This window comes from Musca autumnalis, unplaced genomic scaffold (genome assembly GCF_047663935.1).
Source record: "Musca autumnalis isolate F117 unplaced genomic scaffold, ASM4766393v1 scaffold_1, whole genome shotgun sequence".
NCBI classification, from domain to species: Eukaryota; Metazoa; Arthropoda; class Insecta; order Diptera; family Muscidae; genus Musca; species Musca autumnalis.
In genome coordinates, this window is record NW_027411644.1 from 63854309 (window position 1) to 63967644 (window position 113336).

The 113336-nt window shown below is 34.3% G+C and overlaps 3 protein-coding genes and 4 long non-coding RNA genes across 8 annotated transcripts; 6 read left to right on the forward strand and 1 right to left on the reverse strand.

Annotated features, from left to right (window-relative positions):
* Window positions 1–6379: 6379 nt before the first annotated feature.
* LOC141390582 (uncharacterized) lies at window positions 6380–14621 on the forward strand. Its single transcript, XM_073963532.1, has 2 exons — window positions 6380–6993; window positions 12861–14621. The coding sequence occupies exons 1-2, from the start codon at window positions 6856–6858 to the stop codon at window positions 13965–13967; spliced, it is 1245 nt and encodes a 414-aa protein (XP_073819633.1). The 5' UTR covers window positions 6380–6855; the 3' UTR covers window positions 13968–14621.
* Window positions 14622–32135: 17514 nt separating this feature from the next.
* LOC141399502 (sorbitol dehydrogenase-like) lies at window positions 32136–42887 on the forward strand. Its single transcript, XM_073978404.1, has 5 exons — window positions 32136–32339; window positions 41023–41056; window positions 41146–41834; window positions 41894–42015; window positions 42600–42887. The coding sequence occupies exons 1-5, from the start codon at window positions 32286–32288 to the stop codon at window positions 42775–42777; spliced, it is 1077 nt and encodes a 358-aa protein (XP_073834505.1). The 5' UTR covers window positions 32136–32285; the 3' UTR covers window positions 42778–42887.
* On the forward strand, window positions 33780–37545 carry LOC141399507 (uncharacterized). The gene is made up of 2 exons (XR_012411854.1): window positions 33780–37324; window positions 37382–37545. It is a non-coding gene; the product is annotated as an uncharacterized lncRNA (long non-coding RNA).
* Window positions 42888–59253: 16366 nt separating the features above from the next.
* LOC141399493 (arrestin domain-containing protein 17) lies at window positions 59254–75590 on the reverse strand. Its single transcript, XM_073978392.1, has 4 exons — window positions 75231–75590; window positions 68810–68965; window positions 67874–68728; window positions 59254–60352 (listed from the first exon to the last, which is right to left on the reverse strand). Exons 1-4 carry the CDS (start codon window positions 75343–75345, stop codon window positions 60201–60203), a joined length of 1278 nt encoding a protein of 425 aa, XP_073834493.1. The 5' UTR covers window positions 75346–75590; the 3' UTR covers window positions 59254–60200.
* A 2028-nt stretch (window positions 75591–77618) lies between these two features.
* LOC141399508 (uncharacterized) lies at window positions 77619–78213 on the forward strand. Its single transcript, XR_012411855.1, has 2 exons — window positions 77619–77721; window positions 77789–78213. It is a non-coding gene; the product is annotated as an uncharacterized lncRNA (long non-coding RNA).
* A 297-nt stretch (window positions 78214–78510) lies between these two features.
* LOC141399509 (uncharacterized) lies at window positions 78511–85889 on the forward strand. The gene is made up of 7 exons (XR_012411856.1): window positions 78511–78809; window positions 78872–79174; window positions 79256–79555; window positions 79628–79921; window positions 79992–80212; window positions 85305–85397; window positions 85465–85889. It is a non-coding gene; the product is annotated as an uncharacterized lncRNA (long non-coding RNA).
* Window positions 85890–86216: 327 nt separating this feature from the next.
* Window positions 86217–102003, forward strand: LOC141399510 (uncharacterized). 2 transcript variants are annotated; one of them, XR_012411857.1, is made up of 9 exons: window positions 86217–86485; window positions 86548–86850; window positions 86932–87231; window positions 87304–87597; window positions 87668–87888; window positions 100407–100502; window positions 100570–100943; window positions 101011–101351; window positions 101419–102003. It is a non-coding gene; the product is annotated as an uncharacterized lncRNA (long non-coding RNA). The 2 variants fall into 2 exon arrangements; XR_012411858.1 differs by lacking the exon at window positions 86217–86485 and having other exon boundaries at window positions 86713–86850; window positions 100332–100502.
* Window positions 102004–113336: the final 11333 nt, after the last annotated feature.

Below are 113336 nucleotides of genomic sequence, written 5' to 3' on the forward strand. Positions count from 1 at the left end.
GCTGAGCAGATTGACAGCTCTACGTTTTGCACGGTCAATGAGGACGCCCCTACCAGAATTAGAGGAGAGTGTCACAGCTCGCCAGACATAACCATCGTGTCACCTGGTCTGACAAATGACGTTGCCTGGCAACCCGTCATTTCCCTTGGATCAGACCATCTTCCCATAATTGTCTCCATTAGCAGAACACCCGATTTCATTACCTCTGAACGCCGCACATTCGTCAATCATAAGAAAGCTTATTGGCCTGATTTCAGAGAGTTCACCAATCACCGCTTCAGAGAAAAGCCCAATCCTTCTGATGTTCGGGTAGCGGAAAGGACGTTCCGAGACATCATCACTGCTGCAGCCGCTCGCCATATCCCTGCTAGTCGAATACCCGAAGTAAGACCAAATTTCCCAGCAGAGGCGGCGGGATTAGCAAATTGGCGTGATGAGCTTCGTCGAACCAACCCCAATGACCCTAGAGTCAGGGAGCTGACACTGGAAGTTAACAGGCTGGTCGGCGAGCATAAGCGGAACAAGTGGTTAAATCATCTGAAGAATTGCAACACTGGAGCCGGTATAGGTGAATTGTGGGCAACGGTTAAGTCACTCTTGAACCCTGGAAGAAGGGAGGATAGGACCTCAGTCACGTTTGGCGACGTTACGTTGACTGACCGGAAGAGATGTGCAAGTCAATCGATAATTTGTCGAGCACCCCGAGAGTGACAGGGCGAAGAGAAGAGTGTTACGTCGCATTAGATCTCTTCCTGCCGAGGATAAACCACCACAGTTTACAATGGATGATGTTGCGAATGCCATCAGGAACGCAAAATCATCCAAAGCGCTGGGCCCTGACGGAATTTCCATTTTAATGTTGAAACAGCTGGATGAGCCGGGAGTGGATGATGACATCTGTGAGAGACTGATCTCCTTTTTAACGGATCTTACCACATTTTCCACGCGAGGAATATGCAGATATCCGCCACTAAATCGACGGCCACTCTGTTCACAACATGGACGGCGCAGTATAGAAGAGAGTTGAATATCAGGGTCGATGGTAGCAGAATTCCGACCACAATCGGCCCAAAATTCTAGGGGTTACATTCGACACCACTTTCACGTCGTCCTCGTATGCCACAACTATCTGCGATACACTAAAATGTAAATGAGGAGGCAAAGATTCTTCCAGTACGGCAACATAATGAGATGCTATATTTGCAGTACTTGCTCGGGTGTTACCGTGAGAGCCATCCCAAGAACCATCTGCTGGCCACCGATACACCCAGACATATCAGGAGGGATATTCATGCTCTAGAGACGGAGGTCCAGAAATATAGGAGAGAACCTCTAGATCAACAGGCATATCAGGCAGGTTTGAACGGCATTCACACGGACACAGTTTCCAAGGCCATAAGCAGTTATTGTGTGAATGCAGTCATCGGGGTACATCCCCCATCTATCGCAGCTGAAGAGCGTCAGCTGCCACGACAAACCAGAGTTGTTTTGGCTCAATTACGCTCGGGATATTGCATAGACCCAGAGCCAGATTGAAAACATAAAAAACATAATAATAAAACACTGTTACAACAACAACAGTGGTGCACCCCATATCCACACATATTAGTCGATGACTCAACCAGAGCAAGCCGGCCAACTTTGAAACGTTGGATAATAAATAATATGTATGGAAACTAGTTGCATTCAAGAGCAAGAATTAGAAGCCCCGTAGAGTGAAACAGGGATTTCCCGAAGGTGGGGTCATATCTCCGGAACTGTTTAACCTCTATCTCTTCTGTATTTTGTGAAAGACTGAACTCCTATTTGATTGATCTTACCACAATTTCCGCACGAGGAATATGCAAATATCCGCCATTAAATGCTAGTAGCTATAGCACACTGTTCACCACATGAACTGCAGAGGTGAGCTATGAGTTGCATGTTATTGTCGATGGTAGCAGAATTCCTACCACCAACTACCCCGTGATTCTAGGGCTCACATTCGGCAGAAAGTTCAAGTCGTCTGGGCATGCCGCAGTTGTCTGCGACAAGCTGAGATGTAGGAACAGGGTAATGAGTCCTTGGCTGCAGCACTTGGGGTGCGGACAAACCTTGTTGACGGCATATAACGCCATAGGTCGGTCTGTGGTAAGTTATGCGACGCCAATGAGGTCTGCGAATATAAGTGCAACGCGATGGTATAATACTCAAGTCTATCATAATGACGCCCTCAGAACTGCAACAAGGTTCCTCATCATGTCATCAGTGGACCGACCATTTGCAGAAGTTAAATATTTGAGTAATGTTACATGCAATGAAGTTTATTTAAACGGATCCGGAAAAAGTGGCCGCCATTAACGAATTTCCTACTCTGAGATCAGTGAAACAAGTTTACAGGTTCCTTGGCATAACAGGGTGGTACAGAAAATTTATCAGGGACTATGCGTCGATTACCACGCCTATAAAATTTCTCACTTTAGCTCAGTCCCTATTATACACAGCCCAAATTTTTGCCAGCCGTTCTACATAAACTGCTTCGCGAGTAAAACAGCGCATTGGTACGGAAGAATGCCCAAGGTGAAGAGGTTCCTATCGCCTTTATGTCGAAGAAACTCAACAAAGCCCAGCGTAACTATTGAGTTACCGAACAGGAATACCCAAAAAGCTGTTGAAAATTTTAAGTCATACTTGAGCTCAGCCTCTGTTTAACACATCTCAAATTTTTGGCAGCCATTCTAAATACACAGCGACGTGAGTATAACAGGAGTAGGAAACGTATTGGTACAGAAGAATCCGCTAGGTGAGTATTACAGGTGTAGGAAACGTATTGGTACAGAAGAATCCGCAAGGTAAAGAGGTTCCTATCGTCTTGACGTCGAAGAAACTCAACAAAGCCCAGCGTAACTATTGAATTACCGAACAGGAATGTCCATAAAGCTTTTGAAAATTGTAAGTCATACTTGAGCTCAGTCCCTGTTTTACACAGCCCAAATTTTTAGCAGCCTTTCTATATACACAGCGAAGTCAGTATAACAGGTGTGGAAGCGTATTGGTACAGAAGAATGCTCAGGTTGATGAGATAAATATCACCTTTATGTCGAAGGAACTCAACAAAGCTTAACGTAACTTTTCAGTTACCGAACAGGAATGTCCATAAAGCTTTTGAAATGTTAAAGTCACTCTTACGCTTAGCCCATATTTTACATAGCCTAATTTTTAGCATCCGTTCTACATATTGTGCGATGTGAGCAAAACAGGTATATCAAGCTTATTGGTACAGAAGAATTCGCATGGTAAAGAGGTTCCTATCGCCTTTATGTCGAAGAAACTCAACAAAACCCAATGTAACTATTTGGTTACAGAACAGGAATGTTTGGCAGCAATGCTATGTGTTAAAAAGTTTAGACCTATCGGACCGCACCTATCTTAGGACTTTCTCGTCGGTTTTTGAAACTGCAGGAGTGTACATTTAAAATTTAAGGTAGACGCGGTAAATTCAACGTAGTCCCTGTTACCCTTTCTAGAACCAACGCCGAGGATATGTCTTCTCTTGGCCTGGAAAATCGGTATAATATGGAAAACGAATCTAGTGGGATTCTCTAACACATTTTTTGGTTACCGACAAAAATAGGTAAAACAAGTGAGCAAAGGCTATAGTCGGGACAGGGCCGACCATGTGTTACCCTACACCACTACCCCTGTGCATAAGCTTTTCACTTGTAAACATTTCTTTTAGGGAATATAATCCGAATACCATCAAACATAATATACCTCTTTCTCTCGGGACCCCCATAAGCAACCAAAATTTCGTGACCATCCGATCAAAATTGCAACCTGTAGCGTTATTGCAAAAAATGGAAGAATTGGATGCATTGTGGTATCTCCCTTGTTTGGCCACCTTCGCCAACCTACTTTACACCAATAGAAGCCGATATATTCACAAAGAATAACACTTTGAATTTGTCTCCACATGAGTTTTTCCCCATTCCGACCCCTAAATATTATCCGACTATCACCACAATCAATAGGCTTCTTCCTCTGTGGGGCCCGCATCTACCCCCAAAATCTCGTGACTATCCGATCAAAATTCCAACCGGTAGCGTGATTGCAAAAAATGGATATATTACTGACTTTTGCGATATCTCGGTTGTTTGCCCACTTACGCCAACATACTTTGCATCAATACAAAGGAGATTTTTTTTTCTACCATTGGCGGGCTTTCTTTTTGGAATACTCCTACCCGAAGCAGAGACATTCGCATAAGAAAAAAAGGTTGACTGTTTTCCACATAAGCTTTTTGCTTATTCCGACTCCTGAATATTATCCGACCAGCACCAAACCTAAAAGGCTTCTTCCTCTGTGGGACTCGCATCAACTCCCAAAAAATTCGTGACCATCCGATCAAAATTGCGATGTAGCGTGATTACAAAAAAATCGGTAAATGGGATGCATTACTGACTATTGCGATATCTCTGTTGTTTGACAACCTACGACAGCCTACTGTACATCGTTGTAAAGGTGATATTTTCTACTTTCCTTGCCAGGTTTTGCTTTTGATATACCTCTTAAAGAAACAGAGCTATTGGCTTTGAAATAAAACGTTGACCTTTTCTCCAAATAAGTTTTTGTCCATTTCGACCCCTGAATATTATCCGACCATCATCAAAATCAATACGCTTCTGCCTCTGTGGGACCCCCATTAAAACCCAAAATTTCGTGACAATCCGATCGAAATTGCGACCTGTAGCGCGATTTTGAAAAAAATTGAAAAATGGGATGTATTACCGACTATTGCTATATCTCCGTTATTTGGCCACCTACGCCACCCCGCTTTGAATCATTGTAAAGGTGGGATATTCTTCTTTCATAGTCAGGCTTTGCTTTTGGAAAATCCCAAACCAAAGCTGTGATATTCGTCATTATAACTCAAATCGCAAAAATAAAAAGATGGGTTGTATTAGCGACTATTGCGATTTCTTCTTTGTTTGACCACCTACGACAACCTACTGTACATCGTTGTAAAGGTGATATTTTCTACTTTCATTAGCAGGTATTGCTTTTGATATAACCATTATAGATGCGGAGAAATTAGCTTTGAAATAAAACGTTGACTTTTTCCCCAAATAAGTTTTTTGCCCATTCCGACCCCTGAATATTATCCGACCATCACCAAAATCAATAGGCTTTTTCCTCTCCGGGACCCTCATCAACACCCAAAATTTGGTGACGATCCGATCAAAATTGCGACCTGTAGCGTGATTACAAGGTTTAGATGGACAGACGGACGGACGGACACACATAGCCAGATCGATTCAGCTCGTCGAGACATTCATTTTGGTATATATAAGTATGGGTCTACGACCATTATTTCGATGCGTTACAAACTTTTTGGCCAAAACCAACTTATAATACCCTCCCCACATAGTGGTGTAGGGTATAATTAAAAAGCTTAGAATTTCGGTAATTAACGAATTTTGTCGATAAGTTAGCCATGGAAATAAGGTTGTCGCTAAGTCCTACACATAGCAACAGTGTTGTCAACTTTTATTCATACCTTTAATTCATAATTTTACGTTTTACAATTACCGACTATTGAATTCCGTTCGCTTCCAATCCGTTGTATACCTGGGACTTTTGACGGAGATTGAGAACAACATCGATCAAACGTCTTTCCCCCAATATGGAAGCTACACTGATTTTGGTTCGGCATCGATTTATTCTTTATCACACCTCTTCTGTTTCCTCATCCGTCATTCCTTTATTTTCATAATTATTTCTTTCATATAACTTTCAGTCAAAAATATGATAAAAAATACTTTTTTTATTTCCCTGTCAACAGGTCCAAAAACACATGTTAGCACATACCGGATCTATTGTCAATTTGACAGATTTTTATTGTTTTTTGTTACAGTTTCTTTTATAGCTGTTTTGTCTTATTAACTGATTACCCCCATTCCCTTTCTGGTTTCTCTCTCCATGTTATTAAATGTTGGGTGGATGTCATGCTGTGTGTGAGGTTACTTCTCAATTATCCTTTCATCCCTTTATGTTGTTATTTTCATAACAAAACATAAAAATGGGAGCTTTAAATCTCGAGAAAAGGACGTGCCGTGAGAGAATGAGTAACAACAAAGCTCTCATTTGTTGTTTCAAGAATACGGTGAGAGGGAAAAAGAGAGGAGGATGTGTGCTTTACAAAGAGCAAGTGGCAGTTAGAAACATAAAAGGCGGGCGGCATTATGTAAACAACAACAAAACGTTACAAGGACATGCCATGCAGTTTCCATCTTTGTGGAAGCAGACACACACACACACACAAGAAAAAACAAAATAATCAATAGCAAAGCTAAAACATGTCGTAAGAGCGCGCCGAGGAAGAGGAAATGTAATTGAGTTTAGTTAGTGTGTGAGTGTGGCAGGAGAGTGAGTGTTGCGTATCGAACGGAGCTAGACAGACATTTGACATTTTTAACAATTAGTTCGGGATAAATGGAGATAAAGGCGTTTTCACATGGGTTTTCGCTAAAAGAAAAAAATAAATTAATAAAATAAAAAGAATTAAATTAAAAACCAATAGAAATCAATGGAAAATATAATAAAGAAGTGAGGCTGCATTGTTAATATCCCTTTCGTTTAAAATCGCGCAAGTATACCCAAAACGCACAGCAACAGACAAACAAACAAGTAAACGAAAGCAAACTCGCCACTATTGTAACAAAGAAAACGTCCTAATTTAAGTTCAAAAACATTTCAATAAAATAAAAATTAATAACTGTTTTAATTAACAATGAAGAAGTCTACCATTTCCAAGTTCCATTAGAGGTTATAGGTATTGTTTGCAAAAAAGTGTCTCACTCGTTCCGAAGACCTAATATGGTGGCCGATGAAATGACTGGCGATACCAGCAATGCGGTTAAGGAACGCCCAGTTTTTATACCGCCACGTAAACGTCAAACAAATAAAAAATCAAATGGCACACAAAATTATGTGGATCACATAGCCAATGTACAGGTGAGTGAACACTCTTCGTTCGGTCAATTGTCCGTTTTGAATTTATCTATTGAAAAGCAAAAGTGAAGTGTGTATTGTTTTGTATTTTAAAAAAGGGAGACATGATTTTTAGTGTTAATATTAATTACTAATATGTGGAGGACAATGGCACATTATCAAGATAACGCGGAAAATGTATCCACATTATCTATATGACGTGGATAATGTATTCAAATTATATAGATAACGTGGATAATGTATCCACATATTCTGGATAACTCGGATAATGCATCCACATGATCTGGATTACGTGGATAATGTATCCAAATTATCTAGATAACTCGGATAAGGTGTTCATATCATCTAGACAACTCGGATAATGTAACCACATTATCTAGGTGATGTGGATAATATATCCGCATTATCTAGATAAATCTAGATGTATCCACATTATCAAGATAATTCAAATAATGAATCCACATTATCTAAATAACTCGGATAAGGTGGATAATGCATCATCCAGATAACGTGGATAAAGTATTTACGTTTTCTAGATAACGTTGATAATGTATTCCATTATCCAGATAACGTGGATAATGTATTCACGTTATCTAGATAACTTGCATATTGTTTTACGTTATCCAGATAACGTGGATAATGTATTCACGTTACCCAATAACGTGGATAATGTATTCTCGTTATTCAGATAACGTGGATAATTTATTCACGTTATCCAGAAAACGTGGATAATGTATTCTTGCTATCCAGATAAGGCGGATAATGTATTCTCGTTATCCAGATAAAGTGGATAATGTATTCTTGCTATCCAGATAAGGCGGATAATGTATTCTCGTTATCCAGATAACGTGGATAATGTATTTACGTTACCCAGATAACGTGGACAATATATTCACGTTATCCACCTAAAGTGGACAATGTATTGACGTTATCTAGATAACTTGGGTAATGTGAATAATGTATCATCCAGATAACGTGGATAAAAAATATTTACGTTTTCTAGATAACGTGGATAATGTAGTCTCGTCATGCACATAACGTTGATAATGTATTCCATTATCCAGATAAGGTGAATAATGTATTTACGTTATCCAGATGACGTAGATAATGTATTCACGTTATCCAGATAACGTGGATAATGAATTCTCGTTATCTAGATAACGTGGATAATGTTTCCACGTTATCTATATAACGTGGATAATGCATTGGCGTTATCTACATAACGTGGATAATATATTGACGTTATCTAGATGACGTGGATAATGTATTGACGTTATCTGGATAACGCAGATAATGTCTTCAAGTTAACTAGATAACGTGGATAATGTAGTGACGTTATCTAGATGTGGATAATGTTTTGACGTTATCTAGACAACGTGGATAATGTATTGACGTTATCTAGATAACGTGGATAATGTATTGAGGTTATCTAGATAACGTGGATAATGTATTGAGGTTATCTAGATAACGTGAATAATGTTATCAGGCTAACTAGATGGCGTGGATAATGTGTTGACGTTATCTAGAACGTGGATAATGTATTGGCGTTATCTAGATGACGTGGATAATGTATTGACCTTATCTAGATAACGTGGATAATGTCGTGGATGATGTATTGACGTTATCTAGATAACGTGAATAATGTATTGACGATATCTAGATAACGTGGATAATGTATTGACGTTATCTAGACAACGTGGATAATGTTTTCACGTTTTCCAGATAACGTTGATAATGTCTTGACGTTATATAAATGTATTGACGTTATCTAAATAACGTGGATAATGTATTGACGTTATCTAGATAACGTGGATAATGTATTGACGTTAACTAGATAACGTGGATAATGTATTGACGTTATCTAGATAACGTGGATAATGTCTTCACGTTAACTAGATCACGTGGATAATGTATTGACGTTATCTAGATAACGTGGATAATGTATTGACGTTATCTAGATAATGTGGATAATGTAATGACGCTATCTAGATAACTTGGATAATGTTTTGACGTTATCTAGATAACTTGGATAATGTATTGACGTTATGTAGATAACGTAGATAATGTCTTCAAGTTAACTAGATAACGTGGATAATGTAGTGACGTTATCTAGACAACGTGGATAACGTTTTCACGTTATCCAGATAACGTGGATAATGTCTTCACGTTAACTAGATAACGTGGATAATGTATTGACGCTATCTAGATAACGTGGATAAAGTATTGACGTTATCTAGATAACGTGGATAATGTATTGGCGTTATTTAGATAACGTGGATAATGTCTTCACGTTAACTAGATAACGTGGGTAATGTATTGACATTATCTAGATAACGTGGATAATGTATTGACGTTATCTAGATAACGTGGATAATGTCTTCATGTTAACTAGATTACGTGGATAATGTATTGACGTTATCTAGACAACGAGCATAATGTATTCACGTTATCCAAATAACGTGGATAATGTATTGACGTTATCTAGATAACGTGGATAATGTATTGACGTTATCTAGACAACGTGGATAATGTATTGACGTTATCTAGACAACGTGGATAATGTATTGGCGTTATCTAGATGACGTGGATAATGTATTGACCTTATCTAGATAACGTGGATAATGTCCTCACGTTAACTAGATAACGTGGATAATGTATTGACGTTATCTAGATAACGTAGATAATGTATTGACGTTATCTAGATAACGTGGATAATGTATTGACGTTATCTCGATAACGTGGATAATGTATTGACTTTATCTAGATGACGTGGATAATGTATTGACGTTATCTAGATAACGTAGATAATGTCTTCAAGTTAACTAGATAACGTGGATAATGTTGTGACGTTATCTAGACAACGTGGATGTTTTCACGTCATCCAGATAACGTGGATAATGTCTTCACGTTAACTAGATAATGTGGATAATGTATTGATGTTATCTAGATAACGTGGATAATGTATTGACGTTGTCTAGATAACGTAGATAATGTCTTCAAGTTAACTAGATAACGTGGATAATGTAGTGACGTTGTCTAGACAACGTGGATAATGTTTTCACGTTATCTAGATAACGTGGATAATGTTTTCACGTTATCCAGATAACGTGGATAATGTATTCACGTTATCCAGATAACGTGGATAATATATTGACCTTATCTAGATAAAGTGGATAATGTATTGACGTTATCTAGATAACGTGGATAATGTATTGACGTTATCTAGATAACGTGGATAATGTGTTAACGTTATCTAGATAACGTGGATAATGTATTGAAGTTATCTAGGTAACGTGGATAATGAATTGACGTTATCTAGATAACGTGGATAATGTCTTCACGTTAACTAGATAACGTGGATAATGTATTGACGTTATTTAGATAACGTGGATAATGTATTGACGTTATCTAGATAACGTGGATAATGTCTTCACGTTAACTAGATTACGTTTATAATGTATTGACGTTATCTAGATAATGGGATAATGTATTGACGTTATCTAGATGACGTGGATAATGTCTTCACGTTAACTAGATAAAGTAGATAATGTATTGACGTTATCTAGATGACATGGATAATGTATTGACGTTATCTAGATGACGTGGATAATGTATTGACGTTATCTAGATAACGTAGATAATGTCTTCAAGCTTACTAGATAACGTGGATAATGTTTTCACGTTATACAGATAACGTGGATAATGCCTTCACGTTAACTAGATAACGTGGATAATGTATTGACGTTATCTAGATAACGTGGATAATGTATTGACGTTATCCAGATAACGTGGATAGTGTATTGACGTTATCTAGATAACGTGGATAATGTATTGACGTTATTAAGATAACATGGATAATGTTAACAGGTTATCTAGATGGCGTGGATAATGTATTCACGTAACTTAGATAACGTAGATAATGTATTTACCTAATCCAGATAACGTGAATAATGTATTTACGTTATTCAGATAACGTGGATAATGTCAAGTTACCTAGATAACGTGGATAATGTATTGACGTTATCTAGATAACGTGGATAATGTATTGACGTTATCTAGATAACGTGGATAATGTCTTCACGTTAACCAGATAACGTGGATAATGTCTTCACGTTAACTAGATAACGTGGATAATGTAGTGACGTTATCTAGACAACGTGGATAATGTTTTCACGTTATCGAGATAACGTGGATAATGTCTTCACGTTAACTAGATAACGTGGATAATATATTGACGTTATCTAGATAACGTTGATAATGTATTGACGTTATTCAGATATCTAGATAACGTGGATAATGTATTGACGTTATTCAGATAACGTGGATAATGTCTTCAAGTTAAGTAGATATCGCGGATAATGTATTGACGTTATCTGGACAACGTGGATAATGTTTTCACGTTATCCACATAACGTGGAAAATGTCTTCACGTTAACTAGATAACGAGGATAATGTAATGACGTTATCTAGATAACGTGGATAATGTATTGACGTTATCTAGATAACGTGGATAATGTCTTCACGTTAACTAGATAACGTAGATAATGTATTGACGTTATCTAGATAACGTCTTCACGTTAACTAGATAACGTGGATAATGTATTGACGTTATCTATATAACGTGGATAATGTCTTCACGTTAACCAGATAACGTGGATAATGTATTGACGTTAACTAGATAACGTGGATAATGTATTGACGTTATCTAGATAACGTGGATAATGTATTGACGTTATCTAGATAACGTGGATAATGTCTTCACGTTAACTAGATAACGTGGATAATGTAATGACGTTATCTAGACAACCTGGATAATGTATTGGCGTTATCTAGATAACGTGGATAATGTATTCACGTTATACAGATAACGAGCATAATGTATTAACGTTATCTAGATAACGTGCATGATGTATTTACGTTATACAGATAACGAGCATAGTGTATTAACGTTATCTAGATAACGTGCATAATGTATTTACGTTATCCAGATAACGTGCATGATGTATTCACGTTATCCAGATAACGTGGATAATGTATTCACGTTATCCAGATAACGTGCATAATGTATTCACGTTATCCAGATAACGTGCATAATGTATTCACGATATCCAAATAACGTGGATAATGTATTGTCGTTAACTAGATAACGTGGATAATGTTATCAGGTTATCTAGATGGCGTGGATAATGTATTCACGTAACTTAGATAACGTAGATAATGTATTGACGTTATCTAGATAACGTGGATAATGTCTTCACGTTATCTACATAACGTGGATAATGTATTGACGTTATCTAGATGACGTGGATAATGTATTGACGTTACCTGGATAACGTGGATAATGTCTTCACGTTAACTAGATAACGTGGATAATGTATTGACGTTATCTAGATAACGTGGATAATGTATTCACGTTATCCAGATAACGTGGATAATGTATTGACGTTATCTAGATAACGTGGATAATGTATTGACGTTAACTAGATAACGTGGATAATGTATTGACGTTATCTAGATAACGTGGATAATGTCTTCACGTTAACTAGATAACGTGGATAATGTATTGACGTTATCTAGATAACGTGGATAATGTTATCAGGTTATCTAGATAGCGTGGATAATGTATTCACGTAACTTAGATAACGTAGATAATGTATTTACATAATCCAGATACCATGGATAATGTATTCACATATAGATTACATAAATACCTTACTCATTTCATCAAGGTAATGTTGATATATTAATCACGTTATCTAGATAATGCGATTTCCACATTATTTAGATAATGTGCTTACATTATCTACATTAATCTATCTCCTTTTTAAAAAATAATTTTCATTGAAATACTCCTTTTTCCTCTTTTCCAGAATCGTCAAAAACTCTCTCCCTCAAATAATGGCCTCGAAGAAGATCTCTTAAATACAAAATTACTGATCAAAAACAAACAACCACTGCCACAGATACCGGTAAAAAATGGCGACGGTGAAGTCAAATCGGCAGCACAATCGGTGGACAATATTTATGTGGATGACAATGAACTGAACAATTTCGAAAGTGTTTCGCAAGGCACCAAGTCTACAAATCGTCATGAATCTTCCACTGTAACCCCCAGTAGCTATTCCGAAAGTAGTCTCGATGTAAAACTTAGCAAATCTCACGATTGCTTGAGTAATCGTTCCTCATCGAAGAAGCGTGTCAATATTCGTACCGATCTGCCCCAACTTCGGAGTGAACGTAATTCACCCGAACAGGCCGGTGGTAACTATGAAGATTTGGAGTCGGGCGAAACAAGTGTTCTCAATACCTATGATCATTCGTTGGAACGATATCAAACGGCCAGGAAGTCGATGGATAGCACAAATTATCTCACCATGACTGGGACGATAAAACGTGGACGCAAAAAGGGTCAAAGTTTCGATCTACAATTGAACATCAGTCGTGATGAATTGGAGAAAATCAATGCTGTGGCGATTAGTACGGTCCAAAAGAAACGGGCAAATCTCTGCTGCAGGTGTTCACTGAATACCGGACTGCATGTCCTTTTGCTTTCGTTGATATGCCTGCCTTTTGTATCATTGATAACGGCAATTTATAGTTTCTATATTGGCACCATTACCTGGTATAATGTTTTCAATTATTTGCATGAAGAAAAATCGATAATAGTACGCTTGTTGATGTCCCCCATCCTGGTAGCAGCATATCCCATTTATATACTAGGCTGTAGTATTGGTTTGGCCGTGTATGCCGGATTTATACAGTTAAGTTTTCAATTTTCCAGTTGGTTGAATGAAGTTGCCGATATTGAGAAGGGATTCTTCGGTTGGCTATGTTCATTGATGAATTTATCCGATTGCAGTCCCTATGAGGTGGTAATACTAACGGATATAAGGGAGGAGCCGGTGGCAGCTGGTGGTGGACTGCAAGCACCACCACGTTTGGAAATACAAACATCCAATGAAGAATTAACACTTTAAGGTAAATAACACCAAGTGATGGGGGCAACCATAGTTTTAAGAAAAGAATGAAATAAGAGGAAAACAAACAAACAGAGCACTCACTCTCATTGACATGTGAATATTTTCCGGGATGGAATGTTTGATTTAATTTTTATATTCATCACAAGTTTTTCGCAAATATTTATCATAACTTTTTCGAAAATACAAACTTTCCAACTGTGGCATATATCATACTTGAACAATTATAAGTTTCCATCCCAGCCAACTAGAACTAAGGAACAATTTGGATTTTCCATCTCTGGATGTAACTTATTTGAGTGGCAATTGAAGAGAGAGGGAGAAAAAATGTTTGTAATAAGCTACACAGTGAAAAATTGACCAGTAATTCCAACTGGTTAAACCATAACCGTCATTAATATTCCAAAAAAAAAAAAATAAATAAAAGTGATATTCAAATATATATTTTAAATGTCAAACAACTAAACAAAAGAGAACAAAAAGCGAAAATAATTTATTAAAAAAAAAGTAAAAAACATATTAAGGCAACCATTGTGGTTTCTTTTTTTCCATTTTAATGATCCAAAAAGTGTGATATATCAACAAAAAACATGATGAAAGAAAAAAATATTAAATAAACCAAAGTTACAAAATTTCACTAATCCAAAAGAAAAATATACCAAAAAATGTAAAACCAAAAATGTTCGAATTCCTTAAAGGCAAACAAAAAACAGAAAAAACTATTTACTATTATTTTAACATTTAAATTACAAAATATTTTTAATGAAAGCAAAAAAAAAAATAATGAGAAAATGAAGCCAATAATTCCAAATATAGATACATACATACAATATAGAATAAGAAACGCAAAAATTTACACATACACACACACAAAATGTACTTAAATTACTGAGAGAACAAACAGCTTAGCTAACAATAATAATAATAATAATAATTCTTAATATTAATTATAAGGGAATATGACTAACATTATTTGTTAATTTGATTACAGTATACATTTTTCTAACTTAAAAATAATATTGTAAAATTGATTTATCTATAATAGTACTTAGAATTCCAAAACTTGTGAAAAATTCAAACAGAAAAATTCCGATATTTTTTACATGCATTTTGCTACATTTTTAAATTCATTATACAATATTTTTTCTCTTTGAATTATTTGGCCTGTTCCCGTACTTTATAAAGTGGTAAAAGTCGTAAAAGTTGTAAAAGTCGTAAACGATTTTTATATAAATTTTGTGTACGGGAACGCAAAATGGGTAAAAGTGGTAAAAATTGTAAAAACTTTTTAGTTCTGGAACAGAGCTATTATTAACAACAATAATCTCAGTGGCTTTTTCCACTTGTTTTTCATTTGTGTCTAGCTTCCATAAAAATTGCGATTTTAATCTCTTATCTCAAAAAGTTTATCTGCTCCACGTGTAATATCTGTGATGTTTAAAGGGTAATAATCTAAAGTGCAGTACACATTGTCAGTTTTGAATGTCGATATTTCGCAATTATCGATCAAACCGTCCAGCAACCACAAAACATTTTGTGGTTGCATGATGAATGACAAAAATGAACGGCCACACTAGCAAGCAACAACAAAGCTGTCATTCAAAACTGACAATGTGTACCCAGCTTAAGCTTCATGGTATGAACATCATATATACCTATATTTAAGAGTCCAATCTCATCTTTCAGATTTTGTTTCAGTGCACAAAACGTGACCACGTATTACTACAACTCTGACGTTAATATATGTAAATGGCACGGTTCAATAGAGCGTATGATTAGTGTCATACGTTATACGTACCGTAAAATCTTTGTTTGTAACTTCACAAAAACTGGGAAATTTTTTATTTTGCAGGGCATTGCAAAATCATGGAACACTAAAAAGGTGCAGCTGCAATTATAAGTTAACGTACAAAGACAAGCTTTTTTCAGCCAGTCATGCTTATTTCATTCTCAATGCAGATACAAAAAAGTGTGCAACGCAGTTCTGCCACCATTTGATTTAGCATCCTTCTATGCAGAACAGGTCCAGGCGAGCTGTATTTTTTTTTTTTTTTTTGGAGATGAAAGTCATTTTAGCGGGATTTACAGCAGATTTTCTTCACATCCAGTGAAATTCAGAGAACTTTTTCCATGTCCAAACGGCATATCCATGGTAATGTTAAAGAAGTTGGTAGCAATAGGTGTAAGCTACTGGACAAAGGTCTTGGAGCTATTAACTTTCCAATTGGTAATTCCGAACATTATGGTTTGCATAATTCCCCATTTTTCCCTGTTGCTTCCATCTCTGAAACAACATTTCCATTTTGGTTCATATCAACATGGTTTCTGGAAAGAGAAAACCACAAATATTGCAAATGTCCTAAATCAGCGACGACCATCCGAATGAACCATTGTGGCAGCACAAAATTTGTCCAAGGCATTCGATACGGTCCACCATTCCATGCTATTTGCCGACATCTTATTGATGTCAAACTACCTTCGTTGAATTCCGAGGCCAAAAATCAATGTTCCACAGGATTGAAATGGGAGTGCTGTCTCCTGGTGTCGTTGCTAATAACTGGATGTCTAACACATCTGAACAATATCGGAAGCAAAATCGTTCAGATTTCGTTCCGATGTCTATACTATTTTTCGTAAGGGAATTCGATCGGATTTCGTTCCGAATACGGAAGTAAATTTGCCTTCGAATATACCAAAGTTTTTCTTCGGATTTCGGAGCGAATTGCCGGAAACACATTTCCCTTCGAACAACAACCACTGCGGTTACTACCGGTATACCCCAGCAAACCAAATGTCAAATGTCCTACACATCTGAAGAATTTCGGAAGCAGAATTTTTCAGATTTCGTTCCGATTTCTACATGATTTCCTTCGACATTGATACGAGATTATTTCCGAAATCGTACAAAGATTCGGGAGAACAAATTTCACTTCTAAATTTCACTAGGATTTTCTTCGGATTTCGTTCGACGACGTCGGATCCGACATCGACATCGTTAATTTCTTCCGATAATAACAGTGTTGTCAACTTCAATTTGAACTTTTCATTCATAATTTTGCGTTTTAATATTACCGACATTTGTCGGTAACTCAAAAAAATATTCAACCTTACACTATGTTTACATTTACGAAATCCACTCGATTTCAACTGTCAATTCCTTTGCGTATACGTCAAATGAAAACTCATCTGAAATCGATTCGATTTCATTTGACGTTTGAGCAATGGAATTGACAGTTGAAATCGAGTGGATTTCGTAAATGTAAACATAGTATTATTCATTGGTTGACTTCCGAAACATCAGTTGTTTTGTTACATTTACGAAATCCACTCGATTTCAACTGTCAATTCCATGAAATCCAGTGGATTTCAGATGTGATTTCATTTGACATTTAAAACCCAGTACATAAGCTGCCTCGCCTGGTTGCCTTGCTTTCCTACTTCATTTCTGACATAATAAAAATAAAAGAATAAAGAAGGCCTAGCAAATTTCGGACTGGATTGCCCTTTTCTTTTTTATTCTTTTATCAGAAGCAAGCAAGGTAAGCAGGCGAGGAAGCTTATGTATCCAGGCCTTTAGTCCCGGTCAAGGCAAAATAATACAGTTACAACGACAAAAACAGCTGATTATAACACTAGTTGTCAAAATGAATTATTGTGAGTAAAATCCATGGTGGAATAAGAAGGTGTTACAACAAATCATGCAAAACGTCAAATTTGCTCACAATAATGCATTACTGTGAATTGCTTGTTTACATTTTGTACGTGATTTTATTCACAATAAAGCATTTTACAAGTGGTATGAAGATCAGCTGTTTTTGCCGTTTTATCTTATTATTGTGCCATGGATTTGATGTAACACCTTCTTATTCCACCATGGTCCTGGTCCACACTAGAGTGATTTCATTGAAAAAATTTCATGAAATTATGTGTTCTTAGATCGAGTTCCATACCAAAGTAATTTTGTGCAATTGTTGTAGTCAAGGCACATTTATAGAAGGTAGAAGTGACAATCAGCTGTATTTTTAATTTTTTTTTTTTAAATTTGGTTTTCAAAATGTAATAGGGTCTACTCGTGAAATTTGAAACTTCGAAATTTGCTACCATAAAATACTTCTTTTCATCATAAACGTGTAATAAAAATTATCTACGAGAGTTCTGAATGCGTTATATTTACATTTTGATTCAAAATTGTTCCATTTTAGATGATTTCCAAAACGTATTTATGTTTTTCCTCAAAAAAATTTGGAACGACCCTATTATTCAATATTTGTCTTTGACAATAAATTTTCAATAACAACAATGTTGTTTTTGTAAATTTGTTAGTTGTTGTAATTCATGCATATACCTTATATGAATTTGCCTTGGTTGTAGTGGGGAACTCGATCTAAGAACACATAATTTCATGAAATTATTTCATTGAAATCACGCTAGTGTAGACCAGGACTTAGATCGAATTCCCCATATATGGTGTTGAGCAGGGTTGTTCCTCCTTCCTTCAAGTCGCCATTTTTAGGTAAGTTTACAACGATGCCTTTATCCTGGTCCACACTAAAGCGATTTCAATGAAATATTTTAATATTGCTATAGTGGGAAACTCGATCTAAGAACACCTAATTTCCCAAAATTATTTAATTGACCGGGACTTTCTTCCCAGTTGGAGGCAGACTTTCTTCCTCCCTAGCTAATATGATGTGAGAACGGAGTAGCTCAGCTGAGGTTCTGGCGTCGGCTTGGAGTGCTTCCGCCGGTAAACCGTCTTCCCTTGCTACTTTGTAAATTTTTAGTAGCTCTATTGCCTCTTTTATTTCGTTCATGGGAGTGATACGTATTTTCTATTGAACTGCTATTGTACATTTCGTTATTTTCAGTGGTGTTTCTGACGTTACTAATTTCTTCGAATTGTTGTCTCATGAGTACGTCTAAATACGTCAATTCGATAACTCCATTTATAATTCGATTTTGTTCATTTGTAATTGGAATTTGGCGTTTGTAATTCGAATTGTTCCATTTGAAATTCAAAACAAAATTTTTAGATTTTCGAATTCCAAATCAAATGTTTCGAAATTCTAATGAAATAATTCGAAATTCAAATGGAATAATACGAATTTCAAATATTATAATTCGAATTACAAATGACAAATCACCACACTGTAATTAGAATGATCACATACCTATTTGTAATATAATTTTAAATTTTACTTCAAACTAAAAACAATTACGAGTATTAATACATTTTCCTATGACCAATGAAAGAAACAAATTACGTTCCAGTTATGCATTTAAGTATGTTTTTTTTAAAAAATGAAAAACAATATAAAAGTTTATGCATTTATTAAAAACACAAAAAACTGGCTGCATTTAGATTTAATAAATTTATTTGAAAATAATTTTTATTATAGGAAAAAAATACATAAAATAATACATTGAAATCATTTAAAGTGGCCATAAACCTGGATGAATAAAAACAAGAGAATATCTATCAATGTCAAAAACAACAAGAACTTATCAAATCAAGCCAAAAAATAAAATGAATAAAAACTTTTTTAAACTAAAACATACGTAAATTGTTTAAAATTTTAATGTAAATGGTAAGAAAAAAGCGTTTTATTTAATTGAAATTTTTCTAAGAACAACATGAAGGTCTGTAGTAGGAATCTCTAACGCATTTTTTTGGTAACCGACAAAAATCGGCGGAATTAAAATGCTTATAATTAATTAACGAAAATTTTCGGGAAGTTAGCGACCCAAAAAAAAAGTTGTTACTAGGTACTACCGGTTGCCACCGTGGTGCAGTGGTATGCACACCCGCCTTGCACGCTAAAGGTCGTGGGTTCGATTCCCAGGCCAGGCAACATCAAATTTTCAACAGTGGCAAAATACCCCTCAGTGATGTTGGCGACATTTTCTGAGTATTTCAGCCTTGTAACACTTCTCTACAAGTGGTGTCTTAGGGCACGCCGTTCGGACTTGTAGGTCCCATATCCTTGAGCTAATATGAATCGGGGTGCACTCATTGATATGAGAGAAGTCTCCCTTGTCCCATCTGGGATGTTTGTGGAACAATTATTGGTGTGTTCCTTTGCTTTTGAACATGGTAAAACCGGCAAAAGTAGTAAAAGTTGTGAACTGCTCACATAGGAATTGTGTGGTGTCTGAAGTAAAGGAACGCTTTTAGAGTATAAAGTGGTAAAACTTGGAGATTCTTGCACGTAAAGGTACAGAGCTAATAATTATATACTAGGAACTAGCGATAGCAACAGTGTTGTCAACTTTTATTAGTATTTTTCATTCATAATTTTGGGTTTTAAATTTACCGATTTTTGACGGTAACCAACAATGCGTTGGAGAATCCCACTACTGACAAATGCCTAGTAAACCAATCGTACCGACATCGTAACGTAATCGGAACAAAATTCGTATGCTACGTCCGATGTCGGATCCGAAATCGTAACGATTTCTTAACGAAAGTGGTTGACATAATTTCGGAACGAAATGTCGGAGCGAAATCGGATTGTTTTCAGTCCGATTTCGCAAATAAATGGGAAGAAAATCCTTGGGAAATTCGGACGGGAAATTTATTTCCGACATGCGCTCCGAAATCGATCAAATCGGAATTCGGAACGATTTTGCTTCCGAAAATGGTCAGACTTGTCGGACATCCGACGTTTGGTTTGCTGGGTGCATACACGTAGCTGTAAATACCCTGTAGGAAATGTCAATAGTGAATCTATACTGACTTACTACTGACATTGTCTACAGTACTACTGACAAACTGTAGACAACTAATGTAATTTCCTATAGACATTTTGTATGAACGTGTCATTCGAAAGTCAGTACTGACAATGGAACTAGTATGTCAATAGCAAGTCAGTAGTTCCTGAGGAACCATGTGTTGACATTGGAGGTAGTGAGTCAGTATAGACATTGGAGGTAGTGAGTCAATAGTACCAGATTTTCAATACTAACTGACTTACTACTGACATTGTCAACAGTACTACTGACAAACTGTAGACAACTAATGTAATTTCCTATAGACATTTTGTATGAACGTGTCATTCGAAAGTCAGTACTGACAATGGAACTAGTATGTCAATAGTAAGTCAGTAGTTCCTGAGGAACCATGTGTTGACATTGGAGGTAGTGATTCAGTATAGACATTCGAGGTAGTAAGTCAGTATAGACAATGGAGGTAGTGAGTCAGTATAGACATTGGAGGTAGTGAGTCAATAGTACCAGATTTTCAATACTAAATTTTTTAGCTTATTTGGAAGTTTTCATAGATAAAACTATATAGCTGTTTTATCTATACGTTTAATAAGAAGATGAAGCTACACATTTGTTTGAATACTATATTTCATTAAAGAATAAAACAAATAATATTGAAAATGCTAAAAACGTACAAATGGCGTATTACAGTATTTTTATCTTTTTAATTGGCTAAGCCAAAGATTCCACATAAGTAAAAATTAGTAAATAAAGACAATGTTTTCAAGGCTCCTTAAACATTTTAACATATAAATAATAAAAAACGTTTTCGTTTTATTTTCTTGGCCAAGTCGCACCAATGACTTATCTGCTTAAAATAGTTCTTCTTCTGTTGCACTTAACGTTTTATCAGGCGATTCGCTGAATGTTGATATAACATCTAGGAATTGAAAAGAATAAACATGTATAAATAAACATAAATAAAAAATATGTCCTTAAATTTGCTTGCCTATTACAGCTGTATAACATTGAAAAAATCTCACAATCGATTTTTGCCAAATAATTCTTCAACATTGTAATTCATTATTATGTTTAGTTGCATTCAGCATTTCCAGCGAGACGGGACAATATATACATCAAGCTCCACAATCTTCTCTAAAGGTTCCACATAATGTCTAATTGTCGAAATTTCACCACAATTGATGTTAGTCGCCTCAGAATTCGTACTTCGCTATAGAATTGTTTATTTTTCACATGTCTTTTATATTTTCTTTTGCTCATACTTGTTATTGAAATTATATGCTTTAAGTTTTCACTATATTTTATTGATTTGTACAAAAACACTTTTTTCACCAACCGCAGAAATTATTTTACGCCAAACAAGTAAGAAAATTAAAAAAAGATGCTTTGTTGGGCTATCATCTGTCAATATACACAATGCTTCATCTTATTAAGCTAAAGGTATCAATAGTTGACAAACTGGTGACAAAGTGTTGACTTTGTCATCATATTAGTAGACAAAGTGGCGACATGTCAACACATGACCCCATACTTCCTACAGGGATATGTATGATAATTTACTCTACAGCAGAATGAAAAAATACCTTATACCTAGTACGTTTACATGTAAACGGATTTAATAAATCCATGGGATTTCAAATGTCAATTTGTCAAGACAATTTGTCTTCAAATACAACTCTGATTTACTAACACATACACACATCTGTAGGCTGTCCATAATTTTTTCATAGACAGTAGGGTTAACAAATTTTTGAAATTTTTTGTAAAAAGAACGTGAAGAAAAACGAAATATGTCAATGGAAAACAAAAAGAAACCAAACATTTTCATTCATAATTTTACAACTCTTTTTGAAGTTGTCGGGACGCCTACGTCACACTGGCAAGTTTTGGGTTTTCGACAATCAATAAATGAGCTCAACTGTCCTGTCATGTATAAACGCAGTGTAAGTCATGATTACTATGAGCGGTAGAGCTGGCAAAAAATATCGCTTATGCTAAGTTTACATTTACGAAATCCACTCGATTTCAACTGTCATTTCCATAGCTCAAACGTGAAATGAAATCTCATCTGAAATCCATTGGATTTCATTTGACGTTTAACCTATGGATTTGACAGTTGAAATCGAGTGGATTTCGTAAATGTAAACCAAGCATTAGATAGTTTTTTTTTCTATCGTTATTATCGGATTAAAAACACTTAACCTAAAATCTATTAAAATGAATAGAAATTAAGCGGCTTTTCGGTTTTGTGGATGTGAGAAAGTAAGTCCATAGTCACACGTACAAACTTTTCAAGTAAATTGTATTTTTGTGTATTTTTATTTTATAAAAGTAATTCTGTTTATGGGTACTTTACACGATATGTTTTTTGCATATGAGTTGTCACTTTTCCCATACAAAATGTATATGCAAAGTGACAACTCATATGTAAAAAACATATCGTGTAAAGTACCCATTACTCCTTCATATTTCTGTGAAGTACTTGTGCAAAATGTCAACAAAAGCAGGGTTTCGGAGTCGAGCCATTTTGCTGGAGTCGGAGTCTGCGTCGAAAAAAATAACTCGACTCCGACTCCGGGCAATTTTTTTACAATATACAAATATAATATTAAATTCGGGACACCTTTTTTGTCAAAAATCATTACTTTAAAGGAGAGCTAAAAAAACATATGAGCAAACGGTATACAATACAAATTCAGAGAACAATTCACAGGATATTTACTGTCATTTAAAGTCTAGTCTATTCATCTATATTTTGATTACAAATTGCATGTCCAGAATATTTTTGGTCCAGTCGATCCTTTATTTTTGTTGCAAGCAAAATTTATGTTCTTTGACAATCGAATTATTAAGTCTGTCTGGTTACTTTCCCAGCAAGAATTGTCCAGCAAGAACTTTCTCAGAGAGTAAGGGGTTTTTATTCTCTTTTGCTAGAAAATTGTAAAAAGTAAACAGACACCTTCCCAGCAAAAACCAGCAAGCAATCAGCTGACTTGCCAAAACAGAACTATTTGTCCGCCAACAAAGGAAGCAAACACGTTGTATTTTATTAAAAATAAAAAAGAAAATGAAACAAAAAAGTATTTTTCCACTTTACAAATTAGTTCTCCATAAAACAATACAATTACCCCCAGTTTTTGTAAAAACTTTTATTCTTCTCACACGAATTGTCAAATTTTGTAGATCGATTTACTCGCTTTAGCGCAAATGTAGAGCGCTGATTTTTAAATGAGGAATCCTTAACGATATATGGAACGGGTATACGAAAAATTAGATGTGTATGTCATCTGGGGGCTGAGCTATGAATGCTTAAATTATTACGAATATAGACGAACGAACAAAAATAAGTTACAAAAACTGGGGGTTAGACTACGTTATTTCCACAATAAAATTGTTTTTAATGTTCACAAACATAAATCAACAAAAAACTAAAAACGGCTGATTGATTGTTTTCAGGAAGAAGAAGAGCTTGCAAGTGCTTGCTAGAAGAAATTTGTCCAGCAAGAATTTGCAAGCTCTCAGTGAAAGAACTGTCAAAATGTCTCTCTCGAACCGCTCTCTTTTGCTGGCTTTTTGTCTTAACAGACGACTTCCAGCAACAATTGGTACAAATTGTGACAAATTTTAGGGTAACCAGACAGACTTATTATTGGACATTTAACGACTTTTATATAAGTCTTCTGTCAGAAGATCTACTGGTCTTCTCACAAAAGTCTACTGATCTTGTGTTTTGTTGGATGTCACCCTTGATTTTTATTAAAGGACCTGTTGGACTTCTATGAAGGACATTGTGGTCGCTATGGAAAATCTTACTGATTACACTGTGACATAAAATGGAAGTCAATGTCTGGGGGTAGAAAATTCATGTTGGTAATGAATGTCCCTATTGAATATACATTAGGCCGGGGCGATTTGAAAACTTTAATGGGCCCTGGGATTGAACTGAGCAAAAAAAGTCTACTGGACCATATGTCTACGATGAAAATCGAGCCTTCCGATTTTGACTTTAAGTTTTTTTATGTACGTTTTTTTTAACATTATCGCATATAACAGCCAAACCATTGAGATCTTCGAGCCAACTCAAAGACAAAAATTGTAGCCAATTGTAGCATATTTTATTAATGTTTAGCGGTATAGGAATTTACACTCGGAGTCGACACGGAGTCGTGAAAAAAATTGGTCTGTAGTCGGAGTCGACCCAAAAATACCTCGACTCCGAAACCCTGAACAAAAGCATAGACATTTCCGCCATTTTTATTTCAAAATTAATTGTGATGACAAATTAACGATAATGTCGATACATGGTACAATCATTACAAGGTAGGACACAGCAAACATATGATTACAATTTTTTCCTGAGGTCCTCCTATTGTGTCAAAACTGTTTTGACAAATGACAAAATAAATTGATTGAAAATAAAATAATAAAATCAAAACATGTATACATAAATAAAAACAAAAGACAATAATACGTTATTCGAAAACAAATTATCGAGGAATGCTTATAAGCAATTGTTCAATTCAGTGGAATATGCTGTGGCTATCTGTGGTGATTACAATTTACCACATCTTTATTAATGGTGCCCTTATGAAAGTGAAGACACTTTAATCTGGTCTGCTGTTACCGTGTATTTTGTAGATGCGAAGTCTATCTTCCTCATCCTTAGTCAGATGTCATATACAGGATGCCGATCATTTGTTTTTTTTTTTTTGTTTTTTTTTTTGAGCACTCGTAGAATGTATCGCTGGTCTGTTCTTCAATGTATTCGGTGGAAGCTTTCAAACTTCAAATAAAATTGATTTTGAAAAACAGCATCTATCCAATTGCAGCAAGTCTTTATTCGGGGTGAAGCTGGATACCAGATGTTTTAACCTCCGACCAGCTACAAACGACGGAACTCATGCTTTGTGTCATTGCACATAATACAGTGCGTCTCTTTGGGTGTTTTTGTAACGCATTTCCTTATCCATTTTGTTTCCTGTATGCAGTAATATTGGCATCGTTCTTTATAAACAGTATCTGCCAGTATCTAAAGTCCACCTTCTCTATGAAGAGTCCAGAAATTCTGGTCTCTAAATTCTTGGTCCCTAAAACGTTTCCGGGAGTAATAAACATTTGATGTCGTTTGTTTTTTCATAGTATGATGTTTTTATAGGGGTGGGTTAGTAGCCCAACGGCCAACCCAAGTGTTTATAGATGTTATGAATGAGATTGCGGCGTATGGGGGTATCAGAGTCCACTTGAGATAGAAGAGGCAGCATGATATGTCATGGGCATTATCATGTTAAAGCCGGTCAGAACCGTTGCTTTTTTTCTTTTGCTCTACGTCACCCTCTCCATAAAGAAGTAAACTAACGTTAAATTCGTCCGGGCCGAACTTTTAATAAGCTCCCCCATGACGTTGTTCACTACAACACATTTGACCAACATTTTATCAGTCACTTCAATCCGTTCGGACATTAGATTGATCTCTACAGGCAGACGGACGGATATGGCTATATATGTTTGTCTTAAATGATTATTTCATATGGATGCGTTAATAAATGAAAAAAAAAAAAATAAATTGTATTTAAAATCAAATGTAAACAAAACAAACATTGACAATATTTCAAATAGAATACTTGTTGCTTTTGTTATTAGTAATTTTGAAGTTATAAGCAAACTGGCTTCAGAGTTGCTTTTTTAAAATTTCATGAACCTGACCAACCTTCTAATAATTGAACCATGATGTCGATAGCTATCGATTTTTTTAAAAGAAATATCTTAAATATCTAATATTGGGAATATCGATAGTTTGCCAGCTCTAATGAGCAGTATAATTACACAGAAAAATATTGGTATGTCCCGGTCCACACTGGGATTTCATTGAAAAAAAAAATAAATAAATCATGAAATTTGGTGTTCATAGATCGAGTAAAGTAATTTAATTATATCACTGTACTATGGAAATCCATCTAGTGACGCATAATTTCATGCAATGCAAAAACGTATAGGTGTAAAGACTAGAACAAATGCATTTTTCAAAAACATATGATAATAGTACCAGATTTTGGTTATAGATGGCAAAACAACTTACTGGAATTGATAACAGCAATGTCAATCGCTTTTGATTCCCATTTATCCGCATGGAAAACATAAACGTTGTGTTTTGTGGCTAAAATTTTTTTCTTTTCTTTTTTTATTGTTTATTCAATAAAAAAATCAAAAGCGAATGCCGTCAAACTTGAGTTTTAATGTTTTTCTTGTCAATATTCCAATGAGTAACAGTTTTCGTTTAACAGGATGTTGTTATGATATCGTAACAACAGAGGTTAACCCCATCTACAGTTAATTTTTCACAATTGACTTTTCCCATCTTAGTATATTGACATCTTTGTGCAATGTTTCCAACTAAATCACTCTTGAAATGGTTAACATACCACCCATAGTCCCGGTCGACACTATGGGTGGTATGTTAACCATTTCAACGCGGTTACAATCGGTAAGAGGTAGCTCCTGGCTCCTGGTATTGATTGTGGACTTTAAAGGCCTGGGTACATAAGCTGTTTTGCCTGGTTGCCTTGCTTTCCTGTTTCATTTTTGACATAATAAAAATAAAAGAATGAAGGAGGCCGAGCAAATTTCGAACTGGGTTGCCCTTTTCTTTTTTATTCTTTTATCAGAAGCAAGCAAGGCAACCAGACGAGGCAGCTTATGTACCATGGCACAATTAACCAGGTAGTGGCATCGTAAAATTTTGAATATGTTATGTCAAAACTTTCTTTATGTTGTTGGGGAAATTACAACAAAAATAATTTTTTTATAAAGGGATTTGACATTTCATATTCGATCGGCTGGTGTTATACCACTACCTGCCATGTTAGCTATATTAGTTCTGCCATGTTATAGCTATATTACATTACGTGTATTTCATGTGTATGTTTTGCATTTTTTTACATCTACATGTTGTACAGTGTGATCCATATAAAAAATTTCATCTATCAAAATGATGTGTGAACCCATGTGTAACTTTTTCGTTTTAGGGCCGTTCCTATTTTTGTATGTACAATGAATAGAAAACAGCTGATTTGTTTGTTTTGATGAAAGCAGAAATTTGCAAAATTTGCTGAAAGAAATTATTTCTTAAAGAAACATAAATAAATCGATATGATAAAGTATTTGTTTACATTTATAGGTTATGTCACACAAAAAAACATATACTGGTGTAATAGCAAACATTATAAATCCTATGTAAAATGTCATTTTTCGCAAACACAAAGAATTACACGAGGACAAAAAAATTCAAAACATACACATGAAATACACGTAATGTAATATAGCTATTATGTACATACCATGCATGGTACAAATACACAGGTAGCCGCATCGGCAATTGTTGGTAACATAAGATGTCAAAATTTGACATCAATTCAATGCAGTTGACACGTTATGTTACCATCAGCTGGCTTGATAATGCTACCTGTATTATTGTACCATGATACGTAGGCCTTAATGGGTACTTTACACGATATGTTATTTTACATATGTGTTGTCACTTTGCGGATACATTTTGTATATAAAAAAATAGCTTCGTTCCAGAACTAAAAAGTTTTTACACATTTAACACATTTTGCACATTTTTCCCCAAAATGCGTTCCCGTACACCAAAAAAGTTGCAAAATGTTCACTTCTCTTTGAACAAAAATTGCGCTGAGTAGCTTTCTCTTTAGAAACTTTTTACACGACAAATTTGGGCGAGCAAAAATGTGCAACATGTTTGCCGGCTTCTGATTGGCTGAACGAAGCTAATGTGTCAACTTGATAATGGACCCCCATTAAATTTGTTTTCTTTTATATCAACCAGACAACTACAATTTCGTCCCTTATACTACGTTTACATTTACGAAATTCACTCGATTTCAACTGTCAGTTGCGTTGCGTATACGTCAAATGAAAACTCATTTGAAATCTATTGGATTTCATTTGACGTCTAACCAACTGAATTGACAGTTGAAATCGAGTTGATTTCGTATATGTAGTATTACTGTGTTAACTAAAAAATTTAAAAAATCCTCCTAATATGCTCTCAAACTTATTCAACAGATGACAGATAACCAGCAGTTATCAGTTGATTTCTTCCTAGTTCTAAATGACCTTCTTAACATTGAAAATTATTATTCCTATGCCGTCGGCTTTAAAATAACAATGTAAATATGTACATACACAGCAATCACATTTGTACGTACATACTTGTTCTATATTTATAATGGCAAATATTGTCTCATTTAAAAAAAAAAACTGTTTTTTATTATACAAACAAGCCCACTTTTTATTGCAGCGATTCATAGACAAAAAAAACTGACAAAAACCTTTATTGATATTATGATTTTATTGAGATTGACACAGAAGTAATAAATGAGCTTGAGTGCTCTCTTATCTCATGTTCTCCCATATGTTAGGGTGTTTAGGTTGAATTACCAACCTGGTAGCGTCTCCTAGCTAAGTCGGTCGACTGATCTACTAAAATTATTAACGTGATTTATTAGTCGTTGAGGAGATATCGTCGATCCACACTAATGTTTAACTATAGACTACTTTTTTAGAGAACATATTTTCAATCACCCAATTGGAAGAAGGCTGATTTGTAATTGACTTTATTGAAATATTTAAATTCGAAGTACATAATAGTAAGTTTACATTTACGAAATCCACTCGATTTCAACTGTCAATTCCTTTGCGTATACGTCAAATTAAAACTCATCTGAAATTCAATGGCTTTCAAGCAATGGAATTGACAGTTTAAATGGATTTGGTAAATGTAAAGGTACTATAAGGCTATGTTGATATTATAGCCTTTTGCAGGGTTAACCTTCTTAATGAGGATTTATTTGACGTATACGCAAAGGAATTGACATTTGAAACCCAGTGGGTTTGTTAAATCCGGTTATATATAAACGTACTATAAGGAGTCTATATAACGTATATATACATAAAAGCTGTGTTCCTTTACTTACCTGAGGTTACCATTTTTACCATTTGTTACAATTTTTAACCTGCAAAGTGTTCCTTAACCCCAAAAAGTGGTAAAACTGGCAGCAATTTTTAAGAGAGCGAGAGAGGAGAGAGCACATATGCCTTTCTCTTCTATCACAGGCTACCAGCAAAATTTCTGCAAGTAAAATGGTAGAACTGATTTTTCGACTTTTGTTTGACGATTATTTCACAATAAGTCTGTCTGGTTACTTTCCCAGCAAGAATTGTCCAGCAAGAACTTTCTCAGAGAGTAAGGGGTTTTTATTCTCTTTTGCTAGAAAATTGTAAAAAGTAAACAGACACCTTCCCAGCAAAAACCAGCAAGCAATCAGCTGACTTGCCAAAACAGAACAATTTGTCCGCCAACAAAGGAAGCAAACAAATATTTTATTAAAAATAAAAAAAGAAAATGAAACAAAAAAGTATTTTTCCACTTTACAAATTTGTTCTCCATAAAACAATACAATTAGACTATGTTATTTCCACAATAAAATTGTTTTTAATGTTCACAAACATAAATCAACAAAAAACTAAAAACGGCTGATTGATTGTTTTCAGGAAGAAGAAGAGCATGCAAGTGCTTGCTAGAAGAAATTTGTCCAGCAAGAATTTGCAAGCTCTCAGTGAAAGAACTGTCAAAATGTCTCTCTCGAATCGCTCTCTTTTGCTGGTTTTTTGTGTTAACAGACGACTTCCAGCAACAATTGGTACAAATTGTTACAAATTTTAGGGTAACCAGACACAGCTAATGAAAAAAATGGACGAAAAACAGAAAAAAAGTCGAATGCTGACAAAACTAAATTAAAAACTGTGAAATAAGAGACGAAAATTGATTTTTTATGTTTCTTTTTGACATTGCTACCAGATCTACCATTTTCCGTTCCTTTACTTTTCTGGTAAAAATGTTCATGAAAGAGCAATTTTGAGAAATTTTGACACTTTTCTCTTTTACCACTTTTACCATTAAAAAAGTAAAGGAACAAAGCTATAGGTCGTGTTCCTTTACGTGCAAGAGGTTACCAGTTTTTACCATTGTCTACCTGCAAAGTGTTCCCTTACTAGGCGTTTACACAAGACAGACTGTCTGCAAATACAACTCTGATTTACTAACACATACATACATTTGTCGGTTGTCTCTCAGCAGTCCATCTTTTTTTCACAGACAGTAGGGTTAACAAATTCTTGACGTTTTTGTAACAATGTGTGAAATAATAATTGAAATGTGTTGAAAACAAAAGAACATGAACAAAAAGAAATCGACGATTTTCATTCATAATTTTACAACTGTTTTTGCAGTTGTCTAGACGCCTACGCCACACAGGCAAGTTTTGGGGTTTTGACAATCAATACATGTACTCAACTGTCCTGTCATGTGTAAACGCAGGGTTAGGCCGTCATCAGACCATCTGCTTTTTCACATGTATGACATCAGCTGTTCTGTATATTAGTATACCCAAAGTAAGAACATACATGTGAAAAAGCAGATGGTCTGATGGCCGCCTTACTTTTAAAAGCATATAATTTATATGAGAGCAGCTCACCACTTTTACCATTTTTTGCCACTGTTACCATTTTTAAAAGTAAAGGAACAGACCAATAATTTGGATTATTTAACATTTTCTTTATTTAATATTTATTTGAAATATTCATAAATTTCCTACAGGGTATTTTTCTAAGGAGAGTTAAAGTTCTTATAACATAAATTGTCATATTGACTAAATCACAAATTAAAAATATGTTCCTTTGATGCTGGGTTGGCAGCGGCAGACGTTTTTGGTTTCCATTTAATGTGGTACAAAGAAACTTCTGCCATGGGATTGAATATTTTTGGCAGTACATAGTAGCCGGTAAAGATTTATGTTGTTGATCAATAGTGGGATTCTGTAACTTTTGTTGCCGTTACCGGCGAAAATCGATAAAATTAAAACGCAAAATTATGAATGAAAAGTTGAAATAAAAGTTGACAACACTTTCGCACTACAGGTTGTGAGCATTGCAAAACCATGGTGGAATAAGAAGGTGTTACATCAAATCATGTCAAACTTCAAATTTGCTCACAATAATGCATTACTGTGAATTGCTTGTTTACATTTTGTATGTGATTTTATTCACAATAACGCACAATATTGGAAAAATGTGTATGTGGAACTCATTTTCGACGGTTTTCCCTTTTGACACTTTTACCATTTAAAAAGTACGGGAACGAAACTAATATAACATAAAAATAGGCCTGTTCGATAACTTCGCAAGTAAAAAGTATTTGCAAGTTCTTGCAACTATTTGAAAGTACTTCTCATTTCTCTTTTACTGAACAAGTTTGTTATCGAACAGCATTTTGACAGCAGACCTAATGTGACTTAATACTTTTTGCTTTTCAACACCAACGATACTCTCATGAGCATTGCGAATATTTTTATTCGGAAATTGCATAATAAACAAAATCACACAACACAAAACGAGAATGCCAAAAAACATCAGTTGATATTTAATAGAGGTCGAATACGGTTCGGTTAAATAGTTTGTACTTGTTTATATTTTCGTAAAAAATACAACAAAAGGAACAAAACAACACCAACAAAAATGGCACAGGATAATTTAACAGCTGTTCTACATGGAATTGAAAATATGCGTTTGGTGAGTGTTTTGCGTGTTCGAAAAAAACAACAAATAAACGAATACAAGTGAATGTTGAAAGTGCTGGATGTTGGACGAATTAATGAATGCGGCGTAATTTAAAAGAAGAAGCTATTTTCAAGCAGGTTTCGTTCGCGAAATAACTTAAAATTATTATTTTTAATTAAAAAGGCCTTTGTTGTTGATTTTGAGTTTTCAAATAGCCGACTTAAAGAACATTTTAAAATATCCTTACTGTGTTTGTATTTTAACGAACTACGACGAAGGACAATCAATCATCCCTTGCAGAGTTGTTGGCAAACATTGCCAGGGCATGAATCATGACAGAGCCAGAGGGCTAGATTCTTGTTCTATGACAATTTAAAATAAAAATTATTTCCTTTGTAATTTTTTTCTTTATAAAAGTTTACTAAAATTTCATATGAATTCATACAATGCGTTCACGTTGTGTTCCGAATCAAAGCAAATTTCTTATGGGAAAGTTCTTGCGGCAAATAATAATAATAATAATAATAATCAGGTATGTGATGAATTTCGAATAGATTTACAAAGACGTATAGAAATAAAGACATGAACACATGCATTTTCCAAAAACATATAATAATAGGTCCAAATTTTGCTCACATATGACTAAACAATATACTGCAATAGAAACATTGTGTCTAAAATTTGTTTCATTACTTTTATTTGTTCTTTATTTGATAGCAAAACAAAAATAAATGCTGTCACATGTGAGTTTAAATTTGTTTTTTTGTCAATATTCCAATGCATAATAACATTTAACAGAATGTTGTTATGACATCGTAACAACAGAGGTTAACTCCATCTATTGGTAGTTTTGCACAATTGACTTTTCCCATCTTAATATATTTACATCTTTACGATTTGGAATGAAAACGATTTGCCAAAAACGAGAGTGAATTTTATTTATGCAGGTCCTCCACCATGCGAATTCGAAGAGAAACAATGCTTTTTTGGGGGCTTTTACTCCATTCTTCACGCCATCACCATAAAGCCAAAGAAAATGGTGGAATTAGTTGGTACAGCCCTTATTTAATGTTCATCTTTGTGTTGGTTCATATCGTAAAATTTTCGTTGAATAATCTTATTGGCATATAGCCTAGAGCTGGCAAAAAATCGATGGCACTATCGATAAAATCGATTGTTTTTTAAAAATTAAATATCGATAGATGGTTTTGCCTATCGATATTATCGGAACAAAAACCCCCAACCCAAAACTCATTAAAATAAATAGAAATTTCGCTGCTTTTCGGTTTTTTGGTGTGAGAAAATAAGCCCGTAGTCACACGTACATATTTTTCGGAAAGGTAAAATGTATTTTTTAATATTTTTATAAGATAAAAGCAATTTTTTATTATCCTTTGTATTTCTGTGAACTACTTGTGCAAAATGTCAACAAAAGCATTGACATTTCCGCCATTTTCATCTCCAAATTAATGGTGTTGACAGCTTACCGATAATATCGATATTAATCGATATTTTAAACTATTATATCGAAAATATCTAATGTTGGGAATATCGATGGTTTGCCAGCTCTAACATAGCCATACGGATGGAATTACGGAGAAAACGTAATATTTTGTAGAATATATCCTTGTTCATAAAAAACGTGGTTTGTTAAACGAATGCTTAACAATCCCCCCTTTGAATAAAATCTTTATTGCCCGTAGGCGTGGTTCTCTAAAAATGTGCGTGCTCTGTGAGCCGTCCGAAGACAAACTGAAACAATGATTCGAAACAATGGTAACAATGGTGGGCAAATTGCGAGAGACTCATGTATTTTTTACATTTTTGTGTATGAGGCCGAGCATTTCTGCCCAACAGTGATTCGAAATGTCAAAATTCATAAACAGACGAAAAATTTTTTCGCCGTGACGCAATGTTTTCTTCTTTTTCTTCTTTATTTGCATATCCGTTATCCGGATGTTAATACTTTGTTTACATTTACGAAATCCACTCGATTTCAACTGTCAATTCCATTGCTCAAACGTCAAATGAAATCGAATCGATTTCAGATGAGTTTTCATTTGACGTTTACTCAAAGGAATTGCGAGTTGAAATCGAGTGGATTTCGAAAATGTAAACATAGTATAAGCGATCATACAATATTACATTTTATTACATTGTTCTTGCAAATATCTAGTTTATGTGGAAGGCGATAATTGTCGGTTTTAGCCGCTGTTAGAAGACTGAGTTCATCGCGGTATCCGGTCCAGTCATGAATATTTTTTAGCCAGGACAATTTTCGTCGACCTCTATCGCGTCTTCCTTCAACTTGGGATTTGAGAATGATCTGCAGGATCTTATATTTGTTGTTCCTCATCAAATGTCCCAAATAGGAAACTTTTCGGGTTTTGATGGTTTTAATTAGCTGTCGATGTACATTCATTCTTCGCAGAACTTCGTCGTGGCTGCTTAGTACTTTTTTGTATTTGAGAAACGCTTCTCTCGCCATTTCTATACGACTTCGTATTTCATTAGAAGATTGCCACTGCTCATTTATACGATGTTACTCTCTCTATTTCTGATTCACGGATTTTTAGTGTGGAGTTGTAGAAATTGGTACTTTTACTAACGATCATATATTTTGTCTTATTAAGATTAATGTATAATCCGTATGAATTACTTATCTCGTTGAGGGAACCTAGAGACTTTGGAGTGCAACTAAAAAACTCGCTATTATCATGGTGTCATCAGCGTATCGAATATTGTTAATGAATTGTCCATGTATTTTTATCCCAATCCTTTTTCCTTCTACGCATTCTCGAAATATTTGTTCAGCATGTACATTAAACAATAATGGTGAAAGTATACACCCCTGTCGAACACCTTTTGATATTACTACTTCATCTGAAGTTTCACCGGATACTTCTACTGATGCTGTCTGGTTCCAGTATAGATTTTTTATGCATCTTATGTCATTGTTTTCAATGCCTATGGATGTCAGAATTTCCATTAGCTTGTCGTGTTTAACAGTGTCAAAAGCCTTTTCATAGTCTACGAAACACATAAATACGTCTTTTTGGACATCGCGACACTTTTGGATTAGCACTTGAACACCAACTAGTGCTTCTCGAGTTCCCATTCCCTCTTTAAATCCAAATTTCGTTTCTCCCATTGCTCCCTCGCATCTGGGGTATATTCTTTTGTGAATTATACGTAGGCGTGGCTCATTAGGCTAATTAATCTATAATGGTTGCATTTTCTGGCGTTTGCTTTCTTTGGTATGGGGACAAATGTAGATTTCAACCAATCTCGCGGATATTGTCCTGTGTCGTATATATTATTGAACAGTTTCACAAACAATTGTATATTGTTTTCATCGATTAATTTGAGCATTTCGGCGGGAAATAGCCAACCAACGGCTTTTTTGTCCTTTAACGATTTTACTGCATATATAACTTCTTCTTTGGTAATAGGATTTACACTTACGAGAGAATTTTCGTTTATGTCAGAGTTTTCATTACGATCACAATCTGATCTTTCATGATCTGTAAATAGTTTTAATACGTATTCTTTCCATATTTGCTTTCTTTGCGAGATTTCAAAAACGGCTTGGTTATTATCATCAAAGAGTACAGATGGAGGTTTCCGTTTGTATATTCCGGTTGTTTCTTTCAGTTTTTTGTGCATATTAAAGTCGTCGTGGAATGTTTGTAGGGCTTCAATCTCTTCACATTTTCGTTTCAGTTGTTAATTTTTTTGATACGCGTTGCGATTCTTATTTCTTTATTGATTTCCCAATATCTTTCGAAGTTTATGTTTTTACATCTTTTTCTTTCTGATCGAAGTTCTCTTATCTCATCAGTCATCCATTCTGTATATGTTGGTGTTGGATCTTTTTTAGAGCACTTCCCATAGTAGTTTTAATACTATCCTTACAGTTTCTATTCCATCTTGATGGATTCTTCTAAGGTCTGCGTTTATTGTATCCGTAAGTGGTTGTTTAATTGTCGGGTTGCTTAACTTATTGAAATCGGGTTTCGATACTTGCTTTTTGCGCTTAATTGTTGCAAGTTTTGTCCGAACATTTGTCATAAGAAGGTTATGATCTGATGGTATATCCGCTCCAGGATATGTAGAGCATTTTGTTATACAGGAACTAAAACGTCTATTGATCAGAATGTAATCTATTTGGTTACGAACCACATTGGTTCTATGGTCCTGTGAGGATTTCCAAGTATATAATCTTCTTGGGTGGAGTTGAAATAGCGTATTTGATATTATAAAATTGTGTTCTTGACAGAACTGTACGAGTCTATCTCCCCTTTCGTTTCTTTCCCCCAAGCCATGTTTTCCCGTGACGCCAGCTACATGCTCATTGCCAACTTTAGCATTAAAGTCACCGTGTATGATGGTCAATTCGTGGGGGAGAAGGCCATTTTGGCATGCTTTCTCTTAAATTTTGCTTCAAGTTTTACTACTTTTTGGAGTTAAGGAACGCTTTCCGAGTTAAAAATGGTAAAACTTTAAGAAACTTTAACGTAAAGGAACAAAGCTATTGCTGCCAGATCTATTTTTCCGTTTCTTTACTTTTGTGCAAAACTTGTTACGTGAGAACAATTTTGACAGTTCTCTCTTTTGCCATGGTACAATAATACAGGTAAAAGCAAGTCCCAGCTGATTAGATTCACCAGTAATACTAGTGTCAAAATGTAAATGACGCTTTGTCATTGTGTATTCTTTTTGTTGTTGTTTTCAAAATAAAAATAAATCATCAACATACAGATTGAAATTAAAAATAAAAAAGGAATAGAAACGAAGGACAAAGGTGCTTATTTCAACATTTTATTAGATCCACATCGCAGACGTGACTGGGAAGGAAAGGATTTCAAGAAGAGTGACTGTATATGTTGGGATCACTTTTTACCAGAGGATACGAGAAGAGTAGGAAAAAAATGGAAGCTAGTGCCACATGCAGAACCATTTGTTGTGCATTCGCCGAACGTTGTGACAATGGAATGGTAATTAATTACATCTATTTAAGAATTGAAAATGTAAGTAATATGTATTTTGTTCAGTTCCACAGATATAAATATTGCATTCCATTCCACATCCGTTCAAGAACTTTGTGAGGAAAAGGAAATAGATATACAACAGGAGAAAGTCAGTCATATATAAATACTTCATATTATGTATTTACCTCAGCCCTAAATTAACAAATCAAAAAATCATTATAATGAAATGTTATGTTAACAAATGGTTTTCATGGGACTCCCGTGTCCAACATATACATACATATATTTGTTCTTAGAACATCCCAAAAGGAAAAGAGAGACTTTTCTCATATCACTGAATGCAAGCCGATTTATATTAGCTCAATGACATGGAAACTATTTATTTTTATCGCCGCTCCTGTAGAGAAGTTTTTCATGGCTGAAATAATCTGGAAAATAAAGCCAAAATCACACTGAGGAGATTTGCCGCTGCCAAAATTCAGATGTTCTGGTTAGGAATTGACCCCCAGACCTCCTGAGTGCAAGGCGGGAGTGCTTACAACGCTTAGGAACGCTTTTCGAGTAAAAAGTGGTAAGACTTGAAGATTCTTGCACGTAAAGGAACAAAGCTGTTATGTCAAAACTTTCCTTATAGCCCGTTTCCACGGTACGTCGTTCGTTCTCTATTCGTTGTTCGACCCTCAAATACGAATAAATTACTTGATTCCCCATACAAAATTCTGAGAACGAACGACGATTTTTCTACGTTGTTCAAGTAGAAATACTCTCCGAACAACGATAAAAATGTCCCATCTCTAACAAATGAGAGCATTTATCGAAATAAATTAATTATGACATGTCAAAATTCAAAATTGAAAAATTTGTTGAAATCACAAACATTTTTAGAAAAAAGGAAAACGATGAATGGTAATCAATGAAGTAAACATTTTATATAGATGAAGAAGGAAGATGGTTGTGCTTCCTTCTTAATTCCACACACATTTCTTGTCCATTAGTTCAAAATCGCGTAAAAAATCAGAAACAAAAAGGAAACAATTAGCGGAAAGTCTGTATACACAAACATTGTTTTGACATGTCTCTCTCTCGTTAATTATGAAAATAGAAACATATAAAAATATATTGAAAATACAAAATTTTTCGGAATTTATGGAAAAAATGAATGAAATGTGTGTAGTTAAATATAGAAGATATATTTGAAGGAAAGTCTATTGCTTTTCCTATTCATTAAATGTATATTTTATGTGTTTTCGGTTCAAATTTTCGTGAAAACAAGGAAACAAAGATGAAGGAAAATTTGTTTATGTTTCTGTTAATTACGAATGGTGTCGTGGAAACGGGTTAATTCGTGTACGTCGTTCGACAGGCGAACAACGTAATTGAAACGCTCGTGTGAACATGACATTATGTTGTTGGGGAAATTACAACAACAATAGCTCTGTTCCTTTACGCGCAAGAATCTTCAAGTTTTATTACTTTTTACTCGAAACCCGTTCCTTTACTTCAGACACCATCCAATTCATATGGGAGCAGTTTACAACTTTTACCACTTTTGCCGGTTTTAACATTTTCAAAAGTAAAGGAACAGACCACATTTTTTTATAAAGGGATTTGACACTTCCTATTCGGTCAGCTGGTGTGATACCAATACCTTGGTAAATCCATATTCACATTAGGCAATTCTCTTTGCAGCAATTTTCAGTTTGTTGGTGAGAGGGTGTTGAAAGGCAAAGGGTTACCACATGCCTCACCTCTCTCTGCTTCCAACTGACAATTGTGCCTAATAGGACTAATTGTGGCTAAACAAGGCACAAGGCACAAGGAATTACAGCAACTAACAAATTTACAAAAACAAAATTGTTCTTATTGAAAATTAAATATCCAAAATTTTTTGAATAATAGGGTCGTTCTAAAAATTTTCTCAGGAAAAAACATAAATACGTTTTGAAAATCCTCTAAAATAGAACAAATTTGAATCAAAATGTAAATATAAAGCATTCAGAACTGTCGTAGGTCTTTGTTATTACACGCTTAGGATGAAAAGAACTATTTTAAGGTAGCAAATTTCGATGTTTCAAATTTAATTAGTAGACCCTATTACATTTTGAAAACCAAATTACAAAAAATGTAAAAATTTTATAAATGTGCGTTGGGCGAAAGCGAAAGCCGAAATAAAATTTAGTGGAAAATAAAACAAATAAGCGTTCTTGTTTAAATTGTTCTATATGTGAGCTTAGTGAGGAAATTCTTGTGCTATTACATGATGAGAACTACAAAAGGTACATAACAATAGGTATGTTCGTTTACTCAATAATTTGTACAAATTTGTAAAATCCAGTAACTTCTTGTAAACGACTAAAGCCTGTGTACATAAGCTGCCTCGCCTGCTTGCCTTGCTTTCCTGCTTCATTTCTGACATAATAAAAATAAAAGAATAAAGGAGGCCGAGCAATTTTCGAACTGGGTTGCCCTTTTCTTTTTATTCTTTTATCAGAAGCAAGCAAGGTAAGCAGGCGAGGCAGCTTATGTACTCAGGACTTAAAGGCCTGGGTACATAAGCTGTCTCGTTAAACATCATGTTGATATGAGAATAGTTTCCCTGGTGCCTTCAGGAATGTTTGAGAACCCGCACCATTTTGATGTAATTAAATTCCCGTTATAGGAATATCCCTTTAGATGACATTGGGCGCCACTTAAGTGTTACATCTTACACATTTTTATTTTGTAGTTACGCCTCTCCACGTCTTGTTTTCATCACCCACCTATGCAATACCACATTGTTTTCGTCTCGTTTTTGGTCTCAACATTTCGTGTAACATATCTAATTAAAGATAATTAAATTGACAATAGAATTACACGTGCTTTATTTTGAGGGTGTGGCAAATTTTGTTAACAAAACAAACATTTTTATTATTGAAATTCGACTTTGTCATACAACAGAACATCACGTAGATAAGCTGATTAATGAAGAGTACTCCAAGGAGTATAAGTCTTGAAATATCTTATACATACCTATCATGACACAGCATAATACTTATTTAATTTGAAAGATAGATTTGCCTAATGTTAATATTCCTACTTAGATTTATGACGGATTAGATCTAATGTGTCCTACACCCATGAAAAGTCCAAGGACTTGAAAATTATATGAATGTTCCTAGTATGCTTGTCTGCGTACTCGATAATATCTGTGTCTTTTTACGTGATAATTGGCCTGTTCCCGTACTTTATAAAGTGGTAAAAATCGTAAAAGTTGTAAAAGTCGTAAACGATTTTCATATAAATTTTATGTACGGGAATGCAAAATGTTTAAAAGTGGTAAAAATTGTAAAAACTTTTTAGTTCTGGAACAGAGCTAATTATTAATAATATGCTTGTTCCAGAACCTGCAGGAATCTACTAATTTTTACAACGATAACAATTTTTCCTTTATGTTATCGGAAAAAATATTAAAAATTAGTAGATTCTTCGAGTTCTGGAACAGACCAAATTATTACTAATGTTGCAGATTTTGACAGTTGTATAAAGGAAAAGTTGCTGAAAAAAGTGTTTCAGGAACATTTAGTAAGTGCCATGCCACTACCTGTTCCATATGCCTTGGATGAAGCAATAAAATTGGCTAGTAGCTTTTTGAGATTATCCTATGCCAAATTTTAACCAGAGCTTATGCCAGTAATTTATTAATAAATTTTTCCTTTCTAAAACAGGAACAACGCCCGATTCCGGAAATTGCAGATAATGGTAAGTAAAATATTTCCTTAAAAGATGTTTAAAAAACTTCTATTTCGAACGCTAATTCCTTTTTTCTCATTTATCAACCCCCCGCACAGAGGTCCTTTTAGCCATGGATTGTGTTGGCATTTGTGGTTCGGACGTACATTACCTGGCCCATGGACGTATTGGTGATTTTATACTCACAAAACCCATGATTATTGGTCATGAGGCAGCCGGCGTTGTGGCGAAAGTGGGCGCCAAAGTTAAACATCTTAAAGTGGGTGATCGTTGTGCCATTGAACCCGGTGTACCCTGTTATATTTGTGATTTTTGCAAAGTTGGTAGCTATAATCTTTGTCCTGATATGAAATTCTGTGCCACACCTCCCTACGATGGCAATTTAACACGTTTCTATAAACATGCTGCCGATTTTTGCTTTAAACTACCCGACCACGTGACAATGGAAGAAGGTGCGCTACTCGAACCATTATCTGTGGGTGTTCATGCTTGTCGACGTGCCGGCGTTGGTTTGGGTTCGAATGTTTTAATTCTCGGTGCCGGACCAATTGGTTTAGTTACTTTGCTGGTGGCCCAATCAATGGGTGCATCGAAAATTCTAATTACCGATTTGGTACAACAACGTTTAGATGTTGCCAAAGAATTGGGCGCCACACATACGCTTCTTATGTCGCGTGATTCATCGCCAGAAGATACTGCCAAGGAGGTCGAGAAGTTAATGGGTGTTCAACCGGACAAAACGATTGAATGTTGCGGTGCCGAGTCAACAACACGTTTGGGAATTTTTGTATGTAAAAAAATGAGAATTTTTCTGTGAAATAGCTTATATAATGTGTATCTTTATAGGCAACCCGCTCTGGTGGCTGTTGTGTTATTGTGGGCATGGGCGCCCCTGAAGTTAAATTGCCTTTGATCAATGCCTTGGCTCGCGAAGTTGATATTCGTGGTGTATTCAGATATTGCAATGAGTAAGTAAGGGATTTGATATCGTGTTCCACGAGACTGACAACTACAATTGTTCCACAAACATCCCAAGCGGGACAAGTGCAATGAGTGCAACCCGATTCATATTAGCTCAATGATATGGGACCTACAGTTTATCGCCGAGTCCGAACGGCGTGTCCTAAGACACCACTTGTAGAGAAGTATTACATGGCTGAAATACCCAGGAAATGTCGCCAATATTAGTGAGGGGTATTTTGCCATCGTGGAAAATTTTATGTTGCCTAGCCGGGGAATCGAACCCACGACCTTTGGCGTGCAAGGCTGGTGTGCATACCATTGCACCACGGTGGCAACCAAGACTGACAACTGTCAGATGATTATTAAGGCATCTAGACAGACGACTTTTAAGTCTTTAGAATCACCCTTTATTTTATAAAGGGCCTTTGGAATCACTCTTTACTTTAGAAAGGGTCTTTCGAAGCAACCGTTCCTTTGGAAATGGTCCTTAGAAGCACCCCTTCCTTTGGAAAGGGTCACTTTTGAACTCATCTTCGAATTTAATTTGAAATTTATTTGTTTCGTAACTCTTCATTTCCTATACTTTCAGTTATCCCGCTGCCTTGGCCCTTGTTGCATCCGGCAAAGTAAATGTCAAACGTTTGGTAACCCATCATTTCGATATTACCGAGACTGATAAGGCCTTTGAAACTGCTCGCAAAGGTTTGGGCGGAGCCATTAAGGTTATAATACACGTACAGCCTAAGGATACCAACAATAAGAAGTAAACAAAGTCATTTGAATCTATTTGCGTTAATAAAATACATATAATCTAAAGTTATAAGTGCACTTATATTCCATAAACAAATGTAAATAAAACAAACTCTATTTTTTAAAATATTAACACTTTTGTGATTGTAAACTTGTCTAACTTAATTATTTTATTCACAGCTTATAAAAACTTATTATCATCAATTCGCTAATGACACTACACTATCACTTTGCTTATGGCCCTATATGTGTACATGTGTACATTAGGATGGGAAGATAATAAAGACAAAGTTTGTTTTATTTTCAAGAAATAATATTGGCCCAATAAAGTTATCAACAACAACGGATGGTGGGATAGGTTGTCTCTCTTATCAAGTTCATTATTAGGTTTAGTTCCATAATTGACATTTGATTTAAACAAAATGGTCATATAACTAGGAAATGATAAGAACAACATGTGTAGTTTAAAATAAAAAAACAACTTATGGCGGGTACTGAAATTTATAATTGAGAGTACTAAGATTACACATATGTAGCCCTACTCGGAATATTTGTCCCATAAACCAAAGTATTAATATGAACCCCTTTACTTTGAAAAGGGTCTTTAGAAGCACCCTTTAATTTGAAAAGGGTCTTTAGAAGCACCCTTTACTTTGAAAAGGGTCTATAGAAGCACCCTTTACTTTGAAAAGGGTCTTTAGAAGCACCCTTTACTTTGAAAAGGGTCTTTAGAAGCACCCTTTACTTTGAAAAGGGTCTTTAGAAGCACCCTTTACTTTGCAAAGCGTCTTTAGAAACACCCTTTACTTTGAAAAGGGTCTTTAGAAGCACCCTTTACTTTGAAAAGGGTCTTTAGAAGCACACCTTACTTTGGAAAGGGTCTTTAGAAGCACCCTTTACTTTGAAGAGGGTCTTTAGAAGCACCCTTTACTTTGAAAAGGGTCTTTAGAAGCACCCTTCACTTTGAAAAGGGTCTTTAGAAGCACCCTTTACTTTGAAAAGGGTCTTTAGAAGCACCCTTTACTTTGAAAAGGGTCTTTAGAAGCACCCGTTACTTTGAAAAGGGTCTTTAGAAGCACCCGTTACTTTGAAAAGGGTCTTTAGAAGCACCCTTTACTTTGAAAAGGGTCTTTAGAAGCACCCTTTACTTTGAAAAGGGTCTTTAGAAGCACCCTTTACTTTGAAGAGGGTCTTTAGAAGCACCCTTTACTTTGAAAAGGGTCTTTAGAAGCACCCTTTACTTTGAAAAGGGTCTTTAGAAGCACCCTTTACATTGAAAATGGTCTTTAGAAGCACCCTTCACATTGAAAATGGTCTTTAGAAGCACCCATTACATTGGAAATGGTCTTTAGAAGCACCATTTATTTCGGAAAGGATCTTTAGAAGCACCTTTTACTTTGGAAAGGGTATTTAGAAGCACTCTTTACGTTGGAAATGGTCTTTAAAAGCACCCTTTACTTCGGAAAGGGTCTTTAAAAGCACCTTTTACTTTAGAAAGGGTATTTGGAAGCATCCTTTACTTTGGAAAGGGTATTTAGAAGCCCACTTTACTTTGGAAATGGTCTTTAGAAGCACCCTTTATTTCGGAAAGGATCTTTAGAAGCACCTTTATTTTGTTGATGAATGATTGGATTTAGGTAGCATAAATTGCAATGTGGGGTTTTTATTCATAGATATATTTTTGAAAGACATTTTAATAAAGCAACTAACAATAAATTCAAATTTTAACGATTTTAACTAATTAATAATAATTACAAAAATATGAAATATGAGATCAATGTATATTGAAAATAATCTAAGAAAATATTAACATTAAAGTAGATTATAAATTTGTGTTTGACGTCTTTGGCTAGTAAAATGATCGATATAGAGAAGTTTAGTTTGTTGTGTTGAGTGAAGTTCACGTACGTGACGAATGTGTGCTACTGAAATCACACTTGAGTGCTGTTTCGTACGGTTCCTGGCTGTCCCATTCGCTTCCAGGAGCTAAATTAATTAAATGTATAAATTAAAAAAGCTAAAAATTATGGACTTGTCGTTTACCTACATGATGGATTTGTAATATTAAAACTATGTTCTGCATTTTGCACGAGGATTTCCGGCTGTTCTAGTTATGGCAGTTTATACCACCGGCTTCCTGGGGGTTTCCTTAAATATTTTCGTAGTGACGTTTCGGAATTTAATATTGAACCGCAGCATTAGTTATGCTCATGCCATCGCAGCATCCACGAACAGCATTTTCGAGTTCCTCTGGTGTGAACTTTTTTGTCTTTGTTCGCTTAAATGAAATAGTGGGCTTCCAGGAATTTTAATCAGACGAGACCGGATTGTCGAAATAGGGACTTTATATTTCCATTCTTCTTCCATTTCGTTTTCATCATAATCCTTTCTCCTTTTTTTGCTTGGTGTATATTCACTGCCAGGCACATATTCATCATCAACAGCATCGTGATCATTTTTAGTAGCCTCGTAATCAGCATCGCTACCTATAGCACCAAAGCCATCTTCAGGAACCATTATAAGAGCAGCAGCAAAACCACCATCTGGACCAGCAGCAACACCACCATCTGCACCAGCAGCAACACCACCTTCTGGACCAGCAGCAACACCACCATCTGTACCAGCACGAAAACCATCATTTGGACCAGCACGCAGCACCACCACATCTGCACCAGCAGCAACACCACCTTCTGCACTAGCAATAACACCACCATCAGGACCAGCAGCAACACCACCATCTGGACCAACAGCAACACCTTCATCTGGACCAGAAGCAACACCACCATCTGTACCAGCACGAAAACCATTACGAAAACCATCATATGGATCAGCACGAAAACCATCATCTATACCAGCAGCAACACCACCTGTACCAGCACCAAAGGCAGGAGGTCCTGTAGAGGCAACTGTAGGCACATTTATTATACAATTAGAATTTTCGGGAACAATCGAGACGCCGCCTGTGTAACCGAAGTTACCGCAGATTCCCAAAAATTTTAGAGCCGGCTCGAATTCTGGCCAGTGTATAGCATAGCACAAATAATTTACAATCGAATGTAAAGTCTCGCCCGATACATTTTGAATTGCTATAGAATGATGTAATGAGCATGTTGAGTATTTGAGGGAGTCCCTGAAAAGTCTGCTATTTGCATAAAGAGTGTGGTGGGGTACCTCAACACATTCGCCCCCACCATATAATCGAACTGGGATGTGATTATAAATGTCATCAAAACAATTATTAATTTTAACGATTTTTATCTATTTTTTTCTGTAAAATTTTAAATACCTGAAAATATGGAAAAAAGGGTTACACGAATATTAGGTGTTTTTTTTTAGGTAGATCGGTTACAGGTATGCAAGTACCTGCTACCCGTAAAAAAACCTACTTCACACGAGCTATAACTTCAACTTTTTATAGAACAATACAAGGCAAGGCGAATTCACTCCTTAGTCTTCATTTTTGCCAAAAAGTTTGTAACGCATCGAAATATTGGTCATACACCCATACTTATACAGCTGTGTTCAAAATAATAGGTGGTGCATTTTGCATGAGAATTTGTGGCTGCTCTAGTTGTGGCAGTTTATACCACCGGCTTCCTGGGGTTTTCCTTAAATATTTCCGTAGTGACGTTTCCGAAATATTATATTGAATCGCAGCATTAGTTACGCTCATTCCATCGCAGCATCCACGAATAGAATTTTCGAGTTCCTCTGGTGTGAACCTTTTTTTGTCTTTGTTCGCTTAAATGAAATAGTGGGCTTCCAGGAATTTTAATCAGACGAGACCGGATTGTCGGAATAGGGACTTTATATTTATGGTGAGCTTGCGGAATTGTCATTTCGCCTGCGCATATTTTTTTAACCGCTTCTTCCATTTCGTTTTCATCATAATCCTTTCTCCTTTTTTTGATTGGCGTATATTCACTGCCAGGCACATTTTCATCATCGTGATCATTTTTAGGAGCCTCGTTATCAGCATCGCTACCTGCAGCACCAAAGCCATTTTCAGGAACCATTATAAGAGCAGCAGCACCACCACCATCTGGACCAGCAGCAACACCACCATCTGGAGCAGCACGAAAACTATCATCTGGACCAGCAGCAACACCACCGTCTGCACCAGCAGCAACACCACTTTCTGCACTAGCAATAACACCACCATCAGGACCAGCAGCAACACCACCATCTGGACCAGCAGCAACACCATCATCTGTACCAGCACGAAAACCATCATCTATACCAGCAGCAACACCATCTGTACCAGCACCAAAGGCAGGCGATCCTGTAGAGGCAACTGTAGGCACATTTATGGGTCTATCTTGTATTGCCACTTAACTTGAGTTGCGTTGTCAGTTGTCTGCGCGACTGAGACGAAATGTTGTACCATTAATGTCAACTCAACTGGGTGGTCGATAAACATGTTATCGATCAGTGTTTTTTCAAACTTATGACCTCTATTCGCCAAAAAAAAAAAACATTTTAAAAATAATTGCGCTTTGGATAACTCTTTTGTGTATTCTGGACAATATTTTAATATTTTGGCTGAGTTTTCGAGCAAATTTGGAAAACAACCCAAGATTGGAAAATAACCTGCCCATTGAATCTTCGGATCGTCAAGTTTTATTTGCTGTCCCAAAAAATGATAAGTTCGGTGGAATTATTTTTTTATGATGAAGAAAATATACAGGACATTGCATCTATTAGAAGAAATTTGAGGGACAAGTCGAATAATTGGAATTGCCATCTGATGATCATGTGGAAAAATCTGTATAATTAGTAAATTATCTCAGATTTAAGGCGTATTTTGGATTGCCAAAGGATGCCGTAGTTTACGTTGAGGAAACGTTAAAGGATGACTTCAAAGAAAGTTACAGATAAATAGGAATACCCCCACTTTTACAAGTGTGCGCAGCGTTGCGATTCTTGGAGGACGGAAGTTTCCAAAAGTCCCATGGCAATGATTTCAACAATTGCATGGCTCAATCTACATTGTCGAGAGTATTGAAGGAAGTTGTCCACTTGATAGAGAACAAATTGTGCCAAAATTGGATCGTTTCGAAGTTGACAGAGGAGGAAAAAAGGCAAAATAAAAACCATTTTTATTCAAAAACGAATTCTCTGGTGTAGTTGGCTATATAGATGGAGGATGTTCGTCATTTGTACTTAAACTGAACCTGCTGTATTTGTAACCAAATTCATTTGCAAAAGATTTGCTGCTGTCCGTTCCAAAGGCGATAAATTCACTTATTTTGATGGACCACCACCAGTGTCGTTGAAGTTTATTTTATTTTGTGGCATTTTCTTTTTCAACTTTGCTTTAAAGTGAATCCAGACTCTGCCACTCTTCAGGTGTTCGTGTTAGAGGTTCATGGCTGTTTAAACTGTCCGAAATGGACCTCCACGCTGTGGCTTTGGTTTCACCAAAACTCCCGAACTCCCCTGGCTAAGTTTGGATTTTCACTCAGTTTATCTTAATATTTCGAATTGCTGCTTTGTAGTTATTTTCACCATATTGATACACAAAATTAATTAATGATGCAAAGAATCAATAATTGTTAACAAAATCTTTATTTTTCCTTCTATTTTACTTCTTGTTTTTCGAAAATGTTCACTGCAACTGAAAATTGGTGGTTGCTGAAAAACAGCCGCTTCGTCAACTGAGATTCGCAACTTCAGTTGAGAGTTGCCATACGTGGATCAATTTTGACAACTGGCAACGTCACTCAACGATAATTGTTATCGACGATCGACCCCTTATTATATAATTTGAATTTTCGGGAACAATCGAGACGCCGCCGGTGTAACCGAAATTACCGCAGATTCCCAAAAATGTTAGATCCGGCTCGAATTCTCGCCAGTGTAGCTCTGAGATATAGCACTCGCCATAGCACAAATAATTTACAATCTAATGTAAAGTCTCGCCCGATACATTTTGAATTGCTATAGAATGATGTAATGAGCATGTTGAGTATTTGAGGGAGTCCCTTACAAAGTCTGCTATTTGCATAAAGAGTATGGTGGGGTACCTCAACACATTCGCCCCCATCATATAATCGAACTGGGCTGTGATTATAAATGTTATCACAACAATTATTAATTTTAACGATTTTTATATATTTTTTTCTGCAAACTGAAATTCGTGTATATCTTCGGCTACTTCCTCCGAGAATTATAGTCACTTTTTTTAGCGAAAAATTTTGAACTTTTGTTGGCGATGGTACCCGAAGAAGTAGACAGATATGGCGCATCTTCGAGCTTAAAATCGACTCAAAATTGTCTGAAACGGATTTAGTCCAAACATACTTGGGGTCTAAAACCATAGGCTATTAGCTTAAAGGCTAAGGGTATAAAAAGTATATCCATGTAGAACAACAACAAAGATTCACTAAGAGTGCTACCGTGTAGGCCAAAAACTATCTGTAGTGCGATTCTCTAACGCATTTTTGCTTTATTTTGATTGCTAACTTACCGGCAATAGGTCTCAATTCGATAATTAAAGGTTTCATAAGAGGTTACCTATTTTGAGGGGTTTTGCCACATTTTCCGACCTATCCAATAATGGTAGGGTTTTTATAACCTATTGGTTACATATACGAAATCCACTCGATTTCAACTGTCAATTCCATTGATTAAACATCAAACGAAATCCAATGGATTTCAGATGAGTCTTCATTTGACGTATACGCAAAGGAATTGACAGTTGAAATCGAGTGGATTTCGTAATGTAAACCAAGCACTACACCACTATGTGTGGAGGGTATTATAATTTGTTTTTGGCCAAAAAGTTTGTAACACATCAAAATAATGGTCGTAGACCCATACTTATATATGCCAAAATGAATGTCTCGACGAGCTTAGGGATAGATAATGGAAAGCAATAATCGATTTTTCGACTACTCGATTATGGTCTAAATCTAAAAATGCGATTTTCCGGTTTTGCGATTATTTCAGTTGTCTTAAAACTCGACTTTCGACTTTTTCATAACCGCAGAAAATCGATTATAATCGACTATTCGTCGATTTTCGAGTTTTCTTTTGAAACTGTAAAACCGCCAAGTCTACAATCTATGGTCAAACTCGAAAATCGATCACAAGATAATCGATTATGCGATTTTCCTTCCAGACAAAAGTCGACTACGATTTTTAGATTTTTGACTGCAAAAAATCGATTAATCGATTAACCGAAAGTCGATTTACACAGTCTTACATAAGTATACGTACGCCCCATAAATCTCGGGATTTAGAAAAAGTAATGATATTTATGAAATTCTAAGTACACAGGTTTATTTCGTCTCACTAATAAACACTATTTAATACAACAAAAGTATATTCCATAATATAAATAACGGTAAATTTTACAAAAACCAAAAAATGATACTTACAAAAGTATACATACGCCCCAAGGAAATATGAGTATTATCGTACAATTTATGAAATTAGCAGCAAAATTTATACATTTTATCGTTTTGGCGAATGTGTCTGGGTGTTCGAGATATATTTTAGAGAAAAAAAAATAATTTTTGGGTGTCAAGTGCCGTTATTTAATGTCAAACTTCTTGTATAGCTCGTTAAAGCGGACCCTTGCTGATTTCTTTCCGTTTTAGGTATTTGAGTATACAAAAGCCACAATATTAGTTTTAGATTATAGATTTTGAGATCCTAGAAAGCTTTTTAGTTGACCTTGTGCATAACACACCTTCCTGGGTGTCGATAAATTCACTTTTTTCCTGGGATATCTCAGGAAGTTAATAGATTCCTCGGAATTCTTGGCTCAAATTACATACAGAAGACCTTGTATTGTGTTTTAATATGGCGTTATATAATCCTTGGACACCAATTGAATCAGAAATGTACAATTATCCGATACTTTCCGACCCTATATTGACGGTAATGGTTATAATACGAAAACTACGTTGTTCACAGTGTAAATTTCATGTTTTTTGGTAGTGATTATATTTTGATGCTTTGGGAGCAGGTTTTTAACAGAATATTTCACATTTCTGATTCAATTGGTGTCCAAGGATTATATAACACCATATTAAAACACAATTCAAGGTCTTCTGTATGTAATTTGAGCCAAAAATTCCGAGGAAACTATTAACTTCCTGAGATATCCTAGGAAAAATGTGAATTTATCGACACCCAGGAAGGTGTGTTATGCTCAAGGTCAACTAAAAAGCTTTCTAGGATCTCAAAATCTAAAATCTGACACTAATATTGTGGCTTTTGTATGCTCAAATACCTAAAACGGAAAGAAATCAGCAAGGGTCCGCTTTAACGAGCTATACAAGAAGTTTGGCATTAAATAACGGCACTTGACACCCAAAAATTATATTTTTCTCTAAAATATATCTCGGACACCCAGACACATTCGCCAAAACAATAAAATGTATAAATTTTGCTGTTAATTTCATAAATTGTACGATAATACAATATACATATTTCCTTGGGGCGTATGTATACTTTTGTAAGTATCATTTTTTGGTTTTTGTAAAATTTACCGTTATTTATATTATGGAATATACTTTTGTTGTATTAAATATTGTTTATTAGTGAGACAAAATAAACCTGTGTACTTGGAATTTCATAAATATCATTACTTTTTCTAAAACCCGAGATTTATGGGGCGTACGTATACTTATGTAAGACTGTGTACTTATCCCTAGACGAGCTGAGTCGTCCGTCAGTCTGTCCATCAAAACCTTGTAATCACGCTGCGGGTCGCAATTTTGATCGGATCCAAATTTTGGATGTTGATGAGGGTCCCTCCGGGAAGAAGCTTATTGATTTTCGTGATGATCGGATAATATCTGGGGGTCGGAATGGGCTAAAAACTCATGTAGAGAAAGTTTCAATACTCCATTCTTAAAATTAGAAAGTAGTTGATTGACTTGCTAAGCAAATTTAATCCAAAACCAATAATTAAAATGTTCTGACATTTTATGAATTTTATTCTAAAGGATTAACCCTTTCGACCCCAACGTTGCTTATAAGCAACTTCGATTTTTAGCATGGTTTCATTTGAAACTGACGGGATTTTCTCATCAAAACTCGCATTGGTTTTGTTAATTGAAGTTCTGAGAATAAAAAACAACAACGAAAATAGTAGTTATGTGACGATCGACCTATTTATTATGCATTATTCACTGTGAAGTCTAGCAAATCGCGCGTACTAAAAAAAATAGTGCATAAAGTAAAGTTTAAATAAAAATATTTATAGCTCTGTTCCTTTACGTTCAAGAATCTTCAAGTTTTACCACTTTTTACTCGAAAAGCGTTCCTTTACTTCAGACACCATACAATTCGTATGGGACCAGTTTACAACTTTTGCTATTTTTGCCGGTTTTACCATTTTCAGAAGTAAAGGAACAGACCATATAATTAATAATTTAAAAAACAAATACGCAGTGTTATTACTAACATGTATAGATATAAAAAAATAAAATTTTTAAAAAAAGTGGCATTGTTCCTTTACAAATTTTTTTTCATTTTAGAAGTTGCTTATAAGCAACTTTGGTCCACGGTGACAGTAAAAACCATTGAAATCTAAAATATGAACAAACCACCCAAAGGGATTTGTGAAACAGATATACAAGCCATTCTTCTGATGAAGAGTGCGAAGATGAAAAGGAAGAGTTTGTGTAGAAAGGTTTGAACGAAATTTTGGAGAGAGGTGAAGAAATAGAGGTCAATTTGCTAGAAGATAGCACCACTGAACAACGTGTTGAAAAGTACCCAGGGAGAGTCGAGCGTCATGTTCCAGTTCCAAGTGCCGTAAAGTTACTTATGATCCGAAAAATTCGAAGAGATATGATGTAAGCGTTCTTTGGATGGTATGGGGAGAAAAAGGTCGACTTCGTTTTTGGAAGACAGGAACACTAGACTGGTTTTAACTCTTATAAACTTATTTTAATTTGTTAATGCCATGAAATACTACCTCAACGGCCCAAAGTTGCTTATAAGCAACTTCCAATATCTGGTTCCCGAATAACTCCCGAAATTTGAAATCTTCAAAAATCCTTAATTTGGAGCTAACAAACATTGCTGTCACGAAAAAATAATTTTAAGACATCCGGTTCAGGAGCGGGGCCGAAAGGGTTAAGTATTAACAAGCATCACTCACCAACTAAGAGGAACTAATAGGGTTACCAGATCATAGTAGATGTCAGATGTCAGCCAGCAAAAAAGTTTGGAAGTAGTGCAATGCAGAGTTATGATTTCAATACATCTTTCGATGCAGTTCATACAGAATTATGAAAATGCACTGCGCTCGATACATTTTGGAAGCACTTGCTTAAAGATCCCTACCCAAGCAAGCCAATTTTTTGATCCCTACAGTCGCAGTCTTTTTTTCTGAACAGAAGAAAGAGTGTTAAAATTCTAAGAATTTGTTTTATAAAAAATAAAGAAATACAAACTAAAGTTATGAACATTGCTGTAATTCACGAGACGAAAATTATTTTTGAAGTGGAGCATGGTACAATTAAAAAAGGTAACCTTATGCAATCATATGTTTAATTTTTTTCTAAATTAAAGCTTTGACAACATTTCATTGTCAAAACAGTGTTGACAAACATTGTCTATATTTGTGTTGTGTATATCATGACACACATACATATTTGGCACTTTTGTTTCAAAATATAAAATTAATAAAAAGAGCAAATACTAAATTAAATATAAATTGGGAATAAGTTGTATTTATAATACAAATAGTGCGGGATTGAATTGCTCTATTTTTAAGGTCCAGATTGAGAGAATTTGTTATGTTGGGCCAATATCAGTCATTCTTTTCGATAGTTCGTGTCCACCATTCGTTTTAGTAGTCAGCTTAAGATTTTTAGAGCTTTTGGAGAATTCTGTCGGTAGGCTGGACTAGCCCTCGAAAAACATTGATGTAAACCATCGGTAAAAATTAAAAAAAAAACATGAACTTCTTCGTGGGAGGTGACCGAAGATGTTGTCCGATACAGATCTTGCAACTTGATGTACGTTTGTCTAAATAAATAAATACAAAATCCCTATTGGAGGAACTATCCCACAACACATATGTAGAGAATGTCTTTATTTTGTGACATTTAGTAATCAGACATTTTAAGAACAATTTTGTGTCTGGTTCTTGAGGCGGATACATAATTTTCTTTTTCTTTGTATGTTGAGTAGGCACTTCCTTCCTATCATATAATTCTTTTCACCAGTAGCAGGACCAGATTCGCCATATTCATCACTTTAAGAAAAGATATAGCTATGAATTTCAGTATTTTCTGCACAGAATCTATCTATATTTAACTTACCATTTTCAAAAAAATTTATATTAAATGTAAATAAACAAAAGTTGTTTTTGTTTTTTATTCATGTCATGCAGGGTTGGATACGTTCAATTAGTCTGTAATTGAGCATGTCTATAGGTCCAGAGATGTATCTACGATTTTTTTAAATGAGGTTACCTTTTATTATTCTACCATGGAAGTGGAGTTGGAGTTTTTTGGAAATCTGAACTGAAGTAGGAGGGAAAATGGAAAACCATTTGGATGATGAAGCAATATCAATTTCGATGTCATAAAAAGCAGAGTAGAGGAAGTAAACTTAGTTACGATCAAATTTAATGGAGAGTTTTTATAATTTGTGTTAATGTAATAAAGTTAATATTCTTGTTTTACACGAATAAGCAATGTATTTTTTTTATTTTGGGATATTTGCAATGGCTTGCATTTTATAACATCTTTAGACTGCATTTAAATTCAATCCAAAACACTACATCAAAGGTTGTGATTTGGATCGAAAATGGAGTGCATCCTAGCTGTGTGCCGTGGAAGCAAAATGGAGTGCATCCTAGCTGCGCGCTCTATTGTAAAATTCATAGGCGAATTCATAGGAAAAGATGTACTCCAGCGGCAATTGTTCTAGTGATTTAACTGCATCCGCGGATGCAAACTCTTTACTGGGTACTGTTGTTCGGACATTTTGTACTGAGGCATCAAAACGTCTTTTGGTGTACTCTACTGTATTAATTGTTGGTGTTGTTCGACATCTCTTTCATAGAACGTTTTCACACGATAAGGTTTGCCTGCTCAAAAATGCGTTGTCCGTTTTGGTTCTCATTCGTAAATTGTGTCAGTGTTGAAACAAAATGTGGAAGTAAGTGAACGAAAACGTACATAAAGTACCATACATTCAACACTAGCATGTAAGATATTATCTACCTGTTTCATCATATTTTTTACAAATCAAGGTGTTCTTCAAAACATGACTTCTATGTACCTGTAATAACAAAGATATTTCCCTATTTCATAAAAATCTTTCTTGAAAAATTTACGCTGGTAACGCAGGTATCATCTTACCTTCAGGTGGTAAGAATTATTACATTATTTTTAACATGGCATGTGCGCATGAGGCAACAATTTTAACAACGCATACATTTTATCCAATTTTATGGGATTCACAAGAATTACTTTTTTAATTTTCAAATACAATACACACATAAACCTTTTTGGTACATTTATGTAAAACCGTACTTCTTTTTGTTCAAAAAGTACGCTTGTATACAATGACTTCAAAAACGCAACACTAGATGTGAAAATTACGAATGAGAGTCAAAACGGAAACCACGTTTTTGAGCAGGCAAACCTTATCGTGTGAAAACGTTCTTATTCTGTACATAAAGTGCTCGGTGCGTAGTTAGCTTTTTGAATTGTACGTTTTCATTCTCATGGTTCACACATACGCAACAGTTGCTGCAATTTTACAATTCCGTTTTGATCTTCATTTTCTCTTCTGCAGGGGTGGAAAAAATGTAGCAAGCATGGATAGAAAAGGTACAAAAAGTACTTTTAAGATGAATTCACACATAATTATTTTTTATTTATAATTTATTAATCTAAGTTCTCAAAAAAGTGAAAACACCTATATCGAAAATTTAACCGTTCATATACTTGTTAAGCTGGGTACACATTGTCAGTTTTGAATGGCAGCTTTGTTGTTGCTTGCTAGTGTGGCCGTTTATTTTTGTCATTCATCATGCAACCGCAAAATGTTTTGTGGTTGCTGGACGGTTTGACAGTTATCGATAATTGCGAAATATCGACATTCAAAACTGACAATGTGTACTCAGCTTTATAGTGAAGATGTGTGAGAGCGAAATGTTTATAGTGGCATGGTACAATAAGAAAGGTAGATGCATCGGCGAATTGCTACAACAAAGCAACTTTTTTTGTAATGTAAACTGTCAAAATTTTCGCCAAATGGTCTATTGTTGTCTCTTTTTATCGCTTGTGTTTGTCTATAAAGTGTAGACATGCTATCTCTTACTTACCGAATCATATGGTTTTTTGTTTTGATTTTTCATGGCGAATTCATAGTTTTTTGACGTTTTAGATTCGATCAGCTGGGCTGAGGCATCTACCTTTCTAATTGTACCATGTATAGTGCATGGTACAATATTACAGGTAGCATTGCCAACAATTGCCGATGCGGCTACCTGTGTATTTGTGGTATAGTGGCTATTGCCAAGTTTACACTAGCGCTCCAAAATCCACTGGATTTCACGAAATCCTGAAATACACCCCGGTGTTCACACTCATTTTTTTGTTGATTTCAAACATATCACAATGATCAAAGTAGATGCATATGCGCAGCTGATCGAACATGAATTTTCACAAGTTGTTGTAAATTGAATTAATCATCAAAAATATAAAAATATAGAACTTTACAACTTTATTTGGAAAATGATCGTAAAATTGTCTATATATTGTATTAATTCTAAGTCCCAATTTACATTGGGCGAGTTTACTTGCGGCAATTATCATTTTGTAGGAGAGAGAGGTGAGGCATATGGTAACCCTTTGCCTCTCAGCACCCTCTCTCACCTACAAACTGACAATTGCCGCAAGTAAACTCGCCTAATGTAAATTGGGACTAACAAATGAAAAATAAAAAAATTATTTTATCGTTGATACATCATAATAATAAATTTTGATAGATAAAAGTTGTGCCCAGAACCAATAAATGGGATTATTCGTGTTCATTATGTTTCCAAATACATTATTCTTGTTCTTATGCAGTAGTTTTCCCGTTTAGTGCTAAAAATGCGTTCCCGTACTCCGAAATCTAGTAAGACTTGCACTTCTCTTTAAACAAAAATAGCGCCGAATAACACCTTCTTCTCCTGTTTTCAGCCCTACAATTTTGGCCTAGTAGAAACTCGCAGCAAGTATTTTCATTGGCATCTAATATGATAGCTGATACGTTGATTTTGACATTTATGCAGGAGTTTCTGCAATTTTCGTCATTTTTCCATTCCCGAATTTTTTAAGAAATTTGTATGAGGAAGCAATTTTTGACAATTCGCTCGCCATTAAAAAAGTACGGGAACACAATAAAAAATAGCATTGTAACCATGGAACAATTACCCAGGTAGTGGCATCGTAAAATTTTGAATATGTTATGTCAAAACTTTCTTTATGTTGTTGGGGAAATTACAACAAAAATAATTTTTTTTATAAAGGGATTTGACTTTTCATATTCGATCAGCTGGTGTGATACCACTACCTGGTAATTCTGCCATGATTGTAACCATGGTACAAATACACAGGTAGCCGCATCGGCAATTGTTAGCAACATAAGATGTCAAAATTTGACATCAATTCAATGCAATTGACACATTATGTTACCATCAGCTGGCATGATAATGCTACCTGTATTATTGTACCATGATTGTAACAAAGTAATTTAATAATTTTGTCACATGGTTTACAAATTTTTATACTAACATTTTTTAACCTTATTTATTATGATACGAGAAAAGTGTTGCAACTTTTGGTACTTTTTTAGACAAAACCACGGTTGTATATCATGTGTACTGTGATTTCGATGTTGATTTCGCTGAAATCACGAAATGAGATGATTTCATTTTTGTATGCGAAATCATGATAAATTTAGCTTGATTCCGCGCGAAATCACGAAACGCCTTCGAAATCACGAAACGACGCCGAATGTAAACCAAACATATGACATAATTTAGCGTATCATGTTCTAATGTCAGTTGTGTTAGAAACATGGCACAATCATACAGGTACCCACATCAGCTCAGCTGATGTACTGCGAGCTGTCAAAAAAGTTGTTGTAAGTGAAAACACAAAATTAAAAAACAAAAATTTAAACGAAAAATGTTGAATTTCTGTTGGATTTTTGTAATAAATAAAATAAATAAATAATGCGTTTATTAGTATCTGCCTAACAAAATTTTGTTGAAAAAATTGTGTGAATCGCTTTATTTTTGGAAAACATTTTTGACATTTCACAGTACTGAACTGGTTTTTGTTGTAGTTGTTCGCTGATGCATATACCTGGTAATTGTGCCATGGTTAGAAACTCCTCAAATTGCAATAATTGCGTTATTTTGTTGTTTTGGTATTTAGAAGCACCCTTTACTTTGGAAATGACCTTTAAAAGCACCCTTTACTTCGGAAAGTGTCTTTAGAATCATCTTTTACTTTGGAAAGGGTATTTAGAAGCACCCTTTCTTTGGAAATGGTAATTAAAAGCACCCTTTACTTCGGAAAGGGTCTTTATAAGCACCTTTTACTTTGGAAAGGGTATTTAGAAGCACCCTTTACTTTGGAAATGATCTTTAGAAGCACCCTTTACTTTGGAAATGGTCTTTAGAAGCACCCTTTACTTCGGAAAGGGTCTTTAGAAGCACCTTTTACTTTGGAAAGGGTATTTGGAAGCACCATTTACTTTCGGAATGGTCTTTAGAAGCACCCTTTACTTTGCAAATGGTCTTTAGAAGCACCCTTTACTTTAGAAATGGTATGGAAATGGATATAAGCACCCTTTCCCTTGAAAAGGGTCAATATAAGCTCCCTTTCCTCTAGAAAGGTTCAAGAGAGGCACGCTTTCCTCTAGAAAGGGTCAAGAGAGGCACGCTTTCCTCTAGAAAGGGTCAAGAGAGGCACGCTTTCCTCTAGAAAGGGTCAAGAGAGGCAGCCTTCCCTTTAGAAAGGGTCAATAAAAGCACCCTTTCCTTTGGAAAGGTTCAATAGAAACACTCTTTCCTTTGGAGAGGGTCAATAGAAGCAACCTTTACTTTGGATAGGGTCGTTAGAAGCTCCCTTTACTTTGGAAAGGGTCTTTAGAAGCACGCTTTACTTTGGAAAGGGTCATTAGAACAACCCTTTAGTTTGGAAAAGGTCATTAGAAGAAAGAAAAGTTTTTTGAAAGCACCCTTTCTTTGGGAATGGTCTTTAGAAGAACCCTATGGAAAGATTTTTGGAAGTACACTTTCTTTGGAAAGTGTCTTTAGAAGTACCATGTCCTTTGGAAAGTATCTTTAGAAGCACCATTTTCTTTGGAAAGTGTCTTTGGAAGCACTCTTTCCTTTGGAAACTGTCTTTAGAAGCACAATTTCCTTTGGAAAGGGTCTTTAGATACACCTTTGGTACTTTTAATTTTTTATTGACTGAAACTGTTTTAGAAATAATTCAAAATTGCATATCTTATGTATTTATTATACAAAAAAATACATTTATTTCCGTTTTTAATTGCGTTTTTTACACTTTTTTTGATTTAAAATATATAAAAAGATAATAACATAACGGGGGCGGAAAGGATATACATATATAGATATATACTGGATAATAAAAATATAGGAAAAATATATAATTTAAAAAATTAACAAATTTTGTTGTTTATTTTTTATTGCCACTGTTACAGTTGAGATTTACTTGTTCTACAAATGGAAGCTAATTTTGTAGTAATTTATGGATTTGAAAACTGACACGTTTTACACTGTGTTACGTTACTATTTTTAAGAATAAAAAGAACATTTATTTTCCACTCTAGAGTTTTAAGCTAATATTTTTTGTTTTAGTTTTCTTTGTTCTTAGGCACTCACTTTTATGTTTTTATTAATTGTTTTTGTTGTTTAAGAATTTAATTCAATATTAAAAGGAAAGCCTTGTTTTTTAAACTAAAAAGGCAAACAAATTTACAGTTTTTTCTTCTATCAAAGCACAGCAACAAAGGACGGTGTTAAATATGTATAAGAATAAATAAATAATATAGAGAGAAATAGTTGGAAATTTGATTACAAATTGGGTTGGGGGGTAAATGTTTTTCATAAAACTTTTTGGCAGTAAATTATTGAAAAAAGAAGATAAATACGTTGACTCTGCAGCTATTATATATAGTAAATATGTATATAAGACATGTAATCAAATATTCCTAAAAAACAATTTTGAGACTCCTTTTAAAAGAAATATCATCTGGTTATGTTGCAACAAATAAAAATGAAAAAGAAAAAATAAATTGACGATTCTTCAAAAGTCTTTTGGTTTTGATGTATTAAGAAAATTGTGCGTTTGCTGATATACTTCTTGCATGCATTTGCATCTTACAATTTCCATGTAGAGATTTGTTTTCCATTAGCAACTGGTAGAAAAAATTACATTTTAGGAGGCGCTGTTGGGGTATTAAATTGGAAAGTAGGATAGCGAGGAGCAAAATCACCACCACCAATAACCCGTGTATGTTCTGAGTCATCACGATTTGTGATTGTGGGTGCCTTAAATTGAGTCTCCACAAATTGAGGAGGAGCTGTAAAAAGAAATATAAAATAAATTTTGTTAATAAATATTTATTTATTTATTGATATTAATATTATAGTAAATATAATATTAATATGGGAGAAAGAAAAGCATTGGCTGCAAAGGCCATCAGCTTTTACAATTTATAATACTTAAATTTACTGAAGGATATGACTAATTATATTATTGACTTAGTGGTTAATATAAAATTATACATATTTTTGATGTTGTCCGGGCTGCAGCGTGACCGTTGGAAAATTTCAAAATGTATCACAAAAAGTATCATTTCTAAAAAAAAGTGGCACAGGTCTTTGGAAAAAGTGGCACAAAAAGTGGCACACTGTTTTTATATTTATTAAAGAAGAAAATAATATCAAAACATAACAAAAACAATTCATATATACCCAGCAAAATTTGACGGAAGGGGTTCTATGAGATGACGTGATTTCATGTCATCTTTTGCATTGGTTCAAAGGAAGTCGTGGAAGATCCGATCTTTTCATTAGGATTTGAACCAATGCAAAGGAAGTCGTGAAAGATCCGATCTTTTCATCAGCATTTGTACGCATTCCATCGATCCAATAGAGATGATGCTTGTGTTTTTATTTACACACCTGTTTATTTTCATTTTGGTATGTTCCAGTACTGCAAAAATCTACTAATTTTTACTATTTTTTCCGATAACATAAAGGAAAAATTGTTATCGTAGTAAAAATAAGTAGATTCTTGCAGTTTCTGGAACAGACCAAAGTTGTTAGAACTGTCGTCGTGATGTTGTCTTACATTTCCTGCATATCAAACAACTAAAACTTCTAAACAATTGGTATTATATGAAGCCCCAACCATCGAGCTAAAAATAGAATCGGACTGCACACATTGCTATTTTAAAAGTTCCCTTGTCTGTTCTAAATCTGACATAGAATTTGAAAAAAAAGTCCGAAACGAAAAGGAACAAGAATCTGAAAATAAAGAAGAAACTACTTTTGGAAAGAAACAATTAAAAATAAATTAATTAAGCATAAATGGTATTTTCCATAAAAAGTCTCTCCTCCCCGTTCGTTACATTTTGTTCTTAGAGATCCCTAAAGCAAGCCGGGTTGTAGATCCCTACATATGTCCGTCACTAAACAAAAGAGTATAAACTACCAAAATGTTGTTATAAAATAACAAAATTATAAAATAAAAGTAATTTACGAAATAAAAATACTTAAAGGAGTGCATTTGGAGTCTATGTCGAAATCTGAACTGGTGATGAGAAGATAATTAAGAAAACCTTTTTTAAGATGAAAGAATATCAGTTGCGGAGAACGGAGGAAGTAATCTTTTGCGTTGCAGCGGTGGTGATTACATTGCAATTTTGGATGTAAACTTTTGAAAAACTAAACTGATAAATTAATTGTAGTTATTTCATGAATTCGTTTGAATTAATAAAGAGTTTTATTTTTCATGAAAACCATATTTCAATACAGCATTTCCATTTTCCAAACAATATAAATATTACATGCCAAGAGGTTGGTGATAATGACATGCCAAAGCATTGGTTAAAATGACATGTCAAAGCATGGGTCAAAATGACGTGTCAAAGCATTGGGGAAAATGACATGTCAAATCATTGGTGGAAATGACATGCCAAAGCATTGGTGGAAATGACATGTCAACGCATTGGTTAAAATGACATGCTTAGGATCCAGAAAAGAACGTCATCTTTTGGGGTCCACGCTCATATAAAATTCATCGATGAAGATGCTAAAAAGATGACATGCTAGATCACTTGCACCCATGATTGAATGTCATCTTTGGCATCGAACATTTTGCTGGGTATGTATTAATAATAAAACATAACTTAAATCACATTTTCTTTCATTTTTAAGGCTAATAAAACAAAAATAAATGAATTTGTAGTTACTTATTAGTTACTTCTTTTCTATACATTTTAATGAGATCACTACTTGGATTCCAGTCTTCTATTTCGCAATCAATTAAATTAATTGCTGATAGCATATTGTGGCAAGTTTCAATTTTTAACCTATTTGTTAATTTATTTTTCATATTTGTCAGTTTTGAAAAAACTCTTTCAGCACAAGCACTGCTATGTGGCAAGGCAAAAACATAAATAACAAATTGATACACGTTCTGATACATGTACTCATCCAGATTGTTTTTTATACTTCCAATTTTGTGCCAAAAAAGTTCTACATTTCTTATTGCGAAAAATTGCTCATACGATTTATCATTTGATTTGCTTTCTAATAATTTTAATTCGCTTATAAAAGCCTCTGGATTGCTTATTACATAGGCAAATTCAGTTACTATACCAACATAATCTATGTCTTCATTAGATTTTATATTAAAAGGATCTAAAAATCTTAAAATATTCAGTATTTTGTTATTTACATCAATTCTTGACAAAATTTGGTCACATACATTTTGGTAAAACTTAAGTACATTTCCTTTAATTAATTTAATATTTATTTCTGTTATAATATTCTCAGTACAAATTGAAGTTTCTGCCTCATGGCCTATATATATATATATATTTGTCACATTCTTGATGTGTAAGCAATTCTTATAATCTGTGTTCCAAATTTCTGGAAGAGTTATGAATTCTTTTTTTACGAAATTGCTAAAAAGTTGTAGCAAAATATCTTTTGTCATAGAACAAAGATATATAATTTGCGAAGATTCGCTCTGAAAAGAAGTATTTAAGGAGTTCATTATTTTTAGAATATAAACTAAAAACTGTAAATATATCTTATTTATTATTGACAGCTCTTGTTGAATTAAGTTTATTCTTTCCAAGTTTTTTGTGGATTTTGCCTCAAATTGTTCTCTGACAAAATAGTGTTGCAGTACAGGCCACTGCTCAAGTACACGTTTTGAGACTGATTCAAATGAAAGCCATCTGGTATCACTCAGTCTTAAAAGTTTGTGCTCAGGTACATCGAAAATACTTTGCAGCTCCTTATAATCAGTCTGTCGTTTTGCACTTTTAAAATGATTAAATATGTCTCTCAGCAGTTGTTCCACTTTATTGGGAATGCATCTCAGCGATGAAGCATTTACTAGATTAATGGAGTGGCAAACACATCCAATATGAAAAATGTTGGATACTTTCTTTTTTAACAAGGAAGCCACACCACTATTTTTTCCAACCATACTAGAGGCATTATCGGTAGAAATGCCCACAAAATGCTTCAATGGAATGTTATGGCGTTCTAGGGTATTTAGGATGACATTACAAATATCTTCACCTGATCCACTTGCTGGCTGAACTAGTAAGAAAAACGAATCTCGAGTGTTGCCATTATGCTTATCAAATTGTCTGACAACCATTACTAAACATTTTTCGGTAGAAATGTCAGTAGTTTCATCAATAACTAAACTGAAAATTTGTTGCTGCATTTTGGCAACCATACTTTGAAATCCTTCTTTTCCTAGGAACTCAACTATTTGTTTTGATTTAGTACGACCGCAAGTTTCCTACAATGTGTACAAATCATTGCAATAATCATGTAGTTTTAATTGTATAGTATATACTAACCAATTTTGCTGTTGATGAATCCGGATAAATGGACGAATTGAATTTGGCGAGTTTATCCATTGACCGATATGACTGATTGTTAATAATCATCCGAAGCACTAACTTGATTTCTGCTATAGCAACATTATTTAAATGGGCATTGCTGGTTTGTGGTAAAAAACTCGTCAACTGCATCTTTTCCGTTTCCGTAGCTTTTTTATAATTTTCAATATGTGTTTTTGTGCTTGCATGTCGAATAATATGAGTTTTTTGGTTAACCAATAACTGTTTGCATGCAATACAAATAGGACGATTTTTATGTTCGTCTTTTTTAATCCATTTGTATTGCATTTCCCACTCCTTGCAATAATACCTAGTAATTTTTTGCCTTTTGCAATTCCCTGGTCTTGGATTACACATTTCCTCTGATTCATCATCGGAGCTTTCTGTCGGCTCGGACCTATTATGTATTAATTGGTTTTCAACTATTTTTTGATGTGATGCCTGCTTCGATGTTGATGGTTCATCCTCGGAATATTTTCATTTGAAAGAGGAAATAAGTTAGAGGATAGCGAAGCCGCCCCACAGTCGATGTGTCTGAGGAGCCTTCTAAACCAAAGGCGAAACATGCATGTCACACAGTGGTGATTGTGTGGGTTCGTATCGTCGGCTTTCCTTTTTCAAAAAGCATCTTGGTCAGTAAGCTCGTCTCTAACGAGAAATTAATTAAAAAATTAATAAAAATGACCTTCGCCTAATAGGCAAAATTTTCAAATAAAAATAAAAATCAGCTTGAGCCAGGCTGGGGTTCGAACCCACGTCCTTGAAAAACACATGGAAAAAAGTGTTGTCACGGCGTGTTAGTGTTCAGAACCAAACTCATAACTTTCAAAGGCTGCGCTAAGCGTTTGTCATGAAAGCCATACAAAGATTTGAACAAAAAATTCAACTTTGTAAAAAAACAACTTGCATTTGAAAGAGGAAATAAGTTAGAGGATAGCGAAGCCGCCCCACATTCGATGTGTCTGAGGAGCCTTCCTAAACCAAAGGCGAAACATGCATGTCACACAGTGGTGATTGTGTGGGTTCGTATCGTCGGCTTTCCTTTTTCAAAAAGCATCTTGGTCAGTAAGCTCGTCTCTAACGAGAAATTAATTAAAAAAGGAATATTTTTTTGTTTTCACTATAAACCTGTTATTGCAATACATAAAATTATGTCAGAATATATAGTATTTGCTTCCATTTTTATTTACCTATCCATAAAAAATGATTTGGCGAAACTGGATGTCTTTATTTTTATGTTTTTTTCTAGCCGACTTAACGTAAACAACTCCACAATAACAATGCAAAAATTCAAATAACTGAACACACACGCACATACAACAATGTTGACAACTCTGACAGCTGCGAATATGACTTAAAGACAACCTAATATAAAGACGTGAAAAATGCTACTTGAACTCCCAAAATTAAAATCGTGGCGTTCGAAGCTTTTCTACGGTTCATTGTTATTAAACAATTGAGTTTACATTATAATGTATGTAGTTTCAAAAAAGTGGTATGAAAAAATAAGGTATGAAAAAGTGGCACAAAAAATCAAAAAGTGGCACATTTTGTATCAATATAAAAAAGTATCACAAAAGTATCAAAGCCGAAAAAAAGTATCAAAATTGATACTTTAGTGGCACAACGGTCACGCTGCCGGGCTGGGGGTTTTGAGCATTTCCATGCCATTTTTGTTGAGAATAGTTTGTTGGATTTGTGAGAGACAGGTACATGATTCCAAAATGTGATGGACAGAATTTATGTTGCCGCATTTAGTGCATTTGTTGTCTATATTTTTATTTAGCAGATGTTGATGTGTGGCTATTATATGCCCCATCCGTAGACGAGAAAATATACGAATATGCTTCTTGTCAACATCGGTGGGATATACAGGTGGCGTATATGTGGGATTAATTTGAGTGTAGTGGTAGTGTTGGAAATCCTTTTTACTGATCTAAAGATGTTGATCAAGCTCTGAAGAAATATGTTTCCTAAGATCCAGTTTCTCAATTAAAGAATCATTCAGTAATGGAGCCATACAGGCATATTTGGCGGCTGAGTCTGCCCTAACATTTCCTTGTAAACCAACATGACCAGGTAGCCAAAATAGTTTTATGATGTTTTTATTTGATATAAGGCAATCGCGTATTTTATTAATAGATTTCCATTTTGTATTGGAAATGTTTGCAACGGCCTTGAGCACGGATAAACTATCGGAGAATATAACAGTCTTACATTTGGTGAGTTTCACAATATCTATTGCAAATAATATTCCAGCGGCTTCAGCGCTGAAAATTGAGGATATGTTGTTTAATCTTTTACATCCAAGAATTAAGCCAGTATCGTCGACCACTGCGTATGCTGTGTTGAATTGATCTTTTGATGCATCGGTGTAGAGGAATTTCCATTCCGCATGCTGACTTATAAAAAGTTGGAAATATTGCGAGTATATCTCGCTTGGTGTGCATTCCTTTTTGTGTGTAGAAAGAGAAAAGTCGCATATATTTTCCGGGAGCATCCAGACTGGATGAACATTTTCGTATTTCATCAGTTCATCATTCATGTTTAGTATATTTGATTTTACGCATTCGTAGATGACTGAGGGTGTTTTGGGTATTCTCTTCGCCAACATTACTTTAGAAACGTCCTCGTCTATAACAGATGAATTGAAGGAGAGGATTTTGGGTAATAATTTATTTTTTATTTCGAGTACCCTGTCACTTAACGAGGGTAATCCGGATTCAATCAGTAATATTTGTATGGGCGTGGTTCGGTAAGCATAAGTGCAAGCACGGATGCAATCGTGATAAATAGATGTTATGTGTTTCATCGTAGATATTGGGCTGCCTCCAAATAGATATAAGCCGTAGTCAATTTTACTTAATATTAATGTTTTGACTAGGTAGATTAAGGTGTTGATATGTGTATAAGAACGACTGGAAAGATATTTTATGAGATTAGCTCTGGGAACGAGATCTTTTTTTTAGTTTCATTAATTGTTCTCTCCAACGATAGTTTTTTTCAAAGGTTATGCCCAGTGTTTTTAACTGCGTTACTTGCGGAATAGATATGTTGTTAATTGATATCTTCTCAGGTTTGCATCTGTGTTTTCGACATACATGTAGAACAGAAGATTTAGACAGGGAAATTATCGCACCAGATATTTTGGACCAATCCTTTATTTCAGTAATGATGTCTGCGAATAGATTATTTGTTTTGTTGTTATCTTTATTTATGCTGAGGACGTATAAATCATCTGCATAAAGACAATGATAAATTTTTGGATGGCGATTGATGAGAGAGCTGATTTTGTTGAAAGCAATTTGAAAAAGAACAACAGACAGTGGGGACCCTTGTGGGATTCCATTTTCTAATATGAAGGTATTGGAATAATGATTATTGATTCGCATCTTAAATGTGCGTCCAGATAAGAATGATTTTATGAAGTTTAGAATTTTAGATCCAACTCCCCATGAAATTTGTTCATTAATGATTACGTGCATGCCAATTCGGTCGAAGGCTTTTTCAAAATCTATAGCCAAGATTGGTGAGTGATTTTTCGCTGAGAGGGCTTTGGTAGTGTAAAAGTCTATATGTAGTAAAGCGTCTGTACACACACGACCAGATTTAAAAGCCACTTGATTTAATGCGATAATCTTTCTTATGTTAAGGAACCAGGCTAGACGGTTTGAGACTATGCGCTCCATCAGCTTGGAAAGGCATGGCAATAGAGATATCGGTCTATATCCAGAAAAATCCGTTTTACTTTTATTAGGTTTGGGAATAGCAGCAACTATTGCAGTTTTCCAAGAATGCGGTATTGTGCCGGTGTCAAATATAATATTGTTAATAAATATTTGACGAACTTTAATACAATTTTTATGGGTTTCTGAAGTTACAGTTCTTAGGTTATGTTCTTAGCAAAAATCTAAAAAAAAATTTTAAAAATATTTTCTTTTAACTTACGTATATTTGGATACACCTGTCCACCAACACTATCGGCTACATTCCAACCCAAAGCACCACCCTGGCCATTTGGTGGACTGGCAGGGCTAACAGGTTGTGTTGGCGCCATCGAGGGATCATCACTCTGTTGCTGCTGTTGTTGAGGTGAAATTTGTGCTGGTACATCAGTGTAAGGAGCTGGTGGTTTAAACGAAGCCAATGGTATGGTACCCAATGTTATGGGTATATTACCCGTCAAATTGCGATGTGGTCCAGCAACTGTACATTCAATATGTAAATCATAATCCAATGCAATTATGCCACAATTAACCAGATTTGTTGGTGGCAAAGGTGGTATTTCCATTTGTTGGCTAAATGTTCTCGATTCACCGCCATCCACAGGACCTATTCCCAGTTCAGCAATGGTTATCTTAGATTCTTTCTTTTCGGCACGTGGTTGTGTCGTATGGAACGTTACCCGTTTACGTAGCACAAATTTGACAGTGTTGATTTTAACATTGCTAGCATTATCACATTCACAGGTTATGGGTATTATCTGTCCCGAAACATAGCCGGTAACAGGAACACTTGTAATGACAGACAATGGACCAGATTTACAACAGAAACAACAAAAAGATTTCTCCAATTCCAATTTGAAGGGTTCTTTAAAGCGAGGATTTAAATTCAAATCGACGGGCGCAATGACGGTAAATGCCATTTTCATATCTTGATCAAATTTCCAGGGTCTATCCAGGGTGACTTTTATGGTATAGCGTACATGACCGAATTCTCCCTCAAATGAGGAGGGCAATGTTGGTGGCAGAGCACAAGTGAATGGATAGGTGTGAGTACCGGCTGGTAATTCAATTTCAGCACCTGAAAGTGGGTGGCAACAATAAGAAATGAAGGAATTATTATTATTTTCTGTTATTTGGCTTTTATTATGATTTTACTTACTATTCTTGCCACCAACTAGATAGTATTTGATTTGGAAATATTCTTCATGGCCCTTAAAGGTGGTTGTCTCATCCTCATCACGTCCTTCGCTGTTGGTCACCTTACGTGTTTCTGACCATTCTGTATTGGCTTCACCAAGGAATTTGATGATGATTCCTGAATATAAAAAATAAGATATTATATTTGAATGTACTTTTAAATTGTATTGAATAAACAAAGGAATATGTAAAAAGAGTGTTGAACTTTTGCGGGGGAGGTATGTACTTGAAGAAATGGACCAACATGGTCTATATTGGAATTGTATCTAATTTGCGAGTATTTCTTTCGGTACTTATTGCCAAAAAGCGATTTTAATTGATCACAAAAGTAAAAAATTTTTTTCCCTTAAATACACGAATTTCGGAAAATTTCAAAAATATTTTTTAAATTCACTTTGGCAGTTTTGTTGAGATGTTAATTTCTTTATTTTTCTAGAATGAAACAGCTTAATCTCAATTTTGTTGTTTTAAAAAAAAAAAAAAATTTAGAACAAGGAAATTGAGATTAAGCTGCATTATTTTAGAATAACAAAAATAATATACATATGTATTTTTTAAAACTCACGCCTTTAGAAAAATTATAAAGATATTTTTTTTAAATCCTAGCCATTAGAAAAATTATAAAAATATTTGTTAAAAAGTCCACGGCTTTCGAAAAAATTAAAAAATATCTTTTTATTGAAAAATTCACGGCTTTTGAAATATGTATTTTAAAATTATTTTTTTTCAAATCCACGCCTTTTGAAAACAAATTTTAAAGACGTTGTCCTTTGAAAATTATGAACAATTTTTTTTAAAAAAGTCCCCACCTTTTTAAAAATCATAAAAAATATTTGTATAAAAAGTCCGCATCTTTTGAAAATTATTAAAAATATATTATTTTCAAACCCCTGCAAAAACAGAATTACAAATTTTTAAGAGGCGTAGATAAAAAAAAACTAATCTGCGCCTCTTAAAAAATTTTAATTCAGTTTTTTTATACCAACAACTTATAAAAAATTTAATAATATTTTTAAAGTATTCACGCCTTCTGAAATATTAAAAAAAAACTTTTTTGAAAATTTACGCTTTTTGAACAATTTTAAAAATAGATATTTTTTTAATTAATTAATTGGATTAAGGAGTTTTTGTACATACAAAACTCTACAACAACTCCTTAGGCCATGTTAGCTCGATTAATCTAATTAATATATATATATATATATATATATATATATATATATATATATATATTTTTTTTTTTTTTTTTTAAACACTCCTTTTGAAAAATTAAAAAAAAAACACGCCTTTTGAAAAAATTTTAAAAATATTTTTTTAAGAATCCCCGCAATTGAAAAATTAAAAAAACCCGCCTTTTGAAAATTTAAAAAAAATCTTTTTTTGAATATCTACGACTTTTGAAAAATTAAAAAACACGCCTTGGGAAAAATGAAAAAAAAAATTAAAAAAATCCACGCCTTTTGGAAAATTAAAAAAGCGCCGAAAAATATTGTTTTAAAAATCTACGCCTATTAAAAAACGAAAAAAAAAATTCGTAAAAATCTACGCCTTTTGAAATTTTTTTAAATGTTTAATTGTTTTCCTATAAAATTGAACAAATGTTTTTTAGAAAATCCACCCCAATTGAAAAATGAAAAAAAAAATTAAAAAATCCAAGTAAATTGAAAAATTAAAAAATATTTTTAAAAATATCCAGGCCTAATGAAAAATGTAAAAAACTTTTGAAAAATGTTAAAATAATTTTTTTTTAATTAACGCCAACTGAAATATGAAAAAATAGTTTTCAAAAAATCTATCGTCTATTGAAAAATAAAAAAAAAAATTTTATACAAAAGTTCACGTCTTTTGAAAAGTGTAAATTTTTTTTTATAAAAATTCACGCCTATTGAAAAATTTTAAAATAATTTGTTGAAAAAACCACGCCTATTTAAAAATGGAAAAATATTTTTTTGAAAAAACCACGCATATTTAAAAATGGAAAAATTTTTTTTTTGAAAAAACCACGCCTATTTAAGATGGAAAAATATTTTTTTGAAAAAAACCACGCCTATTTCAAAATGGAAAAATAATTTTTTGAAAAAACCACGCCTATTTAAAAATGGAAAAATATTTTTTTGAAAAAACCACGTCTATTTAAAAATTGAAAAAAATATTTTTTAAAAAATCCACGCCTATTTAAAAATAAAAATATTTTTTAAAAAATCTATTGCTCTGTTCCAGAACCTGCAAGAAGCGTCTATTTTTTACTACGATAACATTTTTTCCTTTACGTTATCGGAAAAAATAGTAAAAATTAGTAGACCAAATGCCAATTGAAAAATGGAAAAATATTTTTTAAAAAATACACTCCTAATAAAAGATGGAAAAATATTTTTAAAAAAAAATCAACGCCAATTAAAAAATGGAAAAATATTTTTTTAAAAATCAACGCCAATTGAAAAATGGAAAAATATTTTTTAAAAATCCACGCCTATGGAAAATTAAAAAAAAATGTTTTTAAAAATCTACGCCTATTGAAAAATGGAAAAAATATTTTTCAAAAAATCAACGCCAATTAAAAAACGGAGAAAATATTTTTAAAAAATCCACGCCAGTTGGAAATTGGAAAAATATTTATTAAAAAATCCACACCAATTAAAAAATTGAAAAATATTTTTTAAAAGAAGAAGAAAGGAAAAAAAATTATATTTTTATTGAGAAAAGGAAAAAATATTTTTTAAAAAATCCACGCCTTTTGAAGAAAGAGAAAAAAATTATATTTTTATTGAGAAAAGGAAAAAATATTTTTTAAAAAATCCACGTCTTTTGAAGAAAGAAAAAAAAAATTATATTTTTATTGAGAAAAGGAAAAAATATTTTTTAAAAAATCCACGCCTATGAAAAAATATTTTTTTAAAAAATTCAGTTTTTTGAAAATTTTTAAAAATATTTTTTTAGATATTCAAGACTTTTGAAATATTTTATTTTTTTTAAACCCATGACATTTGAAAATTCTTAAAAATAATTTTTTGAAAATTCACGCTTTTTAAAAATTTTTAAAAATATTTTGGAATTTTCAATTTTTAAAAACACGCTTTTTAAAAAAATTAGAATATATTTTTAAGAATCCCCGCTTTTTAAAAAACTTAAAAAAAGCATCCTGAAACATTTTAAAAATATTTTTTCAAAATCCAAGCCTATTGAAAAATGAAAAATTATATATTTTTTAACAAAATTCAAGTCTTTTGAAAAATAAAAAACCGCATTAATATTTATTAAAAATCCACGCATATTAAAAAATGAAAAAAAAAATTGTAAAAATTCCTTTTGAAAAGTGTTAAAAATATTTTTTATATTTTGATTAAAAAATTGAAAAAATATTTATTAAAAAAATCACCCCAATTGAAAAAATATTTTTTAAAAAATCCACGAAAAATGAAAATATATTTTTTAAAAAATCCACGAAAAATGAAAACAATATTTTTTATGAAATCCACGACAATTGAAAAATAAAAAAAAATATTTTCTTAAAAGTCCAGGCCTAATGAAAAATGTAGAAAACATTTTTTTAACTCACGCCTATTGAGAAATGTTAAAATATTTTTTTAAAAAATCCAGTCGTAATGAAAAATATAAAAAACATTTTTTTAAAAAATTCACGCCTTTTGAAAAATGTTAAAATGTTAAAAAACATCGCCAATTTAAAAATGTTAAAAATATTTTTTTTTTAAATTCACACCTATTGAAAAATATATTTTTTAAAAAATCCAGTCCTAATGAAAAAGCAAAAATTTTTTTTAAACAATCCACGCATAATTAAAATTGGAAAAAACATTTTTTTAAAAAAATCAACGCCAATTGATAAATGTGGAAAATATTTTTTAAAAAATGCACGCCTATTGAAAAATGGAAAAAGTATTTTTTAAAAAAATATTTTTTAAAAAATCCACGCCAATTAAAAAATATTTTATAAAAAATCAACGCCTATTGAAAAAAGAAAAAAATATTTTTTTTAAATCCACGTATATTGAAAAAAGGAAAAAATATTTTTTAGAAAAATCTACGCCTATTGAGAAAGGGAAAAAATATTTTTTTAAATAATCCACGCCTATTGAGGAAAGGAAAAAAATATTTTTTTAAATAATCTACGCCTATTGAGAAAAGGAAAAAATAAATTAAAATTTCATTATTTATTTATGTTTATTTTACTTCATATAAAGCTCTGTATTTTTTGTTGGAGTAGTTTAACATAACATCCCCCTTCCATTTCCTGGAGTATAATAATTCGATCAATCAAAATATTTTATAATTAATATAGTTTTTTTATAATTACTACCCCTATTTTTATACATAGTAATTGTGTTTTAGAGTAGAATAGTCATCCCTCCCTTATATATTAAAAAAAAAATATTTAAAAAAATCACGCCTATTGAGAAAAGAAAAAAAATATTTGTTTTTTAAAAATCCATTCCTATTGAAAAATGAAAAAATACTTTTTTAAACAACCCACGTCTCATGAAAAATGGAAAAATATTTTTTTTAATCAACGAATATTGGAAAATACCTATAAAATAAAAAATACATATATGTACATATATATATATATATATATATATATATATATATATATATATATATATATTTAAATACTTCGTCATAGAAACTCTCAATTTTACTGTAATAAATTAAAATATGAGGCTTTCACATGCATGCAATTGTACACGTTTATTCACCACGCAGAGAAAAGAAATGTGATCTCATAGATTACAAAAAGTCCCCACGTTTATATTGTATGTGGTTGATACAAATTATTCTTATTTAATTTGACATTTTTAGATAATTGACTAACCATGATCGAAGAATAAAAATCTCTCTTCTAAACCAAAATTCTTGTGACTTTCAGCTCTAAATGTGAATTGATATGATATCATCAGGCATTAGGTGCATTGCCTTTTCGAATATCAGATAACTGAAATCTTAAAATCCCTAATCAAATTTGAATAAAACATGAAACAAAGAATCGGGTTGAGTAGGTATAACTTATTCAGTGGAATTCAAATTGAGAAAATTTTTAAGAAATGTTAAGCATTTCGACAAATGAGTATAAAATTGTTTTGAGGCACACACCAAAACAATAAATTGTAAGGAAAGAATATCATCAAAATATTTACTATTTGGTGGCAATCTATCTACATACATATGTATGTTTGTGTAACTATGTATATGCATCAAGCTGCTGCACATCACCTATCATCATCCTCCTCCTTCAATTGCATACATTTCTGTTGCATGAATGAGTTCACTAACCCTGCAATATATGATGCTACTGAGACAACAGTAGAACAGAAAACGACCAAACCAGCATCTCCAATATTGTTCTTTCAGGCTATGAGAAATATTTGGCGGTGGATTGTAAACAAACATCAACGGGGCAGACAATTGATATATCTGCCACCCACTCATACATACAAGAAAACTTGAACTACTTAAAGTCACAAGAGAGTGAGGGTGTAGGAGATGAATGGATGGTCTTTGCAAGAAAGGCAACCAGAAAATCATGTAATAGTAAGAACAAGAAACAAGTCAACGAAGGCAAGTAACTAAGAAACACGAAGAATGCGGGCTAAAAATAACATAGAACCGGCTTTTGGGATCACACACAAAAAAACAATAAAAATTTATTGAAAATAGGGGGTCAAAAAAGCAAACGCACAAACAGAAGTCGTGTTGAAATGGAAATAGCAAAGTGTGCTATGCCCCGCATATTTTTGTTATTGTTTTTGGGAGGCTCATTGGGCAAAAGGTGTTAAGTTTTCTCAAGGCGGTATTCACGGTATTCACCCTGAAAAAAATGATTAAAAACTACAAATAAACGAAATACCTGTGCTACACACAACATGGCAAAAAACGATTAGTTGTATGGAGAAATCGAATTGCAAATGTTACAAAAATAAGCTAATAATCAAAACACTGCCCGAAAAAACAAACAACAATTGACAATAAATAATGATACAATCGAGCAGCAACCAAGACAAAAATATACAATGAATTCCAATAATAATGACGTCGTCTTTTCGTTCGTTTCCACACTCAACAAAACAGCACACAGAAAGTAAATGGTTGGCGGGGAGGAGGAGAAGGCGAACGACAGCAGCAGATTGTGTAGTAGGGAAGGCCACTGCCACTTTGCTTTTTTTCGGTGATAGGATGATGATGTGATGTGGATACATTATAAAGATATGACTAATATTTTCTTTTCAGATTTATTTATTACTACTAGCACTGGACAAGTTTGTTATTTGTTCTCTTATCACAATCCCTCCCACAAACGCCCTTATATATTTTGCAAAATTAAAAAAGTATAAAAAATAAAATCTTTAAATTATTGTTTGAATTAAACATACCTCGAATCTTTTTCGCTGAATCAAATGTTAAATTTACTTGTCCATTGACAGTTTGTCCAGCATAGTACGTGTTCCATGGATTATCCAAAACAATTTCACAACCTTTTAGACCCATTGTAATGGTTTATTATTATTAGATTTTATTTAAATACTTTTTTTTTCCTTATAAACTTCAGAGCGAAAACCTCCTTGGCCAATTCCCGAACGTTGGATATTTAAATACTTTTCTTTTGCTATTATCTTAGATATTGGAATAATTTATCGTCTATTGGAAACGCGCACACCCAAAACTCAGATGAAGTCTCGGCAATAACAAAAAACCACATCCCCTTGTTTTGACGTACGAAGTTTGGCGACAACGGTTTTTTGCATCAGCTGATTGTGATGAGTGGTCCTTGAATGTGTACGTGCATTGAATGTCATATTTTATTGACGCCGTTTGCACTTAACCGTATTTAATGTTTCAAATGTCAATTTATTTATTTAATTATGAAAATAGTCAGGCATAATCCCATTGTCGTTGTTTTAATATTTTATTAAAACAACTTTAATTTGTTAGTGGGAAAATTGACTATGTTTACCAAGGGTAACGAGGCCTTTACACCAAATGGAATTGACATTTCAAAACCAGTGGTTTTACTAAAGCATCCAAAAAATATTGGAAGCTTTAAAATATATCCTTTATACCCCGGTTACACTATACCGGATTAACCCAGTGGGTTTGGTTTTCAAACGTCAATTCCATAGCGCAAACGTCAAATAAATCCTCATGAAGTGGGTTAACCCGGCAAAAAACACTAGTGTAACCGTACTATTAATTAAAGCTGTGTTCCAGAACTAAAAAGTTTTTACAATTTTTACGACTTTTACACATTTTACTTGAAAAAGCGTTCCCGTACACAAAAAAGTTGTAAAATGTTCACTTCTCTTTAAACAAAAATGGGGCTGAATGACGCTCTCTTTAAAAACTTTTTACTCGACAAATTTGAGCGTGTAAAAAATAGTAACATGGATGCCGGCGTCTGATTGGCTGGTATGCCGACTTTGACATTTGTTCCAGCTTTTTTGACGTTTCTTCAATTTTTCCGTTCCCGAACTTTTTGAAAAAACTTTTGTGTAACAACAATTTTTCTGTCTTTCTCTCTTTTACGAGTTTTACTATTAAAAAGTACGGGAACAAAGCTTAAATTATCATTTTTAATTTTTAGTTGTATAACCCAAAGGCAATATGAAAATAGTTAATAAATCTGTTCGAACAATCTAAATAATAATAGTACGTACGGTTACATTAGAGTTTTTTGCCATGGTAGACTATTACTAAGTTTACACTTACGAAATCCACTCGATTTCAGCTGTCAATTCCTTTACGTATACGTCAAATGAAAACTCTTCTGAAATAGATTGGATTTCATTTGACGTTTGAGCAATGGAATTGACAGTTGAAATCGAGTGGATTTCGTAAATGTAAACATAGTATATGTTTATATTAAATGGTCTGTTTGTTATGTACCGCCTAATGCGGCGCTACGGTGGGGTTCCGACAAGCTCAGTCGGGGCGTCCACTTTCAGGGGGTTCTCAACCCTTCCACCGTCAGCCCTAGGGGTCAAACAATCAAAGGAATGAAAACAGAACAACATAAACACAAAATAAAACGACACAAACACGTTATACAACCATGACAAGGGAACTTGGTGTCTCGTTCCCACACATAGCCCGCCCATCCTTGACCCTTTGGTCCATACGAAAAAAGACAAAAATTTTAAAGGGCCCCAGAAGCCACACACACTTACCGCTTAATAACCTACATCCTAATTATCTCTCTTACAAAGAAACAAGTCAGCAATTCATATTAAATCACAAACATTAAATGGGTTTATTAACATATTTTTAAACTTAATCCTAACAATGAAACATTTAATCGAAGTAAAAATATTCTAAAATTCCTAACCCCTGATTTTTTTTTTATGAGCCACTCACTCAGGCTACCACCCAATAATCTAGGATACTTATTATTGCCAAACTGGCGTCTTTAAAATTTACTACCTCCCTAAAAGAGCTCTGTTAAGGGGTGCTCATGGACGATCATATATGTCCAACAAACACAAAATTGAATTAATCCTTTGTCATTTGGGTAACCCTACGCTCAATTACTAGGCGTTAGAAACCTGCACAATTTGAAACTTAAACTTAATCAATCATCTACTCACTACAGACAATCACACTTAACCTAGTACACAAATAAGTTCGTTTAAAAATTTTCGTTAGCACAAAATTAATTTAATTATCTTTTAATTTAAAATGTTTAAATTTTGTATTTTCTGTTAGGTTTTAATGTCATTAGCTTTTCCAATTATTAAAAAAACATTAATCAAACAAATTCCTTTTTTTTTTTTTTAGGTGTCTCTGTCATATACCACAATTAGCATCTAGCGCGGTTGCGCATATCAACAAAACGAGGGCTAGCTCACCACAGATCTCGGTCAAAACTCGGTACGTATAACTTAAGACAATTACCTGGTGGTCAATTCTTTAATATAGCTTTTCTTTATCCTTTTAGATGATGAAACAGACTCATTATATTCCGGGCAACAAACTCATTCCTGGATGAACCTTAACGGCAAACGTCCAATGTGTTTGGAGATATTTTAAACTTCAATACTGGTTAATCCCCCATAAGAATTTGAAGCAAAACTCCAAGACTCCTTGATCCAGAAATTTACGTCAATTTTTCCAAAAAAAAAATGTAGCCGACCACCTCCAGCAATGTATTTGGAGGGGCCGGATTTTATCGTTCCAGGTTGCGGTTTGGTTTGGCGGTATCTTTAATACACATTTGAAAAAAAGAAACAAGGAACACTATCACATTGGTGCCTTCACTGATGATTTAATTATTATTAGCTTACATATTTTTTTACTCGCATCAACGTTTTAAACCAACACCAGAATACAATAAAAGTACACCAATATATTTTGGCAAACAAATTTGATTTTTTTTTCACTGTTTGTTTTTATTAGGGAATTTCCTTTGTAGGAGCTTAGCGCCACGAAAATGTTTCCTTTATACTATACCGAGGATTAATGAGGAAGACATTTTCCGTTTTGCCCTTTTTATAGCGCATAAAGTAATGCCAATTTTCCCGCTTTTCAGGCTTTTCCATAGATTTCCCGACATTTATCGCTTTCGTTTTCGTTGTCGCTTTCGCCCTGAAACTAATCTATAGATCCCTATAGATACCCACAGTGTTGTATTTCATATGGGTTGGCAACACTTAGAATTCTGTCTATGAACCGGCCGCCTTATATATATCCGGTTTCTTTTTCTTTACCGTCTGAAAGGAGCGGCACGCATCGTCGTCAAAAAAAAAAAAACAGTCTCTGCCGCCACACGCAACAAAACTTCAGCATTTCCACAAATAATTGAAATAATTGGTGGAAATGTTGATGTGCGTGGCTGTGCGTTCCTAAAATAAATGGAGAAAATATAATGGCATGAATGGTGAGTGTACCAACGTCCTACAACCATGAGGTTTGGCAAGCGTTGTGGAAGTTAACATGCCGCTTCGGACATTAGAAAACCGGTAAGACTAAAAACGGTGAGTTATCCAGGGGGAATGTCTTATACGATTTATTTTCTTTACAGGAAGAATTATCCGTGATCAAAATGGCTCGTTTGGCGTTTTCATAGCGCCAAAAATTGCAGCCTGGTTGGTGTCTCATACTACGTGCAAATGTGTGTGCGAAAAAACGCGAGTCCCGAATTCATGGTCGTTTCATTGATTTGTAGCTGTCCCATTCATACCTATGTGTATGCTCATTTGGGCTTTCATTCAATCAAAACCACCACTGCACACATTTGGCCGGTGTAAGCTGCACTTTCTGCTACCAAATCAGTCTAACACGTTTGACTTAACGCCTCGTTCATTATTTTCGGATCATCAAGATGGTAAGTAAAAATTGTTCTTCTCGTCGAGTCTAATTATTCTTTCAAATTTTTATTCTATCGTCTACATGTTTTTATTTCCAGAATTCAATGTTGACGAATTGATGGGGCAAAAATTGTTTATTTCAATCGATGTTTTCAACAATCATGAATTTTGCAGTGAGAGCGTGTATGTGTAATTTTCGGTCGTCACTCCATGAAGTGTGCACATATTTACTCATACACACACACATCGTCGCACCAAACTGGCTGACGACGTGCGTATTTGCTCTAATGGCTGCTCTCATATCTCTTTGACGTATGTACATATTCGTTGCAACCTTTTTAATAGTCGCAGTCCAACATGTATGAAGAGAACCACTCGAACTCGGAGAAACACAATTGGTAAGTATTTGTTTTTTTATGATCCTATTACTTTCCCAATTATACTTTCTCGTCTTTCTATTTTCATTTCAGAATTGCGATGTAATGCCAGTTGCGGTTTATGTTGTTTAAGATTTTAGTCAACGTAGCTAGCTATCTTAATGCAATTTTTCCAAATTAATTTTCTGGCATCGCCACCAAAACATATAGACTGCTTGAGAACAGGCGGGTTGCAATTCCCACATTGACATGGTGCTGTTTTTCTATCAATCAGACTGGTTTATGGTTGCCATTAAATTAGCAGCCCTACACCTTTCCTTATTTATCTTGTTGCTGGTCGATCTGGGCAAACTTTTATTTCGTCGCTGCTTGTTGGAGGAAGAGCAGGTAAAATATTTTGTTTGTTTATGTCAGATGGACGGACATGCATTGTAATTTGATTTTTCTTTGGTTTTAGTTTTGCGGATGATTTTGCTTGCCCTAAACATGAAGCTACCTGTTTACAACAACATCGTGGATTACCGGACAACATACAGGCGTTGGACTTCATCCCTTTCATCATTAAGAATTGGTGAACATAGCTTGTGGTTACGGACTAAATCCAATCATGCTGTTTACCACTCGACGTTTTCTGGGATTTATCAACATGTATGGAAGCAGAACATATCAACGTGAAGGGTGAGTTGATTTATTGTTGTGCTTACTATACTACTATGTGAACATTTCTACTTGAAAACATGAGTGCTGTGCAATAGTTTTTTGTGTTGTGAGTGAATACTTAAAGTGAAATAAAAACAAAATGAATACGCCGGAACATGATCTGTGACAGTGATTGGTACTATTTGTAAACAAAAATTGGAATGTGACGAGGTTTCGATTATTTTGTAAATAATTAATATCAAATTATCTGTGCGGAGTTATAATAACAATTAGATTTCTTGCCGTTTAAAATAATTCATATGTACTTTCTCTCTGAACGCAAATCCGAATGTTTATACGAATATTAGGATGTGCGTGTAATTTGGTTTAAAAATCGTGGTTATCAAAACGAATGTGCCTGACACAGTAGTAATATTTTATTTTGTTTACGAATTCAGGAAATTGTTGTGTGTGACACTAAACTGCTCTTCAAGCATATGTGTGTATTCTTATGCATATATTCTCGTCTTCGCACTAATGCAAGCAAACAAAAAAATACTGACCGGCGATTAATTTGAAAATCATTACCATAAATATTGCACAGTGAGTGAATGTTCCATGTTTTCAGGTAGAATTGTTTATAAATATGAGTTGCATGTGCTAACCCGACCGTGAATCATAAACAAAACCATAGTCTGTTTTTTTTTTCATTCTGACCTACCTCTATTACCACCAATATAATCATTATGAAAAATAAAAGAAAAGTCGATTGAAACGCGAAAACCAAACATTCGTTCCTTTGGTGTAGAACCGAAAAACAATTTTAAAACAAATGCAAAAAAAAAAAAATGAAATGAAGTGTGTAATATAATACCATACATTTATCCAAAGCAATTATTATTGAATAATTTTTAGGTACATTTATGTGTTTTCTATTGAATTATGAATAAAAGTAAAGAACAATTACTTGACGTTTTGTAAATTATGTGGGAACGAACCAACGAAAAGCCAACTCAACAAAACAGATATTAGCGACAAAAAAAAAAAATGTTTAGCTTTCCCAGTTGTGTGTGCGCTTGTAAAACAAACAAAACAAATCAGTTTTTAAGAAGCATTAAAAATTCTCAGCAGAAAAATTATGTAGTGGCGGAAGAAAAATGTTGTGATTTCGGATATAGTGGTTAGCAAGTTATACTATTTATGTAGTGTCGAATGGATGCATATAGTGATTGTGTTTATTGTTGGGTGATAGTAATATTGTAATATTGGGAGTGTTCCCTGTAGCACCAAAAGGTTATAGGCAGTGACTGATGGTTCCCTCAACGAAAAATAATGTTGTTTGTAGGCCTTTTATAATGGTCTTGGGTGGTTATGTGTATGTGTATAACATTTATGACAACACAAGATAATAAAGCGTGTGAACATCTAATTTTGAACATAAAACTGTTCAGCAATGTCGTGTTTTTTTTATATAATTGGGAAATCTTGAAATATCTGGAGACGTTCTTTGTGTCTTTTAGTGATTTTTTTTTGATCAATGTGCGTAATTTTTCCCTTTTTCTTTAAATGTAAGAATGTTGGGGCATCATTTCAAAATAAACTGGGTATATAACTTTAGTGACTTGATTTTTTTAATAGGTAAATCCCAATTACACTTCGGGCTGTAAATACAAATAATTTGTTTTCTGTCAATGTCGTCCGATCATTATGGAAATGCTCTCCCAAATTATTCTTATTCTATTTGCATTCATGCTTGACAAAAAAAAATTAGCAAGGAAAAATAAAACTTTTTTGGAAAGTGCGTAATGAATAAAACAATTATTAGTTCTCGATGATGTTTTCAGTGGGTTATAACTGCCATGGAGTAAGATTTGGGCGAGGATACCAAATAAAGATTTTAAGGGTTACTGATGTCTGAGTCGAGTTCTTGTTTGGTTAACCTGGTTAGTGTTGATGGAAGAAAGTCAGGTCTCAAAATAGGCTGGAGAAATATTGGTAATAGTGGTAACCTCATTCTGTTGCCTTAATGGAATGAATTTATTTCAATCTTGACTTTAGAATTCTATCATCCACGTTTTCTTTTGGACTTAACAGTTTTATTAAGGCCGATCAAGTTCTTAGCACTTTTTAAGTAACTACTTTTCCTGTAAATTAATGAACCTTGACATATTAACCATTTTATGGGAATCATAGAGGTCGTTTTATTTTGTTTGGGATTTTCTCTGTTTTCCTGGGTTAGTATTTTGTAGCTTTTATATCCCAACGTGGGGAACTCCCACACCCTGTTAGTCTCAAAAGCCGGGCAATCAGTAATATTTCTTAGCTTATACGAAGTTTAAATGTAAAATCAAGTCAATAATTCTAATAATAAAAATAAATGCAAAAGGCAAAAAAATGGACGTTCACAAACACTCATTTTTCTAACCTATATTGCACTTACATTACTATATCACAGAATTATTGCCCCTGTTACATTTTCGTATTATTGGCTCGGGTATTGACTAACTGATAGTAAAGGACATTTCATTTTTAGTTTAACAAAAGATGATACTCGTAAAGAGGCTATATGGTGATATGGAAGAATAAGAAAAGAAACTTCCTATAACTTTAGTTTTTTTTTTTTTTTTTTTTTTTTTTTTTTTTTTTTTTGACGTTAAACAGGGATGTAGCTTTCAGAGAGTGCTCTATACCCGAAAATTTATTCCGCTGGTTCTTTTTGACTAGGGAAGTCAATTCAGAAACCGGGTTTTCTAATCTTGAACACCTCCATGTGATGTCATGCAAAACTGCTTCGGAAAGTTTTATTTCAAGTTTCTCATCCCCAATTCCTAGTGTACAAGGTATGCTCATATTACTATGGTTTTGATCTGGGGTGTTTTCCCGACATTCATGTTGTGGTGTAGTGTTGCCACATGGTAATGTCGAAGATGCAGTGTTGGCTATTTCTATCATTTGAACTACCGGGTTTTGAGTCTGTTGTACCTGAGAACTACGATCTTCATTTAGTTGCATCTGAGGTGCATGGTTTAGATGGGGCTGTGACTGGGGTGCGGTATCCTGGGGAACCGTCTGATCATTAATAGACAAGGAGGTGATAGCATCACTAAGTTTATTAATGACGCCACATAACTTCTCCATCTCTTTGGAAACGCTCTCTTGTATTAAAATCTGAAGACTTGAGTTAAATTGTGTTATGCTCTCTTCGATCACACTTCTTGCGAAATCGCTAAATTCATATGGTTCAGTTCGTGTATTTGTTCGCGAAGTCAGTTGGGTAGCATTTTGGGCAAATCTAGCTTCCGCGCTGGCAGAAGGCTCATGATTTATTATAGCACCATATACATCCCAAACTGACGAGTCGCTATTTGCGTTCTGCATGTTTTTCTTTGAGGGACAGGATAGACTGAACCGAATTTTAATGATCGATTTCACTTCTGCTTTTGTCAGACTTAGAATCACTAATAAGAACTTCGCTTCAAAACTCTCAGACTATTTGAAGGAAAATGCTAATAAATATTTCTATCAATAAAAAAAAACTAGAAAAATAATTAATATAGGTTAGACAAAAACAACATTTAGGTTAGCAATACGCACAGGTAACATAAATGAGAGCTTCCTAGGATGTATTTTCAGCTATCAGCGTGGAAAAAGTGTGTGGTTTTATTTAAAATTTTTTTAATAAGTGTCCTTAAACGGTTGTCATGGTGTATTGGAAGACTGGACTTAAACAACATAAAATGAACATTAACCATAAAAGGTAACACCACGGCATTTTTCCTCAACGTCGAAGAAAAAAGTCCGTGTAAAGAGTAACATTAACCAATACAGTCGGTGATGACTTGTTATCACCGCAGATATTGCACTTAAAGTTTCTCTTAATGTTAGCCTCTGTCTATTGTACTCTACATTTAAAAATATACACGGAAACACAAACTACAGGTCATAAAACAATACATTCTTTGTTACAATTCACGAACAAGAGCTATTGCCCTAGACCAAACACATGGAACAAAATATCCTAATTTTCAAACTATCTATACCAAATATTGCACGGTTATCACAGCTTAAGTTTTAAGAAGTGGATGCAATATTCGTAAGGTCGTTCGAAAATGCGATGTTTTGTTTAAACTATTGTACCCTATGGTATATTGCACTGTGCGTAGGTTTTATTGCACAGTTTTTTTATATTAGTAATGCCGGAAGGCATTACGCCATTTAAGTTGGGCGCCATATTGTTATGTACCGCCTAATGCGGCGCTACGGTGGGGTTCCGACAAGCTCAGTCGGGGCGTCCACTTTCAGGGGGTTCTCAACCCTTCCACCGTCAGCCCTAGGGGTCAAACAATCAAAGGAATGAAAACAGAACAACATAAACACAAAATAAAACGACACAAACACGTTATACAACCATGACAAGGGAACTTGGTGTCTCGTTCCCACACATAGCCCGCCCATCCTTGACCCTTTGGTCCATACGAAAAAAGACAAAAATTTTAAAGGGCCCCAGAAGCCACACACACTTACCGCTTAATAACCTACATCCTAATTATCTCTCTTACAAAGAAACAAGTCAGCAATTCATATTAAATCACAAACATTAAATGGGTTTATTAACATATTTTTAAACTTAATCCTAACAATGAAACATTTAATCGAAGTAAAAATATTCTAAAATTCCTAACCCCTGATTTTTTTTTTATGAGCCACTCACTCAGGCTACCACCCAATAATCTAGGATACTTATTATTGCCAAACTGGCGTCTTTAAAATTTACTACCTCCCTAAAAGAGCTCTGTTAAGGGGTGCTCATGGACGATCATATATGTCCAACAAACACAAAATTGAATTAATCCTTTGTCATTTGGGTAACCCTACGCTCAATTACTAGGCGTTAGAAACCTGCACAATTTGAAACTTAAACTTAATCAATCATCTACTCACTACAGACAATCACACTTAACCTAGTACACAAATAAGTTCGTTTAAAAATTTTCGTTAGCACAAAATTAATTTAATTATCTTTTAATTTAAAATGTTTAAATTTTGTATTTTCTGTTAGGTTTTAATGTCATTAGCTTTTCCAATTATTAAAAAAACATTAATCAAACAAATTCCTTTTTTTTTTTTTTAGGTGTCTCTGTCATATACCACAATTAGCATCTAGCGCGGTTGCGCATATCAACAAAACGAGGGCTAGCTCACCACAGATCTCGGTCAAAACTCGGTACGTATAACTTAAGACAATTACCTGGTGGTCAATTCTTTAATATAGCTTTTCTTTATCCTTTTAGATGATGAAACAGACTCATTATATTCCGGGCAACAAACTCATTCCTGGATGAACCTTAACGGCAAACGTCCAATGTGTTTGGAGATATTTTAAACTTCAATACTGGTTAATCCCCCATAAGAATTTGAAGCAAAACTCCAAGACTCCTTGATCCAGAAATTTACGTCAATTTTTCCAAAAAAAAAATGTAGCCGACCACCTCCAGCAATGTATTTGGAGGGGCCGGATTTTATCGTTCCAGGTTGCGGTTTGGTTTGGCGGTATCTTTAATACACATTTGAAAAAAAGAAACAAGGAACACTATCACATTGGTGCCTTCACTGATGATTTAATTATTATTAGCTTACATATTTTTTTACTCGCATCAACGTTTTAAACCAACACCAGAATACAATAAAAGTACACCAATATATTTTGGCAAACAAATTTGATTTTTTTTTCACTGTTTGTTTTTATTAGGGAATTTCCTTTGTAGGAGCTTAGCGCCACGAAAATGTTTCCTTTATACTATACCGAGGATTAATGAGGAAGACATTTTCCGTTTTGCCCTTTTTATAGCGCATAAAGTAATGCCAATTTTCCCGCTTTTCAGGCTTTTCCATAGATTTCCCGACATTTATCGCTTTCGTTTTCGTTGTCGCTTTCGCCCTGAAACTAATCTATAGATCCCTATAGATACCCACAGTGTTGTATTTCATATGGGTTGGCAACACTTAGAATTCTGTCTATGAACCGGCCGCCTTATATATATCCGGTTTCTTTTTCTTTACCGTCTGAAAGGAGCGGCACGCATCGTCGTCAAAAAAAAAAAAACAGTCTCTGCCGCCACACGCAACAAAACTTCAGCATTTCCACAAATAATTGAAATAATTGGTGGAAATGTTGATGTGCGTGGCTGTGCGTTCCTAAAATAAATGGAGAAAATATAATGGCATGAATGGTGAGTGTACCAACGTCCTACAACCATGAGGTTTGGCAAGCGTTGTGGAAGTTAACATGCCGCTTCGGACATTAGAAAACCGGTAAGACTAAAAACGGTGAGTTATCCAGGGGGAATGTCTTATACGATTTATTTTCTTTACAGGAAGAATTATCCGTGATCAAAATGGCTCGTTTGGCGTTTTCATAGCGCCAAAAATTGCAGCCTGGTTGGTGTCTCATACTACGTGCAAATGTGTGTGCGAAAAAACGCGAGTCCCGAATTCATGGTCGTTTCATTGATTTGTAGCTGTCCCATTCATACCTATGTGTATGCTCATTTGGGCTTTCATTCAATCAAAACCACCACTGCACACATTTGGCCGGTGTAAGCTGCACTTTCTGCTACCAAATCAGTCTAACACGTTTGACTTAACGCCTCGTTCATTATTTTCGGATCATCAAGATGGTAAGTAAAAATTGTTCTTCTCGTCGAGTCTAATTATTCTTTCAAATTTTTATTCTATCGTCTACATGTTTTTATTTCCAGAATTCAATGTTGACGAATTGATGGGGCAAAAATTGTTTATTTCAATCGATGTTTTCAACAATCATGAATTTTGCAGTGAGAGCGTGTATGTGTAATTTTCGGTCGTCACTCCATGAAGTGTGCACATATTTACTCATACACACACACATCGTCGCACCAAACTGGCTGACGACGTGCGTATTTGCTCTAATGGCTGCTCTCATATCTCTTTGACGTATGTACATATTCGTTGCAACCTTTTTAATAGTCGCAGTCCAACATGTATGAAGAGAACCACTCGAACTCGGAGAAACACAATTGGTAAGTATTTGTTTTTTTATGATCCTATTACTTTCCCAATTATACTTTCTCGTCTTTCTATTTTCATTTCAGAATTGCGATGTAATGCCAGTTGCGGTTTATGTTGTTTAAGATTTTAGTCAACGTAGCTAGCTATCTTAATGCAATTTTTCCAAATTAATTTTCTGGCATCGCCACCAAAACATATAGACTGCTTGAGAACAGGCGGGTTGCAATTCCCACATTGACATGGTGCTGTTTTTCTATCAATCAGACTGGTTTATGGTTGCCATTAAATTAGCAGCCCTACACCTTTCCTTATTTATCTTGTTGCTGGTCGATCTGGGCAAACTTTTATTTCGTCGCTGCTTGTTGGAGGAAGAGCAGGTAAAATATTTTGTTTGTTTATGTCAGATGGACGGACATGCATTGTAATTTGATTTTTCTTTGGTTTTAGTTTTGCGGATGATTTTGCTTGCCCTAAACATGAAGCTACCTGTTTACAACAACATCGTGGATTACCGGACAACATACAGGCGTTGGACTTCATCCCTTTCATCATTAAGAATTGGTGAACATAGCTTGTGGTTACGGACTAAATCCAATCATGCTGTTTACCACTCGACGTTTTCTGGGATTTATCAACATGTATGGAAGCAGAACATATCAACGTGAAGGGTGAGTTGATTTATTGTTGTGCTTACTATACTACTATGTGAACATTTCTACTTGAAAACATGAGTGCTGTGCAATAGTTTTTTGTGTTGTGAGTGAATACTTAAAGTGAAATAAAAACAAAATGAATACGCCGGAACATGATCTGTGACAGTGATTGGTACTATTTGTAAACAAAAATTGGAATGTGACGAGGTTTCGATTATTTTGTAAATAATTAATATCAAATTATCTGTGCGGAGTTATAATAACAATTAGATTTCTTGCCGTTTAAAATAATTCATATGTACTTTCTCTCTGAACGCAAATCCGAATGTTTATACGAATATTAGGATGTGCGTGTAATTTGGTTTAAAAATCGTGGTTATCAAAACGAATGTGCCTGACACAGTAGTAATATTTTATTTTGTTTACGAATTCAGGAAATTGTTGTGTGTGACACTAAACTGCTCTTCAAGCATATGTGTGTATTCTTATGCATATATTCTCGTCTTCGCACTAATGCAAGCAAACAAAAAAATACTGACCGGCGATTAATTTGAAAATCATTACCATAAATATTGCACAGTGAGTGAATGTTCCATGTTTTCAGGTAGAATTGTTTATAAATATGAGTTGCATGTGCTAACCCGACCGTGAATCATAAACAAAACCATAGTCTGTTTTTTTTTTCATTCTGACCTACCTCTATTACCACCAATATAATCATTATGAAAAATAAAAGAAAAGTCGATTGAAACGCGAAAACCAAACATTCGTTCCTTTGGTGTAGAACCGAAAAACAATTTTAAAACAAATGCAAAAAAAAAAAAATGAAATGAAGTGTGTAATATAATACCATACATTTATCCAAAGCAATTATTATTGAATAATTTTTAGGTACATTTATGTGTTTTCTATTGAATTATGAATAAAAGTAAAGAACAATTACTTGACGTTTTGTAAATTATGTGGGAACGAACCAACGAAAAGCCAACTCAACAAAACAGATATTAGCGACAAAAAAAAAAAATGTTTAGCTTTCCCAGTTGTGTGTGCGCTTGTAAAACAAACAAAACAAATCAGTTTTTAAGAAGCATTAAAAATTCTCAGCAGAAAAATTATGTAGTGGCGGAAGAAAAATGTTGTGATTTCGGATATAGTGGTTAGCAAGTTATACTATTTATGTAGTGTCGAATGGATGCATATAGTGATTGTGTTTATTTTCTGTTTTCATTCCTTTGATTGTTTGACCCCTAGGGCTGACGGTGGAAGGGTTGAGAACCCCCTGAAAGTGTACGCCCCGACTGAGCTTGTCGGAACCCCACCGTAGCGCCGCATTAGGCGGTACATAACATGTTCCAGAACTGTAAGAAGCTACTAATTTTTACTATTTTTTCCGATAACATAAAGGGAAAAATGCTATCGTAGTAAAAAATAGTAGCTTCTTGCAGGTTCTGGCACAAAGCAAAAGCCTTTTGCAGGGTTATGCTTGGTTTACATTTGGCGTCGTTTCGTGATTTCGCGCGGAATCAAGCAAAATTTATCATGATTTCGCATACAAAAATGAAATCATCTCATTTTGTGATTTCAGCGAAATCAATATCGAAATCACAGTACACATGATATACAACCCTGATTTTGCCTAAAAAAAGTACCAAAAGTTGCAACACTTTTCACGTATCACAATAAACAAGATAGATGGTCAATTGCTGCAACAAAAAATTTTGGTATCAAAATTTGTAAACAATGTGAAACAAATTTCTTAAAAAATACAGGAACGGAAAAATGACGGAAATTGTTAAAACTCCAGCAGAAATGTCAAAATCAACATATCAGCTATCGTATTTAGATGCCAAAGAACATGCTGCTAGTTTCTACTGGGCCAAAATTGTATTGTAGAAAACAGGAGAAGAGGGTGTTATTCGGCGCTATTTTTGTTTAAAGAGAAGTGCAAGTCTTGCTAGATTTCGGAGTACGGGAACGTATTTTTAACACAAACGGGAAAACTACTGCAAGTAGTAATATTTTGCAGGTTCCGAACACAGCTTTTATCTATCAAAATTTATTATTATTATATTAATACGATGTATATTAATACGATATATAGATAATTTTACAATAATTTTCGAAATAAAGTTGCGAAGTTCTATATTGTCGTATATTTTTGATGACTAATTCAATTTACAACAACTTGTTTTGAAAATTCATGTTCGATCAGCTGCGCATATGCATCTACCTTGATTATTGTGAAATGTTTAAAATCAACAAAAATAATGCTAAGTTTACATTTACGAAATTCACTCGATTTCAACTGTCAATTCCATAGCTCAAACGTCAAATGAATTCTCATCTGAAATCCATTGGATTTCATTTGACGTTTAACCTATGGATTTGGCAGTTGAAATCGAGTGGATTTCGTAAATGTAAACCAAGCATAAGTGTAAACACCGGATGTATTTCAGGATTTCGTGAAATCCAATGGATTTTAGAGCGCAAGTGTAAACTTTTACACATGACAGGACAGTTGAGTACATGTATTGATTGTCAAAAACCCAAAACTTGCCTGTGTGACGTAGGCGTCCAGACAACTGCAAAAACAGTTGTAAACTTATGAATGAAAATCTTCGATTTCTTTATGTTTTCCGTTCACATATTTTGTTTTTGTTTTGTTGCAACCCAGTCCTGGGGCTGGATTCTTGTTCTATGAAAATTTGAAATGAAAAATATTTCCTTTATAATTTTTTTCATTTGACAGTATTTTTCTTTATAAAAGTTTTCATTTCACATTCTCATAGAAACAGAATTGAGCCCCTGTTGTCTTTTTATACCCTATACCACAAAGTGGAAAAGGGTATTATTAGTTTGTTTTGGTAAAAATTCATGTAACACCGCGAAATATTCGTCGGAGACCCCCAATGTGGTATACTAATCTTCATATCTCGACGAGATAAAGCGATTTTGAGATGTGTGTCCGTCCGTCCTTCCGTCCGTCCGTCCATTATAAATTGTAAACACGCTCCAGGCCGAAATTATGGACCGATCGTCACGAAATTTTGTATGGATGTCGGGTTCAGATCAGAATAGATCCCTAATCTTATTGGTGATGATCGTGAAATATTTAGCGGGTGAAATGGACCAAAAACATAATATTTATCCAATTTCCTAGCTGCTCTGTAGGTCTCAATAATAGTCCGATCAACGCGTAATTTTAAATAAGGAACGAGTATATCACAAAGAAGAAGCTTGCAATTTGAGATGGCGATCGGATAATATTTATAGGGTTAAGTGGACCAAAACTTTTGTGTGAAAATTGTGAAAATTTTTAATATACAGCCTATAACTTAATTCCTGGAAGTGACATTCCGGGCAAGTGAGATATACTTGAAAGTGGAACGCTTGACCTTTCAATTGATGCCAATTATGTTGGTGTGCATGATCAGATAACAGAGTTACAGCCTAATATATTCCGTTATTTGTTTGTAGTGTAATAATAAACTCGCTAGAAGTCGCAATTATACATCAATAGTCACGAAATTTTGCAACGGGTAAGAGTATAGGTCGAAAAAGATGCCTACAATTTTGAATGATGATCTGATATTCTTTAGCGGGTGAAATGGACCATTACTTTTGTATGAAAAATATAAAAATTTTATTTTTGGTCGATATTTTAATTCCTTGAGGACATATACAGTATGCAAAGTTCATATTCGTACACCCCTAAAAAATTAATAAAATCGTTATTAATTCTATATTTTATGTGCAAATATGAAATAATTGATAGGAATTACCATAACGAAGAAAGATTTAAGAATAAAAAAACAAATTTTTAATTTATTCCGCCATTTAGGTATAGATGGCGCCTATGTGGGCGGCAAAGTTCGTATTCGTATATTTGGAGTTTTTAAGGATTTTCAAAGCGAAATACCGCAAATTTTTGTTCTTTTCTTTTTTTTGGAATGCCTCTGCTATAGAAATATGTAAAAATAACGGTAATTTTATTAAAATTTTTGCATGAATAAAATGTCGGACGAATATTTGAAATACTTAAGAAAAATGTGCTACATATGATTAACTATTGCAATTTATTCCCGAATTTTGGACGAAAATAGCTAATTGCGGTCCTTCTGTAACAATATTCGAGGTCTAATATGAAAATGAATTTGGTCGGCGTTTGAGAATGCAAAGGAACGGGCTTAGGTAAAGTAAACACATTTTTGGTATTTACTTGGTGAAAATCGCAAATTTCGTTTTATATTTGACATTAAATGTATTGAAGTTTTAGAATACGGTTTCTAAAATCATTTTATATCAAGACATATCGGAAATTACGAGGAATAATAAATTTTTCAGGAAGAACATTTCCCCTGAAATAATGAATTTCTTCAAATGGTTACCCCACGTTCTTTCCTGGAAAATTTACTTCATTCTTTTGACATTTCTGTACTCATTTTGGATCCTTCGGTAAAGAAATATAATTTTCAAGAAGTAAAAACCATTATTTTCGCAATTTTGGAAGTTATAACCCTCGTTCAAAGTAAACGTAGAATTTCAGTCGTACACAGACAGTATGAAAACTTGTACAGTTTCATTTTTCTTCATAATTTCTCACAGTTTTCGACATAAAATGATTTTCGAAACCGTATTCTGAAACTTCAATACATTTTATATCAAATATAAAACCAAACTTGCGATTTTTACCAAGTAAAATCCAAAAAAGTGTTTACTTTACCTAGGCCCGGATTACGTTTCTTCGCATTTCAAAACGCTGACAACATTTATTTTCATATTAGACCTCGAATATTGTTACAGAAGGACTGCTATTAGCTATTTTCGTCAAAAATTCGGGAATAAATTAAATTTCTTATATAAGCTTACTTTCATTTATTTATTTTTTCATGATCTCATTTTTCATTGCAATTAGGTTCCCCTTCGCACTTTTTGATCATGTCATTAAATAATAATCTTGGTCCTATTGCTGGTAATTCGTCCTTTTTTAGGAATAGATTGAACCAATTTTCTAACTGCATGTCTTTTGGCCATTTGAATTGTCAGAGCTTACGTCCTTCTGCTTACAACACAACATTAAGTGAAGTTAAGAACTTGGTCTGCAATAGTGGTCTTGCTTTATTTGCTGTTTCTGAGACATGGTTGAAACCCTATGTTTCAACCAGAGCAGTTACTATCCCTGGCTACTCGTTTGTGCGATATGATCGCCCGAATGTTAGGGGTGGCGGTGTTGGCATTTATATTCGCGAAGGTCTTAAATATAAAGTTGTATTTCGGTCTGGGCACCCTTGTGTCTGCGAATCGCTATTTATAGAACTAATCCTGGGGTTTAGGAAAGTTCTGTTTGGAGTGGTCTATCTTCCACATGGTAATATTTCTAGTTTTGAAGATATACATGGGGATATTCTGGCACAGTATGACTCTATTGTTGTGGTTGGTGACTTCAACTGCAACCTTTTTGATATATCCAAGTCTACAGACATGAGGAGCATCTGTCTTCGGCTTGGCCTTTCTCTTCAACATAATTCTTTGCCTACACACTATAATGTTGCTACTGACTCTGTGTCGTTAATCGATTTCTTTGCCTGCAGCAATTCTTGTCCACTCAGTTTTTCTGGTCAGGTACAATGTCCAGCAATTTCGCACCACGCCTTTATATTTGGTGTAGTTAATATAAACTTAACTGTCTCGGAACGCATCGTAGAGTATCGTGACTTCAACAATATTGATTGGGAGAGTATGCTTAACTATTTAATTCAGACCGACTTTAGCTGGATATATAACACCTCGGATGTTGATGCTCAATACTCTTTTTTTGATTCGCTCATTGAGAATCTTTATTCTTTTGTCCCTATTATCACGAAACGAGTTGTTAATGTTGTTGATCCCTGGCTAAAATGTCGATCTGTAATTTTGGCTAACTCTCTACGTGATATGGCATATAAGGAGTATTTGCGAAACCCTTCTCAGCCTAATTGGACAATATACTGCTCTCTTAGAAACAGAGCGAAATCTGTCCTTAGGAGTGAGCGTAGGAGACACTATACAAAAGTTTTTGGTGCGCTTGGCCCAACACAGGTTTGGAAATATCTACGTGCAGGAGGTTTTGTTGGTAATGACGACAATCATGAAACGAACTTTGATGCTACAGTCTTGAATGACTTCTTTGTGCAAAATGATATTGTTGGTAGTACAGTTGTAGTAGATTCAAGCAATGTGAATGGTAACTATTCATTTTCATTTAATTGTGTTTATGAGGTGGATGTTTTTCAAGCCTTGTCGCGGATAAAATCTCAATCCTTAGGTGTAGACGGCATACCTATAAGATTTATTAAATTGATTTTTCCATATATTTCTAGACATATCACCTATTTTTTCAATACTATATTGACAACTTCAGTCTTTCCAAAAGCATGGAAAGTTGCACGCGTAGTACCAATACCCAAAGATAAGGAGTTAAATGGTATTGAAAACATGAGGCCTATTAGTATCTTGCCAGCCTTATCTAAAATCGCTGAGCACCTAATTAAGGAGCAAATTGAGCATTTTATTGATAACTATCATCTTCTTAAATCATGCCAGTATGGTTTCAGACGAGGGCTTAGTACTACCTCGCTTCTGATTGATTTAACTGATTCCATTAGAGAGACAGTTGAAAGAGGTGAAAATGGAGTTCTCGTAGCATTGGATTTATCCAAAGCTTTTGATCGAGTGGATATTTCGAAGATGATAAGTAAACTTCGATCCAATTATTTATTCGATTCATCTGCTTGTGCATTAATTTCATCTTTTTTATTGGGTCGCTCCCAATTCGTTACATTCAATGGTAGTGTTTCCAATATTCGTAATATATACAGTGGAGTACCCCAGGGTTCCATCCTGGGTCCCCTCCTGTTTATTTTATACATTAATGATATTGCCAACAGTGTACACAGACGTGGGTGTACTCCGTTTTTGTATGCTGATGACATTCATCTGTTTTTTAATGGCAAAACTGCTGCCGAATTGCAGTCTAATATTAATTCTACATTATGCGACATATCACATTGGTTAGATAGCAACAATTTGGTGATTAATGTTTCTAAATCTAAGTCGATGATATTTGGTCCCACTAGTCGTCTAGGTGGTAGTGTAAATATACTTATTGATGGTTCCCCTATACATTTCGTGGACAAGATGAAGTGTCTAGGTGTCATTATCGATTCTAAACTTGATTTTTCCGCACATATTGATGCGTTGTTTCCTAAGATCATAAATGTTCTTCGTAAATTATATAGCACAGAGTTCTACCTGCCCCTCTTTGTTAAAAGGAATCTGGCTCACGCACTGCTAATGTCAGTTATTTCTTATGGTATTGAGGTTATATCAGGTACAACTGATGAACAGTTGAAGAGAGTAGAAAAGCTTTTTAATATGATTGTCAGATTTGTTTACAGTTTGCGCAGAAGGGACCACATTTCTGCTCATGTGCACAATTTCTTAGGAGTACCTTTTAAAGTTTTTATCCAACAACGTGTTGTATCTTTTCTTTATAAAACGATATACTTGAATCTGCCAGTATTACTTCGGGAACGATTTTCGTTTTCAAGATATACTCGTAACATACAGATAATTCTGCCCATTTTTTCCACATCTTGGTTAGAAAATTCTTTTGTTGTTCGTGCTGCTCGGCTGTGGAATCACCTACCCAATGAGCTACGTAACTTCTCTTTCCCATGTTTTGAATTTCGGCGTAAGTTTGAAGCCTTTACTATTAATAGTAATACTACTACTTAATACATATATGGTATTTTACTGAGTAGTACATTGTTCTGAATACATGCTTTTTCGATCATGTTGAATTGCCAGCAATATATTTTTTTTTCTCAGTTCCAGTTTTCATTCTTCTATAAGGCTGGGGAGCCTTTTTTGCAATTTTTGTTTTAATAATTTTAACTTACATTGTGTAATATATATCTATTTTGTCTTATCTCTTATCTGTAAGTCATTTTGTAGTATGAAATAATGTTGTAGTTTATTGCTGTGTTGCGATGCCAATTGGCCAATAGGCTTCTATCGCAATGTATAAATAAATAAATAAATAAATAAATAAATAAATAAATTGCAATAGTTAATCATATCTAGCACATTTTTCTTAATTATTTCAAATAATCGTCCAACTTTTTATTCATAAAAAAATTTTAATAAAATTACCGTTATTTTTACATATTTCTATACCAGAGCCATTCCAAAAAAAGAAAAGAACAAAAATTTGCGGTATTTTGCTTTGAAAATCCTTAAAAACTCCAAATATATAGTGCTTATAGGTGTACGAATACGAACTTTGCCACCCACACATGCGCCATCTATACCTAAATGGCGGAATAAATTAAAAATTTGTTTTTTTATTCTTAAATCTTTCTTCGATATGGTAATTCCTATCAATTATTTCATATTTGCACATAAAATATGGTATTAATAACGATTTTGTTCATTTTTTAGGGGTGTACGAATATGAACTTTGCATACTGTATATTTCGCAAAGTAGCCTACATATGGGGAAAAACTTCTGACCTTTCCTCTGATGTAAATTGCAATAAAGTGTTTGCTAGATAACGGGCCTACTGCCTAATATATAATGGGTTCTGTGTAGAGAACCACATTTTTATCCCATGCTACATATTGTCTCTCCAAAGTTTATGTAACACAACGAAATATTCGTACTAGACCCCTTATTTGGTATGCCAAAATTCATATCTCGACGAGATAAAGCGATTTAGCGATGTGTGTCCGTCCATTAAAAATTGTAAACAAGCTTAAGGCCGCAATTATGGACCGATTGTAACGAATTTTTTAAGGAGGTTGGGTTCGGGTGATGATCGTGAAATGTTCAGGGGATGAAATGGACCAAAAACAAAATTTTAACCAATTTTGTAGCGGCTCTGTAGGTCAAAATAATAACCCGCAACATTTTAAACAAAGTTTGAGATTATGATGAAGAAGAAGCGTACAAACCAACGTGAAGATCAGATAATACTTAGCGGGTTAAATGGACAGAAACTTTTGTGTGAAATTGGCAAAAATTTCAATAACGTAGCGGTTAAACAACGGAAGTAGTAGTACTACATAAGTGGGTTTTATTACATTTTAGTTTGTGTGAACTAAATTTTCCTTTCCTGCTACAAAAATGTCTTTGTCATGCTAGATAACTTTTTAGTTTTGGTCATAAGTATTATACATTACATCTCTGATTTGATAATTAAATTTTCACAATCATTGAAAAGAAGTTCCGTGGAGAGCGATTGTCCAGGGATAGTGGTATAGGGTATCCCATGGTCGGCTCCGTCCGACTATAGACTTTTCTTACTTGTTTATTATTTGAAATAGTTTTGTTTTGTTTTTATTTGTTCAAAAATGTCCATGTTTACTGTCTACGAAAATTACCAGACAGTGCCGAGGCAACTAGCCAAATGTATGTATTAGTAAACTAGAGTTGTATTTGCAGACAGCCTGTCTTGTGTAAACGCCAAGTAAACGATAAAATAATTCTTTAGTCCCGGTCCACACTATAGCAAATGTGTTCTTCTTTGGCACGGCGCACACAGGTCGAAACTGATTTTCATATAAATTTTGTGTACGGGAACGCAAAACGTGTAAAAGTGGTAAAATTTTTAATTTAACTTACACCCTCCCCTATCAATAAAAAAATATACATTGTTTAATTTTATTACGAATTTATTTAACAATTAAACAAAAATGAAATGAGGTTTTTAGCAACAATTTTGTTAAAATCTGACGCATCAAAATTTCTTGCACTTGACAGTGAATAACTGATGGCCTGTTCCCGTACTTTATAAAGTGGCAAAAGTCGTATAAGTTGTAAAAGTCGTAAATGATTTTCATATAAATTTTGTGTACGGGAACGCAAAACGTGTAAAAGTGGTAAAAATTGAAAAAACTTTTTAGTTCTGGAACAGAGCTTGAGTGAATATTTACAACAACAAAAAAAGGAAAACCAACATTTTAGTCAGCAGAGTGTCTGTAATCCCAGGTCAGGCAATGTGCGCTTGCTGAGAGCAAGTGAGCATACATTCTAATACATTTTACATTGAAGTTTTCGCTCACTTGCTCTCAGTAAGCGCACATTGCCTGACATGGGATTACAGACACTCTGCTGACTAAAATTTTGGTTTTCCTTTTTTGTTGTTGTAAATATTCACTCAAGCTCTGTTCCAGAACTAAAAAGTTTTTTCAATTTTTACCACTTTTACACGTTTTGCGTTCCCGTACACAAAATTTATATGAAAATCATTTACGACTTTTACAACTTATACGACTTTTGCCACTTTATAAAGTACGGGAACAGGCCATCAGTTATTCACTGTCAAGTGCAAGAAATTTTGATGCGTCAGATTTTAACAAAATTGTTGCTAAAAACCTCATTTCATTTTTGTTTAATTGTTAAATAAATTCGTAATAAAATTAAACAATGTCTATTTTTTTATTGATAGGGGAGGGTGTAAGTTAAATTAAAAAAAAATATTTTGGGCCTGAAGTTACATACAGTGAATCACAGTCAAAAGTATCCACTTCAGTTTCTTTCATTAAAACTGCGATTGCTAAGAATTGGTTAATGATACCGATTTCATTTCTTTTTATATTTTTACATTAGTGTCTTAACTTAAATATAATAAAATAAAATTAACGAAATTCAGGTAAATTTAGATAAAAAAAAATAAAAATGTTTAAACAACATCGATTTCTACCTCACAGTGAAAAGTATGCACTCTAAAAGTTTCATGAAAAAAAAGGATTTTTTAGGGTTTCAGCCCTTGGTATGACATTCTTTGTTATCCTTTACAGCTTTTAGCCTTTCTGGCAAAAATTTAACTAAATTTTCGGTGCACGATATCTGAATTTTTCCCCATCCTTCCTGGAAGGCATTTTCAGGGTTCCTATACTTTAGATGTTACGATTTTTATATTTGTTTCCAAAATACTCCATAAATTATCTATAGGATTCAAATCCGGGGATCGGGGAGGTGTTTGAATCACTTTTGGACAGTTACATAGCATCCATTTTGGAAAAAATATGTGATTTGTGCTCGGGCTCATATATTGATAAAATTGGAATGTTGTCCCAAATCCCATTATTTCAGCGCCTAAATTTCAAATTATCCTTTCAGAGGGTTTAAATATGACATCTTATCCTCAATTCCTTCGATAAAAACACGGTTTCCTACACCGGAAGCACTCATACAACCCCATACCACAACAGAGTCTCCTCTGTGCTTTACTTTTGAAATTGTGTGTTTGGGCTCCAAGGCGGTATTTGCCCTATGACATACCTTAATTGGTCCATATGACCAAAACAGGCTGCCAATGAAATGGTCATATGGACCAATTAAGGTATGTCATAGGGCAAATACCGCCTTGGACCCCAAACACACAATTTCAAAAGTAAAGCACAGAGGAGACTCTGTTGTGGTATGGCGTTGTATGAGTGCTTCCGGTGTAGGAAATCGTGACTTTATCGAAGGAATTAAGGATAAGATGTATTATTTAAACCCTCTGAAAGGATAATTTGAAATTTAGGCGCTTGAAGAAATGGGATTTGGGACAACATTCCAATTTTATCAATATATGAGCCTGAGCACAAATCACATATTTTTCCAAAATGGATGCTATGTAACTGTCCAAAAGTGATTCAAACACCTCCCCGATCCCCGGATTTGAATCCTATAGATAATTTATGGAGTATTTTGGAGACAAGTATAAAAAACCGTAACATCTAAAGTATAGGAACCCTGAAAATGCCTTCCAGGAAGGATGGGGAAAAATTCAGATATCGTGCACCGAAAATTTAATTAAATTTTTGCCAAAAAGGCTAAAATCTGTAAAGGATAACAAAGGATGTCATACCAAGGGCTGAAACCCTAAAAAATCCTTTTTGTTTCATGAAACTTTTAGAGTGCATACTTTTCACTGTGAGGTAGAAAACGAAGTTGTTTAACCATTTTTATTTTTTTATCTAAATAGGACTCCAGTCCCTTGCAATGGCTTTTAATGTCTATTGGGCCTTTAAAATGTGAAAAGGTTCAAGGGAAAAGGGGGTTAAGTTAGACACCAGAAGAACATTGTAAGAATGTACCAATATTGGTTTTGGTTTCATATTCATGTATCGTTATCTCAATCTGAAAAATGTGCAAAGTTTTAGTCCGATTGGTCAACTGCAACAGTGTCAAAATTGAGTTACCAGATTTGAAATGCATTTTTAATAAAACACCGTTAAAACACTGTAAGAATGGACCAATATTGGTTTTGGTTTCATATTCATGTATCGTCATCTCAATCTGAAAAATGTGAATTTGAAGTAAAGTAAACACACACGAAAACAAGTTAAATAAAACACTGTAATAAAACCACCCACCACACCACACAAATTGTCGTGAAAAAAAGGAATTGTTTATTCATCATCAGGCATGTAACCTGACACGGAGGAAGAAGGTGCCTTATTAATAATACTATCTACCCTTGCCGCTTTTACTTTTGAAGACACTGTTCGAGCTGGGAGATTATAAAATGTGTTAGCCTGAGCCGGCGTTAACTTATTTAGAAGGCACAAATCAACTGCATATTCCATCACTTGCGGTGGGTATTGCTTTTGCTTCTTCTTGTTTTCTTTTCCAGTATTAACCACCACTTTATTTCTTTTTAGCTGCACTACGGGCGGTGAGAAAGCTTGGTTTACTATATCAATGAAATCATCATCATTAGTTGCTGATGATTGTGTTGGTGATGGTGGGATGAAAAGTGGTGAAGATGACAGTGAAGCCCTGGTAGCGGAGGTGGTGGGAACGGTGCTGGTGCCAACGGTGGTGGTAATACGAAAAGAATGATGAAGTGTTTATTCATCATCAGGCATGTAACCTGACACGGAGGAAGAAGGTGCCTTATTAATAATACCTTCTTCCCTTGCCGCTTTTACTTTTGAAGACACTGTTCGAGCTGGGAGATTGTAAAATGTGTTAGCCTGAGCCGGCGTTAACTTATTTAGAAGGCACAAATCAACTGCATATTCCATCACTTGCGGTGGGTATTGCTTTCGCTTCTTCTTGTTTTCTTTTCCAGTATTAACCACCACTTTATTTCTTTTTAGCTGCACTACGGGCGGTGAGAAAACTTGGTTTACTATATCAATGAAATCATCATCATTAGTTGCTGATGATTGTGTTGGTGGGATGAAAAGTGGTGAAGATGACAGTGAAGCCCTGGTAGCGGAGGTGGTGGTAATACGAAAAGAATGATGAAGTGTTTATTCATCATCAGGCATGTAACCTGACACGGAGGAAGAAGGTGCCTTATTAATAATACCTTCTTCCCTTGCGGCTTTTACTTTTGAAAACACTGTTCGAGCTGGGAGATTGTAAAGTGTGTTAGCCTGAGCCGGCGTTAACTTATTTAGAAGGCACAAATCAACTGCATATTCCATCACTTGCGGTGGGTATTGCTTTCGCTTCTTCTTGTTTTCTTTTCCAGTATTAAACACCACTTTATTTCTTTTTAGCTGCACTACGGGCGGTGAGAAAGCTTGGTTTACTATATCAATGAAATCATCATCATTAGTTGCTGATGATTGTGTTGGTGATGGTGGTGGTGGGATGAAAAGTGGTGAAGATGACAGTGAAGAAGCCCTGGTAGCGGAGGTGGTGGTAATACGAAAAGAATGATGAAGTCCATGAAGCGCAGCTAGCGGTGGTGCTGGTGCCAACGGTGGTGGTAATATTATGTGGCGAAAACAATGATGAAATAGGTGAAGCACAGCTAGCGGTGGTGGTAATATTAAGTGGAACGGTGGTGGCAATATTAATTGGCGAAAAGAATGGTAAATTCTTTTTGTGTTTGTGTATGTAAGGCCTTGTACACACACTGCGACTTTTGATGCATGCATCACCATTTTTTTAGCGGGGTTGCAAAAAATAGTAGTGATGGAGGGAATGAAAATGTACGAAATGTATGAATTGTAAAATTTCATGACTAATCATTTAATTTATTAATACCATTTAGAATGTTAAAACTATTTAATGTACATCATGGATTTAAAAGAATGTAATAAAAATAAATGGACTAAACTTCCTCCTTTATTTGATAAGTATGTTGTTAGTTGTTTATTGCCTTCATAGTTAAAACTGAATTGCTTGTGTTCCAAATGTGTTTTTAAAACATCAAAATGCGAATTGCAGAACAAAAGAATTTAATTTTTTGAATCGATTGGATTAATATTGACGCCGTTCGTTACTCAATTTGTTGCCCAACATTTTGTAAAAATATTTCAATAATTATAAGCTTCGTTCCCGTACTTTTTAATGGTAAAACTCGTAAAAGAGAGAACTGCAAAAAATTTGTTGTCACACACAAGTTTCTTGAAATAGTTCGGGAACGGAAAAATGGAAAATACGTCAAAAAAACTGGAACAAATGTCAAAGTCGGCGTATCAGCCAATCAGACGCCGGCAACCATGTTACTATTTTTTTACTCGACCAAATTTGTCGTGTAAAAAGTTTTTAAAGAGAGCGTCATTCAGCGCCATTTTTGTTTAAAGAGAAGTGAACATTTTACAACTTTTTTGTGTACGGGAACGCTTTTTCGAGTAAAATGTGTAAAAGCCGTAAAAATTGTAAAAACTTTTTAGTTCTGGAACACAGCTATAATTGTGTGAACACCCATATCAATACAAAGTTACAAATCAAATGTTACATAACATATATTCCGTTAATTTAAAGAATTCTGTACCTGCATTTTACAAATAAACGTAAAAACCCAACAGGTATTATAATATGGGATATTTTACTCTAAAGAAAAGTAATTGTCGGAGTTTTATTACCTGTATCTCGTAGAATGGAATAACCCGAATGTTGGAAAATACATTTTTACCTAACAATGTTTTTTCCAAAAATTTTGTTATTTACATTTGTCGAGAAATATTAACAAATATTTTTACGTGTTTCAATAATTTTGGTTTAACAATTTATACCTACGTCAGCCGTGTGCACGGGCATCCACTGGTGGCTGCTGTAAAATACTCTTACTTTTATTAATTCAACAAAACTCAGACGTGTAAGTATTTTTTGTAATTATTATTTAATAAATAATTTCATCCACGATTTTAGATTAAAACTGTGTTTTCACAATTAAAAAACAATTTAGAAAAACCATGAAAAACGACAAATGTTAAATTCTCTTAAATTCTGTTTTGCTCACCAGGTCAATGGTCATGCATTCAACAATCATAACATGTATGTAAAATCGTACATGTTTGTTACAAAAATTAGACTTCTTACAATATTACGAAAAAATGCAACCCTACAAGTACGAAAATGGTGATGCATGCATCAAAAGTCGCAGCGTGTGTACAAGGCCTAAGTGAAAATAATGAAAATAATATGGCTGACTTTTTTCATTCATGTCATGGCTCTGCCGCCGCCGCCTCCTTTGTTTGTTGTTTGTTTGGCACGTCGAAATTTTGTGAGGTTATATCCATTAAAAATTGCCGTCGTTCATACACATAATTTTTTCATTCTGAAAGTGCAAAAATAAATGAGAGAGAATTGATGTTTGGCACGTCGAAATTTTGTGAGGTTATATCAGATCACATATCACCAGATCACCCCCATATACGTTAACGTGACTACAACAACAACGTATGTTCTCATTTTTTCTCTCATCTGCAAAGGAATGGCTTGCTCAGAGAGACTAATGCACAAAATATTTTGAGCGAGCTGAGCGCACCACTGGTTATATCCATTAAAAACACGTTCAAACACATAATTTATTTCATTCTGAAAGTGCAAAATAAATAGGTCTGAACGATAACTTCGCAAGTGAAAAGTACTTGCAAGTTCTCAGTAACGTCTCTCCACCAATTTTACTCTCTCGAAGCTAAAAATTTGCAGATTGTTATCGAACAGCAATTTGCAAAAACTTGCAAGAAGTCAGGCGATATGAAGAAGAAGAAGTTGGCGGAAAAGATTAAATAAATAATAAAATAAAAAAGTAGCCACTACAAAATAATTTATTTTAATTGCATTATCGTTTTCCATAATTTATTTAATAACTTTTCCCTTTTTATTTCTATTTTATTTTAAACCAAACGTTTCTTTATGTTTTTGCCAAGAAGTCTGCCACAAAACATTCGAATTTAAATCAGCTGATCCATGGTTTAATAAGAAAGGTTAGCCAAAGCTTTATGCCAATTTAATTTTTTTCATTCGAGTATGCCTAAAACTTCAAAACAATATAAACAAACTGTGTATGTGTGTGTGGTGTTTGAATAATATGCCAAACAATTTTAAAAACAATCGAATTCAATGATTTTTAAAATTGTTTTTAGACCATTTGTATGGAAGAAATTGGTGAGATTTGCATGGAAACAATCAGTTTATCATATTCACAACTCGATTATGTGGAGAAAACTCAACGATTCATTCATTTTTCGCGTTTTTTATAAAATGCTCAAAATATGCATTGTAAACAAACCCACTTGTTGCTTTTATTTTGAAGTTTTAGGAATTCAAGAAAAACAAGGGTTCTATAGATTTTTTTCATTTAAATCTACCTCTTTACTTATACCATGAGCTGATCAAACTTGCAAGTTCTTACAAGAAAAATTTTCCTTGCAAAAACTTGTAAACAAAACTCTCCAAAATTCTCTCACTATTGTCTCCAAATTCGCTCTCTTTTACTTAACAAGTTTGTTATCGAACAGCATTTTGTAAAAGTTTGTGCAAATTTGTACAAACTTTTGGGTTATCGTACAGACCTAATGAGAGAGAAGCTCTCATTTGAATTCGTTATTCTTCTCTGTTTTTACGGTTGTAGTGGGGACATCAATGGAAGGGAGGGATTAATGTGAGGCGTCTGTTTACCACCCCACCCCCACGAAAATTGCATATTAATTATTCATTTTATGGCAGACAAGAAATTATAAACAAGTAAAAAAGTAGGGCTTTGTTTTCCCAAAAAAAACAAAAAACTTAAGGTGGTGAATTCAAATCTGGGTTACAAAAAAAACGCGTACAATTCTGGTTTGTTAAGCGAATTAAATATATTATATTCTTATAACAACAACATAGATACAATATAGCAGCACCTGTTTTGTTTTAGGCGAAAAGAATGGTGAAATCCGTGAAGCGCAGCTAGCGGTGGTGGTGGTGCTGGTGGCAACGGTGGTGGTGGTAATATTAAGTGGCGAAAACAATGATGAAATAGGGATACGCAGTGAAATGCAATAATTGGTTTTTCGATTATACGGTTTTCGTGAAAAACTTAAAACTCGATTTTCGGTTAGTCGATTATTTGAGAGTGTACTAAAAGTCGACTTTCGATTATTCGTTAACCGCCGAAAACCGATTATAATCGAATATAAACAACCATGATGTACATATGTATAAAAAGTATGGTCCATTGCGCGGTTTTAGCACACCCAATAGTCAACTATGACTTATAGTCGCCCACGATTAATAGTCGACAACGAATAATAATGGAATATGACTAATGCTCGACTACGAATAATAGTTGACTCCGTCTTTCGAAAGTCGATTAAGAATAATCGATTATCCGGTTTTCGCACAGTCAATATTCGACTACGACTTTTAGAAATTTTACGGATAATAATCGATTAACCAAAATCGATTTTACGTATCCCTATGATGAAATACATGGTACAATGATACAAGGTAACCTCACGTTCACAGCGTTGTATTCGCTTTGCCGTCCCTTCATTGACAAAATTATTTTGACAAACTTTGTATGTATATGTTAAAATATACATATGTCAGTTGTATTTACATTTCAAATTTCAAAACATTTGAATTTAAAATTTATAAATTTACAATTTTCAGCCAATTTGGATTCTATTTAACCCTGTACGTCCGTCCGGCTGGAGGATGACTCTCGAACGGATCAGCCGATGCGGTCCACATTTTGGTCCTCGTAATATTTTATCCAAACTTCGTAATATTTCTTCCAGGCAGAGATCACGTTGGAATATGGACATATAGACGCAGTCCTTGTCCCAGTTTACAGCGAAATGTGTTTATTGGTCAAGTCCACGATACAGACATTTTGGAACAAAAGCTTTAAAATGTGAATACATGAAAGGAGTGACTGACATTCCAACATTTGCACATGGTAATATTTCTCTCAAAAATGCGCGAGTTCTTGCTTCCAGATATAATCACCCAAAAGCTCAATAAAGCATACGGTGCCAAACTAAAATGGCTGTTTGGCACGATAACAACTGAGATAAATGACTCCCTACATTACATCCAGTTACAAGATGGACAAGTCTAAAATTTAAAAGCGCGTAGTTATTTTAATCATGGCTACATCACTTGTTAGGGGCTAAATACAATCGGTCCCTTTGAGCCGCCGATAAAAACAAAAAACCACATGAAAAAAGCCTAAGTGATGGAAAGTTTTATTTTGGAGTTTTCATGTGGTTGTTGTTTTCAACGCTTGACGCGACTCAAACGGACAGTTTGTATGTATTTGTCTTATTTAAGACCGGAAATACCGGAAATAAAAGAATTTGAAAGTAATCATGGCTACATTATTATTGCTGGGGAAAGTAACACCTTCTGATATATGGACCCCAAAATGACACAATAGTTAGGGCCACATTTTCATACATCTCTCGTACTAAAGTTCTAATGATAAAGTCTGTCAATGGTAAAGTTATGCCCACCGTTTTTATACCGCGGAGCACGGCCTTTCTTGCGTTGGCTGAACTCTTCAATAACAAGAATAACAACATGAAATTTTTTAGAGTTGTTGTCCACAATTTACTTTCGTGTCGCGAGGACCCAAAACCTAAAAAACGAAATGTAGGTCAGCTTTTACATTTATCTAATTTTCACACAATTCTGCTTCTTTCGGGCAATCTGCTTACCATTTTTCTTGCCAATTCCTTCCAAACCTACGAAAATATTTTATCTTGCAACCACCGAAACGTCATCCATTAGCCAATAATAGGTCGAAAATGAAAACTTAACACAAATCTTCCGAATAACAACCACAATCATTACAATGTATTTATTCAATTCATTAAATAAATAAAACGTAAACAAATAGTCTTGTTGTCATTTACATACAAATACAAAAATAAAAATTATGTATATGGTTTCGATGCATGGTTGTATTTGACATCTCAAGGACGGTTTTTTCAAATGAGATTACCTTCTTATTCTGCCATGGATGAAATAGGTGAAGCGCAGCTAGCGGTGGTGGTGCTGGTGACAACGGTGGTGGTAATATTAAGTGGCCAAAAGAATGGTGAAATCCGTGAAGCGCAGCTAGCGGTGGTGGTGGTGCTGGTGCCAACGGCACCAATGAAATTGTCATTTAAAACTCAGTGGGTTTGTTAAATCCGGTTATATATAAACGCACTATTACACTTAACCGGATTAACCCAGTGGGTTTGGATTTCAAATCTCAATTCCATCCTCTCGATGTGGGTTAACCCAGCAAAAAACTCTAGTGTGATAGTAAGTTTACATTTACGAAATCCACTCGATTTCAACTGTCAATTTCATTGCTTAAACGTCAAGTTTAAGTTTATTGAGACTCATACAAAAACAAGAACAAGTGTATTGAGAAAGAAATACATGAATAAAGAAACTTAAAACTGTAAGGTATTATTTTAATTTCCATAATGTGCGTATGTTAACAAATTGCAAAATGTCAGTGTGAGAAGAAGACAAATTGTGATTAAGTAAATGTGCTTGCACCCGGCACATCCAATATCTTGCAGAGCTTTGTCTGCTTAAACGTCAAATGAAATCACATCTGAAATCCACTGGATTTGACGTTTAAGCAATGAAATTGACAGTTGAAATCGATTGGATTTCGTAAATGTAAACTTAGCATAACCGTACCCAGCAAAAAGTTTGCATCCGCGGATGCAGTTAAATCACTAGAACAATTGCCGCTGGAGTACATCTTTTCCTATGAATTCACCTATGAATTTTACAAGAGAGCGCACAGCTAGGATGCACTCCATTTTGCTTCCACGGCACACAGCTAGGATGCACTCCATTTTCGATCCAAATCACAGCCTTTAATGTAGTGTTTTGGACTGAATTTAAATGCAGTCTAAAGATGTTATAAAATGCAAGCCATTGCAAATATCCCAAAATAAATAAAATACATTGCTTATTCGTGTAAAACAAGAATATTAACTTTATTACATTAGCACAAATTATAAAAATTCTCCATTAAATTTGATCGTAACTAAGTTTACTTCCTCTACTCTGCTTTTTATGACATCGGAATTGATATTGCTTCGTCATCAAATGGTTTTTCATTTTTCCTCCTACTTCAGTTCAGATTTCCAAAAAACTACAACTCCACTTCAAAAAAAAATTTGCGTCTCGTGAATTACAGCACGACTTTAGTTTGTATTTCTTTATTTTTTATAAAACAAATTCTTAGAATTGTAACACTCTTTCTTGTGTTCAGAAAAAAAGACTGCCACTGTAGGGATAAAAAAATTGGCTTGCTTGGATAGGGATCATTAAGCGAGTGCTTCCAAAATGTATCGAGCACAGTGCATTTTCATAACTCCGTGTGGACTGCGTCGAAAGATGTATTGAAATCATAACTCTGCATTGCACTACTTCCAAACTTTTTTGCTGGGGTACTATTACTCCGGTTATGCCATGTTCATACCAGCATTTGAATCACGTTGTTCGCTCTCATAATTACATACATGAATTAACCCGTTCATACGACATGGTACACAATTCATAGCAATATGCTTCATATTTTCTTTATTTATATTTATGTACTTATTTTAGAGAAATTTTCAACCAAAAGACGAGTAAAATTAATTGATATGAACTGAAAAAATATTTGTCCTTACAGATATCTATTTAACCCACTTAGCGCCGAGAATTTTTTTTGCGAGAAAACTTAAATTTTTTTATGAAAATTATATTTTTGAGACTTTTTAAGCATTTTTTAAAAAATAATTTTTTTCTCTTAAAAGTGTCAACAACTTTGGAGGATAATATTGGTGTATCCTTACATGCCGATTCCTTGGTTTTTGATTGAGAAAAGCGTAGATCAAATGAAGCGTTATAAGCGTGAAATGACAGATAACAGACAATACTATAACAAAATGCAAAACAACTCCACAAAAATATTCGAAAAAAACCAGAGTTTTACGTCAATTTTTGCAACCATTTTGTGTGGCGTTTAAACGACCAGTGGCTTTATCTGGGTTAATATGAAATTATATTTTTTCATTCACGTTTTCCGTTTTTTCTCACAATTTTGGTGTTTTCAGTACGTTTTTAAATTTTTCTATTTTTAAAATGAACGAGAGATAGAACTGCCATAATAATTTTTTGGTATACAAACTTTCTGGCAGGCATTTGATTTCTGTTTCTAGATTTGTACGCGAATTTGAAACGATGGACAAGAAATGCAACTGCAATGAAAGAGAAGACAAAAATTGTTATGATTTGAGTGTATACTAGTCGTTAAACCGTTTTTCATTCATGTTTTGAAGTTTTTCTAAAAATGTTTGGGTTTTTAATAAAATTTTTAATTTTTCCTGTCATAATTAATTTATTTTGATAAATTCTCTCATTTGTTAAGCGCCCCATACACTATCAAATTTTGATGTCAACATTTGTAGTATTTTGTGTACATTTTTCAAAATATGAGAATGTATGTGTGTATTTTATGGATTGAGGAAAATCAAAATAATTTTGATTTTCAAAATGAAACCCAATCAATCCGATGAATAGGGTTTATTTTCAAAATTGTCAAAAAGAAATTTTGAAAAAAGAAAACATTGTGTTTTGAAAGAAATAAAAGAAGTTAAGTTCATTGGTTTTTTAGAGGCAAATTTGAAGATTTCGGTTGCAGATTGAAGGCTGATTGAATGCTTTGCTACACACTTATCAAGCACACACGTACAGAAGGAGTTCATCGGATGGACAAGCCAATTTGATAGTGTATGGCCCGCTTTAGAGATGGGACATATTTTATCGTCGTTCTGAGAGTAATTCAAACTCTGTTCCAGAACTAAAAAGTTTTTACAATTTTTACCTTTTACACATTTTGCGTTCCCGTACACAAAGTTTATATGAAAATCGTTTACGACTTTTAAAACTTTTACGACTTTTACCACTTTATAAAGTACAGGGACAAGCCATTAAATTGAACAATATACAAAATCGTTGTTCGTTCTCAAAATTGTGTATTGGAAATGAAGTAATTATATCATAATTTGGGTTCGAACAACGAATAGAGAGCGAATTAGCCTTAGTATGAAGAAGACATTAAGTGTAACCGGGGTATAATTGTAAAACGCCTGTTATGCCCGTAATTTCTACACGTAGTTATCTATGAGTTCATAGATATCCCCCGTGTAAGCAAAATTTCATAATTTCAATCCATAGGTAATGTCGCCGGGTCGAAAACGGCTGTGTTACTTACACCAAGGATTTTGGCTGGTTGATCGTTTCCAATGTGTTAAAAATTGTAAAACACTTATATCTGGCAATGTTTTTACGAAATCATGAATGAAAATCACCAATGTTACCACATGTTTTCAAAATTTACACGCCTCGGTGAATGGCACGTAGAAATTACCAAACGCGTAGGTAAAGATAACTAATAGGTAGCTACCTACCCGGTTACCTAGGGCTAGAAACTACGGGCATTAGACTATGAACTTATACTATGATTTAAACTGTCAATTTCATACAAACACGTCAAACAAAATGCAGTGGATTTAGAACTACGATTTATTTGACATATATACTATGGAATTGACATTAGAAATCGAGTGGATTTATAAGTATAAACGTACTTTAAGTTTACATTTACGAAATCCACTCGATTTCAACTGTCAATCCATTTGACATATACCCCGGTTGCACTTATGTCCCGGTCCACACTAGCGTGAATTTCATTATAAAATTTCATGAAATTAGGCGTTCTTAAATCGAATTCCCACTACAGCAATTTTATGATTTTACTCTACTATGGAAATCGCAGGCCTCTGGTGTGGACCGGGACTAACCGGATTAACCCAGTGGGTTTGGATTTCAAATATCAATTCCATAGCGCAAACGTCAAATAAATCCTTTCGAAGTGGGTTAACCAGGCAAGAAACTCTAGTGTAACCGTACTAATATACACAAAGGAATTGACAGTTGAAATCGAGTGGATTTCGAAAATGTGAACCAAACATAACAGGAGAAAACTTATACCCTAGACAGGCGACAGCGTTAATTTGGATTAACTGCCTTAATTCAAATTAATCATTGATGTCAAAGCCTGCACGTTGTCGTAACAACAGAGATTAACTAATTCAAGTGAGAGTTATGTCAGCCGTTGTTTATCAAAGGGACATTACTCTCCCATCAATTCTCTCTCATTTTTTGGACACCAATAACATTAATTCTTGCATTATCTACATTCTCAATGCACAAAACCAAACTGGGGCATAATTACGACATTCGATTCGATCGAGTATTTGCTCGTGAATGAAAAAATCGAACTATGAAAACCTATGCGTTCTTAAAGAACATTAAGAAGGTAGATGGTAAAAAATGTGTTTATTTTAAAGCAAGAAACTAAAAAAAACAAAATTATTAATGAAAAAAATTAAATATTTTTTGAAATAGTTGAAAATACTTTTGGTAATAATTTCGGAATGATGTGATAGAAAAATGTACGAAATGATTCATTTTTGTAAAACTTTTTGATATTAGATCTGTTCCTTTACGTGCAAGAGTCTTCAAGTTTTGCCACTTTTTACTCGAAGAGCGTTCCATTACTTCTGACACCATGCAATTCATATGTGAGCAGTCTACAACTTTAACTACTTTTGCCAGTTTTACCGTTTTCAAATGTAAAGGAACAGAGCAATTGTTGTAACAAATTGCTAATGCATCTACCTTAGTAAATGTATGGTTGGTGGTGCGAATAGGTTTTTATAGTTCGATTTTTTCATTCACGAGCAAATACTCGATCGAATCGAATGTCGTAATTAAGCCCCTGAATTTAAAGCGCATTTAGGTATTTTAATATGACAATACTGTAAATGAGAACCCAAATTCATGTAGGAGAGAGACACAAGAAAATGACACAAAACTTTACTCAAACGTTGGATGTGTTTTCAGCTTAAAGGTGTAAACAGAATGAAATACGCCGCCTTTTCCACGCTCAGTTTCATGTAAAATATATGGCCTGTTCCCGTACTTTTTAAAGTGGTAAAAGTCGTAAAAGTTGTAAAAGTCGTAAACGATTTTCATATAAATTTTGCGTTCCCGTACACAAAATTTATATGAAAATCGTTTACGACTTTTACAACTTTTACGACTTTTACCACTTTATAAAGTACGGGAACAGGCCATATGAAAGGCCAAGTACTACCTAATTCAAATGCTGCCTAATTCATTTGAATTAATTTGAATTAGGTAGTACTTTGCCTTTAGTCTTTTACATTAAACTGAGCGTGATAAAGCGGCGTATTTCATTGTGTTTCTAGCTTAACGCTGCCGTCTGTCTAGGGTATTATAATTATGGGGGTATATCAGCTACTAATTTTCTTTTTGAGGATTTATTTGACGTATGCGCAAACAAATTACATTTGAAATGCAGTGGAGTTATTAAATCCGGTTATATGCAAACGTACTTAAAAGTAAGTTTTAATATCCGGTTTGCGTTATATTATGGTGTGCTATACGTCACCAATAAAAGCTCTGTTCCAGAACTAAAAAGTTTTTACAATTTTTACCACTTTTACACATTTTGCGATCCCGTACACAAAATTTATATGAAAATCGTTTACGACTTTTACAACTTTTACCACATGGTACAATAAAGTAGATGTAGGCCAGGTATGAAAATCACTGAAAAATGCCAACCTGCAGCCATGGCTTAAAACGTCAAATGGCATGGTACAATAATAATGGTACATGTATCTGCATAGCTATTCCGTATTACAAAAACATATGGAACTTAGAGCTTCACTTTTTATATGTTAAAAGTGCCATATAGAGTAAAAACCACAGTCTTTACAGTCGGACACTCAGCCCTGACTATTTAGTTTGCTGTCAAATACATTATTGTGACATAAAATACAAAGGAAATCAATTTTATGTCATATTATGTTTGTTGTCAAAAGTTGTTAACAGAACACTGAATGGCCGACCTTCTGTAGGCCTTGGTGAAAACATTTCTATAGTCCCAATTTACATTAGGCGAGTTTACTTGCGGCAATTGTCAGTTTGTAGGTGAGAGAGGGTGCTGAGAGGCAAAGGGTTACCATATGCCTCACCTCTCTCTCCTACAAAATGACAATTGCCGCAAGTAAACTCGCCCAATGTAAATTGGGACTTAACTAGGCTCCAGAATATTCTTGTTGGAAAAGTGTTCTAAAAATAGCAATAGTTCTTCCCAAAC

What these genes read in the sequence shown, in the direction of transcription:
- LOC141399502 (XM_073978404.1), top strand. Translation starts at nt 32,286, where the DNA reads ATGGCACAGGATAATTTAACAGCTGTTCTACATGGAATTGAAAATATG. An exon ending in GAATTGAAAATATGCGTTTG is followed by an intron (nt 32,340 to 41,022) that starts GTGAGTGTTTTG and finishes TTTCTAAAACAG; the next exon opens with GAACAACGCCCGATTCCGGA. An exon ending in CAACACGTTTGGGAATTTTT is followed by an intron (nt 41,835 to 41,893) that starts GTATGTAAAAAA and finishes GTATCTTTATAG; the next exon opens with GCAACCCGCTCTGGTGGCTG.
- LOC141390582 (XM_073963532.1), top strand. Translation starts at nt 6,856, where the DNA reads ATGGTGGCCGATGAAATGACTGGCGATACCAGCAATGCGGTTAAGGAA. An exon ending in ATCACATAGCCAATGTACAG is followed by an intron (nt 6,994 to 12,860) that starts GTGAGTGAACAC and finishes CCTCTTTTCCAG; the next exon opens with AATCGTCAAAAACTCTCTCC.
- LOC141399493 (XM_073978392.1), bottom strand. Translation starts at nt 75,345, where the DNA reads ATGGGTCTAAAAGGTTGTGAAATTGTTTTGGATAATCCATGGAACACG. An exon ending in TTCAGCGAAAAAGATTCGAG is followed by an intron (nt 68,966 to 75,230) that starts GTATGTTTAATT and finishes TTTTATATTCAG; the next exon opens with GAATCATCATCAAATTCCTT. An exon ending in TCTAGTTGGTGGCAAGAATA is followed by an intron (nt 68,729 to 68,809) that starts GTAAGTAAAATC and finishes ACCCACTTTCAG; the next exon opens with GTGCTGAAATTGAATTACCA.